The 144,179-nt window shown below is 42.2% G+C and overlaps 1 non-coding gene across 1 annotated transcript; it reads left to right on the top strand.

The window, feature by feature from the left end:
- Window positions 1-95,064: 95,064 nt before the first annotated feature.
- TRNAW-CCA (transfer RNA tryptophan (anticodon CCA)) lies at window positions 95,065-95,136 on the top strand. Its single transcript has one exon. It is a non-coding gene; the product is annotated as a tRNA-Trp (tRNA).
- The last annotated feature ends 49,043 nt before the right edge of the window (window positions 95,137-144,179 follow it).

Below are 144,179 nucleotides of genomic sequence, written 5' to 3' on the forward strand. Positions count from 1 at the left end.
TCAAGCTGGCAATTAACTAGGGAAGGAACACAGGCTATAACTACCAGTATTTGATACAGTTGACATAAAGTGGAAAATTGAGACCACTGATGGGAGATTTTATACAAAACAAGATGGAACTCCCAAACACTCTTGAGGTGTGTAGCAGAGAGGGCTATAAATTCACCCACACATGTTTCTTTTCCCTCTTAGGCTCACTGCCATAGTCCATTCTCCCCCATCTTTCCAGTGATATGTGCCGTATCTGGGCCAATGTGGTGAAGAAGGGGTGTGCTTCCCCTTACTCTCTTTTCCCACCCACCAGCTGAAGGGAGAGGACTCCAAGGACATGGAGAAGGACAGAGATAATATAAGATAGGACGCAGAAAAGGAATATACATTCGTAAGAATATAGCCTACCCTGATTGACAATAAAAGAAAGACATTTTCTCTCTGTAAGATATTATCTGTAAGATGATTCAACTGATCGGCAAAGTACTGACTTGAAGATGTGACCCAATGGACACCTAGAGTCTACGCCAGTGTTCCTACGAGCTTGATCTCCAAGGCACAGCAGCAACATTACCTGGGAACATGTTACGAATGTTATAAACCCTACCCCAGACCTCTTGAATCAGAAACACCAGTAGTGGAGCTCAGCAATTTTAATGGGCTTCCCTGGTAGTTAGGATGGTAAAGAATCTACCTGCAATGCAGGAGACCTGGGCTTGATCCCTGGGTTGAGAAGATCCTCTGGAGGAGGGCATGGCAATCCATTCCAGTATTCTTGCCTGGAGAAATCCACGGACAGAGTAGCCTGGTGGGATACAGTCCATGGGGTCCCAAAGAGTCAGACATGACTGAGGTGATTTAGTATGCACACACAGAGCATTTTCTGAGGCATATCTAAGGAGCCGAGATGCCCCCCAGATCCTCAAAGCTTAGAAAATGAAAGTGAAAGTCACTCAGTTGTGTCCAACTCTTTGCAATCCCATGGACTATACAGTCCATGGAATTCTCCAGTCCAGAATACTGGAGTGGGTAGCCTTTCCCTTCTCTAGGCAAATTCTTTACCAGCTGAGCCACAAGGGAAGTCCTTAGAAAGTTTTGTGTAATTTCCCAATAGTGTTTTGAGTACAGAGAGGGAGGGGGTTCAGCACTGTGGTAGGTGGTCCTGATAGTGAGACAGTCCAGAAGCCTGCATAGTCAGCCTCTTGTTTGATCAAAAGCTTTCCTTTTAGTCTTAAATCAAAAGGACTGTAAGGGATAAATGCTGTGCAACCCTACTTTATCACGGGGCACAGCAGAAGACCCTCATAAAATGCTTAATCCCAGGACAGATCCTTACGTGCATGGAAACGGGAGAGGAAAAGCCATGCCATTGGAATCCTGCTGCCTGACTCCTCCATCGACGCCATCCTGCACCCTGACGGTCAGGTTCATAAATAACCCCACCTCTAGGCTGGCCCGTATTCATACCCTATCAAAGCGGGCAAGACGAGATTTCAAGGATCAGCTGGGGAGATTTGAAGGCCTAACCCTTAGGTCATGTAGATGGCAAATGTGTTTCCCTGCTTGCCTTTTGTTTCGTGTTCAGTCCAAAGAAATGTTTACTTCTGCTTAAAACTGACTCTCACTTCCTGTCCTCTGCAATGATCAATACCAGGTGGGTGGCCATTGTAGAGAAGATATGTCCTTTACAAGGGTCCACACAGACTAAGAAGAAAAAAATAGGGTGACTGAAGAAAATTGATCTCTGTGACAGCCAGGGCTGGGGCTAAAGTAAGGCAAGCGATGCTCATAATGCATTGCCTTGGGCACAAATTGAAGTGTTATCAGAAGCTCAATAAGCAAGATAAATGACATTTTAATGTACTACTTTAAATAAAATCTAAATTAAAACAAAGAGACCCATGATGACCAAAAGATAAAATTTTTAAGCAAGTACAGTATCAGTATTACTGAGTTTTTTTTTTTTTTTTGCTTCAGGCTCTGATGGGTCTACATGGCACTGTCTGTGACTATCAGCCAATCAGTGGAAATAATGTTCAGCTCTGGGTAGAAAGAGACAGGTGGGTGATCAGTAAAAGCTAATCCTCTGAGGTCAGAATTCCCAGTGGTAAAAAAGAAGGGCTAGAGAGAGACTGTGTAAAAAGGACAGGAGAATTGAAAAAAAAAAAGGGGGGGTGGGGAGAAGAAAAGATTTATGGAGTGTTTATAAAGTATGAAACACCATATTGAACACATTACATGTATTAGTTCATTTAGTCCTTACAACATTATGAAATAAATATAACTGTTATCACTGCTTCATAGATAAGGACGCAGGCACAGGGAGGTTAAATTAGTTTTCCACAATCACACAGCAAACAGCAGAGCTGGGGTATAAACTAAGGCTTGAGCGCCCTTGTATGAAGACAAGAGAAAAAGGAAGCAGGAAGGAATTCAGAGAGAGGGAAAGCAGTACCGAATTTTCAGCCATTTGTGGTCCCCAGTAGTGAAGGAAGCACACTGAAATGGTGGCTGTTTGCTGGAGACCAGTTTAGCATCTTTGAACAGGAGACAAAAGCATATTCCAGACACTTGCTGTCGTGCTGGCACAGAATATCTACTTAATGTTGGTTGTTTTCACGTCCTGACATCCCCCAATTGACAAGGAAATGCTTAGCATCCCATGAAATGAACAGGAGCCAGGGCTGAGCAGAAGGCAGTGTCAGCCAACAGCAAGGAGTACAGCTTGTCTGTGGATCCGCCGCCCTCCCTGAGAAACAGGGCTCACTCTGCCTCCTTGTCTCTAAATCTTCCTCCACAAAACTCCAGAAACAACAATCAGAGATGTCTATATATTATTTATTTACTTACTTATTTATAGGCTATATCTGTGTGTATTGTGTAAGTATTTAAAACGTGGCTGGATCCGGAGCCGCAAAAATGATGTCTCAATTGCAGGAGGGGACACGTGGCGCAGGTTTAAGTATGATAGATGGGATGCCCTCCCTTGCTTAGCAAACTGCAGAGAGAGAGTGAGAGAGCAAGAGAGCGAGAGAGAGAGAGAGAGAGAGAGAGAGAGAGAGAATAACCCTGAAATTAGAACGGGAGGGAGGGGGAGGGTCACTCGGTGTAATATGACTGCAACAAGACGCAGAGAAAAGTAATTTACTCTGAAGTGACAGTCTGAAGGCGACAAAAGAAACTAACAGAGAGGGGAGTTTAGGCTCATTAGCAGCCTGCGCTCAATATTTCATTATTAATGATAATAATACAAGGGAGAAAGGAGGGAGAAAAGGCATATGAGGTGTGCGCCCCGCTCCTTCCAATCCCAACCCCCTCCCCAAACAGACCCAGGGGACCCCCCTAGAGGCTCACAAGGGCACAGGCTCCAGGGCGCCACAAAAGCACCTCCAGGAGAATGGAATCGTCAGGCAGGATGAAGAATGGGTTAGCTCTGGTTCTGCTCAGCTCTTGCCTAAATGCCTGAGCCAGTGGGGACCCTCTGCAGGATTCCGCCTGATTTATTAGAACCTCTGTGGCAGGCGAGGAAGCATTCCCTCGCCCCAACCCTTTCCCACCGCTGATGCTCAGCAGTCCAGCCTGGGCCAGACACCGTCATCCAGGGGCCTGTGGCCAAGCTGCTTCTGGGATTTCTCAGGCTGCAGCCTCTGGGGAGCAGGCAATCCCTTCTTCTGGAGAGTGCGTATTGTCTGCACCTAGACAGGGGTGCAAACATGATACTGGGAATCAATACAAAAGGAAATGGGATATATCCTAGAGACTGTGACCAAAGCCTAAAAATAAAATTTGAGAGTGAGCAACCATAGACTGCAGATTAAAAAGCAGAGACATCACTTTGCCAAAAAAGGTCCGTCTAGTCAAGGCTATAGTTTTTCCAGTAGTCATGTATGGATGTAACAGTTGGATTATAAAGAAAGCTGGGCACCAAAGAATTGATGCTTTTGAACTGTGGTGTAGGAGAAGACTCTTGAGAGTCCCTTGGACTGCAAGGAGATTCAACCAGTCCAGCCTAAAGGATTCAATCAGTCCTGAATATTCACTGGAAGGACTGATACTGAAGCCGAAACTCCAATACTTGGACCACCTGATGCAAAGAACTGGCTCACTGGAAAAGACCCTGATGCTGGGAAAGATTGAAAGCAGGAGGAGAAGGGGATGACAGAGGATGAGATGGTTGGATGGCATCACCAACTCAATGGATGTGAGTTTGAGTAGGCTCTGGGAGTTGGTGATGGACAGGGAGGCCTGGCGTGCTGCAGTCCATGGGGTTGCAAAGAGTCAGACACGAATGAGCGACTGAACTGAACTGAAGCAATCATGCTGGATTCCATTTAATTTAAAATGGCAAAAGGGCTATCGGGTTCTACCTATTGTCCAAATAAAATGTCCCTTGTCTTCTGTGCCACCAGGCTGCCTCTCCCAACAAGTATTTTGCTGTGGATAACCGATACATTTTCTTCTTGACGTTGACCTTCATAGCCCAACTAGCCTGACTTGGTCCATTTTTCTGCTTTCTTGGACCATTTCTGAATATTCAGAATATATGTGTTTGTGTTATTGTTAATACTGTTGACTAAAACAGTACATCCCTTCCTCAACAGCTCTTACCCAATGGCTTTGAGCAATTGAAAACATACTCAAGATCATCTTTTCTATCTTTTATGTCTTTTAATTTGTTAACATGACAGAATTATCCATTCATCCAATAGGTATATCAGGGTCTACTACTGTGTTGGTCATAGTTCTGGGTTAGACTGCCTATAGACGTAAACCAAATACATGGTACCATTCTTTTGGTTGCTTATAAACTATTGAGGGAGGCCAGTATGAAGCAGTAAATGCACAAATAAATATGTAATAACAAATTGTGTTAAATGGCCTGAAAACAATGATCAGGTGCTCTAACGAAACCTGGAGGGTGGGAAAGCCATTTTCCGGAAGATGGTCTAATCAGCCTTCTCAGGGGAAGTAACATTTGCTGAGACCTGAAGGAAGCACAGCCAGCTTGACAAATCAGAAGAGGAAGCGAATTCCAAGCAAAGGAACCATATGTGTGAAGGCCGAGTCAGAAAGAAGAGCTCCAGTTTGTGTTCAAGGAAGAGGAAAATGAGTGTCTCTGGAGCATGGCGCTGAACCAAGAACCGTGCCCTGTGTAACAGGAGAGTGGGCAAAGAGTGACAGGAAGTGTGTCAAAGGTCAGTGAAACAGGTAGGACCTTACACTGAGGCTCAGGGGACGCTTCCAAGGTGGTTTAAATCAGAGAAGAGATGTGGGCAGATTTATCTTTGAAAAAGGTCTTCTGGCTGCAGTGTGCAGGATGAATCGAGGATGGGACATCCCCAGAGGGCGGGAGAACTGCCAGGGGGCTACCAGGTGGGACGGGAGGGCAGTGGGATGGAGAAAGAAGGAATGAGAAGGTCCAAAGTTGTTTTCAAGGAAGGAGACCCGGGTAGTAAGGGATCGTGCGTTGGGTGCAGGGAACAGGAAGTGTCAAGAAGGCCCACGGATGACTAGATACACCCTCTGAAGCTAACCTTTAGTGGAAGGTTGAACTCTGCAGTCACTGCATCTGGACCCAGACATGCATGCTCTGTAAGCTGGGTAAAAATCTCCTTTCTGGTTTGTCTTACTGTGGACAACTAGGTTCAAGACCCAGAGACCATCTTACTCTTTCTATCCGGCAGGCTGAGAAGCTGACGTTATTTCTTCTGGTTGAGATTCCCACCCCACCCCCCTTGCATATTCCAAGGTCTTCTTTGTTTTTCTGATTTAAATCTAGAACCTTATGGTTTCTGGGCTTCCCAGGTTGCACTAGTGGTAAAGAAACTGTGCCAATACAGGACCCCAAGAGAGCTGGGTTTGATCCCGAGGTCCGGAAGATCCCTTGGCGTAGGAAATGACAACCCGCTCTAGTATTTTTGCTGGAGAATTCCATGGACAGAGGAGCCTGGCGGGCTATGTCCATGGGGCTGCTGCAAAGAGTTGGACATGGCTGAGCACACAACAGGTACATATGATTTCTAAAGTGGGGCTGAGGAACCTGTAGATCAGTGGTGGTCCTGGGAGCAGCTGAAGCAGCATCATCTGGGAATTGGTTAGAAATGTAAATACGTGAGTCCCAACCCAGATCCACTGAATCAGTAAGTCTATCAGTGGACTATCAGCCATCCATGTTCACAAGCCCTCCCAGGGATTCCGATCTGTGTTGAAGTCTGAGAACCCTACTCCGTCACCCTTGTCTATCTGCACTATCCTGTAGGGCTATCACTCAACACATGTGCATTTGAATTCGTGAAAGGTCTTCAGCCTGAACAGAGATGTGTGAGTATAAAGTACACACCAGACTGCGAAGTGTTAGTCGCTTAGTCGTGTCTGACTCTTCGTGACCCTAGCCCATTAGGCTCCTCTGTCCATGGATCTTCCAGGCCAGAACACTGGAGTGGGTTGCCATTTCTTCCTCCAGGGGATCTTCCTGATCCAGGGATTGAACCTGGGTCTCCTGCATTACAGGCAGATTCTTTACCGTCTGAGCCACCAGGGAAGCCCCTTGCAAAGACTTAGTCCAAAAAAAAAGAATATAAAAATGTTTCACTAATCATTTTTTATTGACACATATTAAAATGATAATGTGTTCAATATTTGAGGTGAAATGTATTAATAAAAGCAAAATTAATTTTACTCGTTCCATTTTACCTTTTATTGACTCTACGAACACGCCAAGTACGTACGTAATACATGCTATATTTTTACTGGGTAGTGCTGCTCTAAAGCATTGCTTTTTCAACTTCAGTATGCAGAGGAACTGCCTGGAGATCTTGTTAAAATCCATATTCTGATTCAGTAGGTCTTGGATGAAGCCTGAAATGCTGAGTTCCTAGCCAGCTCCCAGGAGTTGCCTGCACTGATGGTCTGTGGCCCATCCTGTGAGTAGCAGGGCACCAGTACATGCTGGGGATGTTTCCTAAAGTAAGTATGGCATCATTGAACAGCCACCAAATGTGAACTCATTACACCTGGCTCTAAGTCCCACCTCTAGCTTCTTATTGGCTAGATGACTTCAGACAAATCTTGTTTTTTAAATGAAAAATGTAGATAAGAGAAGCAACCGTACAGGGTTATTGCAAGGTTTAAATAAAATGATGTTGATGGAATTGTTTCTATATTATCCAAGCTATATTAGTCTAAATAAGTATCTATACCAGCACATACACAAGCACTGAACATATGGGAACAAATGATGCAGAGCTATTTTTCCAGTTTCTATGATAATTCAGGACTACAAACCTATCAACAGACATCATCATTACTTGGCTACTCCAAATTGCCTCAAAATTATTTCTGGCTGTGTTATCTGAATCACTGTGACCAGGGAGAAGTCATCTGGGAAGGGCAATAGTAGTTGGCCAGCATTTCTCTCAGAAGCATTTGGTACTTGTGGTCAATGCTGACTTTGTTACTGTCCCAAAGGGTGAGGGAGGCATTATCCTAAATGCCCAGCTAAATACTCAGCTCTCAGATCTCAGAGAATCAGAGCATCCATACGGCCGCAGGCTCCATCAGATCAGACTTCATCCGTAATTAGCAAGCAACCAGACTCCTAGAAGGAGTCACTTCGTGACCTGAGGGAAAAGAGAATAGAACTGGCCCCACGACTTTGTCATCATTAGGAAGGCGGAGAAAGATGCAAAAAGCAATAAGTCCCTTGAAGCGGAATTGTCATGCTGTGGTGGCAACATCCATATGGTCAAGATTAGCTCAGTTCTTCCAGGAGCAGAGTGCTGGGAATCCAAGATGGCAGGAGAGGAAAGACACTCAGAAACTGAACCTATATTGTGCCCAGCCCTGTGCTGGATCCCAGAAATGGAAATGTTGCAATTAGCTTTCATAGGGAGAGAAACTGTTCTGTTACCTACTAGGTCCAAATCCTCCATTACCTACACACACACACACACACACACACACACACGATTCAGTTTTTCCATCTCCCACCCAGACAGGAGGTTTGTGTAATACACTTTCTGCTCTCATGAAAGTTACTGATACGTCACTTGGAATTTCTGGGACAGGAAAGGGCAGAAAGCTGAGGATTCAAGCCTTCTAAAAGAGGGTTTTTCCAGAAGGGGAAAAGCTAGGCTGTTTAGAGCAAGATTCCTGCCCAGCAACGTCCACTGCGGACCTCACTGGCGCACAGCACACGCACAGTGCAGAAAGCTGTGGAGACCCAGAACAGAAGACCAAGGGCATCCCTAATGCATGGACGGAGGACCGATCACTTCCCTCCCCTGGGCCCTAGGCGCAACATCTGTAAACTGAGAGGGTCTAACGAAACGGGTTGGAAGGTCCCCTCAAGCAACCATATCCTGCTATTCCAAAGGGTCACTTTGCTGATACAAAGTGACCACCCCCGGCAGGGGCCTCTTCACTGAGAGGCACATGTGGGTGCCCTGTGGAAAGCAGGCATCCCTGCCGGCGGGCTGGAGAACACAAACACCGTAAACAAAGCTCGAAGAGCCAGTGTTTGAGAAACCTGGACGCAGGAGCGTCTCTGGGGCCGCCAATGCATTGGTTCCCCGCTCCTCTGCAGTGAGATCCTTAGCACATGAGGAGGAAGAGTCACTCATGGGCTCCAGTGAACCAAGCAGGGTCTAAGCAAATGTGAAGTCTGTCAGCAAACCCATCCCCCATCCCTTTCTTGTTCCTGGTGACCCCAATTCAAGGGCAGTGGGTCTCTGCCATCTCTTCTCTTTCTTGTAATCAACTGTGCTGCCTAGGAAACATCCCACAATATTAATCTCAAGAAAAATGAAGGAAATGTGTATGTAAGAATGCTAGAAACCCGAGTAAAGGATCTCGCTTAACCTTTGCTACTAAGGCCAAGGGAAGGATGAGGTTAGTAAGACACCCACTTGCTTGGACCTCAAAGCCTAACAAGGAATTGGCTTCCATGGGCAGTGTGTAGGGATTCTTCATGCGCTGCCCTGAGTGGGAGACCCTCCTTCAATCTGGCACCCAGGTATCTCCCTTGCCTCCACCTAGTTCTGGGCCTTGCGGCTTGGCTTGCATGTGTATTCTCATGTCAGATACATGCAATCAGCCATGCATGTATGCATGTTCAGTCACTCAGTCATGTCTGACTCTTTGTAACCCCATGCACTATAGCCTGCCAAGCGCTTCTGTCCAAGAGATTCTCCAGGTAAGAATACTGAAGTGTGTTGCCATTTCCTCCTCCAGGGGGTCTTCCCAACCCAGGGATTGAACCCATGTCTCCTGGGTCTTCTGCGTTGGCAGGCAGATTCTTTACCACTGAGCCACTTGGGAAGCATGAACTCAGCCATGTAGAGGCCCAAGTCACACAGCCCTAGGACTGACATTAAGACCCTTCTGTTTGCTCTGATCTGACAGCATGGTGGTTCATGGCAAAGACCCTGGGTAGCCAAGAAGAGCTCATAGTTTAGAATTCTGGCACCTACATTTGCTAACTGGGGCAAACATTCAAGTTTGGTAGCCTGGGCCAATTTGCTTAAATATTCTGTTCCAGTTTCCTTATCTATGAAAAAGGGGATAATAGTAACACAGGCATCATAGTGCTGTGATGAGGATCCAAGGAGCAAAGCACTGAATGTGTGTAAAAGGGTCATGATGGTGATGACCCCCGTGGTGACGATCACATCTTGATGGGTATCGATTGTTATTGCTATTAGCCTATCACATTATTGATTTGCAGTGCTCAGCGTGTATCCTTTCCATGTGGTCTCTGCAGTTTAGCCTCTTGCATACTGGATCTCCAACTGTGAATTACTAGGTATTATCAGTGACTTCTGGGACATGACTAGGTATTATCACTGAATCCAGGCAAATTATCTTTTGCAGGAATTTACAGGAGGGACCTCAAATCACACAGGGAATGTCCTTTCAGCTCTAATGGCCAGACTGTGAACGTATGGCTTTGTGCATTAAGGAAACGACTCTCCCTTCAGAATGTGAGGCTTAATCCAACAAAGAGCCTTTGTCAGGCATTGCAATTCTGTGTTCACTGCAGCACCAGGCCAGCGTTTCCTCAACTTTGTCCCCTGGGAGCCCCACATGTGCCTCCTCCGTGGCTCAGGGACTGCTCATTCAGGAGGCAGTCTACTCCCTGGGGAGGCCCTCGCCCCAGGAATGTAAGGTTGGATGGTGGTCCCCGCCACCCCCCTGGCCTCTTTCACAGTCAATTACCCCTCCATTAATTGTTGTTGTTAATAACCCACAAAGCACCTTTCACTAGCAGTGCCAAGCGCCAGGGGGAGGAGAAGTAGTGGCTGGCGTTATTTCATTGACCTGCCCACCTGCAGCGCTTGCGAGTGTGGTCCTGGAGCCAGGATCACACAGGGACTGACTGCCAGGCCTCGAGCACAGCTCCCATCCGTCAGAGTCAGCCCATCAAAGGGCGTTTTGCAGAGCTGCACAGAGGGTGAAAAAGCTGGCAAAGCCGAACTGGGGTCCTGACGGTGACGTGTGAACTTGGCCTCCAGCCTTCTCCCTCGTGCCTCGGCTCTAAACCACCTTTCGGGAGGACAGACACAAAGCAGGGGTGACAAATGAAAAGTGAAGGCTGAACCACTGTCCTCGGGGCGCAGAGCCTGGCACGCAGCGAGGCCGCCCAGGACACAACGTGGGCCGTGGTTTCCCTTCCGCGGCTGGGGTCCCTGGCTACGGCCACAGCTGAGCTGCCTGTCTCCACACTGACAACTCTAATTCATCAGCCCAAAGAGGTGCCCAAAGGGGACCCTGATGGATGTCACTCGGGATGTCACCTTGGATGATGCCCAGACACCCACCGAACCCCTGAACTGCAGGGAGCTTTGAAAAGATCTGACATCGAACCACTCCCCTGGAGGGAGGACACTGAAGCCCTGGGTCTGTGGCACCATTACTAAAGGGTTTCCTCTTCCAAATGTCTCCTCTGTTTCACTCTATTCTCTTTCTCTCTTCCTCTGTTTCTTCCCCCTTAGTTTCCTGTCTCAGTTTTCACTCTGACAAATCGCACCACCCCTCATCGCAACACACACACATCCACTTCACCCTAGACCTATGAAGACATGACCCCTCTGTGACGTTACATTTATGTCACATGCCTGAAAGTGGATGGAAGTGCAAATAATGCATCTAACTGTGACTCAGAGAAACAAGGGCCTCCTCCCTGTCTCTCTAAAAAGAGCTTCTGCTTTGTGAGAAGAACAAAGACAATCCCCATGTGGTGGGCCTTTGGGAGCAAAGAAAAGTTACAGAAAAGACTTGAGGAAGAAAGCCATGAAACCAGACTTCACTGCAACCAAAGGAAGGCATGCTCAAAACAAAAACAGAGAGAGGGAGAGAGTGGACGTGGAGCCCAGAGGGGCCAGCTGATGGGCTGCGATTTGAATTTAGGAAAAGCTACAGGCAATGCCTCCCAGGTAGTGTGTGTTTCCGTGTGCTTTTTACCAATGAGGGACACCTTCTTCCCTAAGAGGAATCAGGAACTGTGGCTGCAGGCCACGTGGTGGGCTGATGGTTTTCCATGGCTTGATGCCTTCCGACAGAAAGAAGAGGGGCACGGTTTAAAGAGATGGAGGCTAGATTTTTGACTTTCAGCAACTGAGTCCACAGGGGAATGTCCTTTGAACACCTGTAAACATAGAAAGGCGGCAGGTGGACAAAACGGGCCATCTGATAATACTGCTTTGCCCATAGTCACGGTCTTCCACTGAGGCTAAGCGTGCCTTCTACACCACCTCCATCCACACACACACACACCTGTGTCTACCTGGGTACCTTTCCTCCAGCAGTGACTCTCACCTGGGTGTCTGCAACATGTATGTGCTGAAAGGTCAGACATTCTGCTGAGCAGGAGGAGAGGATATTGCAGAGGAAACTCTTAAGCACCAAGGACTTTGCCACGTCCACTCTCCGCCTCAGAAAGCTGATCCTGCAAATGGACCACGGGTCTCTGTTTGACCAGCAGGCTGTCAGGTAGCCTGGCTCAAGCGCTCTGTTCAGCAGGAATGATGAGGACTCACTGAACAATGAGATCTTTTCTCAGAGAGTTTGTATGTGAGCAGAGAGAAAGAGGAAAAAAAGGAAAAACAGAAATAAGGAAAAGGGCCTCTGAGCAGCTCTAAATAGGGAAGACAGTGTAGGATTAAATCCTCTGCTGGACCTCTGGAGCTCCTCAGAACCTTTGCCCATGCTGATTCCTTTGCCTGGACTACACTTGTTTTATTTGGCTGTATTCCACCTTCCCCAGTGTATGGTTTCCCAGGTGATAAAGAACCTGCCTGCCAATGCAGGAGACATAAAAGATGAGGGTTCAATCCCTGGGTTGCGAAGGTCCCCTGGAGGAGGGCATGGCAACCCACTCCAGTATTCTTGCTGGAGAATCCCATGGACAGAGGAACCTGGTGGGCTACAGTTCCATTGGGTAGCAGAGAGTCAGACACGACTGAAGTGACTTAGCACTCAACACGCATCATCCCCAAAACTTATGTAACCTGAGAAATCATGAGGGTTGCAGGAGGGAATGCCTAGGAAACACTCGAGGAATGAGAAGTGCCTGGAAAAGTGTGGAAGATTAAAGAGAAGGCAATGCGTAATCTTGGAGATGTGAGAGACATGAGCGAGCCCTGTGCGGTGGCAGCGTGGTTGGGACCGTTGAGCTTGCACTTCATCACAGCTATGCCAGCAGGCTTTGCCTTGACACACCCTCTCCCAAGGTCATGGTTCAGTCACTGGTTAGCTGTCTTTGTGGCAGAAATAGCCGAGCTCCCATCTAAACAAACTGCAGTCTTGTTTTTAATATCTTAACAAGGCAGACAAACCAGTTTCAGATAAGAAAGAAATAGCAATAAAGTAGGAGGAAAACTGACTTAGTTGTAACAGTTGATTAACAATTTTTTGGCCAGACTTTCCCTTTGGAGACTCAGAGCTGAGATGAAAATATTTAGGTTTTTTGCCACACAAAGGTTACACCGAGTCCATCCTCAGCAATTTACCAATGTGAAAACGTGGATAAGTGTTTTAACCTATCGGACGCCAGTTTCCTCAGGTAGAATGCATGTATTAATAGCTGTCTCGTAGACATTTAAGGAGCAAATGCGATGCTATGTGCAGCAAGCCTCAAGCATATTTGGTTGTAAATAAATGCTAGTTTTATGTACTAATGTATTAAGCGATTAAATATGCCCCTGCTAGGTATATAGTTCTCTAGTTCCCCCTTTTACATACCCTCTCTCAGCAGATTATTGTTCCTGAATTCCTTCAGTCAATTAATACTTACTAAGAGTCTATTATACAACAGGTGCCTGGAAGCTGAGGAGAGACACTTATCAGTGGAAAGTATAACCAGGCTTCAAAAACAAACGAAAACTGTAGTGGCTTTTACCTTCAAAAAGCTAAATCTTTCTCTATCTGATTTACCTCACTTAGTATGAGACTCTCAAGGTCCGTCCATGTTGCTGCAAATGACATTATTTCATTGTTTTCTATGGCTGAATACTATTCCATTGAATAAATCACATGTTCCTTTTCTAGCCGTCCACTGATGGACATGTAGGTTGCTTCCATGTCCTGCTGTTGTGAATAGTGCAGTAGCGAACACTGGGGTGCCTGCATCTTTTTGAATTACCATTTTCTCTGGATACATGCCTAGAGGTTATCATACTAAGCGAAGTAGGCCAGATGGAGATAGACAAATATCATATGAAATTGCTTATATGTGGAATAAAAAAAAAGACACAAATGAAATTACCTACAAAACAGAAAGAGACTCACAGACATAGAGAACACATTTACAGTTACCAAAGGAGCAAGAGACAGACAAAGGGATAAATTAGAAGGTTGGGATTAACATATACACATACTACTGTGTATAAAATAGATAACTGACAAGGACCTCTGTGTATAGCACAGGAAACTATACTCTGTACTTTGTAATAACATATAAGAGGAAATAATCTGATAGAGGATATATATATAGAGAGAGAAGGAAATGCCAACCCACTTCAGTATTCTTGTCTTGCCTGGAGAATCCCATGGACAGAGGAGCCTGGTGGGCTATAGTTCATGGGGTCACAAAGAGTCAGAAACGACTGACGCGGGCATGTATATATGTATATGAATCCCTTTGCTGTACACTTGAAACTAACATGACATTATAAATCAACTACATTTAAATTTTTAAAATAGCCTAAGTCACCAATAGAAGAGGTGACAAGAATACACAGAAGAACTGTACAAAAAAGATCTTCACGACTCAGATAATCACGATGGTGTGATCACTCACCTAAAGCCACACATCCTGGAATGTGAAGTCAAGTGGGCCTTAGAAAGCATCACTATGAACAAAGCTAGTGGAGGTGATGGAATTCCAGTTGAGCTATTTCAAATCCTGAAAGAAGATGCTGTGAAACTGCTGCACTCAATATGCCAGCAAAACTCAGCAGTGGCCACAGGACTGGAAAAGGTCAGTTTTCATTCCAATCCCAAAGAAAGGCAATGCCAAAGAATGCTCAAACTACTGCACAATTGCACTTATCTCACACGCTAGTAAAGTAATGCTCAAAATCCTCCAAGCCAGGCTTCAGCAATACGTGAACTGTGAATTTCCAGATGTTCAAGATGGTTTTAGAAAAGGCAGGGGAACCAGAGATCAAATTGCCAACATCCGCTGGATCATCAAAAAAGCAAGAGAGTTCCAGAAAAACATCTATTTCTGCTTTATTGACTATGCCAAAGCCTTTGACTGTGTGGATTACAATAAACTGTGGGAAATTCTTCAAGAGATGGAAATACCAGACCACCTGACCTGCCTCTTGAGAAACCTATATGCAGGTCAGGAAGCAACAGTTAGAACTGGACGTGCAACAACAGACTGGTTCCAAATAGGAAAAGGAGTCCGTCAAGTCTGTATATTGTCACCCTGCTTGTTTAACTTATATGCAGAGTACATCGTGAGAAATGCTGGGCTGGAAGAAGGACAAGCTGGGATCAAGATTGCCGGGAGAAATATCAATAACCTCAGATATGCAGATGACACCACCCTTATGGCAGAAAGTGAAAAGGAACTAAAAAGCCTCTTGATGAGAGTGAAAGAGGAGAGTGAAAAAGTTGGCTTAAAGCTCAGCATTCAGAAAATGAAGATCATGGCATCTGGTCCCATCACTTCATGGGAAATAGATGGGAAAACAGTGGAAACAGTGTCAGACTTTATTTTTGGGGGCTCCAAAATCACTGCAGATGGTTATTGCAGCCATGAAATTAAAAGATGCTTACTCCTTGGAAGGAAAGTTATGACCAACCTAGATAACATATTCAAAAGCAGAGACATTACTTTGCCAACAAAGGACCATCTAGTCAAGGCTATGGTTTTTCCTGTGGTCATGTATGGACGTGAGAGTTGGACTGTGAAGAAAGCTGAGCACCGAACAATTGATGCTTTTGAACTGTGATGTTGGAGAAGACTCTTGAGAGTCCCTTGGACTGCAAGGAGATCCAACCAGTCCATTCTAAAGGAGAATAGTCCTGGGTGTTCACTGGAAGCACTGATGCTGAAGCTGAAAATCCAATACTTTGGCCACCTCATGCAAAGAGTTGACTCATTGGAAAAGACTCTGATGCTGGGAGGGATTGGGGGCAGGAAGAGAAGGGGACGACAGAAGATGAGATGGCTGGATGGCATCACCGACTCAATGGACGTGAGTTTGAGTGAACTCCGGGAGTTGGTGATGGACAGAAAGGCCTGGCGTGCTGTGATTCATGGGGTCACAAAGAGTCGGACTTGACTGAGCAACTGAACTGAACTGAACTGAAGTCACCAACAGGAGAAAGGTTCTGAGTCTAGACAAAGCTCTAGCAGAAGCAGTGGGGTAAGCATGGCTTCCAGACTGAAAAGAGACTGTGCAGTCAAGAAATCAAGGAAGCAGAGATGGATGGGGAGGCTGTGCAGTCCTTCTTGTTCCTGGGAGACAGCAGAACCCCAGAGAGACATGGCTACACAGCCATTCTGGACAGTTTACCAACATACCCGAGGATAGGTTTCGCTGGTCCTGAAGTATTGGCCCATGTTTAGACTTAAAAAAAGAATCACAGCTTGAAACACTTAAGAGATCATTGGATTGACTTCTTATTTTATAGATGAGGAACTTGAGGGTGAAAATAGTTAAGCAACTTAGCCAATTCATAGAGTAAGAGAGTAGATCATTTTGTGCATAACCTAGATGTAGACAGTACTGACGGTGGAGTCCAAGGTCAGAAAGACAGTCTAAACTGCCTGGGGTGGGGGGAGGGAAGCTTATTAAAATGCAGGTTCTCAGGCCCACTCCAAAGGGCTTATGATTTTAATGGGTCTGCCATAGGGAACCGCCTTTAATAGGCACGCCAAGGTGATTCTGATGCGGGTGGTCTGAGGACTAATTGCCACCTTTGCCTTCTCCAGTGCTAATTTGCATGGAAACCCACAACCTCTGAGATGTAATGAGGTGGTATCAGTTCCATAAAATCCCTGGCTAGTGCGGCTCCCTTCTATAGGTGTAAGCTGAACCTCTTCAGCTGAGTTATGGCGTGTATTTGCATAAATTACCATGCGAAACTTGTTAATATTTCCTAGATATGCTTTTTCATTGCTCCATTAGACAAGGCTTTGTGCTTTTGTTTGGAGTTGAATGTCAGCCAATCCGAATTCACAACTGTGATGGCATAGAACCTGAGGTGGTAATTTATTCCCCTCATGGAGCCCAGTGTCACCTATCTGTCCTAAGAAATGCGGTCTGAAATCAGTTGAATTTTATCATGCAAATTATGGGAAGTGTTATCATTACAAGCAGCAGGAGGTTCCTGATTTGCTATCATTTACACTTTAAATGAGTTCGACCTGCTAGGTGCAGGGGATGGGTTTAGGGAGAAGAGAGGCAGGGGTAAGGTGGGGAGGAATTTCACCAGGATGGAGCCCCCAGGGCTTTGTGACGTCAGTAAAACAGGGTTTCAAAAAATGCTTGGATGTGTTTGATATAGAAGAGTTTGGCCTTTGGAGGACAGTCATGCAGAAGAAGAGAAAAGACATGAGTTAGCTTCTCTGTGGTGATGCCAACAGGTTATATCTGGACAGATTGGTCAAATGGAATTGCAATGTTAGAGAATCTGGGTGTCAATGCAGTTGGAAAAATACAGTTGAGACCTTGGGATGATCAAGTCTAACTGACTCATTTTACAGTGAAGAAGGCTGAAGCCCCCAGTGGAGAAATCACATCTTCAAAGTCAAGTAAGGATTTTGAGAGTAGAAACTACATCTCCTATGTCCAGTCCTTCAGTGTTCCACCCCCTCTTGCTTTCAGTTTCTGATTCTCCAAACCATCATCACAGCATTAGAGCTCTTGTGTTTACCTTGGTTCCTAGGGGGCCTAATCACAACCACATTCCTCTGAAAGCAAAATGGAAGTGTTAGTCACTCAGTCGTGTCAGATTCCTTGAGACCCCATGGACTGTAGCCCGCCAGGCCTCTCTGTCAATGGAAATCTCCAAGCAAGAATATTGGAGTGGGTATCCCTTCCTTTCTTCAGGGGGTCTTCCTGACCCAGGGATCAAACCCCAGTTTCCTGCACTCCAGGCAGATTCTTTACTGCCTGAGCAACCAAGAAAGCCCTGCTGCTGCCGCTGCTGCTGCTGCTAAGTTACTTCAGTCGTGTCCGACTCTGTGCAACCCCATAGACGGCAGCCCACCAGGCTCCCCCATCCCTGGGATTCTCCAGGCAAAAACACTGGAGTGGATTGCCATTTCCTTCTCCAATGCATGAAAGTGAAAAGGGAAAGTGAAGTCGCTCAGTCGTGTCTGACTCTTAGCGACCCCATGGACTGCAGCCTACCAGGCTCCTCTGCCCATGGGATTTTCCAGGCAAGAGTACTGGAGTGGGGTGCCATTGCCTTCTCCTAAGAAAGCCCTACGTTCCTCTAATCCAGCTGGATTCCTTTTTTTGAAACAAAACTTACTCACCTGCCTTCTTTTCCATTGTCTGGTAATACCAAACCAAAGTTGGAAAATCATTTCCTCCAACTGGTGTGGTCCTCCTCCATCCACAGATTGTCCCTCCCTGGCATCTACTCTGTTCACCCCTTTCCATATGCCCTTCTCCATCTGTATTGCGTGCCTACACTTCTAGATGGTTCTTCACCTTGCATTGTGACCTGGGTTGGGAAGTACTGTGTTAGGCATTCTTCCTTGGATATGTTCTCTTCTCTGCAAATAAAAGAAAGTGAAAGGGAAATCATGATACTTTAACCCTTGAGACTGAAATCTCAGTCACAATTATAACAGTAACAGGAGAAACATCCCTGGGAAGAGTTGCTTCTTAATAACTTCCCTCAGGCTTCACTGGCAAGTCATAACAGCACTTATTTTCTGTTCGCTCAATTCTGTGTGCCTTCCCAAAGGTGACTGAACAATAGAGTAATAGTTGGGGTGGGTGGGGGTGCAGACACAGGAAACGTGGTAGAAGAAGGCATAGACATTAGAGAGAGCAGGATGGATAAAAAAGTGAGATGTAAGATCTTCAGGGGAATGAATATAGGAAAACAAGAGAACTTAAATCATGGAGTTTGGAGTAGAATCATTGAAAACAGTTAATAAGGATGATCGGTGATCTTGGAGTTATTTAATAGAACACATAGATCCTAATTCCTGGTCAGACACAATAATCTGTTTGAACTTGGGCAATCCAGTGCAACTCTGCAGCCTCTGTGGCCCATTCTATAAGTGGGGTATGGAAGTGAATGGCCTCTGTCAGCATATATTTCGAAATGACCTTATGTCCACAGGAGTCACTGGCAGCAAGCCTACACTAATGTCAGTGTTTCTGGAAGAGACAGCACCTGTGGTGGCTAAAGATTCCGGAAACCGGCCAGAGAAAGGAGAAGCTCATTAATAACCAACAGCAAGCAGGGCAATGCTGGGTAGTCAGATGCCAGGGACAGGAAGAGAACAAGTGATGAACGGATGTGCTGGTTTCATGTCAGAGCTTCTCTCGGAAGGGATCCATGCCATGGCTCAAGGAGGTCACCTTCTGCCTGCCCAGCAAGAAGACAGAGCACGTGGGGACAGGCTTCCCCAAAGAAAGGCCCACATTACAGTGATCAGGGTCCATCGGAACAAGCCCAGATGCCTCAGTCCCCCGGGCCTGTCACTGCCTGTTATTAGCTTTAATAACAGTGATCAGAACTTGCCTTCAGAGGGCACACGTCTTCTCCTCCTGAAGAATTTTGAGCCCCATTGGCAAATGGAATGGGCATACTTCCTTGGGGAGTGCTCTGGCCTGCAAGGCCATGTGAGGTTGGAAGAGGTGGTGGGATAGGAAAGGAGGGATGTCAATAAGAGGAATTAAGTCCTGCCCTCATCCCAAAACTGGAGGACACTCTAAACTTCAGCTCACTGGACTGGTTAAAAAATATATATATATACTGGAATCCACAAAGGATGTGGGAGGCCTTTTTCCCCAGTCTAGTTCCATTTGTGACTATGTCATAATGGAGGAATGTGAGAATGTCGTTTTTGTTTTTTTTTTCATTCTAAGCAGAGGAAATGCAGTCAAGACCTGCAGTTTTCACTGAAGCCTTAATATTCCTCATGAAGAAAGACTTACAACTGAAAGTCAAGAGTTCCTGAGAGTAACACTTTCTTCTGAATCTGACTTTTTGAGCAGTATGTGTATATATATATATATAGTAATCCTACTTGAGAATTCAGTGGACTGATTCTTCCCTGACAGTGGTCAAACCCCCGTGCATTCTAGTTCTGATGGTTCCAAAAGCTACAGTCACTGGGTTTCCCCTCCTACTTCCCTGTTGCTCACATGTCCTGTCAGACATTTGATTCAGGAAGTTTAGTTCCTGGACACAGAGGAGAGAGTGTTTTATGTCTATGAGGCCTCCAGCTGGGTTTTGAGGTTTTAACACGTTTAATTACTGGCAAAACATCACTCAGTAAAGGAGGCAAGGCAGATGGAGTCCTTTACCTCCTACCAACACCTTCCTGGCCAGACAGACAAATATAAGGAGCTCAGGGAAGCTGGCCTGCAGGTGGACCTCGGTGCTTTGTCTCCGTGATGTTCTTCATGCCTGGCAGGCATCGCTGCCTAGTAGCCATCCCCCTCCCCGGCTGCCATGTCTGACAGTATCTCAGACACGCATCCTGAGCATGGGCTGTCCCTGGAGAAGCTTCAGCACTTAATCCCGTCACTGTGAGCCATCCATGCACAGCCCCGCTACAGGCAGACCCGATGTGCTCAGGGAATGGCTGTCAGTCATCTGTAGTCCTACAGCCGGCGAGATCACATGCTGCAGCCACGTGCAGATGGGCTTAAGCAGAAGCAGGAAAGGCCTTGGACGGGAAGGAGTGCTGCCGACCCAGCGGGAGTGAGATTCTGCCGGGCAGTGAAGAGTTTCAGGTGGAAGTGATTTCCAGGGTGATGGCCTTCAAGGTAGTCTGGTCACGCTTGGAAGGCGTCGCCCCCACGGACTCTGAGACATAACCTGTTATGGCTGATCAGGCCATCACTTTGAGGAAAATATCAGTGACTCCTTAAGGGACTCCATCATTCATCCATCCACTTATCTTCCATGTAAACTCTACTGAGCAACAGTTACACGTGCTGCACGCAACAGTGGCCAAAGACAGTTGACTCTGAAACAATGTGTCTCATGAAAGTTCAAAGTCAATATCTTCAGCCTCCACAATAAAGACACCCCCTGTGTCTCTTGTTTCACCCTCTTCCTGCTTCTATCTTTGCCTCTAATTTCACTCCTTTGTCTCTGTTATTTTTGGTTTGGGTGGATTACTAAACAGGGTTTTTGATAACTGCCCTGAAGCCATCACTCTGTTCTGCCTTTATTTTCTCTGGCTCATATCCTTCCTACAAGCTCCTTTCTCCTTGGACAATGGGATACCTAGATTAAAACAGCTGTTTGCTGATACGCTGTAACACGGTATATATTAAAAATCCCAATGTGCCCATGGGTTTTGTGACCCCATGGATGAAAGCCCACCAGGCTTCTCTGTCCATGGGATTTTTCCAGGCAAGAATACTGGAGTGTTGCCATTCCCTTCTCCAGGGGATCTTCCTTGCCATTATTCCCTTCTCCAGGGGATCCTCCTGACCTAGGGATCAAACTCCCATCTCCTGAGTCTCCTGCATAAGCAGATTCCTTACCACTGAGCCACTTGGGAGGCCCGCCTTTGTAATATAATTAGCATTATTTAAAGATAATGACTTTAAAATCACTGCAGATGGTGACTGCAGCCATGAAATTGAAAGGCACTTGCTCCTTGGAAAAAAAGCTACGAGCAACCTAGACAGCATATTAAAAAGCAGAGACATTACTTTGCCAACAAAGGTCCAGATAGTCAAAGCTATGATTTTCCCAGTGGTCATGTAGGAATGTGAGAGTTGGACCACAAAGAAAGCTGAGCACTGAATAACTGATGCTTTGAACTGTGGTGTTGGAGAAGACTCTGGAAAGTCCCTTGGACCGCAAGGAGGTCCAACCAGTCCATCCTAAAGGAAATCAGACCTGAACATTCATTGGAAGGACTGATGCTGAAGCTGAAACTCCAATACTTTGGCCACCTGATGCAAAGAACTGACTCATTTGAGAAGACCCTGATGCTGGGAAAGATTGAGGGCAGGAGGAGAAGGGGATGACAGAGGATGAGATGGCTGGATGGCATCACCGACTCAATGGACATGAGTTTGAGTAAACTCCGGGAGTTGGTGATGCACAGGGAAGCCTGGTGCGCTGCCGTCTGTGGGGCACAAGAGGTGGACAGAACTGAGCGCCTGAACTGAACTGAAAGATAATGAATCTGCAAGTGAGTGACTTTAAATGACAATGGCACATCTCCAAGTAAAGCTCTGCACCTTCTGCCTCAGACTCCAGCACTGGAGTCTGCTTCCCACAACTCTGTGCCTGCAGGGCTCGCTGAGGTCTGTGGTCTCCAGGTGGATGAGTGAGTCATGGGCTCAGCTGCTCAAGAGCCCCCAGGAGTAGCCTGGCTTGGTGATTGTGTTCCCTGTCACAGAACTCAGTTCACACGAAGAAGGGAATTAAAGGCTCTTGATAAAATTTCTAACATCCTCAAACAGAGAACATGAATCAAAGTTTGTTGGCAGTTTCTTCACAGGAAATTGTCTGCTTGCAAACTGGATGTCTTGAACTTATCAGGTGACAACAGGAAGGGACCCAAAAGTGACTTTGAACCACTCTTTGTGAAATGTGTATCCTGAAAACTGTCTAGGAGATACAATCTCTCAAGGTCATCGAGTCTGTTTTTCTTCTCTCTGTCACCTTTGATTCAAGATAGAGGGCATTTATAATGGCCTAACCTTTTGGTCTCCTGGGATTTGTGTTTGACATTTCATTTAAGGGGAAAAAAGAAAAAAAAAATGGGTTCATATATTTCCACAGCCATGAACTTTTCACCAGGGTTTAGTCCCTGGCAGGATGGTGAAGTAGGTATGATTTACTTCCAGGCTCTCCTGTGTTTTGCTGATTTGGCCCTCCAAGTTTTTTACATTTCTTTCCCAACTGGTCTTTTTTTTTTTTTCCAGCCCGACAGCAGTGATCTTACATCAGATCACCCCTCATACAGCCCTGTCAACAGGTTCCCGGGCCTTTTAAAGCAGGAGATTATGTAACACCGGAGTCAAGAGTATTGACATTTTAAAGAGGTTACCTAGGAGTGTATAAATAAAGATACTTCACTTAGTTGGGAAGGATATGTCTTGTTGCTAAGAGAGTGCTGGGAAAATCTCCCCCATTTCCTTCTCCACCTCCCACTCATGCTTAAGTTGACCAATCAGGTTTGGGTGTGTGGATGGTCATGCTCTCCAATCCCAAGAACTATGTGAAAATACCCAAGGGTATGTTTTTATCTACTCAAGGGTATCAGAATGGAGACTGTGTTGGGACAGCCCTGGTTTCATAACTGCCTGAAAGTCATCCAGGCTCTGTTCACATAGGAACTCACAGAAAAGAGTCTCTCTATTCATCCAATTCAACAACTGTTTTTTAGATGCCAACCTTCTCTAAGAAACATTAACTCATTCGTCATGCTGTTCAGTGCTTTTCTAAGAAGCAGGGAAAGGCTGAGAGGAGTAGGGAATAATATTCTTAAGGAAAGCTGAGATTTATCCTAAACAAAAGATTACTGAAGGGCTTAATGATGAGCTTTAAACATCAATATACGAAAGTGTATTATGTGACCATCTGCTCCCCATTTCCCCCTCATCTGAAATTCTCCAGCACATGTTGTCCATAACATTCTTCCGGTCATTTGTCACATCCTGCTTCATGACATGTTTTCCATTGTTGTCCAGAAAAGCCATGCAACTTAATCACAAGCTTTTCTTTCTTCTTCCCAATTAGGACCATCACTCCTTGAGGGCAGGGACCAGTTCCTACTCACTTTTTCTATCTCTTTCCCTTCTGAGCACTAGACTTCACAGAGTAAATCCTGAAAAATCATAATAAATGTTTTTGATTTGGTGATTGATACTGTGGGGAAAAAAGACAAATTCCTATCTGGAATCTAGGTTAGACATAAGGACATAATATCTTGACTGGAATGAGCTCAGGAGGAGCATGATGGGCGAGAAAGGAAGCACTTTAAAGAGTAGAGTACTTCGGTACTCTACAGTCTGAACATAGATTCAAAATTACCATTCACCAGCTGTGTTGCCTTAGTCAAACATTAAACTTCTTAAACCTTAGTTTTCTGACCTATAACTTAGAGATAATAATGCCCACTATGAAGAATGACTCAGCAGTTGAATGAGGTTAGTGGGTACAAAGAACCAGCCCACAGTAGCCACGCAATCCCATACTCAGTTTCCTGATACTAACACCTACTTTGCAGGATTGTGGTCCATGCTGAATGAGTTGATTCATGTAAAATGCTTAGCACGGTCTTTGGCACAACTTAGATGTTTAATAAATATTAGGTTCTTTTAATAGAAATTTCTCTTTTGCTCCAGGACAAAGCCTTAAAAAGAAGAAGGGAATCCCATCTCTCTTTTCATCTCTCTCTTTATTTTGAAGAACAAGAGGATGGATGATCCTGCCTCTCAGAGTCCTTTCCAAATTGAGGTAAAATGTAAATTCTCAGCTGTTATAAAGGTGCCTTCAAGTAGATCATCAAAGAGACATCAGAGAATTCTGTTGCATAGCCAGAAGTAACGAAATCTAGGTCTGGCTGGTCTGGTAAAATTTACTGGATTTTACTAGAAAATCCAGTAAATTTTCTGTAACAGAAATTACAAGCTGATTACAGAGCATCTGCTCTATTCACTAGAATAGTCTCCATTTTGGATCATTAGCTTTATATGATGCTTCCTGTTACATTCATCAAGACAATGGAACTACGAGCTTTGGCTTGGGTTTCTCCTTTGACCTGGCACAGTGTCTTGAAAAATAGACACTAAATTATGATTTCATTAGAGTGTGAAGGATTATATAGTCTGTGGGGCAGAGTTGATCTTCCTTTCAAACAGATGCTCAGGCCAGATCATAGAGATAAGGCAGGTCCACAGAGAAACAACACAGATAGAAAGACCAGAAGTAAGAGAGACAGAGGACTGAAATCAGAGGTAAAGATAGGGGGAGAAATAAAGAGAAACACAGAAGGTAAGTAGCTACTGCTTATGTTTGAAGGTCCCCTTCTAAATGTAAGGGATTTATTTCTGGAAATTCATTTGTCTTCTTTCTTAATTGCTGAGATATTTTTAAGTAGTGCCATACCTGTGAGCTAGTTCCAATATATCACCAGCACATGCTCTCCTGAGAGAGAAAATAGGAACTTTCTGGTTACTTAAGAGTCTTTGCCTGAAGCCCATTAAAGTTATAATTACACTATAATCTTCTCAAAAGATGCAGAGTGCCATTGTACTGGCCTCCAAGGTCACAGTCCATAAACAAACGTGTTATGACAATTGCTGAAATGCAATCTCTCTCTCTCAAAGGCCCATCACTTCATTAATGAACCTGTAATCCCATGCGCACCTGTTTACCTGATTTATAGATGTTTCTGTCTTTTCAACAGACTCATACATTTCCATGTCAGTCTCAGGAATATCTTACTTGCCTTATGGTAATAAGGTTGAGAATGGCCCACCATTGTTCTCCAACTCCACACTGTGAAACTCACAACACCCTTTCTGGGGCACTGGCTATAATGCTCTGTTGTTTTCAAATGTTTCTTTTAAAAAAACTTTTAATCTATTTATCTTAATTGGAGGCTAATTACTTTATAATATTGTGGTGGTTTTTGCCATGTATTGGCATGTTTCTGAACCCTACAACCATTTCTGGCAGTTCCAACCACCCTGAGAATCAGAGCAGTGCTCCCTGAGTAAAGTCACACTGAATCAAGACTCTGCATTAAGCCTATAAGCTGCTTTATTCTGGAACCAGCAGAAAGAAAGGATGTGCTTGGTGACCTTGGAGGCCAGATACTGCAGGTGGCATATTGAGAAGGTGATGGGCATCATCACCTAGGGGAGGAGTGACCGAGAAGAGCCCCTCAATTCACATCAAGCTCAATTCACATAAGCAATAAATAAATATTTGTTGTGTTAAGCCCATATTATTTGGGGGTTTATTTGTTGCAGCAGTTATCATTAATTACTTTATCAATGTACCAATCCATCCTTTGGGTTAAAATCAAGTATTACCTCTATCAAGACACCTTTATTTAAATGTGTAACAATTTAACACATTTTTGCATTCATCTAACAAGGCAATGGCACCCCACTCCAGTACTCTTGCCTGGAAAATCCCATGGACAGAGGAACCTGGTAGGCTGCCGTTCATGGGGTCACTAAGAGTCAGACACAACTGAGCGACTTCACTTTCACTTTTCACTTTCCTGCATTGGAGAAGGAAATGGCAACCCACTCCAGTGTTCTTGCCTGGAGAATTCCAGGGACGGAGGAGCCTGGTGGGCTGCCGACTACGTGGCTGCACAGAGTCGGACTCGACTGAAGCGACTTAGCAGCAGCAGCAACAACACCATCTCAGTCATTTTCTTTCAAATCTGTTTCAGTAATGTACATTTTAGCTTTAAAATGAAGTTTTTAGTCCCTGGGAAAGTTTCTTTAAAGTCTGTTAGGTCTTTTCTATTACCTACAAGTGGTCTTTAGGGACATGGAAGAACAGACGGAAGGAAAGAAGGAAGAAAGGAGCTGATTATTTGATATGAAGAGTCCCTTGGACTGCAAGGAGATCAAACAAGTTAATCCTAAAGGAAATTAGTCCTGAATATTCATTGGAAGGACTGATGCTGAGGCTGAAGCTCCATTACTTTGGCCACTTGATACGAAGAACTGACTCATTGGAAAATACCCTGATGCTGGGAAAGACTGAAGGTCGGAGGAGAAGGGGATGTCAGAGGATGAGATGGTTGGATGGCATCACCAACTTGATAGACATGAGTTTAAGCAAGTTCTAGGAGTTGGTGATAGACAGGAAAGGCTGGTGTGCTGCAGTCCGTGGAGTCACAAGGAATCAGACATGACTGAGTGACTGAACTGAACTGGACTGAATTGAGCTAATCCATTCAGGATCACCTGGTGGCTCAGTGATAAAGAATCTTTCTGCAATGCAGGAGAGGAGGGTTCTATCCCTGGATCAGGAAGATCCTCAGGAGGAGGGCATGGCAACCCACTCCAGTAATCTTGCTGGGAAAATCCCATGGACAGAGGAGCCTGGCAGGTTACAATCCATGACTGAAGTGACTGACTACCAAGACCACTAATCCATTCACTCTGATCAACTGAGCAGCTGAAGATAAATGGTTACTGTTGGCTTCACAAAATATGTGGAAAATAGAAAGCAGAGGTAAAAAGTACCTGAGGGCAGGCAGAAGAAAGGAAAATATGGAAGACATAAATTTTGCAGTTTTCAAGAAATTTTGGTAATTTCCATTTCAGGAAAGGGCTTCCCACGTGGCTCAGATGGTAAAGTGCCTGCAATGCGGGAGACCTGGGTTCGATCCTTGGGTAGGGAAGATCCCCTGGAGACAGAAATGGCAACCCACTCCAGTACTCTTGCCTGAAAAATTCCATGGACAGGATCCTAGTAGGCTACAGTCCATGGGGTCACAGAGAGTCAGACAGGATTGAGTGACTTTACTTTCACTTTCACTTTCATTTTAGGAAATCTGTTTTGGGAAAATAGATTCAGTGGATTTATTGATGATACAGTTCATTCCAAGTGTTGCAATAGGATCTTTTGCATACCTTAATCCTCATGACCATACTTTAAATTATGTCTACTATATGATTGTATGGATGAGGAAACACAGTTGGAATATTCCAGAGACTTGCCCAAGATCACACAGCAATAACCTGTTTGCAAAACCAAACCAGGTTCTTACTCAATGATTTATTCAATAAATGTTTATTGAACACCTCCTACATGTCAGGTGATTTTCTAAGCATAGAGAACCCAGTAGACAAAATCCTTGGCCCTATGAAGCTTGCATTCTAGGAAAAAGAGTCATAAAATAAATGCATCCATTTTTAAAAATAGCATGCCATATGTTGGTAAGTGCTATGGAAAAAATAAAGTTTGGAAGGGCATAAGGAATAGGAGGATGTGGAGAAACTGGCTACAATTTAAATAAGTTCATCAGGGAAAATCTGAAAAATGAAATTGGAGTGACTCATTTATGTAGGAAGGACTGAGCTACGTAGCTATCAGCATGGGCAAAAATGCTGAGGGGGGCATCTGTCTGACCCAACCGAAGTATGATGAGATTGGTGAGGTTGGAATGGAATGAGAAAGGCGTGAGGAGGGGGAGATGATGAGCTCATGGAGATAACATAAGGCTTGACCATGCCAAACCCTGTAGGCTTTTACTGAATGAGTTCCAAAATTGTCATTGGGTTTCAAACAAAGAATAACTGATCTGACTCAAACCTTGAAAGAATCGCTTTTAGCTCTGGTGTCAAAATTAAACATCACAGAAGAAAAACCAGAAGCTGAAGACCAGTTAAGAGGCTAAGATAATAATCCAAGCAAGACATAATAGTAGATTGGACCAGCCTGATTATTGACATGTGTATATAGTTTGAGTGTTGGAGCTTATAAGATTTGCTGATGGGTGTTATAAAATGTGAGAAAAAGATAGGGCATAGAAGGGCTCTATGGTTTTTGGAATGAACAGCTAGAAGACTGGTGTTGCTGCTTACTGAGATGGAAAGACTGAGGAAACAGCAGATTTAGACAAGATCAGGTATTTGGGTTTGGTTACAGAGATTTGCTATGCCTTTTGGATATTAAAACAGAGCCATTAAAGCTGTATTAATCATATATGCAACAAAGGGGTTGTATATATGATTTTAGAGATCTGGGAGAGGGTTATTGTCATTCAGTTGCTAAGTCATGTCTGACTCTTTGGGACCCCCATGGACTGCAGCATGCCAGCCTTCCCTGTCCTTCACTATCTCCTGGAGTCTCCTCAAACTTATATCCACTGAGTCGGTGATGCTATCCAACCATCTCATCCTCTGTCTCTGCCTTCTCCTGCCCTCAGTCTTTCCCAGCATCAGGGTCTTTTCCAATGAGTTGATACTTCATATCAGGTGGCCAAAGTATTGGACCTTCAGCAGTCCTTCCAATGAATATTCAGGGTTGATTTCCTTTAGGATTGACTCCTTTCATCTCCTTGCAGGCCAAGGGATTCTCAAGAGTCTTCTCTAGCACCACAATTTGAAATCATCAATTCTCCGATGCTCAGCCTTCTTTATGGTCCTACTCTCACATCCATACATGACTACTTGAAAAACAATAGCTTTGTCTATACAGATCTTTGCTGACAAAGTGATGTCTCTGCATTTTAATATGCTGTCTACATTTGTCATAGCTTTCCTTCCAAGGAGCAAGCGTCTTGGGATTTCATGGCTGCAGTCACCATCCTTAGTGATTTGGAGCCCAAGAAGAGAAAATCTGTCACTGTTTTCCTTTTTCCACTTCTGTTTGCCATGAAGTGATGAGACTGGATCTGATGGAACTGCCGTGATCTTAGTTTTTTGAATGTTGAGTTTCAAGGCAGCTTTTTCATTCTCCCCTTTCACCCTCATCAAGAGGCTCTTTAGTTTCTCTTTGCTTTCTACCATTAGAGTGCTATCATCTGCGTATCTGAGGTTGTTGATATTTCTCCCAGCAATCTTGATTCTAGCTTGTGCTTCATCCAGCCCAGCATTTCTCATGATGAACTCTGCATAGAAGTTAAATAAGTAGTGTGATGATATACAGCCTTGAAATATTCCTTTCCCAATTTTGAACCAGTCTGTTCCATGTACCATTCTAACTGTTGCTTCTTGATCTGCATACAGGTTTCTCAGGAGACAGGTAAGATAGTCTGGTAGTCTCTTCTTTTTACCAATTTTCCACAGTTTGTTGTGATCCACACAGCCAAAAGCTTTAGCACAGAGTGTGAAGCAAAAGTAGATGTTTTTTCTGGAATTCCCAGGGTTAGATTAAAGATACATCTGGGCTTGCTAGGAAACATACGGTGCTTAAATCCAAGAGCTTGATTAATGACATGACTATAGATAAAGAGGAGTAGATTTTGGAATTAAATGTAAATAGAAAATAATGATGAAGATGAATTAAATCCCAGCATTTCCAATCTGAGAATTTGTGGAGATAAGGTGGGAGAGTAAGAAGGAAAGATCAATGTGAAAAGATGATAGCGAGAAAATCAAACTGTTCCTGAAGGCAAGTGAGGAATATATCTCAAGGAAAATAAAGCAATCAAGTGACTCAAATACACCTAAGAGTCAAATAAGGTGAGGAGGAGAATTAGCCATTATATTTAGTAAGATGCATTCCACTGGTGCCATTTACAAGAGAAGTGTTGATGGAGTGGTGGCAATGGAAACTTAACAAACACTGATTCGAGATAAGGAGAAAAACTGCAGGTATTAAGTGTGGCTATTTGGGCGGGGTGGTTACTATAACAGAACAAAGAAAACAGGCCTAGGTTAGACAGGCATCTGGTCCCAAGATGGTAATTTTAAGATGGCAGAAATACTTACCATGTTTATGTCCTGATAAAAGTGATGTAAAAGATAAAGGTAAAAGTTGGTGATGCAGGAAAATGAACAAGGAATTGATTACGTTCTCAAGAAGCAAGATCTAGGACACAACTCAGTCCTTGAGACATTAAGCTGCTCGTCCAGACTAACGGTAACAGAGGGACGCCAGTGCAGCGGGGAGATGCTCATGGTGAGAGCTTAGAAAGTTCTCTTCTGAATGATTCATTTTCCTGAAGAAATAGAACATGATAATCAGCTGGAATGTGAGCATGGAACAGATATGAGGGGTTTCAGAAGAAGAGAAGATAGAAGACAATATGAGCCCATGCACAGAGATGACAGAAATTTGGATTTAACTAAGGAAAGGAGTTTTGCCAGGCTAGTTCAGTTCTTAAAGAGGCAGGTAAAGGATTTGAAGCAACATGCAAAGAGAGTGATTATAATGATGGTGAAGAATAGACATGATGACTTGCAGGGGATAAGTGACAGAGGAGGGTTGATGAATCAATGTATTACAGGTTCCAATGTGGCAGAAGAGTTGTCATGCTGGCAGGTACCAAACAGAATGAGAAAGACAGGAGGGAGCTGGAGGGTATGATATTGTGGAAGTGGGGTTGATATTACTGGCAACAGGTGTCAGGGCGTGGGGAGACCACGTCGTCAGAGAAGAGGGAGTCAAGTTCTGAGAGTGCAGGGGAGCAGAAGATGTGGACACTCTTCTGTGTCTCTTTGGTCCATCCTGGGGGCTACCCTAGGAAGCTCTCGGAATGTGATGCTTTCCTGCATCTCCCTGCCTGGGTGTTCTCTGGACACAAGCATTTCCTTGGCCTTCTTGGGGGTGGGGAATCAATTGACTCTTAATCGATAGGGGAAGAGAATTAGTGGCTAAATTCCCGAGTTGACTGGCTCTTTGACACGCGCTTCTAAAGTCAGTTCTATAGTCTCTCTGAAGGTCTTTAGTTGTATTGGACCCCAGGCCCCAAACGTGAAACCCACTCAGTAATCCACCTGCTATTGACTTTTCCTCCTTTGTCTTGCTTCCCTACTAGTGTTCCTGGGATCATATCTCAGATAAATCACTTATACCCAAAGCCTCATCTCAGAATCTGTTTTGGGGAAATCCAGTTTAAGATAATGGCTTCCCTGATAGCTCAGCTAGTAAGGAATCTGCCCACAATGCAGGAGACCCTGATTCAATTCCTCGGTCAGGAAGAGCCACTGGAGGAGGGACAGGCTACCCACTCCAGTATTCTTGGGCTTCCCTCATGGGTCAACTGGTAAAGAATCCGTGTGCAATGCGGGAGACTGGGTTCGATCCCTGGGTTGGGAAGATTCCCCTGGAGAAAGGAAAGGCTACCCACTCCAGTGTTCTGGCCTGGAGAATTCCATGGACTGTATAGTTCATGGAGTCACAAAGAGTCGGACACAACTGAGCAACTTTCACTTTTCAACTTAAGATAGTTGGATTTGGGAAGGATAAGCTTTGTGGACATTAAAGTCATCAATGAATAATTAGATAATCCTCAGTGATATATGATGATGCTAATATTTGAAGCTCTATTTTTAAGAGCAAAAATCTGATTTGTATGTGTGGACCTGAGACAACCAATGGAGATTGGTTGAATAGAGCAGAGAACCATTTTACAATGGGCTTTTAAGACTAATTATAGCAATAGATGGGCTTCCCTGGTAGCTCAGCTGGTAAAGAATCCACCTGCAATGCAGGAGATTCCAGTCTGATCCATGGGATGGGAAGATCCCCTGGAGGAGGGCATGGCAACCCACTCAAGTATTGTTGTTGGAGAATCCCATGGACAGAGGAACCTGGTGAGTTACAGTCCATTGGGTTGCAAAGAGTTGGACATGACTGAGTGACTAAACACAGCCCAGGGCATAGGTATAGATACAGAATAGTCCTGAAAAACACCTATGCTAAATTGCATGAAGACTGAAAATCAGATAACAAAGTGGTGTGTGTGTGTGTGGTGGGGGGGACATGTGTATATGCCTACAAGCATATCTACATGTGTGTATATATAAACACGAAATTCCATAAATTCAAATATATTAACATATATTTCATATAAAATACTTATTAAATATAATTATATAATATACATTCTATAAATATATATATATTTATTGCTAGACAATATAAATTATTTATATCTGGATAATAGACTGTTGCTTTGTATTTTCTTGAGTTTTAAACTTTGTTGCTAAATTTTTAAAAAACTGTTTACTTATTTATTTCTGGCTGTGCTGGGTCTTCATTGCCATGCGGGATTTTCTCTATAGTTACCAAAAGCAGAGGCTGCCCTTCAGTTGTGATGCACCGGCTTCTCACTGTGGTGGCTGCTCTTGTTGCAGAGCACGGGCCCTCGAGGGAGAAGATGTCAGTAGCTGTGGCCCCTGGGCTCCATAGCTGTGGCCCCTGGGCTCTGAGGCACAGGTTCAACAGTTGTGGTGCACACGGGCTTCGTGGCATGTGGGATTTTCCCAGATCTGGGATCAAACCCTTGTCTCTTGCATCGGCAGACGAATTCTTTACCACTGAGCCATCGGGTAAGCCCTGGCTCTGAATTCTTTAGGTTTTATTTTTAATTGGGATTAAAATCACTAACAAAAACCTTAACATGTTAAGCAACCTAAAGTGTACAGTTCAAGAATTTTAAGTATATTTACATTTACAGAATTTTTCCTCTTATAGAACTAAGTAAGACTTGATAACCCATTAAGCCTTTTTGATGTGTGTGTGTGTGTGTGTGTGTACTTTCTAGTTTTTTAGCAAATATGAATAATTTGTGCCATATAAATTTATAAACAACAGCACTGGGAGAAGCTATGGTGACCAATAATGGCAGTCAAACTGAAATGGCTGGTCACAGTACAAAATATTTATGCTCTGTCTTCCCTCCTTCCCAATAAGTGGAAAAACGACAGACGGTCTTGGAGTCTTGGACAGAAAGACATGACATTATTATTCAGGAAACACACATTCTTTGATACAAAGATCCAGGGAGAAATCGGAATAGTTGGTTGATAATCTCCTTCCCATGTGCATGCAAGTTTGGCTTTCATTTCCATCTGCAGGGAGCCTTTAACAGCTGTTACCATCAGGCCTTTGCACTATGCTTCCAAAGCTTTCAGAGCCATACAAGGACAGAAATATTCTGGGGATGGTGTTGGATGAGCTTAAGAATAAATCGCTCACCCGCATTGCTATCTGGAAACCAGCACCTCCCTTTCCTTCTGCCTCAGTCGCTGGCTCTCCTGGGTGCTATCCTGTGCGTACCAGGCACAGAATGGGATGGACATCAGTGAGCCTGCTTGGTCTACACAGCACACAGGAGGCCAGAGAGCGGCCCCTCACTCCACTAGCACTCTCTGTTAAATCACATTCATTAGCGCTCTCTGTTAAATCACATATGCTGTTACCTAATGGCACATTCCTGGAGATACTACAAAGACAAGAGGGGAGAAAGGATCACCCCTCTTATATTTTTCAGACCTGTCATAAGCACACGCATCCAAAGATCTGAGACCTGTAACTACAGAAGCCTTGGTTACTTTTGTTTCTTTTACTGAAATTATATACACTCTACTTCTGTCCTGAAAGAACTGAATTGTCCATATTTCCATCTGAGGAAGGTTCCCAGCTCCTCTCAAACACAGGTAATAGGAAGCCTAGATGCTAACCTCTGCCATGTGTAGAGAAACACAATAGCAAGTAAGAAATAGCAGTGTCTTAGTCCTACCCTAGAAAAATAAAATAAAAATCTCTGGATTATAGGCACTGGCATGTCTAAATATTTTACCAGAGAGTAATGTGCAGTTTGTTCCAGTTCCTTCTCATATATCTGCTCATTACTTCATGTACTTGTTATTTATTTCATTCATTAATAATTAATGTGTGAATATCCTCTAGGAGTCCAGCCCTATGTAAGACAGAAAAGAAGCGGAAGATACAATTCCAAACATCAGGAGAGTTACAAACCAGTCGAGGAAATAGAATGAATACACAGATGAAGTGCCCTATTAAAGATAAACCTGATATTAGTGAGGGGAATCAGAGGATGCTTAATTTAGGAGGTAGTGTTTAATTTAACATAAGAATCTAAGTCATAAAGCTAAGAGACTCTGGCTTGAGTCCTAACTCCACCACACAGAACTCTGTAAGTCTCTGTACAAGCTATCTTCTTCTTTAAAACTTTTTTTTCCCTCTCATTTACAGATTTTTCTCCAAAATTCATAAAGATCAGCTGAAATAATGCATGGGAAGAAGATTTTATAAACTTTCAGGTGCTACCAGATGTTTTAATTGTTAGTGATTGTATACTTAATATAGGGACATATTTTCTATAATCTTTCCCCAACTTGACTTTCAAAGTTCATATTCAAGTCTCTAGCTTTATAACCTAAGCCTTTCTTTGACTTGTGTATTCAATGATTGCTGAGCTGCCTGATTCATCTACTTCCCTAAAACCCACCATGTTTGCTTCCATAATCACATCTTTGCTGATGTCATTTCCTCCTGGAAGTATCTCTTGCCTCCAACTCCCTAGTCCTTACTCAACTTTGGCTACTCCATTTACTGATCAACTTACATATCAGAGTATTTTCTAACTATGCTGACTCACACTAATCTCTCTCTCCCAGGACCTTGTAGCCGATAACATATTCCATCATAATATGCCTCATCTTATTTTTCATATGTTAACACTTCATTCCATGGTTTTGTAAATTCCTTGAAGAACAGATACCACCAGGGGTTACATTGTTTTCCTCACCAATTACTATAAAGACCTGTGCCAATTATAGGTTCAAATCATGTTAAAGAAGGAAGGAGGGAGGGAGGAAGCGTTGATGGGAGACAAAAGGAGGGTTAGAAAGAATTCTTGTTCATGTACTAAGTTTCCTAAATTCGTAAAGCTTGATATAGTTGGTTTAGCATTCACACGGTTTTAGATGCGGAACTAAAAATCAGAAATAGCTACATGCTGTCCCTCACAAATATCCAGAACACTCTCTTGCTCTAAATAAATGTACCTATTCTTTCCTAGGCTGAACTTGCGGCCTCCTCTGGTTTGATATTTTAAGCATCAGTTAGTTATACAGGGCCTAAATGAGGCTCATTTCCTCTACCTCTGCTTCTCCTCTCCCTTATTTTGAGAGCGAGGAAGGGGAAGTCTGGTGATAGTTTCCTAGCAAAACTACTTGAGGTGCCTGCCCTTTGAACAATGCTGTTCTCAGATCAGGCTGGAACCCTGCATTCAAGGTCCTATCTGTCATCTACCCACCGCCTCCGCACAAGCATCCCTGGTATCAGGATGTGTGCTCAACTCGATCCCGGGGGCCCCTCCAGATCAACAGGCTCTGAAGACCTGATTTGTTACCAAGTGGCCCCAGGCCGACACGCAGAGCCTGTGTGTGCCTTGGCCTCGGGTTTATCCTTCCATTCTCAGTGTGCGCCTCCAGAAGAATGCCCCAAAGGTGTTTATGAGCTATGTGGACGGAACCTGGACATAAATGCTGAGATACCCTTATGATTACGTGAAACACAGGTAGGTAGAAAGACAACTGGCTAAAAATCCATATAACAATGTTCCAGAGTCTGAGGGCTCCAAGAACGTTGAATTTAGATTTGGCTTCCAGGTTGCAATAAATGTATTAGAGTAAAGCTAGCAAGTTAAGAACATATCTTATGTAAGCTTTAGTATCTAGATATGATGCTTCGTAAGTCTTTAAGCATATAGGAACTTCTGTTTCTATTGTACTCACAAGTCCCACAAATTAAGGACAAGCTAAACTTGAGAATAAACTGTTTTTTTTTTAGGCAATCCCACTCCTTGCTTTTTTCTTGTTAATTTAAAAATCAACATTAGTGATATATAATTTAGCAACAATGAAAAGTATCAATTTAAAGCATACAATTCAATGAGTTTTGACAAATATATAGACCAGTGTAATCACCATGCCAATCAAGATACATCAGATTTCCAGAGCTTCCAAAATTTCACTTGTTCCCTTTTGTTGTCAATGCCCCCTCGTTCATGATGCAGAAAACCGCTGATTTGCTGTCACTATAGATGCATTTTGCCTGTTCAAGAATTTCATCTAAATTGAATCACATGGTATTCATTCTTTTGTATATAACCTGTCTCTTTCAGTATAATGCTTTTAAAATTTGTCCATGTTGTTCCATGGTCAATAGCTCATTCAGTTTTATTACTGATCCATATGCCACTGAATAAGCCTACTATAATCTGTTTATCTATTCACTTGTTAATTTTCAGTATTTGGCTATTATAAGTAAAGATTCTATGAATATTCTTTTATATGATCTTGTGTGAACAAATGTTTCCATTTCTCTTGAATAAATGTCTCTTGTACAACTGATGAGTTATATAGTGAGTATATGTTTAGTTTTATAAGAGATTGTTAAGTATTTTTCAAAGTGGTTCAACAATTTTATACTCCTAAACTAATATGTAGGAGTTCAGTTGTTCTAAATTCTCATCAAAACTTGTCAGTTTTTTCCAACTTTAGTAGGTATATAGTGGTAACCTTGTAGTTTAAACTTGTATTTGCCTGAAGTCAAATAATGTTGAGCGTCTCTTTGTGTGTTTGTTGACCATTACTATATCTTCCTTTGTGAAATGTTTGTTCAAGCATTTTGCCTATTTTAAAAATTTGTGCTTTTAAAATTATTATTGAGTTGTGAGAGTTTTATTTTTTTTTATCCTGGAGATAAGTCCCTTGCCCAGTGTGCTATAAACCTGTTTTTCCATTGTAAGGCTTGTCTGAATTTTATGAGTGGTGTCTATCAAAGAGATCAAAGAGCAGGAATTTAAAATGTTTATGAAATCCAAATTGCTATTTTTATGTTTCCAGTATTTTTGTACCTTGTCTAAAAAATATTTGCCTACCCTAAAGACAAACATTTTCTATGCATTTTTCCTATAGGTTTTATAGTTTTAGTATTTATATTTAGATCTACAATGGCAACCCACTCCAGTACTCTTGCCTGGAAAATCCCATGGGCGGCCTGGTAGCCTGCAGTCCATGGGGTCGCTAAGAGTCGGACACCACTGAGCGACTTCACTTTCACTTTTCACTTTCATGCATTGGAGAAGGAAATGGCAACCCACTCCAGTACTCTTGCCTGGAGAATCCCAGGGACGGGGAGCCTGGTGGGTTGCCATCTATGGGGTCACACAGAGTCGGACACGACTGAAGCGACTTAGCAGCAACACAGCAGCATTTAGATCTATCCTTTAGTTTATTTCCAGATCTACATCTATTATTTGATTTTTCTCTTAATTATGGGTCACATATAATTCCCTGGTGTGTTTATTTATTTTTCAATTTGATGATTGACATTGTAAATGTTACATTTTTGAACACTGAATTTGATTATTTTCTTTTAAAGAATGTTGAGTTTGGTTTGGGCAGGCAGTTAAATTATACAGAGTCCCCTTAAAACTATAAATGTTGTTAAGGTATGCCTAGAATACCTTCAAGTCTGTATCTATTTTATCCCTACTATTAAACTGTGAACTTTCTGAGTTCTGTCTAATCTGACTGATTGGAACTTGAGCATATCCAATTCTCTCTGAGAATTATTCAGCATGTAGCTCTTGGTTGTTTTTTGTTTCTTTTTTTTTTTTTAAATGACATTTGTGCATTGCTCAGCCTTATCTTATCCAACAAGTGTAAAACTTAAAATTCAGCAACCTGTTCAAAGGAACTTCCATGCTGGTTTCTAAAGTCCTTAATCCATGTAATCTCTCCTCTCAGGTGCTCTGTCCAACAAATTAAACCTCCTTATTCTCACCAAATTCTGATTGTTGGAAACCTAGCAAGACAATTATACTCTGAATGTGTCCTCATCTCTGCATTGTGTTCCAAAAATTGTTTTAGGGCTCACCTAGTTTGTTTTCCTTTCTGCATAGTCCTTTACTGCTTTCTACAGTTGTTTCTTATATTTTTTGAGATTTCCAGTTTCTTATGCCAGAAGGGCGAGTCCTCAACTAGTGACTATCTTGTGGATGGAAACAAAGTTTACTTCATTTGGATTGTAATTCCTTGGCATTTCTGATGTTATTTGTGGATTGGGAGCACATTTCTCCTCTGGAAATCTTTTCTGAAATTTCCTTACCAGTTGTGCCAGAAAAAAAGATTAAATAAGGTATACAATTATGCCAAAAAAAAAGAATAGGACACATTTTGACTACAGTGATTGATAAACTTTAATTCCAAGAACTAGAAAATATAGTTTTAGGAATCCAGAGCAATATTTGAATATAGGGAATAGAGTGACCAGCTCTGTATTAAATATCATAGGTGTGTGTGTGTGTGTGTGTGTGTGAGTGTATTTCATGTCTGACTCTTTGTTACCCCATGGACTGTAGCTCACCAGGCTCCTCCGTCTATGGACTTCTTCAGGCAAGAATACTAGAGCGGGTTGCCATTCCCTTCTCCAGGGGATCTTCCTGACCTGGGAGTTATATACAATAAAGTGGTGAAAACTACCATAGTCAACTCCTTGGCTTTTCCAACACATCTTTACCTCTACACTAACTCAGAAACCTAGTATTCTTTGACTCTTCTCATCTTTCTGGCTCAAGGTCTGCTATCCAGTAAATGTAAAATAAAATTTTTAATTAAATTCTAATGACTCATACAAGGAACAACTGACTGGTTCAAAAATGGGAAAGGATTATGACAAGGCTGTATATTGTCATCCTATTTATGTAACTTACATGCAGAGTATATAATGTGAAATGCCAGGCTGGATGAGTCACAAGCTGGAATCAAGATTTCTTGGAGAAATATCAACAACCTCAGATACACAGGTGACAACACTTGAATGACAGAAAGTGAAGAGGAACTAAAGAGCCTCCAGATGAAGGTGAAAGAGGAGAGTGAAAAAGCTGGTTTAAAACTTGGCACTCAAAAACCTAAGATCCTAGCATCTGGTCCCATTATTTCATGGTGAATAGACGGGGAGAAAGTGGAAGCAGTGACTGATTTTATTTTTTGGGGCTCCAAAACCACTTGAGACTGTGACTGCAGTCATGAAATTCAAAGATGCTTGCTCCTTGAAAGAAACACTATGACAAACCTAGACAGCATACTAAAAAGCAGAGACATCACTTTGCCAACAAGAGTCCGTATAGTCAAAGCTACGGTTTTACCAGTAGTCATGTATAGATGTGAGAGCTGGATCAAAAAGAAGGTTGAGCACTGAAGAACTGATGACTTTGAATTGTGGTACTGGAGAAGACTCTTGAGAATCCCTTGGACTGCAAGGAAATCAAATCAGTCAACCTTAAAGGAAATCAGTCCTAAATATTCACTGGAGGGACAGATGCTAAAGCTGAAGCTCCAATACTTTGGCTACCTGATGCAAAGAGCTGACTCACTGGAAAAGACCCTGATGCTGGGAAAGATTGAAGACAAAAGGAAAAGCGGGTGGCCCACGATGAGATAATTAGACAGCATCACTGATTCAGTGGACATGAATCTGAGCAAACTCTGGGAAATAGCAATGGACAGTGAAGCCTGACACTCTATAGTCCATGGGTTTGCAAAAAGTCGGACATGACTTAGCAACCGAACAACGACAACAAAAATGACTCATAAAATTCAGTACGTATTGTACTAAAAATTTTAGGAAACTTTAAATTGAAAGAATGAATGACTGATTGTGGGAGTTCAGGCCTCTGTCAAAGTTATAGAAAAGAGTATTGGAAGACTAAACCTCTCCCAGCATGTCTTATTGGCTTCCCTGGTGGCTCAGATGGTAAAGGGTCTGCCTGCAATCCAGGAGACCTGGGTTCGATCCCTTGGTGGGGAAGATCCCCGGGAGGAGGACACAGCAACCCACTCCAGTATTCTTGCCTGGAGAATCTCATGGACAGAGAAGCCTGGTGGGCTACAGTCCATGGGGTTTCAAAGAGTCGGACACGACTGAACGACTAAGCACAGCACAGCGTATCTTATATAGGCTGTGATGGAGGCCTCTCTTCCTACATTCTAGGATGGGAGAGACAAAAGTAAATATTCAACCAAGATCTAAGAAGAAGCAACAAGCACTCACTATTTCACCTCTTCAATAACCCCACAATCTAAAAAGCATGGCCTAGACTTGCAATAACCCCCATCATCCCTCTTTCCCCTGCCCATTAGCTGGAGTCAGTGAGTTATGGTAAAAGGCAGGAGCCCTCAAGCCTCTAGGGTGGAAATGACTTTAATCTCATCAGAGCCCTGGAGAAGAGACTATTAAAAGAGTTAATGGAACAAACTTCTGAGTAGATGGGTCAGGCTGTGACAAACCAGTCTCTTTTTGATTTAAGAAGGAAAAAGAAAGCTGGAGATACAGACCTTGTAGCTCTGATGGCCCCTGAGTTCCCCATCAAATCAATCATAAGTGCAGTAGAGTCCTGATAATTTAATGAAGAACTCTAGAGGTGATATGGGAATTTAGTCACAAAGTTGAAATGGGCAAAATGTATGGTACGCTATAGGGAGTGTCCACCCCGACTTGTTATCTGAATTTCAATGGGGGAAAATGAAGAGTTACTCTATTTTAAAATGTTGACATCAGAACACAGGTTGTTGGAGTTTAAAAGACCATAATTAGAAAGTTCTCCTTAGAGTACAAAAGTGTATAAGCATAAAATTGGACTGTGGTTTAGCAAATACAATGATTAGGGTAAACAAGAAGTGAGAGGGGGCTAAAAGGAAGGTGTCAGAGTTCATTTGGCAGTGAAAATGTGCCCCAGAGTGAATTTTCCCAGTTACTCCAGGAGAAACAGTGAAATTATCATATTGTGATGACTCAGACTTGCCAAACTCCATGGGATATTTGTAGATTTAGTTTGTAGTCAGCAGAGACTTTAAAAAAGGGGTACGGGTTGTTTTGGGATGTGTGTGTGTGTGTGTGTGTATGTGTGTGTTGGCAATGGTTATTTTGAAAATAGCTATCAAAAGATACACATTTAGGAGAACAGAAAAGTGATCCCGAATGTAGATCATCAAGATCTTCGATATCCTTGGAAACAATGATATAAGTGGCCACATGTCCCTGGAGGTCTCTAAATTCATTTATTAGGCAGAGTTACTCTACCTTAGGTAACTCCATGGGCTCAGGGTTTGAGAAACCGCATCTTTAGGAGTCCTTCGATTACTCTCAAAGGAATGACATCCAAACTCCCTTTGTGGGTGAATCATGTTCTCATTCTAGGGAGATGGAAAACCACTAATAGCTGGGCTTCTGACACTTTTAAAAATCACTGGCTAGTATCAAAATATTAGAGTATTATGCAGCATCCTAAGTCAACTCTGTCTACTGTGGATCATCCGATTGCCAGTGAAGTAGGAAGATGAGGATAAATGCCATACATGGAGTACCTTGCATTACTCCTTCTAGAGAAGACATTTTTGTTTAATGGTGACTAGAGTTGATAATCAGAGAAAGCAATGGCACCCCACTCCAGTACTCTCGCCTGGAAAATCCCATGGATGGAGGACCCTGGTGGGCTGCAGTCCATGGGGTCGCTAAGAGTCAGATACAACTGAGCGACTTCACTTTCACTTTTCACTTTCATGCATTGGAGAAGGAAATGGCAACCCACTCCAGTGTTCTTGCCTGGAGAATTCCAGGGACGGGGGAGCCTGGTGAGCTGCCGTCTATGGGGTTGCACAGAGTCAGACATGACTGAAATGACTTAGCAGAGTTGATAATGCTGTTAGACAAATCAAATTTGTGAAGAGAGTAGAACTTAAGTGCTCACACACACACACACACACAGACATGGACTCAAAGTAAATATGTAAGAAATATGTAAGGTGATGGGCTTCCCTGGTAGCTCAGATGGTAAAGAATCTCCCTGCTATGTGGGAGATCCAGGTTTGATCCCTGGGTCAGGAAGATCCCCTGGAGTAGGGAATAGCAACCCACTCCAGTATCCTTGCCTGGAGAATTCCATGGACAGAGGAGCCTGGTGGCCTACAGTCCATGGGGTCCTAAAGAGTCAGACATGACTAAGCGACTAATACTTAAGGTGATGGATGCATTAGTTAATTCAATTATGAGAATTCTTTCTCAATGTACACAGGTATCACATCATCATATTGTACTTGTTGAACATTACAGTTTGTCAATTGCACTTCAAAAAAGCTGGAAAAAAAGACATTTTTGTTTCAGAACACAAGCATTCGTTTCCCCTCCCAATCGTATCCCATTTTCCTTCTTGAAAACAACACTCCCACTGAAGAGGTATTAGAATACCTCATGCACATCTTGCTATATTTAAAATAGATAACCCACAAGGACCTACTGTATAGCACAGGGAACTCTGCTCAATATTCTGTAACAACCTAAATGGGGAAAGAATTTGGAAAAGAATAGATACATATATGTGCATAACTGAATCTCTTTGCTATACAACTGAAACTAACACAACATCTTTAATCATTGAAGCTCCAATATAAATAAAAATTAAAAACAAAAGCAGAACTGTAACACACATGGAGCACCTATGTGATATAATTTCAGGGCATGAGGTACATATTATCTAGTGGAGCAGTCATGAGAAACAGAGGCCTGCCTTTTGGGTCCCCTCACTGCTCTAACAAGGATCCCAAGGAACTGTGTAAGTCGATATCAGCTGATACTCAGAGACTGGCCTTCACCTTGTGTTGATTATGGGCTTACTGTTTCAAACTTTCTGATTGAAAATTAAACACACAAATAAATGACCATGGCGACTTCCCTGGTGGTCCGATGGTTAAGACTCCACACTTCCAATGCAGGAGGCACAAGTTCAACCCCTCAGGGGACTGAGACTCCACATGCTGTGTGGTGTGGCAAAAACACAAGAGCAACTCACTGAAGACAAGAAACTGTAATCAAAGGTTCTCCCTACTTCTGAAAAAGAAGTGACCTTGTGACCCAATCTAGACCAATTAGATGTTTCTTCTCTAATATTTCAAACAAGATCAGAGAGTCGGATAGTAAAATTCTATTCAATTTGATTGCACACCACTGGACTAGAAATTAAAAGATGCTTACTCCTTGGAAGAAAAGTTATGACCAACCTAGATATCATATTGAAAAGCAGAGACATTACTTTGCCAACAAAGGTCCGTCTAGTCAAAGCTATGGTTTTTCCAGTGGTCATGTATGGATGCGAGAGTTGGACTGTGAAGAAAGCTGAGCGCCAAAGAATTGATGCTTTTGAACTGTGGTGTTGGAGAAGACTCTTGAGAGTCCCTTGGACTGCAAGGAGATCCAACCAGTCCATTCTAAAGGAGATCAGCCCTGAGTGTTCTTTGGAAGGAATGATGCTAAAGCTGAATCTCCAGTACTTTGGCCACCTCACGTGAAGAGTTGACTCACTGGAAAAGACTCTGATGCTGGGAGGGATTGGGGGGCAGGAGGAGAAGGGGAAAACAAGAGGATGAGATGGCTGGATGGCATCACTGACTTGATGGACGTGAGTCTGAGTGAACTCCGGGAGTTGGTGATGGACAGGGAGGCCTGGCGTGCTGCGATTCATGGGGTCGCAAAGAGTCGGACATGACTGAGAGACTGAACTGAACTGAACTGGACTAGAGTTGCTGTTACAAAACTAATTCTATCTTTTCTGCTTCTGAGCCTCTAGAACTGAGTCAGTTCAACCCCATTCCCAAGCCTGGTTCTCCAGGTTCTCATGGATATCGTCAAGCCCCAACATCCTTCCAAAAAACACTATTTTGCTCAATTTTCCCAAAGTTGATTTCTTTTGCTCAAAATAAACAGTCCTTAAGAATATGCTACCTCACATAACACACAATTCTAAGGTATTATGATGATAACCATTTCACAGTAGGGAAAAGTTTGGCCCAGAAAGATTCAGGGACATGCCCAGAATCCCACAGCTGGTAAGACTGACAGAGTGTGGACTCAGATTTGGGTGTGTCTGACCCTGCCTTTCAAATTGTTAACCTGCATTAAACCAATTTCCATCTGTAATTTTCAAACTACTTTCTCAAACAGCCTCAATGTTCCACATGCTGATCCAAGATTTTTCACAGCTGAAATTGAATAATGGCAGTCTTGCCAATTTAGAGGAAATAATAACTTAATGGATAGAATGTTTTCAACTTCAAATTTTCGTTACATAAATTTTTCCTAAACCTTTGGTGGTTTCTACTGCGTGTCTGTGAGGCAGACAACAAAACAAATGAACAAGCAGCAAATGAATATTAATGGCCAAACTCGGAAACAACAGATCGTGCTTCCCTCAAGAGCTTGTTGTTTGCATGCGTGTGTGCTGTGGTTTTATGTTGCATACCTCTAATATTGTCATTTTCTGCTAGTAAAATTGTTCCTAGTTCAAATGTTAGAATTAAACGCATTCATATTTCATAGTATTCTGCAAAGAGCACCATGATTTTCAAGTTACCTGCCACCCACCACAAATTGTTTTTTTTTTTTTTTTTTAATTGCCTCAAGTAGGCCTGAGACAATAGTAGCCAGATATTTTGGATGGTATAAGCCACAGAACTTTTAGGAAAATCAGCCCTTTATCCACATCCAAAGCCATCATATTTTGAGGATAAGGGCTTTGGCACTTACTGGATTCTACAAGAATAATGTCATTTGTCAGCCTAAATGCAAGCCCAGAATCAGTTTAAGGGGCTTGAAATCTTATTTTAGTTCTTGGCCTGGACACCAGCTAAAATGCCTGGGGCCTTGAGAAAGGCCAGGGTATGGTGTATTTATTGGCAGTGACTGCAAATCTGGTTAACTTGATGGGAATTTATAGAAAAGGGATGAAGCAAAGTCAGATTTGCTTTTGGCTATAGATGCATCAGGTTAACAAGACACAGGATGGTAGCCTAGCTTTAAGTCAAAATGGCGTCCTGGGACAACTTTCCAGGGTTTAAGGATTGATACAATGAGGGTGGAATTTGGACCCCTGGGCCTTCTTCCAAGCTTCCCCTATAGCAAGATCAGCTACCACTGCCCATTTTTACCATGCTCCCCTCAAGATATTTCTCTTCCCAAATTTACACTGTTTCTGAAACTTCTTGGTCTCCAAGAAACCAGACCAAAATAAAATGATTTAAAATTTACTTTGGGCCAGCAGTATTGCAGAAAGGATAAGAGACATACTAGTGATCAAAACGTGGGTGATCCTTCACATGTAAAGTTTACAGTCTAGCAAAATAAAGCTTCCCAATTCCCCAGAAGATGAGTTATCTATCAGCCATCCTAGCCTGAATAGAAAATGTTGACCACTGGAAGTTGTATCTTCTTTAGCATACACAGTATAATATATAAATATTGCATTAGTCTGTTGAGTCCCTATGCTAATTGGAGTCAACATGAGTTGATATTGCTTTTCCAGTGACCATACAAGTAGAGTCACCAACTGAAATCTCTCAGGTTGTAACACTGGATCTCATCAATTTAGATGAAGCTCATTTTCAATCAAATATATAGGTAGCGAAGCATCAGGGAGGAGCCCAGGTATTATGCTCCCTTGGTGAGTCATTCCCTTAAAGAGGAAAAGCTGCTTCTCATCTCCTTGCATGAATCTGTATCTTTTTCCATATGGTCTGAATGTTCCTCTACTTTCCAGGCTCATACAACCCACAGAGTTTAAAAACTACTTCTGTGACATCTAGAGACGGCAGGGAGCCATTCCATCTTTCATGGTTGATCTTTACTATCACATGTCTCCAGGCAGTGCACTGGGCTTGTTTTTTGACTTCCATCAGCCATTTATATTGAGATATAATCCTGGATCCTAAAAAAGAAGAACACTTTATGTCCCAAGTGAGTGATTCACACTCAACACTATGTTGACATATTCTATGGGATGTAAAAATCTCTGTTCTTGTGGTTTCAGCTCCATCAGCACAATTTTCATCCACATGGCACAGGTAAATCATGGTTAAATATGGAATCATTTATCAACCCATGCTTTGTAAGCCAGATCTCATAAAATCTCAGAAATAGATTGTGTTAACAAAGCAGCTAGCAACCAACTATGATTATCAAATTTTCCCTTCTACAATCTGCTCCTCATTTAGAGAGAAAAATGCTAGGCAAATTAAAAATTAGTAAACTTGATCCCCTTTACTGGTAGCAGCATAAAAATATAATAATTCTCTTCTGAATAAATATATTATTTGAGGGCTTTATATGGAAAGGAAATATTTGAAATCTCTGCGCATCTAGAAGATGAATTGTCATTCTCTGTGAAAGTAACACATTTCAGAAAGCATATCTTAGGTCCCCCGTGCTTAAATTTAAATCCACAGGGGCAGCACATTGAATGAAAAAATAATTATGATTAGATGAAGGGGTTCAGTGACAACCAGGGAAGTCAAGCCTTAAGGATTCTAGTAAGGAAAAAAGTATCTGGATAGAGTTGTTCCACAGACAAATCTCTGTACAATCAAACCTCATTTACTTCTAAAATGGTACCACCAACTGCTTTGCCAGGAAATGAGGTGAAATCAAGAAGGCATTTTCTAAAGGCCTTCAATCTGACTTGTTCATTGCTTGGTTCTGTATATTTACAAACAGGGACACAGAAAGAGAGCAGTTCAAGAACAAAGAAGATAATGGTTGCCTACCACCAGGCTCCTCTGTCCATACTTGAGTGCCACACACCTGATTATGAAAAAGACCACAAACTTGAATCTACAGAGGGCATAGAAAATGATGCGGAGAGATGACGTTGGTGCAAACTGAACAAAGCCTGAGTATGTAAATGGTTTGATGTGATTTTAAAAGATGAGATTAAGGAGCTTGAGTTTCTGTCACTCTGAACATTTCTTGCCTCTTAGAAATGGCAAATTAAGTATCACCGTACACCGAAACAGTGATTCTTTCTATTTCAAAACACTGAGTTCACTGTTATTTCAATGACTGGTGACCCAAAAAACAAGGTTGAATAAACACTGTCTCACTGAGTACATGAATGCCCAGCCCATACCTCCTTGCCTCTGGGGATTGTTTTAGGAAAAAAAAAAAGCAAGCTGTCAATACACTCCTAAAATAAAATGTTTTTAGTCGTGGGTTGTCAGAGGGCATTAAGCCAAACCCTAAGCTCTTTCCAAGATTAGGACAAGCTCCAGGCAAGATTAGGAAGTAAATGCTTGCTTGTCCTGAGAGAAATTTGATTGCGGTCAAGCTAGGCTGGGCGAAGTTATCTGGGACCAGGAATCCAGGTAGAACCAGAGGGTCAGGGTAGGCTGGGGGCGACTCTGGGAGCATAGTCAAGGATCTGTTGTTTTTGGCAAATCAGACAGAAATGGAAGTCTAGAGAGTATATTTCCCAAAGAGGTGATTTATTTGAGGCATAACAGAAGAGAATAAGTGGGGAGAAAACACCAGGGTAATTCACTCAGTGAGGATGGAGGAGGCAAACCAGTTAGCTTCAAGCAGTCTAGATATATGCACTGGGATGAGTAAGAGGATATTGGGAAAGGGGGACCAGGTCCACTGTGCAACTTGGAGATACACAGCATCAACCTATATTCTGGGGAATAAGGGGAGTACAATGACTGTGTTCTTGGAACACCAGAAATCACTGATGCCAACCCTGTGAGCAACTGAGGGGACGTGCTTCATGCCAACTGCCTAGAGCCAGAATTTGTGTCAGATTAAACCTATTTGTACAAGGGTGGACCCGCAGGGGAGGATAAGTAAGGTTCACTTATCAGGGTTGCAGAGAGAAAGTTTGGCAAATCTAGCAGGCCAGCACAGGACTCCTTAGGTTACCAGGCAGACTCAGGGAAAAGAACACTGATTTTAGCATCCTGAGGCTTACTGTGAATACCAACTCTATTTCAGGCCAGTATGTATACAAGTTATGAGTATGGTATCTGAAACCCATTGTGTGGATTCAAAGCCAGCTTGTTGCTCTGGATAAGTTCCTTCATCTTTCTTTGCTTCAGTTTTCTCATCTATAAAGTGAACGTGTCAGTCACTCAGTCATATCTGACTCTTTGCAACCCCATGGACTGTAGCATGCTAGGCGGCTCTGTCCATGGAATTCTCCAGGCAAGAATACGGGTGTGGGTTGCCATTCCCTTCTCCTGGGGACCTTCCTGACCCAGAGACGGACACTGGGTCTCCTGCATTCTACAATCTGCAATCCAGGCAGATTCTTTACCACTGAGCCAACAGGGAAGCCCTGTTCCTCATTTATCAAGTGGACTATAATTGTAATATTTTTCTCAACAGTCACTGGGAAGATTAAATGAGTGTGTACGTGTGATCATTTAGTTCTGTCTGAACTTACTAAGTGTACAATCAGCATTAATCATTATTATTATGGGGCATTGATCAAGGTCTTAGCTCTTTTTATTTCTATTTTCTCATCTGAAAATAGGCATGATAGGATTCATTTCATAGAGTGATTATAATATTTAAATAAGATAAGGTGCAGAGACATGACCTCATGTTTGGCCCAGGACAGGTGTGTTGATTTAGAGTGACCTTGTTTCTCAGCAACAAAAAACACTATTACAAACGACTTAAACCAAAAAAGAGTTTATTTTTGTCACAGAGTAAATTGTACAGAGTTTGGATGTTTTATACATTTAGCCAGAGACTTCATGATGTCTGAGCTTTGAGTCAGCATCTCTGTGGTTACTTTGTCTTAGTCCTTGTTTAAGACTAGAATGAGCAGAGGACACTGAGCTACACACAGGGGAAATATACACCTGGATAAGGCTTCTGGGTAAAATACAGGGTCCCCAGTTAAATTTGAGGTTCAGATAAACAATGAATACATTTTTAGGATATTTCCTAAGCAATATCTGAGACATAGCAACTTATATTAAATATCTATGGTTTATCTGAAACTTAACTGGGCATCCTGTACTTTATGCTAATCATGGCCTCCCTATGCCAGGAGTTCACAGCAGATTGCCACTGCAACCCCATTGGCCAGTCTCTGTGACCCTGTATTCAATACTGCAAAGGAGGCTGGGAAAGTATTTGATACTCTCATTCTTCGTAGATGGCAAAGCACAAAGGGACAGGAGACAACACTAGGTTGGTCAGCTAATGTCACCTGCCTTTGTAGGTGTTCAGTAAATATGCATTTCCTCCTCTGACCCTCTCCAGGGCCTAATGGTCCCTTTACACAGAATAAAATACATAATCATCTTTATTGCCTTAAAGCATTACATCATGAACGTCAACATATGAAACCAGAAATTTGTAATAAATACGAAACCTGAAATTTAATTGGCAAATCCAGATGTAAACTACATAAAAGATACATGGGCTGGTTTTTAGCTATTCAGTTATATTTGTGCTAGCAGGCCTTCCTGCCCCATAGGGACATTTCTTTTCCATGTTTGAAAGCAGGATTAGGACAAAAGTGACGCAAAGCACCTGAAAGCAAATTCTTGGGAAACATACACTCACTTTTTTTTTTTTAAACTTTAAACTTTTTCATTTTGTATTGGGTTACAGCTGACTAACACTCACTCACTGGCTTTTGTATAAACTCCTTAAATTATGCAACCTCAGTGCCCCTTGCCCTGTGCAATTTCCAGGTGTGTTTTTGTTTGTATATTTTTTGCTTAAGCCAAAGGATAACTCACTAATAGCCATTAGTTCCTGACTCCCAAATGACTCACAGATTAGAAGTCATCTACGATGTTGGTTATCTTGGTCGTGAAGATCTTTTTTGTACAGTTCTTCTGTGTATTCTTGCCACCTCTTCTTAATATCTTCTGCTTCTGTTAGGTCCATACCATTTCTGTCCTTTATCGAGCCCATCTTTGCATGAAATGTTCCCTTGGTATCTCTAATTTTCTTGAAGAGATCTCTAGTCTTCCCCATTCTGTTGTTTTCCTCTATTTCTTTGCATTGATCGCTGAGGAAGCAGTCTCTTCTTGCTATTCTTTGGAACTCTGCATTCAAATGCTTATATCTTTCCTTTTCTCCTTTGCTTTTTGCTTCTCTTCTTTTCACAGCTATTTGTAAGGCCTCCTCAGACAGCTATTTTGCTTTTTTGCATTTCTTTTCCATGGGGATGGTCTTGATCCCTGTCTCCTGTACAATGTCACGAACCTCCGTCCATAGTTCATCAGGCAGTCTATCTATCAGATCTAGTCCCTTAAATCTATTTCTCACTTCCACTGTATAATCCTAAGGGATTTGATTTAGGTCATACCTGAATGGTCTAGTGGTTTCCCCTATTCTTCAATTTAAGTCTGAATTTGGCAATAAGGAGTTCATGATCTGAGCCACAGTCAGCTCCTGGTCTTGTTTTTGCTGACTGTATAGAGCTTCTCCATCTTTGGCTGCAAAGAATATAATCGATCTGATTTCCGTGTTGACCATCTGGTGATGTCCATGTGTAGAGTCTTCTCTCGTGTTGTTGGAAGAGGGTGTTTGCTGTGACCAGTGCATTCTCTTGGCAAAACTCTATTAGCCTTTGCCCTGCTTCATTCCGTATTCCAAGGCCAAATTTGCCTGTTACTCCAGGTGTTTCTTGACTTCCTACTTTTGCATTCCAGTCCCCTATAATGAAAAGGACATCTTTTTTGGGTGTTAGTTCTAAAAGCTCTTGTAGGTCTTCATGGAACCGTTCAACTTCAGCTTCTTCAGTGTTACTGGTTGGGGCATAGGCTTGGATTACTGTGATATTGAATGGTTTGCCTTGGAAACGAACAGAGATCATTCTTTCGTTTTTGAGATTGCATCCAAGTACTGCATTTCAGACTCTTTTGTTGACCATGATGGCTACTCCATTTCTTCTAAGGGATTCCTGCCCACAGTCGTAGATATCACCCATTCCAGTTCATTTCAGTTCGCTGATTCCTAGAATGTTGACATTCACTCTTGCCATCTCCTGTTTGACCACTTCCAATTTGCCTTGATTCATAGACCTAGCATTCCAGGTTCCTATGAAATATTGCTCTTTACAGCATCAGACCTTGCTTTTATCACCAGTCATATCCACAACTGGGTATTGTTTTTGCTTTGGCTCCATCCCTTCATTCTTTCTGGAGTTATTTCTGCACTGATCTCTAGTAGCATATTGGGCACCTACTGACCTGGGAGTTCCTCTTTCAGTATCCTATCATTTTGCCTTTTCATACTGTTCATGGGGTTCTCAAGGCAAGAATACTGAAGTGGTTTGCCATTCCCTTCTCCAGTGGACCACACTCTGTCAGACCTCTCCACCATGACCAGCCTGTCTCAGGTGGCCCCACAGGACATGGCTTAGTTTCATTGAGTTAGACCAGGCTGTGGTCCTAGTGTGATTAGATTGACTAGTTTTCTGTGAGTATGGTTTCAGTGTGTCTGCCCTCTGATGCCCTCTTGCAACACCTACCATCTTACTTGGGTTTCTCTTACCTTGGACGTGTGGTATCTCTTCACGGCTGCTCCAGCAAACTGCAGCCGCTGCTCCTTACCTTGGAGGAGGGGTATCTCCTCACCGCCGGCCCTCCTGACCTTGAACATGGAACAGCTCCTCTAGGCCCTCCTGTGCCCGTGCAGCCACCACTCCTTGGTCGTGGGGTTGCTCCTCTCGGCCACCTCCCTGACCTCAGGTGTGGGGTTGCTCCTCTCGGCCACCTCCCTGACCTCGGACGTGGGGTAGCTCCTCTCAGCCGTTCCTGCGCAGTCACAGCGTGGCTCTCGGGGCCACTGCCCCTGACCTCCGACATGGGGTAGCTCCTCTTGGCTGCCGCCCCTCGGGCATGGGGTCCTCCCAGCTTCTGCCCCTGACCTCGGATGTGGGGTAGCTCCTCTCAGCTGCACTTCCGTGCCATCGCAGCCACCCGCGCTTCCACGCTGTCGCAGCCAAGGGATGGGACTTTATGTCTGAGACTAGGTTTTAGAGGATTGAGAGTTCCATCTTGCTGGCATGTCTCTTGGCCTCCACCGGCTGGCTCAGATGAAGTCTGTCGTCATATTGGGGGCTGCCCCATGGAGGTGCCCACCTAGCCAGGACCTGAAGGAGACACCCAGTTCAACAGCCTGCAAGGAACCGAGAGCTTGGAGGCAGATTCTGCCCCGGTTGAGCTTGGAGATGATTGCAGTCTTGGCAAACTTCTTGACGCCTCTGTAGAAAACCTAGGCTGGGGAATCCAGCTAAATCATGTCTGGATTCCTGGCCCTGTAGCAACTATGGGATAAATAAATGCCGGTTGATATCAGTCACTAAGTTTTGGAGTAATTTGTTAGGCAGTAATAAAGCAGTGACATTACTTTGCCAACAAAGTCCGTCTAGTCAAGGCTCTGGTTTTTCCTGTGGTCATGTATGGATGTGAGAGTTGGACTGTGAAGAAAGCTGAGCACCAAAGAATTGATGCTTTTGAACTGTGGTGTTGGAGAACACTCTTGAGAGTCCCTTGGACTGCAAGGAGATCCAACCAGTCCATTCTAAAGGATATCAGTCCTGGGTGTTCTTTGGAAGGAATGATGCTAAAGCTGAAACTCCAGTACTTTGGCCACCTCATGTGAAGAGTTGACTCATTGGAAAAGACTCTGATGCTGGGAGGGATTGGGGGCAGGAGGAGAAGGGGACAACAGAGGATGAGATGGCTGGATGCCATCACTGACTCGATGGACGTGAGTTTGAGTGAGCTCCAGGAGTTGGTGATGGACAGGGAGGCCTGGCGTGCTGTGATTCATGGGGTCTCAAAGAGTCGGACACGACTGAGCAACTGAACTGAGCTGAACGACGTTGGTTATTTCTGTGGAGAACACTTTGGGTGACTCACGTTACCTTGTTTTCCTTAGTGGTTCTGGCTTCTCCACGCGTGCCAGGGGGCTTCTGTGCCTCTGCTCTTTTCCCAGTGCACAGAAATATTTATGGATTCAACTCCTCAGAAGAGAGCTCTATGTCAGGTTATATGAGGATCCATCAACACTATGATTTGGTTGCAACATCTCCTCAGCTATTGAGAGATCTCTGTTTTTTATCAGACAAGAGTATAGGCTCTAGGTGTTTCTATTTTCTTAATCTGCCATGAAGATTAAGGGAAAATATTACTGTAAAATTAATACTTTTTTTAAGTTCTGTTTTGCCGCTTTCTCTTCCCAACCTCAACTTCCCTCTTTTATAATCATTACCAACAAGGAGATTACATGATTAGCTGAGAGCATATCCCCTACGGTGCCCCTAAATCAGAGAAGAAATTTGGAGATCAGAGAACAACTATTTGGATTGGTATGCCTTTGAGAACAGAGGTATTCTTAGCTAACAGAGGGACTGTATGAAATGGAAGTAAGTCTAAGAAGGGTGCAGTATGGTACTTTAGCAAAATACTGATGGGGGTTGTAATTTTACAGAAAGCAAAAACATTCCAATAGAAGAAATATGCACATCTAATGTGAGATTAGAGGAAATTTTAGGAGAAAATTTATGCTTCTGGTGCTAAGAGTGTCTGCAATCAAGTTATTCTGCAGACATGTAACCAGAGCTATTTCTACCGGGGGACCAGACTCTGATCGAAAGAAACACTGTGTTTCTCCATCCCTTCAGAGCAAAGCTCCCTCAATTCTGTTTCTGATACCAGGGAAAGCCCTGGAAGAAAACTATCCCAACTCTTACCATCAATATCCAGATGAAGCCTTCAGTCATTGAATGTTAGTAAAGCCTTCCAGAAAGGTCTGTTAGAAGAAGGCAAATAGCACTGGGTGAGGTCAGCAATTAGGAAAGACAGTCTTACTTACCTGGGACAGCTCCCAAAGGCCTGCACCATGAGGTGGTCAAGTGGCTCCTTACATGGCAGGAGGAAACTGGCTAGCTGCCTCAAGCTCAAGTAACATTCTTCTCACTTAACTTCCTTGAAATATTTACTTAAACCTTCCATGCACAGGTCAGCTTAAACCCTAATTGGAGTCCAACATGTATTTAATTTCTGGATGATGTTCGGGTGACACTCAAAAAGGGGCAGGTTCTGCTCCCAGGTCAGCATACCCACCCTTCTGAAACAATGCCAGACAGCTGACTTCCCGTGTGATCGATTATGGGCTGGTTTCCCTGGTTTCCTGACCTAGCTGACACCTTTCCCAAAGAATAAGAAGAGCCATTCTTGTGTAAGAAAGAAGGGCATGCATTAGTGCATGCATTATTCTGCTAACTGAGACCCAAAGAGATGGAGGCAGACTTTACAGTGGGGGTGGCATGGGGAAAATACCCTGCAGCCCATCAAGCAGAAAATAGACTCTTTCGATAGTTATGAGGTCAGCTTGATTAAGAGGCAGCAAAACCAAGGGCTGCAAGAAAGCAAACGGACATTGTCATTTCAGTATCAGATATTTTTGCCTTCTTTCTGTCTGTATCCTCAGCAAATAAAATAATGTTTGGAGGAGAAATAGATTTACAAACAAACCATCTTTCTATTTGGATACACGGTCACAAAAAGGAAAGGTTTTGTTCTTCTAGTCATACACACACACACAAATCCTGTACAGAAAATGCATACAAATGATTGCAGCTGTCACTATCACAACTTAGAGAAAATGCAGATGGCATAAAATAATATTCAAAAATGGCTAATAGAATTTGAATGGCTTCAAGAGAGAAGAGAAAATGAAAGCACTGAATCTACTCGGGATGTGAAGAGAATGAGAAGGTCTCGGGAAGAGTCTAAGGCAGAGAAATCCTTGATTTCCCCCCCTGTTTAGAAGTGGCTCTCCCTGGTGCACTGATTTATGTGAGGATTAGGCAGCAATCATACTCTCTAGACTAGCCTGGAAGGCATGTGCACAAAGTATGATATTTGCAATATGCAAATGTCATGTATGATGAATGGAAAGCTCAGTATGTCTCGAGGACACCCAGATGCTAACCAGCCACTGCTTCTGTGTTGCAAATTGGAAAGAAACTTGGAGTGAAGGTATCTTCCAATAGCTAATTGATTTTTTTTTTAATAACATGGTCTTTGACTCTAAATACCAGTCACTAAAACATAAGTCATTTTACCTATGTTCGTTTTGGGAGACTGTAGATATTTCTTAACTGTCAAAACTGGGGATTAGGCCATGGAAAGCTCGGCCAATCTATGTACATACAGCACATATGAGGCAAAGAGGCAAGGTCAAATGAAGATAGGACTAAGGAAGGGATAACAAGAGTTAAGTGTGGTAGTGGAAATAAAACTTGAAAACTATTCCTCACAGCAGAGGGTGAGTGGGTCACAAGCACACTCACCTAGAGCCTACAGTGATGCAGGACAGTTCTTAAGGAGGAAAAGGACAGTGAAAGATGGAGGTTTCATAAAGACAAAAGATCAGCATCTAGGTAGCTTGGTAGCAAGTACCGAAAGATGACATGGTCAGAGCAACAACTCAGGCAGATATTATATTACTGTGGAGAGAGGTCGGAATCTAGTCAAGGCAGACCTAAGAATTCATGGTAAGACCAGGAGCAATATTGATTCAGGGATGAACTGAAGGCAGCCTATAATCTTGGGGATTTTCTTTCTTCCTGTGCTAGAATAAATTTTAGGTTCTTTAGAACCTGAGACTGGTCTGGTTCCAACTGCACAAAATAAAGAGACACGGTGTGCAGATTCTGGCTTGTGGTCCACAGAGCACCCATGCCTAACACCTTGCAGAGGCTCAGAATGGTTTGCTGAAGCGCCATCTGTCTCTCCTGTGTGTGAGACTATCTTTCTTCTTACCACTGTTTGCCTGTATCTTTTCCATCCCTGCTTGATGAGAACTAAATGAATCATTCTAGAAGACTGCCTGAGACTGAGTGCAAGAGTCATGACAAGTGAGGGACCTTCTGAAGCTTGAAGATAGGTGAGGGACGTCCTGGAATGCAACAGTGATACTCGTAAGGGGCTCGTGGATCTGGGGAGCCAGTAAGTGTGATGCAGTGAGGGCTGTAGGACTGCATTGTCCAGGCCAGCAGTCCTGGAACCAAGTCGCTGAGCACCGCCGTGAGTCCAGCCCAGGTGGAGACGTGCTGTAAGTATGTGATATACACCAGTTTCAAAGGCTTAGCACAAAAAATGATGCAAAGTATCTTAATTTTTCATATTGATTAAATATTAGAATGCTAACATTTTGGAGATGTTGAGTGAAATAAAATACAATGTTAAGATTAATCTCATCTGTATCTTTTTATTTTTATTAATGCAACTCCTAAAAAAACTTAAGATCAGTATGTGACTTGGATTCTATTGCACCGTCTGCTCTACAGGGAAAATCAGAATTTGGTGATCTATGTTGGGCCTTTTCCAGGCACTATCTGTGGCATCAATCCATATCCTAATCCTTGTCAGTGAGGGGACACATGCAGAACTTGAGGGGAAAGATCTAGAAACTTTTATGTCAACTTGGCGTGGCCAGGACATCTGAGTGTGTGATATTTAATGATTAGGACAAACTGGGAGAAAAACTGTTTCTTGTTTGTTTGGGTTGGGTTTTTACCAGAGGCAGTTGGAGGAACACTGAGGATTTATCACAAGATTGAGCTTACATGGGTCAGAGAAAGCTGTCAGGGCTTTAGAAACTTGGGATGGTGGAGGCAGCTGTCAGAGGCTTGCTAAATATGTTCCAGAGGAGGCGTGCTTCGGGAGCCACACAAAGGAGGAAGCAGGGGACAGCTTCCCATTACTTTCAGAAATTGGCAGTTCTGAGTCTCTGTGTGGAATGCTAAACTGAATCCAAAACCAGGGAGGCTGAGAAGGCAAGATTTGTGATGTGGAGTGGTACCATCCTTGGAGAATATAAGGCCCAGATGGCCCTAAAAAGTGAACATCTGCACTGTAAGGCAGAATCTCACAATTCTATCCTGCACAAGCCAGGTGTGGGTATATTTAGTCATTTGCCCATCTATTCAATAAACATTTATTGAGTAGTTTCTACATTCCAGAAACTCTACTAGATGTGGGAGCTGTTGTGTAACTAAGAAATTGTGGCTACCTACAAAGATTGCACAATGTGGGAAGGGTGAGAACGGTACACCTTCTATGATCAGACAGGACGTCCAAGCCTGGGGAACACCAGGTGGGATAGGGCTGCCATTAGTCAAAGGCTAAAGGAACTCCATTGACTCCTGGAAGAGAAACAGTTGGCACTGCCTACCTGGGTCCTAGTGGGAAGAGACAGCAAGGAATTTGAGAAAAAGACCAGTGGTGTCAGATTCATTTAGAACTAGTCCTGAATATTCATTGGAAGAACTGATGCTGAAGCTGAAACTCCAGTACTTTGGCCACCTGATGCAAAGAACTGCAGATCCTGATGCTGGGAAAGATTGAAGGCAGGAGGAGAAGGGGAAGACAGAGGATGAGATGGTTGGATGGCATCACCGACTCAATGGACATGAGTTTGAGTAAACTCCAGGAGTTGGTGATGGACATGGAGGCCTGACTTGCTGCAGTCCATGGGGTTGCAAACAGTCAGACACGACTGAGAGACCAAACTGAACTAAACTGAGGTTTGAATGCTGCTTCTCTGCTTATAGGCAAATGGCCTCGAACCTCAGTTCCCATTCCTCTAAAATGGAGCAGATACACCCACTGAAGAGAATTTGCACATGTTAAATGAAACAATAGATGCTAAGTGCATTTTAAGTGCCCAGTAGAGAGAGTGAATGCATAAGCTTTACATTCAACATTCTCCATTGCCTGGGGACAAAATTTTTCTCCCAGTTTCTCTTAAGGCTGGAAGTACAGGTGGAGTTAAGTGGACCTCGCTCTGAAGATTGGAGAATCACGAGGCCAGAAGGCCAGACAAACCAATGAAGAAACAGTAGGCTGAAACTGCCTTCGGGCTAGACAACAGAAATTTATTTCAGCTGAATGTCAGGTAGATAAAAGGATACGTTTTCAGTCACTGAGGAACTCAAGTGAGGGTCTTTGAGAAGTTATGAGTAATCCGAGTCTAGGTCACTAGCTGCTGCTGCTAAGTCACTTCAGTTGTGTCCGACTCTGTGCGGTCACTAGCTAGTCAGAGAATTATATGTGAGTCGCAAAGACTAATGTTTATGGCAAACCACAGGAATGGATTAAATGAGATAATGGGTCTGCAAATGCTCTGGGAAGTGGAGAAGACTAATCAAGTAGGGTGTTATTATTATTCATAAGTGCTATCTATCTAGAAAGGCTCGGGCTGGGAAAAACGGGCAACACGCAAGTTCAAAGACTGTGTCTTACAAACAGCTAAACAAATGGGCGGTCCCTCCTTGAAGAAGATGATAGCTGATTAGTTGGGGATCCCTGTGCCCTAGCTCCGGGAGCCAATCCAGGTCCAGAGAGAGGACAGCTGCCAGCCCTGGCAGAGGAGCCAGCCGGCTCCATGCAATGTTAGTCTTTTAGTGGCACGGATTGATGGTGAGGAAACGAGCTTCCACTGCGTCAGTAGCTCCTGCTTAAGACAAAAACAAAATGAACTGTCTTGGCATCTTGCTTGCAGTTCTGTGCAATTAGCTGGGGGAGGCGGGAGCACACATTCAATCCCATTGTCAACATCTTTAAAAACACACTCTCGTGGGTCACCACCTCCTTATGCAAATGAGGGGGCAATCTCTGCAGCTCTAATTGATATGTATTGTGTGTGTGTGTGTGTGTGTGTGTGTGTGTGTGTGTGTACAGTCAACTGTGCCTAAAATAGCACTGTAACCATGAGGGGTTTTGTTTTGGGTTTTTTTTTTTTTTTTTTTTTCATTTGATACAAGTACCATTCTTAACTGGACTCATGGAAATTAAGATGAAAAAACTATATTATATGACTGAACTCTGTCACCAGAGAGCTAAAATAAGAAGATGGCCTCTTTGCAGCTACACTCTGACATCCCCAGTAACAACTGAGCCAACTCTCTTGACTAACAGTTATACACACTGAATAAAGGTTTCTTGTTTTTTTCCTTAATCCTCCCAAATGTTTCATTCAATCAACCACAGATATGATTAACAGTGGATTTTTTTAAACTAATTTAACCAAATTTACATACTTAGTTGTGTGTAGGCATAGACTCGCCCTTGATGTGATGTAGAAGTGTGTATATATCTATGAGAAATGGAGAGGAACAAGCTGGGATTCTGGAAACACTGGGCTTTATTACTTGTATACTGAAAAGCACATCTAAGAGAGAAAGGTACAAAGTTTAAAAATATTTTTATGGAAAAGAATCATATGTATGCATAGCTGCAAAATGTTTTCAGGAAAATTATATAGAAGGAAGTGTTCTTTTAGAAAAAGTTTGGAATGAGTATAATGCAGACCACACCATGTAGACAGAGCTGAGAAAGCCAGGTTAAGTTGCGGCAGGACTAGACATTTTATTTCCTTAGTTAGGAGGTCAAAAGGGGTGTATGTATTAACTAAATCACTTTGCTGTGCACCTGAACCTAATGCAACATTGTAAATCAGCTGTAAAAGTGAAGTGGCTCAGTCATGTCCACTCTTCGCGACCCCACGGACTGCAGCCTCCCAGGCTCCTCCATCCATGGGGTTTTCCACGCGAAAGTACTGGAGTGGGTTGCCATTTCCTTCTCCAGGGGATCTTCCCAACTCAGGGATTGAACCCGGGTGTCCCGCATTTCAGGGGGACCTTTACCCTCTAAGTCACCAGGGAAGCCCAAATCAGCTATACTCCAGTATAAATAATTATAAATATAAATGTAAATAAAAAGGTCTTTGTCTCCTCCACCACTTGTGAAGCAAGCCACAGCAAGAATGTGCTGTCTACAAACCAGGAGGTGGGCTCAGTTGATCTGGTAGTTCTCAGCCTCCAGAATAGTAAGAAAAACATTTCCATTGTTTCTAAGCCACCCTGTTTATGGCGTTTTGTTATGTAGCCAAGTGGACAAAGATAGATCAGCTTATAAATGCCGTGGGAAGCAATGTGTACAAATGTGTGGCAGTCCACAATGCTTTTATTTATTTATTTATTTTTTTCACAATGCTTTTAAAAATATAGCACCCGTTTACAGTTTTTGGTACCATGCTGACCTCAGGGGACACTCTTCAGCTTAGCTTCCTTCAGCAGTGTCTGGCTTCTGAACAATCCCATTGGTCTTCTACAGTTTTCAGGCATGTGTGTTAATGTTCTTTCTGAAATCTTTTTAGGAATGCTTCAGCATGAATTTACCATAACTCTGGTTCATTTTTTAAAATAAATCTAATTAATTAATTAAAAAAAAAGTGGGTCCCAAGCATTCACATTTTTCACAAGTTCCTAAGTGCACACCAAAGGTAGAGAAACACACACACAAACACTCACATACACATCAATCATTATAAAAATAATGTAATTAGAATAATTGCAAAAGATAATGATTATACACAATATTACTCTCCTAACTCAACTACCATTCAGAAAACAAAGATCATGGCATCCAGTCCCATCAATTCATGGCAAACAGATGGAGAAACAGTGGGAAAAGTGGCAGACTTTATTTTTTGGGCTCCAAAATCACTGTAGATGGTGACTGCAGCCATGAAATTAAAAGATGCTTACTCCTTGGAAGAAAAGCTATGACCAACCTAGACAGCATATTAAAAAGCAAGACATTACTTTTTTAACAAAGGTCTGTCTAGTCAAAGCTATGGTTTTACCAGTAGTCATGTATGGATGTGAGAGTTGGACTATAAAGAAAGCTGAGCACCAAATAATTGATGCTTTTGAACTGTGGTGTTAGAGAAGACTCTTGAGAGTCCCTTGGACTGCAAGGAGATCCAATCAGTTCATCCTAAAGGAAATGAGTCCTGAATATTCATTAGAAGGACTGATGTTGAAGCTGAAACCCCAATACTTTGGCCGCCTGATGCGAAGAGCAGACTCATTTGAAAAGACCCTGATGCTGGGAAAAATTGAAGGCGGGAGCAGAAGGAGGCAGAAAAAGGAGGCGACAGAGGATGAGATGGTTGGATGGCATCACTGACTCAATGGACATGAATTTGAGTAAACTCTGGGAGTTGGTGGTGGACAGGGAGGCCTGGCATGCTGCAATTCATGGGGTCGCAAAGAGTCAGACACGACTGAGTGACTAAACTGAACTGAACTGAACCCAACTACCTATAGCATTTTGGGCTGCTGACTTCCAAATCTTCTCCCCAGTGTACACGGAGTGCTGCTCTTTGTAAACAGACTTAAAACCATATGACTACTACCTCCCAGATTTTAAGTGAAACTTAAAAGTGGAAGCTTAGTGGCTTCTTTTGCAAGGCTCTCGCCTACTTCACACAGCTGCCAACCAGAGGCATTTATTTCCTCCCTTGACACGGCCACCAAATCACCCTGCTCTGGGATTAAGCTCAGGGCACCCAACTACCTTTGTATTAATTCAGCTGTTCTCTTGGTGAGTGCCATCCCTTCGTCAGAAAGGCTTGAACTTCAAGTAGCAGCATGGGGAAGCAGGCGGAGATCTTAACCTAGATTTATCCATGTTCTCCACTGCGATTTCTATGTTTATATATATGAGAATCCCTCACCACCCATGAGGTCATGAATCTCTTTCTTTCACTTACACTGCAGGGATATTAAACACATTGTTCTGTTCTGATTGAAAGCCGGTAAAATTAAATCCCATCTTCCCATCTGTGGAACCACTCGGGGACCACTGTCTTATGGAAGAGGGGAGCATGACTTAGAGAAGGGGCCCCTTCAGGACACTCATGAATGAGCCATTTTTTGCCAGACAAGAAGCAGGTCTCCTTTCCATGACACAAATCTCAACATCTGCTCTGTCTTAACCTCCCAGACACCCGACAGGTGTGGCCGTCTTTAAAACATGTCTAGGAAGCAACATATGGGCTGTTGGCCATGAATGAAGGATAAAATCATGTGTGTGGGGGGCAAGAGGGGGTGCTCTGATTCTGATCTTTCACCTTATTGTTATTATTTCTTTTGGTTTTTAATTTCTCCAGGGTTTCCTGGGTGTCCATCTTTCACTGTCCCCTCGACATGCTTGGCACAGAATTGTAAGTTTCATCCTTGCCTTTTCCAGCTCTTTCTCACCATTGAGCCCCCCTTGTCTCTCCTCACATTGCCCCCCAACTTCGCAACCCCACAGGGAGAGGAAAGTTAAATGATGTTAATCCACCAAATATTTTTGATCATTAGGAAGCCATAAAAATTAACATAGCCATCAGAGGAAATTAATTGCCAAAAAGGCAAGGTTAGAGCAGGACAGTGAGGCCGGGAGAAGAGCGGTGTAGGCAGAAGGGCGCTTTGTTTCTCCTTTGTGGTTTTGAGAGAGGGGCTGCGGCTGGAGGAGGCCCAGGAGGAGGCCCAGGAGGCTCCGTGCAGGTCGGCTTCCCCCACACTTAATTACAAGATCAGCTTTAGAAGAGCAAGTGGTGCTAGTGGTGAAAGACTGGGAGGGATATCCTTGATTCCTGCCTTTTTCTCCTCCGGCTCCTCTGGGGGAGATTTTTGGTTATTTTTAATTCCAGTTCAAAATAGAGGTTGGGGAGAGAGAAGCCTACTGCTGGCCTCCTGCAGGAAATACCATTAATAATTAATACCCAATAATAATCAAATCCATGGGAGACTCGTTACAAGTAACATCTTGACAGACCCACGGATGGATGCCCATAGCTTTTCTTCTTCATCTGCTTGCAAGATGGGTTCAGCGGGGATTTGAGCACACATAAGCAGTGACCAAAAAAAAAAGGATAAATAGCAGGTTTGTTCACGGAAAAGGCTTATTCATCCCTGTAGGGTTTTTTTCATTTTAGGTTTATGGCTTAGTGGGGAATTTCGCTTTAATTGGGATTGTAATATAAGGATGGAACCTGTCGACATTTACAAGAGAGACAGAAGAATAATTCTTCCTAACTTGTTTGTTGTTGTTATTACAGCACTGGCTCCTTTAGGAGGCTCTGTACAAAGGAAGCAATCAAGCTGATCAGAGATAAAGTAAGCTAGTGAGAGGGAGGAGACAGACTGCCAGCCACAGGACCTATCTGCTGTTAGTAAACCCCTGGACTCACAGTCTGGAGAGTGTTGCTCACGTGAGGGTTCATATGCTTGGTGACTCTTTGCACACTCACTGTTTTATTTCATCTGTGGGCTTCCCTGCTGGCTCAGGCTGCAAAGAAACTGCTTGCAGTTTAGGAGACCCCAGTTTGATCCCTGGATTGGAAAGATGCCCTGGAGAAGGGAATGGCTAACCTCTGCAGTATTCTTGCCTAGAGAATCCCATGGACAGAGGAGCCTGGCGGGCTACAGTCCGTGGGGTCGCAAAGAATCAGACACGACTGAGCAACTAAGGCTTTCGCTTTCTTTTTAGAAGAGAGCAGAGAGGGTATTTTCCCAAGATCTCACAGCTAAGGGTTGGGTTCCATTAGGGTTGGATAAGCAACAGGGTTGGGATTCAGTTCCCGGGGAGGCTGGCTACAGTGTCGGCTCTGACTAGTGTTTCTCTCCTGGCTTCATGTAAGTGTGAGGAAGGACTCTCCACAGACAGGAAAGCGGGGTAGGAGGAGAGGCCACCTTCCTTGACACGATGTCCAGTCATTCTACTCTGTGTTCTGTGCTGTGCTATGTCACTTAGTCGTGTCCGACTCTGTGAGACCCCACGGACTGTAGCCTGCCAGGCTCCTCTGTCCATGGGATTCTCCCCACAGGAAGACTGGAGTGGTTTGCCATGCCCTCCTCCAGGAGGTCTTCCCAACCCAGGGATTGGACCCAGGTCTCCCACATTGCAGATGGATTCTTTACCATCTGAGCCACCAGGGAAGCACTCCTGTGTTCCACAAATGTGTGAAAGTATAGGGCTTCATTGTCCATCATCCTCACGGAGGAAACAGGTGGGGTCACAGCAGGAAAATAAAAACACACGCGATGATTCATCCAAAGCTAATTTAATGCAGGGACTCTGTACAGAGGTGTGGACAAGCTGAAGAACCAAGAGCAGATGCAGGGATCTCAGAAGCCAGCAGGAGCAGCTGTGTGACCACCAACACCTAATCTAGGGCAAAGCTCCAACCCTCAGCTCCCTGGAAACCATGAAACACTTCTTTCCCCTCTAGGCAGACTCTCACCTGAAGCAGGCTGCATTTGCAGTTTGGAATTTTTGAATTTCAGTTTGAAATTTTATTATTTTACATAAGAAAATCTTTGGAATGAATAAAGGAAACTGGAGATCATATAAGAAACCCAGTAAGTCCAACATCTAAATTTAACAAATGTTCACACATTAGTGTATTGGCCCCACATCTGTTTTATTTTCAGAGACATTGACCTTCATCTGTCTCAGTCACCTTCCCCCGTACCGAAGGCAAGCACCATTCTGGAGCTGATGGTGTATCAAGGTATGCTTTTCACACTTTTACTAATTGTTGATGGGCCTACAATCATATATAGTATCACTTCGTGCAGTTTTAAATACATATAAATTGTACTTATAGTTAATTATTTCGTATATACACATCATGTATTTGTAAGCAACTTGCTTTTTTCATTTAATGTATTTTACTTCTTTAAAACTTTTTATTTTGCTTTAGGGTGTGGCCAATTAACACTGTGGTAGCTTCAGGTGACAGCAAATGGACTCAGTCATCCATGTACATGTATCCATTCTCCCATCCAGGCTGCCGCATAACGCTGAGCAGGGTTCTCGGTACAGAAGCATTGAGCTTATTTCATTATCTGAGTGGCATTTTATTTTGTGACTACACTACAGTTTATCCTTCATTTGTTGAGATATCGAAGTGTTTTTTTTTTTTTCTCCATTAAAAAACAATGCTATAGTAAGCATTCTTGTATATCTACATGAGCACACAATGCAAGAAATTCTCTGTGAGCAGAGTCACTGGATAAAGTATTCCTAGCCTTGATTATATTAGATTGTGCCAAATCGCCTTCCAAAGTGCCAATTTTTATACTCACAAGCACTGAATGGTAGTTCACAATTCCCCACAACGTGGTTTTAATTTACACCTTCTGGTTCTAATTTATATTTCCTTTATTACAAATGAGGTTGAACTTCTTTTCATATGTTTACTGAGCATTCATGTTTCTGCATTATTATTTCACATTTCTGTCCAAATAAATTTTCCGTTATTTTTAGTTGGATGATCTTTATCTTACTTTTTAGGGGAGTATTTACTATTCTAGTTACTAATCTCTGTATGTGTTACAGATAGTTTTTCTTTCACTTCCTTTATATTCTGAGTTGGGCAGAATATTTAATTTTAACATAGTCAAAGTTGTCAGTTTTTTTTTTTAAGTTTAGTGTGTGTGTGTGTGTGTGTGTGTCTTGCTTCGGAAATTCCTACTCTACAAGTTTGTAAAGATATTTTACTATGCTGTCTTCTAAAAATAGAATTTTGCTTTTTATGTTTAGGTTTTAACTGTATTTGGAATTAATTTGTTGTAAATGATGTGGAATAGAAATACCATGTTATCTTTGTGTCTTGTGCTAAGTCACTTCAGTCTCTCAGACCCTTTGTGACACCGTGGACTGTAGCCCTCCAGGCCCCTCTGTCTGTGGGATTCCCCAGGCAGGAATACTGGAGTGGGTTGCCATGCCTCCTCCAGGGATCTTCCTGATCCAGGGGTCAAACCCATGTCTCCCGTCTCCCGCATTGGCAGGCGGGTCCTTTACCATCACCACCACCTGAGAAGCCCGTATGTATATGCACACATTTTCAAAGACTGGAACGTCTCTTCATTACAGTATGCTTGCTCTACTAAATGTAAAATATCACTCTATAATATGCTTTATATAGGTGAGAGCTTGTTGCCTGGGTCCTTTGGACTAGTCTTATACCAGTGTCTCACTGTCTTAATCCATACATTTTTTGATAAGCACTAATAAACATGTACAGTGAGTCCTCGTATCTTAATCCCCTTAGATGTCTTTACTCTATCAGTTTTAGCATTAAACAACTTTCATGAAAATTTCTGTTATAATATTTATGGAATTGCCTTGAAATTTTCTTTTCATTTGGAGAGAATTGTCATCTTCCTATAATTGAGTATTTCCATTCACAAGTATGCTGCTGCTGCCAAGTCATTTCAGTCATGTCGGACTCTGTGCGACCCCATAGATGGCAGCCCATCAGGCTCCCCTGTCCCTGGGATTCTCCAGGCAAGAACACTGGAATGGGTTGCCATTTCCTTCTCCAATGCATGAAAGGGAAAAGTGAAAGTGAAGTCGCTCAGTCGTATCCGACTCTTAGAGACCCCATGGACTGCAGCCTACCAGGCTCCTCCGTCCATGGGATTTTCCAGGCAAGAGTACTGGAGGGGGTTGCCATTCCCTTCTCCAATTCACAAGTATACCATATCTTATTTATTTATATTTTATGTTATTCAAATATTACTTTTCTCCATTACATGTCTTGGTATATTGCTTGTATTGCATATAAAACATTTTTAACTTCCTAGTCAATCTCCCTTACTCCTAGTCCCAGGAAATCTGTCATTTTGTCACTATTAGACTTTGTCTTGCTAAGAGTTGACTCATTGGAAAACACCCTGATGCTGGGAGGGATTGGGGGCAGGAGGAGAAGGGGACGACAGAGGATGAGATGGCTGGATGGCATCACTGACTCAATGGACGTGAGTCTGAGTGAACTCCGGGAGTTGGTGATGGACAGGGAGGCCTGGCGTGCTGCGATTCATGGGGTTGCAAAGAGTTGGACACGACTGAATGACTGAACTGAACTGAGACTTTGTCTTTTCCAGAGTTTCATATAAAGCAAATCATATGTACACTGTCCAATAATCAGCAAATTAGTTTACTTTTTAATTCAAATCAGAATGCCATTTCATTAATATTTTCTTCTCTTACTGCTCCACTTCAAGATAAAAAAGGAAGTGGTAAAAGCAGACTTTCTTCAGATCAGATCAGTCACTCAGTCATGTCCGACTCTTTGGACCCCATGAATCACCGCACGCCAGGCCTCCTGTCCATCACCAACTCCCGGAGTTCACTCAGACTCACGTCCATCGAGTCAGTGATGCCATCCAGCCATCTCATCCTCTGTCATCCCCTTCTCCTCTTGCCCCCAATCCCTCCCAGCATCAGAGTCTTTTCCAATGAGTCAACTCTTCACATGAGGTGGCCAAAGGACTGGAGTTTCAGCTTTAGCATCATTTCTTCCAAAGAAATCCCAGGGCTGATCTCCTTCAGAATGGACTGGTTGGATCTCCTTGCAGTCCAAGGGACTCTCAAGAGTCTTCTCCAACACCACAGTTCAAAAGCATCAATTCTTTGGTGCTCAGCTTTCTTCACAGTCCAACTCTCACATCTATACATGACCACAGGAAAAACCAGAGCCTTGACTAGATGGACCTTTGTTGGCAAAGTAATGTCTCTGCTTTTGAATATGCTATCTAGGTTGGTCGTAACTTTCCTTCTAAGGAGTAAGCATCTTTTAATTTCACGGCTGCAGTCACCATCTGCACTGATTTTGGAGCTCAGAAAAATAAAGTCTGACACTGTTCCCACTGTTTCCCCATCTATTTCCCATGAAGTGATGGTCCCGGATGCCATGATCTTCGTTTTCTGAATGTTGAGCTTTAAGCCAACTTTTTCACTCTCCACTTTCACTTTCATCAAGAGGCTTTTTAGTTCCTCTTCACTTTTTTTTTTTTTTTCCTCTTCACTTTCTGCCATAAGGGTGGTGTCATCTGCATATCTGAGGTTATTATTCTTACCTTGTTCTTGATTTTAGGGAGAAAGTGAAAGTAAAAGTCACTCAGTAGTGTCTGACTCTTTGAGACCCTATGGACTGTAGCCCACCAAGGTTCCTCTGTCCATGGAATTCTCCAGACAAGAATAGTGGAGTGGGTTGCCATTCCCTTCTCCAGAGGATCTTCCCAACCCAAGTCTTGGGATCGAACCCAAGTGTCCTTCATTGCTGGCAGATTCTTTACTGTCTGCCATTTACATTAATAAGTATATCAGAAGTAATTCTTTTGCAAATATCTCAGTAACAAAATATGAAAGAGCTTTTTTTGAAGGTATCATACTCTCTAAAGCTTTATAAAGCACTTGGTTATTGCTTTGAAAAAAGAATTTGAAGTTTTGTCAGTATACATTCATTCATATTATGCTACTTCTATGGTTTTCTGCATATGTAATAATATTCTTTTAATGCAAAATCACAGTATTCATTTTAAGTTCATTTTAAACTGCATTAAACCCAACATGTGTAGTACCATTAACCCAAAAATTTCTATTGAATTAGGAAAGTGTCAACAACAATGACTAAGGTCTCGCAGTGCAACCAAGGAAGACTTAAGTCAAGACCGAGGTGACAACAGCACTTCTAGGATGTATCTTGTTTCAGAAATGTAAAAGGTGAAACAATTTGTCCCTTAAAATTGATAAAATGTGGCAACTATTTCCATCGTGGGTAAAATTGAGATCACACACAGTAAAAGGGTCAAAATGGAAGAGATCTGAGGTCTGAGTCCAGCAGGGCATGCTCAGTCACTCAGCTGTGTCCAACTCTTTGTGACTCAATGGATTATATCCCTCCAAGCTCCCCTGTCCATGGAATTTCCCAGGCAAGAATACTGGAGTGGGTTGCTACTCCAGGGGAACTTTCCGACCCAGGGGATCTTCCCGACCCAGGCATTGCACCCATGTCTCCTGTGGTTCCTGCATTGAGAGGCGGATTCTTTATCAGTGAGCCATGTCCAGCAGAGAAGGCTAAAAGGGAGCAGCCAACGAGGTAGGAAGAAAATGAGTAGAATATGGATTCTGTCAAGTCACGGAAGAGAAGGTTGTAGGAAAGTGGGAGTGATCTGCAATGTCAAATCCTGCAGAGGAAATGCAGAAGAGTGAAAACTGCTCACTGGCATTGTATGCAGTTGTTCAGTGATATATTCTCAGCCCCTTGGACTGTAGCCTGCCAGGCTCCGCTCTCCATGGGATTTTCCAGGGAAGAATACTGGAATGAATTACCATTTCCTCCTCCCCCAGGGACTGAACCCGCATCTCCTGAGTCTCCTGCATTTCAGGGGGTTCTTTACCTGCTGAGCCTTTGGGAAATCAGGTGTGGTAGAGAGAATAAACTGATTGAAATGGGATTAAGAGGGAATGGGGAAATTCCCTGGTGATCCAACAGTCAGCATTCTGCACTTCCACTGCAGGGGGCTCAGGTTCAATCCTTGGTTGGGGAACTAGGATCCCACAGGCCATGCCTCTGGGAAATGAGATAGTAAAGAAAACCCCTCCAAGGCTTTTTACTCATTTGTTTGTTTGATTTTGTTTTGTTCTTCTTGTTTTTAAGTAGGAAAATAAGATCAGTCATTAGAAAGAGATAGATTAAAAGATTTTCTTTTATACTGAGAGAGTTTTACAGTATATTTATATGTTAATGAGAATAATAGTAGAGAAAGAAAACTTGATCACATAGAAGACAAAGGAGCAATGCCCTTGTTTACACATGAAGGGGTAGGATCCAATGTCATTCCAAGCCTCTGTAGTATTCCCATGTTGTACTCAATATAATTATTTATATATCTAAATTTACTAGGCTGTGTGTGTGTGTGCCAGGTCACGCTAGTGGTAAAGAACCCACCTGCCAATTCAGGAGATGCAAAAGACCCAGGTATGATCCCTGGGTCAGGAAGATCCCCTGGAGGAGGGCATGGCAACCTACTCCAGAATTTCTTTCTGGAGAATCCCATGGACAGAGGAGCCTGTGGGGTTATAATCCACAGAGTCACAAAGAGTCGGACACAACTGCAGTGACTTCACGCATGCACACACCCAGGCCAAGCAGAAGAGCAGTGTTTGTTACTGTGGGCTTTGGACTCCTACTGCCTGGATTTGGAAACTAAGTATCAAGAAGTTATACCTTAAGTTATCTATGCCTCTGTTTCCTCATCTATAAAAAGAGGATAATAATATTACCTTATGATTATACAGTGGAAGTGAGAAATAGATTTAGGGGACTAGATCTGATAGATAGAGTGCCTGATAAACTATGAACGGAGGTTCATGACATTATACAGAAGACAGGGATCAAGACCATACCCCTGGGAAAGAAATGCAAAAAAGCAAAATGGCTGTCTGGGGAGACCTTACAAATAGCTGTGAAAAGAAAAGTGAAAAGCAAAGGAGAAAAGGAAAGATATAAGCATCTGAATGCAGAGTTCCAAAGAATAGCAAGAAGAGATAAGAAAGCCTTTCTCAGTGATCAATGCAAAGAAACAGAGGAAAACAACAGAATGGGAAAGACCAGAGATCTCTTGAAGAAAAGAAGATCAAGAAAATCAAGAGATACCAAGGGAATATTTAATGCAAAGATGGGCTCGATAAAGGACAGAAATGGTATGGACCTAACAGAAGCAGAAGATATTAAGAAGAGATGGCAAGAATACACAGAACTGTACAAAAAAGATCTTCATGACCAAGATAATCATGATGGTGTGATCACCCACCTAGAGCCAGACATCTTGGAATGTGAAGTCAAGTGGGCCTTAGAAAGCATCACTACGAACAAAGCTAGTGGAGGTGATGGAATTCCAGTTGAGCTATTTCAAATCCTGAAAGATGATGCTGTGAAAGTGCTGCACTCAATATGCCAGCAAATTTGGAAAACTCAGCAGTGGCCACAGGACTGGAAAAGGTCAGTTTTCATTCCAATCCCAAGAAAGGCACTGCCAAAGAATGGTCAAACTACAGCACAAATGCACTCATCTCACACGCTAGTAAAGTAATGTTCAAAATTCTCCAAGCCAGGTTTCCGCAATACGTGAACCATGAACTTCCAGATGTTCAAGCTGGGTTTAGAAAAGGCAGAGGAATCAGAGATCAAATTGCCAACATCCACTGGATCATGGATAAAGCAAGAGAGTTCCAGAAAAACATCTATTTCTGCGTTATTGACTATGCCAAAGCCTTTGACTGTGTGGATCACAATAAACTGCGGGAAATTCTGAAAGAGATGGGAATACCAGACCACCTGACCTGCCTCTTGAGAAACCTGTATGCAGGTCAGGAAGCAACAGTTAGAACTGGACATGGAACGACAGACTGGTTCCAAATAGGAAAAGGACACCTGCTTATTTAACTTATATGCAGAGTACATCATGAGAAATGCTGGGCTAGATGAAGAACAAGCTGGAATCAAGATTGCTGGGAGAAATATCAATAACCTCAGATATGCAGATGACACCACCCTTATGGCAGAAAGTGAAAAGGAGCTAAAGACCCTCTTGATGAAAATGAAAGAGGAGAGTGAAAAGGTTGGCTTAAAGCTCAACATTCAGAAAACTAAGATCATGGCATCATCATCCCCATCACTTCATGGGAAGTAGATGGGGAAACAGTGGAAACAGTGTCCAACTTTATTTTGGGGGGCTCCAAAATCACTGCAGATGGCGATTGCAGCCATGAAATTAAAAGACATGTACTCCTTGGAAGGAAAGTTATGACCAACCTAGATAACATATTAAAAAGCAGAGACATTACTTTGCCAACAAAGATCCGTCTAGTCAGGCTATGGTTTTTCCAGTGGTCATGTATGGATGTGAGAGTTGGACTGTGAAGAAAGCTGAACACTGAAGAATTGATGCTTTTGAACTGTGGTGTTGGAGAAGACTCTTGAGAGTCTCTTGGACTACGAGGAGATCCAACCAGTCCATTCTAAAGGAGATCAGCCCTGGGTGTTCATTGGAAGGACTGATGCTGAAGCTGAAACTCCAAAACTTTGGCCACCTCATGCGAAGAGTTGACTCATTGGAAGAGACCCTGATGCTGGGAGGGATTGGGGGCAGGAGGAGATGGGGATGACAGAGGATGAGATGGCTGGATGGCATCACCGACTCAACGGACATGAGTTTGAGTGAACTCCGGGAGTTGGTGATGGACAGGGAGGCCTGGCATGCTGCCATTCATGGGGTCGCAAAGAGTCGGACACGACTGTACTGAACTGAACTGAACTGAATATTACCTACCTGTTGTAACAATCAAAGTCTGAATGCATGTAAAATGGTTAGAATTGTGTCTGATATTACAAATGCACAGTAAATGTTTGTTACACACTAAATTTTTTATAGAACTTAGCACATTGTATGCATTCTGTGAATGAATGAATATTATTTTAAAATATCTTTATAGGGGATGTTTACTATATAGCCCTCTCCTGATCCCTGCTTTGAACTCTGTTCTTCCTGTAGCTAAAGTCATATAACCATCATCTGCAGACTCAGCTCATCCTGGTCTCCTGAGATAAACTCTGACCTAAGAGAAGAAGGCTTTTAGAAGCCTTTGGCTGGATGTTTAGCCCTGACTCTGTGTACCATTTATGCAAACTAAGTGGATAGCTGCCTTTTTTTTTTTTTCCTCTGACACTCAAAACTCCCTTGTTCTTAGAAGTTCTCACCTTTATGATTGTTTCTTCATCTTTTCTTGATTCCTTCTTTGACCTCATATAATCTGGACTGGCCTTGTGTGCTTCTGAGATTATAAGTCTGCCTAGCTCCATGCATGACTTGGGAATGGGCATTGAACTCCCAGGGCTGCCCTGTAATTAATGTTCATAATTAGTATAAATACACTGAAGAGGTTTGCAGCACAATATGCTACACGTGGACCTAATTGGGACCAAAGGACCAGTAGCCCCAATTCTGAGGCCTTTAGGATAAGGGAGTTAGAGGCATCTAAAGGGTTTGAAGAAGGCTAATAAGGCACAGAGGATTAGATAATGGCTCTAATGCTGTCCTAGAAAGTGTTATAAAAAGACTTCTCACCAATCCTGGCCCTCTGAAGGCAAATTTGTTGATGGGGGTGGTTCTTCGTTCCTTTCCAGTGTTGGGGGTTTCCCTCTAGGGAAATATCTAGGGAGAGTGTGGCTTTGTTTGCCTTTCCTCATGCCTGTGCTCTTAAAAGATAATTAAAGTTTTATCAGCAGAGTCCCATGAAGGGGAGTACTGAAGCAGTTATCTGGATAATCCACACTGAGGGAGAAGGAAATCTTCATTTGGGGGTTAAGATTATCTTGTATGTCTTTATTTTTGTGCATCAGTAAGGCAACCATGCAGAGGGCATAAGGCATGAAATAGGAATTCATTAAATATTTGCTGGATGGATGACTCTTTTATTTGAAATATCAATTAATACTAATAGTCCTTAATAGTTCTGGTTTGCACCTGAATATCATATTCAGATATGCTCTCATCTCTTGGCTTGGCAAATTAATGAACAGAGATATGAAGGTTGAGTTCTAGTCCCTAAATGGGCCTTAGTTTATTTACTTGGCTCTGGAAGAGAACTGGGCTTAACTGAATGTTTTTTTTTTTTTTTTTTTATAAAATATATATATATATATACACTTATTTATATATATATTTAGCATTATACATATTTAGCTTTAGCACACACACATATATATATTATATATATATAAGAACATCCCATGGACAGAGGAGCCTGGTAGGCTGCAGTCCATGGGGTCGCTTAGAGTAGGACACGACTGAGCGACTTCACTTTCACTTTTCACTTTCATGCATTGAAGAAGGAAACGGCAACCCACTCCAGTGTTCTTGCCTGGAGAATCCCAGGGTCGGGTGAGACTGGTGGGCTGCCGTCTATGGGGTCGCACAGAGTCGGACACGACTGAAGTGACTTGGCATAGCATAGCATACACATATACATTATTTTAATGATTTACCATATATATATGTATATATATATATATATTATTTTAATGATTTACCATATAATGTTGTGCCTTTGCTCTTTTCTTAATCTGAGCAGTTTAAACCTGAGACCACGTTGGTCTTTGAATTTGGCGGGGAAAAAATTTGTTAAGCCATTAGTTTGCCTTTCTGCAGGATAATTATTGAGTGGATTGATTGGCTTTTAGCTAACAGTTTGTGAAGAATTACGTCCGAAGTTTTTACACCTTGGGGCAGGACATGGGCTTCCATGCTCCGTGTCTTCCACATGGCCAGACATTGGTGACCTGTAACTGTTTTCTGTCATCACAAGACCTTCAAAAACATCCACAACTTGGAAGCTAGAGGTTTCCAAGCTAAGAGTAAGACATAAGGAAGAAGGAAAAAGGACCAAGGTTACAGACACAGAAGGCTCTGCATTTTGAGTTTACCTTTTTCTTTATTTCCTAGTGTTCATGGAACAAAATGAGAAACAGATTGAGAAAGCAGAGGCCCTGGGCTGCTTCCCTTTGATTTTGCGTGGTGCCCTTAACTGCCCATGACTTATTTTGCACACCTGGAAAAAGGAAACGATTATATTGACTCACAGGATGTTAGTGAGAGTGACTTGAAATGCATGTGAAAGATTTAAAAAGCCTCTAACCTGGGCTTCCTATGTAGCTGGGTGGATAAAGAATCTGCCTGCAATGCAGGAGATGCGGGCAGATGCACGTTCAATCTCTGGGTCGGGAAGAGCCTCTAGAGGAGGAAATGGCAGCCCACTACAGTATTCGTGCCTGGAGAATCCCATGGACACAGGAGCCTGGTGGGCTACAGTCCAAAGAGTCAGACACAACTGAGGTGACTGAGCATGCACGCATGCATAACCTGCCTGTAAATGTAAGTACAATGTCAGAAATACCTGTGCCATGAAGATGTTTTGATTTTCATATTGTGGGGATAGCCCACAATCAGAACTTTAGAAAACGAAGACTGTCAAAGAACTTGCCATGGCAATATCCATACCCTAAGTCATAGATGAACAGTTAAGAAAGTAGATAGCGTTCTGCCTCCGAATGAACTCTGTACCAATCAGGATCCGAAGACCTTGCCTTTGATTAGCCTGTAGAGAGGTAGCAAAGTCACACAAAATGCATTTTACAAAATTAACAGATTATTTCACAGCCTCCTCTCTCTTTTTTCCCCCCAGAGCACTCCATGAGTTAGCAGAGCCTCGGCTTACGTTTCCTCCTCACAGGACGTAGATAAGGAGTTGGGAATTTGTGATGACACTGTTTAGGACCATTCCCTCAGTACACAGCTTAAATCTCCAGCCCATCCAATTTTTGCAAGGTTCTATTCAGTAACAGAGAGAGTTTAGGTACTTCAAGAGAAGACTGGTTTTAAGATATCAGCTCTGCTTCTGATGGGCTATATGACCTTGAACAAATCATATAACCTTTCTAAATCTTAATTGCCTAAATTTTTGCATAATTTCCATTAAGTGCAGAAAATAAAATATACTTTATGGTTGCTGGGGGGTACCTAGATCATTGTGGAGGTTTAATAAATGTTGGTTTCCTCCACATTTTCTCCCCTATTTATTGGCTAAGGAGAGCCAAGTGAGTTAACCCTTCATACAACTATCCAATGGCTTCCCACTTCCCTCCTTTTCCTGTCTGAATGACAAAATTAGACATCCAGAGCACCCCAGTTATCTCACCACCTCAGCCCTTCTGAATATGTCCTCACTAGATACCAGGCAGAATAATCATCCTGGACACTCTCTTGAGAGTTCAGTGACACTTCAGTGATACCGTGTTCATTCAAACAAACATAGAAAGAACAGAGAGAATGAGAGAGAGAGACTGAGGGACAGAGATCAAATGCAGGTATGCCTTTGGTCTGTCTAGAAGGAGTTGGTAAGAAAGATAAGCTGGGAAGAAAGCCTGGATTACAGAGAGGGTGGTGGGAGAGGCAGGAAACAGTAATTGAGCTCGGTCTCTTTGCTCTAGCTAAGCCAACCAATATTAGGAAGTCAACAAACTCTCCTTGGGTTCTAGGTGCTAGAGTACAAAGATGACTGACAGGCTAACCCAATTCTGTCCAATAACGTAGTCTATGATAATCAGTTCAGTTCAGTCGTTCAGTCATGTCTGACTCTTTGCGACCCCATGGACCGCAGCACGCCAGGCCTCCCTGTCCATCACCAACTCCCAGAGTTTACCCAAACTCATGTCCATCAAGTCGGTGATGCCGTCCAACCATCTCATCCTCTGTCATCCCTTTCTCTTCCAGCCTTCAATCTTTCCCAACATCAGGGTCTTTGCCAATAAGTCAGCTCTTCGCATCAGGTGGCCAAAGTATTGGAGTTTCAGCTTCAGCATCAACCCTTCCAATAAGCATTCAAGACTGATTTCCTTTAGGAAATCTATGATAATGGACAGGTGCTATTTTTCTTCTGTCCATTATGGGAACTACTAGCTATTGTGGCCATTGAGCCCCTGAAATGTGGTTGGTGTGTCATAAGAGCTAAATTCTTAATTTAATTTAATTTTAAATGTAAATAGCTACATGAAGCTCATGGTTATTGGTAATCTGTTTTTAATATTAAGAGTAATCTGTTGTTATAGGGCACATGGATTTCTGAATGCTTGAATAGGTAACAGTAGATGATTTTAATCCACCTGCTCTGTCTTCTGGAACAAATAGAGTTACCTAAACTATGGCTGTGGTGTAATTGGATTATGGAGAGTGGGGGAAGGGTGGAGACATATTTGATGCAACCAAATTTAGCCAAATGAATAATACACCAAACAGACCTCCAATTATAACAGTTTATCAAGGGCACTGGGGCCAGATTTTGTTTGAACATGGTATATCAGCCTCTGTCTTAGGCTGGCTGTCCAGGCTGTGCCTACCATTTGTCAGTTGAGAATTGGGTGTGGAGGAAATTCCTGCTGAAATCAGCCACTGATCCTTAACCTTCTGCTCTTCATAGGAGGGTTCCTTGCACAGATCCACGCTTTCAAAATCTTTTTTTTTAATGGCCCCTTGAGACACATCAACAACCATTTAACTCTGAGCCTGTCATTTCCAGAGCCCAAGAAAAAATTGTTAAGAAAAAAAGAATTAAAGGAAGATGGCCAAGATAGCAAAGAGGTATAATTGAGTGTGCACTTTCGTCTCACATGGACATTCACTGCTGCATGGTACCTAGTGAAGGATGCTAAGGCTATATTCTACATGAAAGGTCTAGACACCTACATTCAGGAAAATAAATAAAATCAGCCCAGAGAGCTCTCCAGGCAGCTCTCGCAAACGCCATGCAGGACTTCCATGCCTAGAGTTTGCACCCTTGGTTTCTGTCTCCACAGCTTCTGACCATACCATCAATGACCGAAGCAGAGACTTCTTGGGGAACTTGACTCCGCCACAGGGCTGGAGCTCAGCTGAGTCTTATCGCCATGGATCCTGCATCCAGGGTGCCTGGTATCTGCCATGGATAGCTCTGCATACTGGTGTTTGCTCACCTCCAGTTGTGTTGGCTTATTCCATAAAAATGAATTTCAGTTCTCTGGTTTCTTTTTAGAACCCCAAATTCTTCAACCAGGAAATCTTACATCTGGTTGCTTAGTTCTTGTTCATCATTGTTTCTTTTCTTGCCAACTGAAAGCTAGGGTTTTTCTCCAAGTCAAGCCATAATGTTCCCATTGACTTAATGCTCCCCCATTTCTTAACCATTTTCACTTCAAGTTTAGGTTGTGGCAGCAGCTAATAAAGAGCCTGACATTGCCAGTCTCCTCCCTGACTTCCATTCTCCATCACTGTCCATGCCCTATATACCAGGGCTTAGAATTGACTCCTTTTCCAAGAAGGGCTTCCCCTTTTTCCTACCAGCACTTACCACCCCAGCCCTAACCTCCCCTGCAGCAAACCAGGAGGACTCACGACTAACCCCACTGCCAAGTAGTCAGGGATTCTGAGAGCTCACTTCAAGTCATGCTACTGCTTGACATGCGGTGGTTTGGCGCACTTTGCAGTTGACTACAAAATCCCCAGTGCTTCATCCCACGGACCGCCCGTCACTAAATATTTCAGCACTTGCAGCGTCCGTGACATTGAGTCGGTAAAGGTCACCGGCAGAGACAGAATGAATCTTCCCCAGGCCTTTAAGACGCGCTTTCCAGCTCATTATGATAAGGCGCCTGTTAGAATCTCTGTCCTCTCTATAGAGATGAAGCCTCCTGTGTGTTCTGGGCACTAATGAATCACTTGCTCGCGTGTCTTTTTTCTAGATGGTTTGTCACCACAGCTGTCCTGTCCTGTAAAGCCTCAGTGACAGTGAGTTGTTGACAGAGTATTAGAAAGAGCTCAGATCTTTAAAGCCAGGGATGTGACAGAATTTTTTTTTTTTTCATTCTCCCTGTCTCGGTGCTCTAACACGATTCCATTAAATCATAAAGATTAGAGCTTGTCAGGCCCTTAGCATCTTCCCTCTGATTTGCAAAAATGAGTGGGTGTTCTGTTATTAATTCTTGTTGTTGCAGCTACAGAATGGACACCATTAACTATAGCTAAGGCATTAACCTGATTGGTATTAATCAGAAGTGTCCCATGAGTCATATTGGTTGGAGAGGTCTGGATGTTGTTCAGTAAAGGGGCTTTGTGGAATCAAATGAGAATTGATTGATGATCCCAGAGTACACATATCCAAGTGAAAAAAAAAAAAAAACAGCTATATTCTGGGTATCTCACTTTAATGGAATCATTGTCCTCTCTGCATGCAAAGAAGGCAAGTTGATTTAACTGACCCATCACAAAGACGGTCTGTGCTTTGAGTTACTTCTCCACAGTAGGACTGGAAAGAGAGAGACATGAATGGGCCGAACTGGTCCACGGAAGGCAAACAAGGGATAACCGGCATCCTGGGCACTCCCAAGTGGTATTCTTTGGAAGATGTTGGCCCAGAGATGCTACTGAGTACCAGCCCTTACGGAGTATCTCCAGGGGTTCCCATAGACTACAGGGCAGACATGTTTGAGGCAGGTATCTAGGTACGGAGTCACCAGCTAAGGCGCAGAAACAAAGTCCAAGAATCCACCAGGGGATTAAGCCTGTGACCTTGGTGTCATCGGCACCAGGCTCTAATTAACTGAGCTAACAAGACACAGATGCTCTGTACAGCTGAGCTAACTCTCTATAGAGAATGCCAAAACAAAAAAGCATTCCTCACAGTTTTCAACTTCTGTTATTTCCTAGTCAACCTTATTAAACATTTTTGCAGAATGGCTGTCCTCAAAAACTGTCATATTTATGCCATGAAAAGGACCTAGATATTGGGACAACTACCCAGATTATTAAGTAATATTTATATTGAGTAGTATAAGGAATACTTTTGGAAAGAATGAAAATTATATAAGTGAAGGGCTTTCCAGTAACATAATCCCAATTAATCTGTCATTTCCCTCGTTGCACAAACATAGACAACGAAGATCCGAAGGGGACCAAAGCAAAATGTGGTATAACTTTTTCTGTGGTCTTGCCTACCTACACGGAATCATCTTGCTTATGAACTCCACAAAACAAGAGTGTAGTTTTTTCAGGTTGGTCATATCCTGTTTTAAAAAAGATTTGGGGAAACTTATGGAAATATATAGTTTATGAAAATATACACTAGTACTACAGTGTAAAGACATAAATAACTTTGGAAATTCAGCAATGTAGCAAACAAGAAAGGAAAATAAAATAAAATCAGAAATAGAGTTAATGTGCATAACACAAACCAGCAGGTTCTGTGGAATTGCCAAAGGCATTTTAAAATTTTGATTGTTCTGTTGAATTAAGAATCACAATATTCATAAAATACAAACACTCATTATCCAAAAGCTGCATAGTGGTTCCTGATAGCAAGAACTGAAATATAGGAATGCTGAGGATTTTACTAAAGAGGGCAAGCCCCTGGTTATAGAACAGGCAACATCTTTATCCTTGACATTTCGAGGGGAAGTATAATAATGAATGGAGCTTCCCTGTGGTGGCTCAGACAGTAAAGAATCTGCCTGCAATGCAGGAGAGATGCAGGTTCGATCCCTGGGTTGGGAAGATCCTGTGGAGAAGGGAATGGCAAACCATTTCAGTATTCTTGCCTGGAGAATTCCACGGACAGAGGAGCCTGGCGGGCTGTAGCCCGTGGGGACACGACTGAGCGACTGACACGTAGTAATGAGTGCCTTATGACTCTTCTTTCAGTGTTGATGACACAGGTCTTAAAACACCTATTGTTTGTTTCACTCACTGGCACTCAACACGTGCTACTTAGACCGTAGCTTAAGTTTTCTTATGCCCAGTCTTGACCTTCTGTCTAAACTCTACCTCTCCTTAACATGAAGGTTAAATCCTATATCTTTGCATTGCCTGAAACATAGCAGCATGGAGGAGGTTTCTAAAAGTTTGATCAATCAAGATATTGACTGATAAAATATGAGACCTCTGTCATTTTATCCATCACCCGATTTTTTTATTCAACACCTTCTAATCAGTACTAACTTCCCCTATTCACATGGTCACAACAGATAAACAGCCATGTAGAAACACTGAAACACAAAATCTTGACCACGCACAAAGATGTTTTGGGGGAGGGTACTAATTTAAGCTGTGCAAACCAGAATCTTTACCTTCAGGAATTTGGAATTGAGATTAAGCAGGTCTGGTTAATCTTAATTCTTCAGCAATGAGTTGTAACATCAAGTACTCTTGATACTTTTGAGAACATTTTTACTCTCTGAAGATAGCAAACTTGGCCAATTCTGTGGAAACTTGTGAAGAAAGACTCACACATGCTGGGAAAAGGGAAGAAATGAGAGCCAGAGGGAGAAACTTCTTAGTGTTTACTCAGAGCTTCAGTCTCTGAATAAAATCCCTTGGTTCTACTAGATATCTGTGTATCCATATGATAAATGTAATATTTTTATTTAAACTAGTTTAGTGGGTCTCTGCTATTCTCGATCAAAGGTGTTAACCAGTACAGTGAAACAATGATCAAACTTTCCAATCATGTTTATTTGCTCATTCATAAATATTTAGTAGATATCATGTGCCAGGTACTATTTGAATTTAAGATTCATCATGGAACAAAACAAAGATTTCCAGCCTGTTCCATATCATATTACCTGTCCCTATATTTTGCCAAAGAAATGGGTGATGTTTATCAAAAAGATGGTATTCAGGTACATTGGGACAGTTACACTTGAAAGTTAAACAGCTTTTTAAAAAGGTACTTGACCTAAAGGAATGAGAGAGGGAGAAGATACCAAAAGTTTGATAGAAAAAAATAACATTCAAAGTTGTCTAAAGTAGTGCTTCTCAAAGTTTGTTATCCACTGCGATCACCTGTTCAGTTCCATTCAATCGCTCAGTCATGTCTGACTCTTTGCGACCCCAAGGACTGAAGCACGCCAGGACTCCCTGTCCATCACCAACTCCCAGAGTTCACCCAAACTCATGTCCATTGAGTCACTGAGCCATCCAACCATCTCATTCTCTGTCGCCTCCTTCTCCTCCTGCCCTCAGTCTTTCCCAGTATCAGGGTCTTTTCCAATGAGTCAGTTCTTCTCATCAGGTGGCCAAAGTATTGGAGTTTCAGCTTCAGCATCAGTCCTTCCAATGAATATTCAGGACTGATCTCCTTTAGAATGGACTGGGTAGATCTCCTTGAAGTCCAAGGGAGTCTCAAGAGTCTTCTCCAACACCACAGTTCAAAAGCATCAATTCTTCAGCGCTCAGTTTTCTTTACGGTCCAACTCTCACATCCATATGTGACTACTAGAAAAACCATAGCTTTGACTAGAATGGAACTTTGTTGGCAAAGTAATGTCTCTACTTTTTGATATGCCGTCTAGGTTGGTCATAGCTTTTCTTCCAAGGAGCAAGAGTCTTTTAAATTCATGGCTGCAATCACCATCAGCAGTGATTTTGAAGACCAAGAAAATAAAGTCTGTCACAGCTTCCATTGTTTCCCCACCTATTTGCCATGAAGTGATGGGACTGGATGCCATGATCTTAGTTTTTTGAATGTTGAGTTTTAAGCCAGCTTTTTCACTCTCCTCTTTCACTCTCATCAGGGGCCTCTTTAGTTCTTCACTTTCTGCCATAAGGGTGGTGTCATCTGCATATCTGAGGTTATTGATATTTCTCCCAGCAATCTTGATTCCAGCTTGTGCTTCCTCCAGCCCAGTGTTTCTCATGATGTACTCTGCATATAAGTTAAATAAGTTAAATCACCTGTAGAAATTGTTAAAACACAGCCTGACCCACTCCCTGAGATTATCATTCAGTAGATCTGGAGTGAAGCTTAATAGTTTGCATTTATAACAATCTTGTAGGTGATGGCAGATGCTGCTGATCCACTCCTCAAACATCAATGGTCTAAAGAATTCATAAGCTTGACTTTACTGTGAATTATACCAAGAGTTTACAGAATTAATACCAACTAATTAATTAATTAATTCTCCACACATGATTCCAAAAAATAGAAAAGGAAAGAACATCCAGAGTGCAATCAACTACTAAATGAATAAACAAAAGGTAGTATATCCTTCGGAGAAGGCAATGGCACCTCACTCCAGCACTCTTGCCTGGAAAATCCCATGGATAGAGGAGCCTGGTAGGCTCCAGTCCATGGGGTCGCTAAGAGTCAAACACGACTGAGTGACTTCCCTTTCACTTTCATGCATTGGAGAAGGAAATGGCAACCCACTCCAGTATCCTTGCCTGGAGAATCCCAGGGACAGAGGAGCCTAGTGGGATGCCATCTATGGGGTCACACAGAGTTGGACACAACTGAAGCGACTTAGCTGCAGCAGCAGTATATCCTTACAATGGAATATTTTCAGTCTTACAAAGGAGTGAAGTACCGATACATACTACAAGGTGGAAGAATCTTGAAAACATAATGCTAACAGAAAGGAGTCAGTCACAAGAGGTCACATATTGTGTGAAACATCCAGAACAGGCAAATACAAGGATAGAAAGCAGATTAGTGGTTGTCAGGGTCTGGGGCGAGTGAGAATTAGAGAGATACAGCTAATGGGTTTATTTTGGAGGGGGAAAATGTCCTGAAATTTGACAGTTATGATGGTTGCATCACTGTGAATAAATGACAAACCATTGAATTGTATATTTTAAGAGCATATATCTATAAAGCTATTGTTAAAGTTAAAAAAAAATAGAATGCTTGATTCACCTTGGGATTGATGATAGACTGGCATTTCTGGTAAACTTGCAGCTATTTAGCAGCCTAAATCTAGTTGGAGATGGATGTTAAAGAACAGGAACATCAGCTAGAATCTCACCTTCTGAAGTCTCTTCTAATCCTGAGTAAATAGACGAATGAAAAGATCTAGATTTTAAGATCATATTATCCTACATTATCATGTAGACCAGCACATACTTTGTGGGTATCTCAGGAATTCTTCAGGGGACAGTTAACTCTCATTGTCCTGCTCTGCATGTTAGGCAACTCCTGACCTCCCTCACGTGCGCAGGGTGAAAATCAAACTAGTACTTCTACGCTCATCCTGGAGAATGGAGCGTCTAGTGTTCCTTGTTGACTTCTGTGCCTAGATCAACACCTAGAAAGGAATCATAGAAACAGCAAATCCTGTGTCTCAGAGAAGGGCTGATGTGAAGACGACAGCACAGCTCGCTGGCTAAAGTGATGCACCAGACTCCTGGTGCACTCAGCCTGACTCTGCCACCGATTACTTGTTCTCTGATCTTTTCAATTCTCTCTCTCTTTTTTTTTTCTAATCTTTTCAATTCTCTTAACCTGTTAGTTCCTCAAATCTCTCACCTGCAAAATGGAAATAATAATAATACCCACCTACCTACAGTTGAGGCTTGTTATAATCATCAGACAACTCAGGCTTTGCAAAGTTCTACATGAACAGATGCCTCACACACAGTAAGCACCATATAAGGATTTGCTACATTAATCCCTGAGTCCAATTTGGATAACTTTTCCATGAGGACATCTATTGGGAAGGGAGATACTTGTGAAAATGGGGCGATTCTTCTAAATTGTCCCCTTTTCTAGGATGATTTCTGGTTTTTTTTTTTTTAACCACATAGTCTTAATTGCTAGTCTCCATTTAAGACTTAACAGAAAAGTTGAACCTCCAAATTTATTTCAAGGCAAAGAAATATAATCAATGGTGCATTAGTTTCAGTATAAAATATATTGAGCTCTGTGTTCTTCCTCTTAAAGAACCTATTGGTTCTTTCAAATTATTGTTTCAAATTATGAAAAATTTGTCATTTCTATGATGTTACTCCAAAATTCTTCTCACCATAAAAATATGCCTTAAGATTTATGTGTACTAAACTCTAACTCATTTAATCCTCAAATAGGCACTATAATCTCCATTTTACAGATGAGGAAGCCTGTTCTCAAAGGATTTAAGTGACTTCTGCCAGGTGACACAGCTAGCAAAAAGAACAGAGATGGGAGTTAGACCCAGGGCAGTATAACTTTAATACAAATGTTCTTTTCACTCTCCTCCATTCCCTGCTGCACCTACAGTGATCTATCATACATACATTTTTGCCTTTTAAATTTATGTGCTCATGCTGTACTAATTCTTGGTTGTGAGTTCCCTAAATATAGAACATTTCATGGGTTTGCCTCCTTTATGCTACAGAAAGAGAAGAAAACCACAGGAGAGTGGCTGAAAAGTCCTGCCCTCGAATTAGCCACCCCAGGGTCCCAGGCAAACAGAGAAGGTAACAGGTAATTCCCAGGGTTGTTTCCCAAAGCTTTTGCAAACCAACTGGCAAGAGCCCCTGCCTAAATGTCCACTTCTGTTGACTGCTTCTGAGGACCAGCTGGATCCTTGTCAAGCCTGAGTGATTGACCCCAGGTCATTCATTTGCCCCTCTTCAAGGATACAAGGCCCCTCTTGCCTTATCTAGAGACATTAAACAAGGCTGCTTGACGTTGGACATCAAATTGATTTCATGCCAAGATTTCACTCAACCATGGGTGACAACCAATGACATGTCAAAGCCTTACAAGAAAAATAAACACGTCTGATGCAAAGAGTCCTTTGTTTTTGATGCCAGGTTGAATTATGCACCTTCTCTCAGATCTGACACTGGCTCTGACTGTTTGCTAGAAGGCTGAGTGGAGGCATGTAGGGTCTCAAGCTGGAATGTCAAGAAGGGACCACAACAGCTCACTCAAAAGGTGGCTGCAAACTTAGACCTGGAGAAGAATCTTCCTTCTTTCTGCGTCCCTCATATTCCTTCAGTCCTGTGGAATGGAACCCCAGGGATCCCAACTCATCATTCTCTGGCTCCTGCTTTTGTTTATTGAAGCCATTTATTTGCTTGTCCTCCCCAGACAACAAGCTTGCTTCTTGGAAAAGGATTAAAGCCATAGGAATATTCTTGTCTTCAGTCATGCTTGCTCAAGGCCCCATATGTCTTAGGACAAGCATTTCTAGCAGGCTTCCCAGCTGCTTGGCTTGGCTAAAGGCGGGGCGCTGTCCACAGTATGAGTCTTTGTGTGTGGCTATTTCCTCCCCTCCCACCTAGCCTGAGGGATTCATAATCACATCTCTGATGAGCTTCCTAGCTCCCGGTTTCCCTGAAATCTTTTCATCCAGCTGTGTTTACTCTTTTTAAATTTTTTTGTATTCTGTCTGAAGAAGACTAGAATTTGCATAATTAAGAATGACCCGAGCAATCTCTGCTAATGCCTCCACTAAAACCTCTGACTAGCCCTGTTAACTAATTACATCTATCATTGTGTCAGACAGGTAAAAGACTCCTTCAGTCTGTTGAGACAACATTATTCACCTGGGATTATCAAAGGTTTCAATTCCGGCCATTAGCTGAAATTGCTTGGGTCATTCATTATGGCAAATTCTGCATCCTTTTCAGACAGAGCAAAGTAAATGCAGAATCAGGAATAGATTAAATAGCCATGCATCAGGGACCTAATTCAGAACCTCAGCCCCTTCTTTTCCTTAGAGTTACCAGATGAAAAATGAACAGAAAAACCTTGTATTTTCCTCTCCTTATAGCAGTGAAAATGCAAGTTCTTGCTCCAAAAGGTTGGGCTTGAAATATAGGCATTATTGTTATAGGGTTGAGTAGTTTCAGCAAAGCCAGGCGGTGAATTCAGTCCCTTCCATGTATATCTTTCATTCATTGGACACATAGTTTCATCTGACCTGTCCTTACACAGAATTCAACTTCCTTGCCACAAGTCAAAGAACTGATTCACAGTCTATTATGCACAAAAATGTTGATGGGCTTGTTAAAAAAATATGCTAAGTAATATGTTAAAATATAAGTAGTCTATGTTCAGGACTTCTTTGGTGGCTTGGTTTTAAAGAATCCACCTGTCAAGCAGAAGACATGGATTCGATCTCTGGGTTGGGAATATCCCCTGGAGAAGGAAAGAGCAACTCAGTCCAGTATTCTTGTCTGGTTAATTTCATGAACAGAGGTGGGCTACAGTTCATGGGGTCGCAAAAGAGTTGGACATGACTTGGCGACTGAACAACAGTTTATGTTCACAATGGGAAGACAGGTCATACAAAAATAAAGATAGCTAGCAATTAAAGTTTGCTAACAGAACGTTTCATTAACCATATGATAGTATGACTTCTTGAAGAAAACACACCATTCACTCAGAATGTCCAATTTATCGTTTTTAGATACATCTTCATTTAACGCACATGGGTACCACTCTCATTAAAGTGTGCTTGCCTGGCACCAAGAGTGAGCTAAGAGATCATAGATCAAATCATTATAGAACCCAAAACATTGGTTAATGGAAACATCTATATAAGTGACTAAAATCTATTTTCCCTTCAGTTTTTGGAAATCTGAAATAAGGTCTATTTTTTTTTTTTCTATTTCTAAAAGAATTTTCTAGGAAATCTGAAGTGAGCAGGACACTTTCATATAGTAATTCATTAGCAAAATGTACTTGTTATGTATTCCTATCCCTAATAGGAATTTGAATTCTGATTGTGTATCAGGAGGCATATAACATGCTAGGGACATACCAATAACAAAGCAGACAGCAAGGCCTTTATGGAAGCTGTTTTCTATTGTGAAAAGACAGACATCAAACCTCAAACATAAGAAATAAAGAAGACAATATAGTGTATTACAAAGTGATGGGATCTGTGGAAGCAGTAGAGGAGGGTTGAAGGACTTGAAGGAACTGGGAAGGACAAATAAACACAGTTGTGTGAAAAAGCCTCATTGAGATGATGGCATTGGTGAAAAGCTTGAAGGAAAGTGAGGATGGGGACCATGTGGACAAAGGGAACAGCCAGGAACAAAAGTCCTGAAGTAGGAATGTGTCTGCCCTCTTTGAAAACTAGAAAGGAGTCTGTACAGGCACAGAGAAAGGAGGGAGGAGAAGAGCTGTAGAGGGCGGAAAGTCAAGAGTGAACTATGAGAGTGTGGTCATGAGCGTCCTTTTAAGCCATTGCAGCACTCTGGCTTTTACCCTGAGCAAAATGTGAATATGTTGATAAGTTCTGAGCAGACATAAAAGGCACTGATTTTTATTGTTAAAGACTTGCTCTGGCTATCTCCTGAGAGTGGCCTGTGCGGGAGGCTAGGGAGAAGCAACAGAAGTGAAAAGACCACTGTGAAGGTTGTCTCAGAATTGCAGGTGAGACGTGCCTGTGGTCTGAATCAAGGTGCTTGTAGAGCAGAAGGAGGAAACGGCCAGATCATGGGTTCTGAAGAAGCTGCCAGTAAGATTTGCTTAGAGATTGAACAAGGAATAAGAGAAAATGAGGTAAGCCAGTGACTCCAAGACTTCTGCCTTGAGCAACATTGAGATGTCATTAACAGGAAGTAAAAGGCACGAGTGGAACTGATTTGGGATAAAAATCAGAAGTTTGGTTTGGGATCTGCTAAACTTGAGATTCAAGTAGACATCCAGCTGAAGATGGGAAGTAGGCATTTGGATACTCTAGTCTAAAGTTCTAGACAGAAGAAAAGTAAATTCGGGAACTGTCACTGGATAGATGTTATTAAAGTCAGCATACTCGATGAGAGAACAAAAGGAAAGGAGGGTCAACAGAGGAGAGAAGACGCCAAGAACCGAGGCCTTGGGTGTTGCAACTTTAAGAGGCAATGGAGAAGAAAAGAAATCAGAAAAAGAGGCCAAGAAATCTAATTAGTAGAATGTTAACAATAGCCCAAGGAAGAAAGTAGAGTAAGGAGGGAATGAGCAGCAGCGCAGAGTTTGGCAGATAAGACAAAGCTGAGACTTGGACATGAGTGTAGCAATTGGAAGCAATTGATGACTGACCAGGAGCAGTTTCATTGATGGGACCCAAAGCTTGATTTGAGTTAGTGTAGTAAAGAATGGGTGTAGTGGAATAAGAAGTAAAAAGAACTGAAACTTTTCACACAAAATAAAGACACATAGAAAAATGGTCCTGATGAACTTACTTTCAGGGCAGGACTAGAGATGCAGACGTGGAGAGTGAACGTGTGGACAGAGCAGGGGAAGGAGAGGGTGGAGCGCATTGAGACAGTAGCACTGGCTTATATACACTGCCACGTGTAAACTAGCTAGCTAGTGGGAAGTTGCTGGACAGCACAGGAGGCCAGCTCATGCTCTGTGATGACCCAGAGGGTGGGATGTGTGGGTGGGAGGGAGACTTAGGAAGGAGGGGTTATATATATACTTGTAGCTGATTCACATTGTTTGTGCAGCAGAAACAAATACAATATTGTAAACCAGATTTTATTTTTGTAAAGAATGTATTATAAAGAATATTGTAAAGAAGAATTGATGTTTTTGAATAGTGGTGTTGGAGAAGACTCTTGAGAGTCCCTTGGACAGCAAGGAGATCAAACCAGTCAACCCTAAAGGAAATCAGTCCTGAATATTCATTGGAAGGACTGATACTGAAGCTGAAACTCCAATACTTTGGCCACCTGATGCGAAGAACTGACTCCTTGGAAAAGACTCTGATGCTGGGAAAGATTGAAGGTAGGAGGAGAAGGGGACGACAGAGGATAAGATGGTTGGATGGCATCACCAACTCGATGGACAAGAGTTTGAGCAAGCTCCAGGAGTTGGTGATGGACAGGGAGGCGTGGTTGCTGCAGTCCATGCGGTTGCAAAGAGTCAGACACAACTGAGTGAACTGACCTGAACTGAAAGCACTTATCCTCCAATTTAAAAAAAAAAAATAGAAAAGAAATCCCACAAAAACAAATACTTGGCTAAGTGAATCATTATTAGGTGCACACACTTTTAACCACAACCCACAGCAAGAAACAGAGCTTTGCCAGCCGTTCCAGAAGCTGCCCATGTCCTGTTGCTGTTGTTCAGTTGCCCAGGCATGTCTGAGTCTTTGCGACCCCTTGGACTGCTGCATGCCAGGCCTCTTTGTCCCTCACCACTTCCTGAAATTTGCCCAAGTTCATGTCCATTGCATCAGTGATGCCATCCAGCCACCTCATTCTCTGACGCCCTCTTCTCCTTCTGCCCCCAATCTTTCCCAGCATCAGGGACTTTTTCAGTGAGTCGGCTGTTGGTGTCAAGTGATCAAAGTACTGGAGCTTCAAGATCAGTCCTTTCAATGAATAGTCAAGGTTGATTTCCTTTAATATTAACTGCTTTGATCTCCTTGCTGTCCAAGGGACTCTCAGGAGTCTTCTTCAGCACTGCAATTTGGTGGCGTTAATTCTTCGGCACTCTGCCTTCTTTAAGTCCAGTTCTCCCAATCCAACATCCAGCATCCTGACTTTATAGCTATCACATCCTTATGTTTCTTCATGGTTTTGTCATCTGGGAGATGACAGAAAATACATATGCTGATCTTTGTACAAGTTTCCCAGCACAGAATCCCTAAAACCCTTATAAAATCCTAAATGATGTGCGCACTAGGAACATCCCTGGTTCTACTGAGGCAACTCTGGGTGAGCTCTTGGATAGCTCTTGGTGGCAGGGGCAGGGAGTGGTGGTCACCAGAAAGATCAAACTCTAATAAAGAGGACCTTAGAATTTCATTCCCCCAAACTGCCACTTCTCCAAAGAGGGCAGAGGGGCTGAAAATGGAGTTAAAAATTGATCATGCCTACATGAAAGGAGCCTCTATACAATTAGGGGTACCTTATAACCTTTACTGACAGCAAATTTCTTTCAGCCCAAATTCTCTCGGATCAGGTTTTCATTGATTACCACCTCTTACCTGTCCCTTTTTCACATTAGAGCCCTCACGGCCATCAGACCATTCTACTTAGCATGTATTACTTAGGACTGGCTGTGGAGTGTCAAATTAGCTATCCTGAGACAACACTTCCCAGAATTCCCCTCCCTTATGAATTTTGGTTTGTTAGCCATAAAGAGTTATGAGATTTGGAAGACAAAAATGCGGGAGTGAGCATTTTCAGTCTGAAGGTAAATGTAGGGTGTCAGGCAGTATGCCTTGTAATTTGTTGCTGATCAATTGTCCCCTCTTCTTACTTGGGGCCACTCCTGGACCCGCGACTCCTCCAGAAGCAGCTAGATTTCCTTCTTTAGTCTCTCTAAGTCTGGAGTCACATCTCCATGCTGAAGGGTACCAGCATCTCTCCTCCTGCTTAGCTTGGACTTCGCGGCTGGAGGTTGTAAGAAACAGAGAAGGAATCCAGTCTGTCCTGTGGGTTCCAACTCGTCTCTGTGGATTTCACGTGTTCCTGCTTGAATCCATGTCGAGTCTTCCTTCCTGACTCCTAGTCTGGTGATCTATCTGTAGCAACTTCAGGCTCGTCAACAGATTCAGGGCAGTAGGCCTCTCTGCTGGCTCCTATGACGGCATAAAATCTAATCCCCTTACTCTGTATCACTCTGCAGTTTGGCTTTTCTTCTTAAACCCTAACTGATATGCTGGGGCTTGTCTATTCTTTCAAACCCGCTCTCTTTGCAGTGGACCCAAACTGCTGGCCTCCAATAAAGTCATCCTGGACCAAATGTTGAGGGTTCCTTGTTGCAGCCAGCAAAATGTGAGAGACAGCCGGGCTCCACAGGCTTCTCATTCTGCCACAGCACCAGGCCAGGGCCTTTGTCTCTGCAGATGTTTCTTTCCTCGGATGAATCAAACGTGCAGTTCCTAATATCAGAACAATGTGGTTGCCATGCTGGAGCCTGAGATGAAATGCTTTTTATAAGAGCTAATCAGATTCTACATTAATGAGAGAAATATGAAGCTAATCAACACCACAGAAGGTCTCTAGGCTCAGGCCTATTAAACTTCATAAAAAATTAATGACTGAAAGAGCCGACTCTTTTGTAAGGGGTCTCTTGTGGTTGGATAAGGGCCTGAAGTCCCATTCACCTCTCATTACATTGAATTAGCCTCACTTTCCAACCCAAAATATAATCCATCAAGTGGCATTTTCCACTGGGTGTTAGACGGGCAGTGTTTGAAAACACTTGTAAAATATTTATTACTTTTCCTCCTTCTCTTTCTTCCCTTCATCCCCCTCCTCCTTCCCCTCTCAGCCAAGCTTCCCTCACCTCGCTCACTATGGTTTTCCTATTTTAATTAAAGAGATTTGTACTCTGAAAGCCTTCTGGGAAATGTCTTCAGTGACTGTGGTTTGTAGATGCCTCTAGAGCTGCTTGGCAGAAACCCCCTAGCCCTGTGCTCAAGCCATGTTCAACATCTGCCTGCAGAAGCCAAGGATGGTGAGGTGGGGATCTAGACCAACTGGGTTGAAAAATGATCTCAACATTCCCCTTTCTGAACTCAGGGGCACTATTTTTTTGTGGATGAATGTGGGCTGTAATTATTGAATAGATTCAGAATAAAAGACATTTATCTTCAAAGCTGGTGGCCTCTACTCCAATTAAATCTAAATTCCCACCACCCTTTCCAGCTACCTTTGCCCCAAACTATAATTCACCTTAGGTTGTTGCTGGAGGTTAGAGAACCAACTTCATTATTCACCCAGCAGGACACAGCAGCTAGGACTTGGAGCTGGGTGTCAGGACATAGACAATTATAGATGGTAGGTTGGAGGGGAGCTTCTATGTGGGCTCAAATGAGAAGTGGACTGTCAGACTCATTGATTAAATGCTAAAATGTTTTCCATCTTGAATGGGGCTACTATAAAAATGTCCCTGCCATTGGGATACATCCCACCTTAAGGGGTTATTAGGTAATACGAAGTGGTGCCATGGCGCTGTGCCTAAGTACTAACTGAGGATAGTGTCTTAAAAGAAATGGGTGACGTTCTGGGAACCCTGGGGAGAAGTGTGTTGACCAGGGACTCTGGGATGAGTAGAAGGGAAATCAAGGGAAAATGGAAGCAAATCAGGGAAAATCTCTCACGTTTTGGCTGGAAAGCCAATCCTGGCTCCAGAGCTTTCTAAACTGCACCTCCCTCCAGACTCACCACCTCCAGGTCATATCAATGGACAAGGGCTGCCCAGCACCCCCGAAGTGCTTTTCCACTATGTCTCCTCTTCTGAAGATTCTAAACATGGAGGCAGCTCTGGGGATTTTTGCTGTACAAGCTATCAGCAGATCCCTGCATGCATGTGCCAGTGAATGAAAGTGAAAGCATGAGTCACTCAGTTGTGTCCAACTCTTTGTAATCCCATAGAATGGGCCTCACCAGGCTCCTCTGTCCATGGAATTCTCCAGGCGAGAATACTGGAGTGGGCAGCCATTCCCTTCTCTAGGAGATCTTCCCCACCCAGGGATGGAACCCCAGTCTCCTGCATTGGCAGGGGGATTCTTTACCTTCTGAGCCTCCAGGGAAGTGCGTGTCAACAAAGGCGCAAAAAGGATAGGAGTGGTCGGTGGGGGCCAGGATGCACCGGAGGAAGCTTTGTCAGGATGCGTGCTCCCTCACCGCATTGGCTCATCTCTGTTTCTCTGCTCTCGTGTGCAGGGGCTCAGAAGCAAGGGGAGTTCAACACGTGGGTTCATACCTGCGATTCAGGAAATACTGACCTCCACTACAGTTCAATCTGTCTCTCAAAGGAGCTCTGGGAATCCACTGACTATAGTAAGGTGTGGACTAGACAGCTTGGTATGACATTTCCTAACTGTGCTTAACTGTTCTGATGCCCTATAAATTGTTTTTCAATCAAAGCTTATTCGTGAAATATAAAAATGCCCTATTAACCCAATGGTCAGCCTTTTAGGAATCAAAATTATCCAAAATATAGCTGCTAAGCTGGATATAATGGTAAACAAAGGAAAAACTCATAAAGAGCATACACTTTGCGGAAGACACTTTGGGCCGCCGTCAGAAGACTAACTTAATAAGGGTACAAGCTTCTACAGTCTAACTTACTTCAACAATAGGTAATTGCTTTTAAGCTATAGTCAGCAATAAATATAAAGTAGTTAGGTATGGAAAGTAGGAAAAACCTAGAAACAGTATGTTATAAAATAGCCTCTGAAATGAACAAGGGGGGTTCTGGAAGAATCACCAAGCTTTGAACCTACAAGTGGACGTGGGGGTGACTAAAGGAGAAGGGAAGCTAAGCTCTCGGCCACTAAAACAATTCTGAGAGATCTCTGTGCTGAGATATAGATAGCACCTTACCCTGTGTGTGTGTTTATGACTCTCTCATCAAGAAAAGAAAATTATTTTCTGACTACTCTGCTTAGTAAAACAAGGAATTTTATTAGAATTATCTATAATTGTACTTATGCGCGCACACACACACACACACGCAGAGTGATACTTGAAATGATGTTGTTGCTCAGTCGCCCAGTCATATCCAGTTCTTTGTGACCCCATGCCCTGGCAGCACGCCAGGCCTCTTTGTCCCTCACCATCTCCTGAAGTCTGCCCAAGCTCATGTCCATTGCATCAGTGATGCCATCCAGCCATCTCATCCTCTGATGCCCTCTTCTTCTTCAACCTTCAATCTTTCCCTGCATCAGACTTTTCCAATGAGTCAGCTGTTCACAACAGATGACCAAAATACTGCAGTTTCAACTTCAGCATCAGTCCTTCCGATGAATATTCAGGGTGGATTTCCCTTAAGATTGACTGGTTGGATCTCCCTGCAGTCCAAGGGACTCTCAGGAGTCTTCTCCAACACCACACTTCAAAGGCATCAATTCTTCGTCGCTCCGTCTTCTTTATGGTCCAGCTTTCACAACCGTGCGTGACCACTGGGAAGACCAGAACCTTGACTGTATGGACCTTTGTCAGCAGAGTAATGTCTCTGCTCTTCAGCAGAGACAAACTCTCTAGGTTTGTCATAGCTTTCCGGCCAAGAAGCAAACATTCCGATTTCACGGCTGCAGTCAACATCTGCAGTGATTTTAGAGCCCAAGCAGAGGGAAGTATATATATAATTGGAAATCATAGCCATGTGCTTAATACTATCTTTCCATACTATGGAAACTCTGCTCCACTCTTGATAAAGTGTTTAATTTTTGTTTAACCCTCTTCACTGCCCAGTAATTTCTGGTGCAATGTTCAGCCTGACTTTGCCCCTCTGATGTATGTCCATAATGATTGTAACCATGAGTAAGTGATGTGTACAAGCTTTACCACTTTTGAGTATAAAGTTAAGTTACATTTCAGTTACTAACCAAATTATTCTAACTTAACCAAAATTTTGCTGTTTTTATCCAGGGATGCACACTATCCTTACGGGTTGCCTGAGTTCAAAGGTCTTCCTCTTCCCTCTGCTAACAGGATTGCCCTTGTCCAAATGTGATAGCCTGCCTTCTCTTTAGGAAAATTCTGATCGTCACCCACAGAAATAGAATACTGGGTGCTCACTCAAGAACACAGCGATCCCCAAACAGTGCATTTCTCAAAATGTAAATCATTTACCTACAATTTTATATCCGTGCAAGGTAATTTTGTGAACACGGAACTTCAGGTTATTTCTAAAATCCTTCTTTTTTTAGCCTATGTCTTAAAAGCAACACTTTTAAACTCTCATTTGTACAGCATCTACAAAATGCCCATCACTGGGCAACGTACTTGACACACATTATCTCACTTAATCCTCACAATAACCATATGAGCTCTGTAATTTGCATCGTCTTTTTGTTTTTGTTTTAATTGGGATAATAGCACTTCCAAGGATTAAGTGACTTATCCAAGGTCACACTCTTGACAGTAGTAGAATTATAAGACAAACAAATCTCTTATTATTTTTCAAAATTGGACAATTAACCTTAATAATAGCTTGAAGTTTATAGGCTGGTATAGCATCAAATCCACATAGAAAATTAAATGCTTTTTCACTCTGGTTCTTTTTTCCTTCTTTTACTTTTTTAAATATTGAGATATTACTGATGTGTTATACTATTTTCAAGTGTTTAACATAATGATTTAGCATTTGTATGTATTACAAAGTGATCACTGAGATATGGGCTTCCCTGGTGGCTTAGAGGTTAAAGCATCTGCCTCCAATGCAGGAGACCCAGGTTCGATCCCTGGGTCGGGAAGATCCCCTGGAGAAGGAAATGGTAACCCACTCCAGTATTCTTGCCTGGAGAATCCCATGGATGGAGAAGCTTGGTAGGCTACCGTTCATGGGGTCACAAAGAGTTGGACAAGACTGAGGAACTTCCCTTTCACTTTCACTGAGATAAATATAGTTAACATCTAACTCCATTCTGAGTTATATATTTTTCTTGTGATAAGAACTTTTCAGACCTATTCTTTAGAGACTTTCAAATATCCAATACAGAATTTTTAACTACAGTTACCAGGCTATACATTGCATCCCCTGTCACTCTTTTTAAAGTAGCAATAGACATATCTCTGAGGATGGTATGAAAGAGGTTTTGCATCACTGTGGTTATCCTCTAAAGATGCCCTAATGAGCCATACCCCTCATATCCAAGCCTTTGCGTGGGTCCCTCTCCCACTGAAAGAAGGATGGTCCTTTGCTTCACTCTAGCCAATAGAATGAAGAGCCAGATCCCATGGAACCATTCCCATGGAGCAGGGCTAATCAGGAACTAGCATCATGTGCTCAGTTGTGGATCAGAAACCACAAAGCGCTTCCTGCCTCTCCCTGCTTTTTGACAGGGGGAGTCTTTTTTGGTTTTTGTCTCACCCTCGGATGTGGAGCGGAGGTGAAGGACAGGTAACTGATTTCTTTAGTCTATAAGTCATAGACTAAAGGTTGAGAGAAACCTTACTCGAGGAGGTTATAACCTCAACAACACTGTGACCCGATTTAGAGGATTCGATTCTAAAGCTCAAGCTTGGGCCTGATGCCTTTGAGGATATTGGAAAGGTAGATGAGCGTATTTGTACGTGGGAGGAATGTAAAGTATTGGGAGCCGGGGATCTTTCTGCATGACTCCCAGTGAGCTACCAGGGCCTCTTCTATTGGAAACTGCTGGACTCTAATCTTCATCTCCTCTGCCCTGCTTGTCAGTAGGTTTCAGTGTACCTTTTTAGCATAAAGCCTTGCCTGATTTCAAACTTGAGAACTGCCTGAGCAGGAGCCTGGCTGTATGTTTTAGGCCTCTCAAATCTCCAATTTAGTCCCTCACATCTCTGTATAACTACTGAAATATCTGCTTGTTTTTCTGTTCCCTGCAGTGGCTCTATGCATGGGATAATACCAGTTACTTATTATCTATGCTAGGTTCACCCAAGCAGAAGCAGCGCCATCAGCTCATTTTCCAGTTTTCCCCTCTCTGGAAATTTAGCCACTCTGGTCTGAAGGGCTCTGATATTTCTATGTTGCAATTATGCAGGTGATTTTTATCTCTTGTCTGGTTAGATTTGTGTTAGTTTGTCCATTTTTCTCAGCTGGAGCATCGCTCTACTGTGAAATACTCCATCCTGCCAGAAGCAGTGACATTCTTGATCATCCAATCCAAGGTAGCTGGCTCCACCATCACTCTTTATGAACTATCATCTTCTTGGAACCTATGACTAACTTAAATGATCTTGCCTGATGTTTCTCTTGTTTTCTCATTTTTGCTTCTCTTCCCACTACAATGTAGCTCTCTTTCTATTTTATAGAAAAATATATTTTGCCTTTTTTGTTTTAACTTCTGAATATTTAGATAAAAAGAGAACTCAGCACATAATAGGTTCTCAAAAAATAGCTGCTGAGTAAATGAATGTTGAAGGGGAGACACAGAGTCCCTCAAATCAAGAACTCTGTTTTTCCATTGATTTGGCTCTGCCCATGACCTGAAATAAAGTTCTGCATCCAAAGTGCTACAAAATTTATTTCAAATAATTTGTTCCTGAAGGAATTATGAAATGAAAGTCACTCAGTCGTGTCCGAATCTTTGCAACCCCATAGGCTGTAAACCACCAGGATCCTCTGTCTATGGGATTCTCCAGGCCAGAATACTGGAATAGGTAGCAGTTCCCTTCTCCAAGGGATCTTCCCAACCCAGGGATCAAACCCACGACTCCCACATTGAAGGCAGATTCTTTACCATCTGAGCCACCAGGAAGTATAAATGAGAGTATCTAGCAAGGATTAATTCTTCTTCATCTGATACCAAACTTATTCGACAGTTTGTCTTAGAGCCATTGTTTCATATCTTATTTTTTAGATTTTCCTTGTGTTGTTGTTGCTGTGTGTGATCTCGTTCCCACTAATGTAAAGAAACATTGGAAAGAAAGCTTTATCTGTGTCCAGCTCTGTCTAGTTCTAGCTCAGTTCTATTTTCACCTGAAAAGTATGGAACTATAATGGTTTTTGTCTTGATTTATTGATTTTTAAATAAAAACAGTATATAAGGTATACAACATGGTATTTTGAGATGCACACACACAGTGATGTGATTATTACAGTCCCAAGCGAATTGACTTGTCTTCTCATATTTAGTTACCTTTTCTTTTGATAATAATAACACCTGAAATCCCCTTCATAGCAAATTCCCAGTTTCAATACTGTTTTATTAATTGTTGTCAACATGCTGTATGTTAGAGCTCTAGACTTGTTCATTCTACATAAATGCAGGAAGCCTAATCATTCTGGAACTCTTCTATCTACCTAGCTTCTCATTTTTGTTACCTGTGCTCACAGAATGCTCTGCTAGCCCGCTTCAGCTTCATCCATCATAAGTAATATCCCCAACTGATCATCAATAATACCGTAAAGAGAAGCCAGAATCACCAGTGTGATGGATGAAATGATATCCGCAAACTGAAGTCACTGTTAGTCAGCCCTCTGTCATTTTCCTGGTGACCAAAGAAGCTGCAAGGGCTAGAGGATGGTTTGCAAGACTCAGAGAGTCCTGATAGCCATGCCTTCCTTTTTTTCATTTAAAGATCAATAATCAACTTGCAGTGAAGTCTGTCTTTCAATCCCAATTTCACATGACATTCAAGTTCAAGAACCGTCATTTGCTATGTTGAAAATAAAAGGGCTTGTTGCAGTCTGTTGGCCACATGGTTCTTGGCTGTAATACAAAAACAATAAAACAACTCAAGGTATGATATTGCAGCATTTCTGCTGAGAAGTGCTTAATCTTTGCATCATCTACTCTGGCTTTTCCAAGAACAATCTCTTGGGGGAAGTCCATAGACCTAAGTCTGACTCATTTAATATCCTACTGAGCCAGGACACTGAAGAGTGAGTACAGTATTTAACTTGTAACTCTTATTAAAAAATTAATTTAATTAGTTGCTAAACAGTGAAGGCCAATTAACAGTTGTGCCTCCAGCCAGGACCATATCATCTGAATTGAGAAACTGTTTCTTCTTTCTGTGATTCTCCATAATCACCAGTAAGAGCCATCCTCAGAGTCCAATATTCAAGACAAGGGACAGGGAAGAGTTGAGAAGATACTACTTGGAGATACAGACAGATGGCCCCACTCTAGACTCTGAAACAGGCTCTGCTTTCAAACAATGTCTTTAGCTTTCTCTCATGATTCAGCCCTTAGACCAGGAGCACTCGTGAAATAATTCCATCAGACTGCAAAATGCTGCCCTTAATAGAAAGGCCAAGATGGGCTTTGGCATTCGGACTACGTGGTTAGATCATTTCTAAAAGAAAAAAATGTTGGACTTTGCTGACCAAATGTCAGGATTTTTTAACATCGCTACATATTTCACTGGTATGTGTTTGCATTTCAAGAAGGTTGGACTTTCACCAATGAAATTGAAAGAGCTTGCTGATTATCCACCTCGTTTCTCTAAACAGAGTACCAATACCTTAAGAAGCATGATAATCCATCTTTAGCTGGGGTACCAGTGGCCTAAAACATGAGCCTACACCCAAAGGTAGAAATATTTATGTTTAACTCCTGATGTTCTTGAAGATTATAGTAGAAGATCATTGTGAATCCACAGTCTAGCCAATATGGCAGTATCTGGAGCTGGGACTAGCAGCGCTGGAATGATGGGCAGGGGAGTCAGCTGGACTTGGTCAGAGCTGTGGTGACTTCGTCTCGCTCACCGGTCAGCGGCAGAGTATCACTGGTGACCTAGCAAAAGTGACAATCACTGCATGACTTGGAGCTTGGAGATAGTTTGCAGACCATCCAAACTGAGATTCAAAAATGTAGAAAGCCAAGCTTCTGTGAGTTGCATATGCTAGGGAAAGCTAAGCTGTTAACTGGCATTATACAAAAAAAAGGGAGGGAGTTAGATAAGTTTGGGAAATTCTGTATTAAACAAGTTCAAAGGCTTATTTAAGATGTCTTGCATCTTTTTTCTGAAATATCCTATAAACTTTCAACCTCATACAGAAAGTAACAAAATAAATATGTGTTGTTAATATAAGATGTATTTTATATATGTATATCTATATACTATATATATGCAAATCTTAGTGAATTATGAATATGGCACTAGTTATAGAAGAGTGGTGTAGCATTTCACAAAAGTTTGGAATCCTAGAGAAGAATCATGTGTACGAATTTCTAGAATGCATCTTTGAAATTTTGCAATTTCTTCTTTTCACATGTAAGATACCCTGAAGTTAAATGATTTATCCAAGACTTTCAGCTAGTTGGTAACACACCTGGGCTGCAGGCTTTCCTATATATTGATGTTTAAACTGCATTCAAATTTGGTTTAGTTTTTAGCATTTATTAAACAGCTAATAGGTACCTAATTGGATATAATAGTTAAGATACTTACAATCTCATGTTTAAGAGAAGACTGGCTCGCATCAGCAATGAGTCTTGCAGAGTTTCAACAACTTGACTATATATTTTCAGCCAGAATTCAAGGACAGTCAATTTTGACCCCAAAGCCCACATTCATTTCATTATTCTACACTGAACTGCAAGTGGTCAGGATTCTGCCTCATTTATCCATGCACTTGTAACAACTAGAACAGTAACAAGCACCTCATTAAAGCTCAGTTAGTATTTAAATGAATAAATGTAACGAATCTCAGACAGGGCTTTGATAATAGCTAGAATGTGAACAGAGGAAGAAGCAGGGAGACTAGGCCACCCTTGGAAACTTGATTACTAAGTTGATCGGGGATCAGCGGGGCAGAAAAAAGGGCAAGAAGTACAAAGATTAACTCTGGATGAACTTCCCGGGCTTTTTCCAGGGCTTGGGCGCCTCTGCATTCTCTGTGTCTCCCTTTCCAGAGCAGCCTCTCACCATCCTCCTGTAGATAAAGAAAGAGGATACGGTAGTGCTCTCGCCTTCCCCTCTGGACACCTCCAAGTCCTCCCTTGGAGTCAGCGATCTGCCAGTGAGTAGGGCAGGGATGGAAGGAGCCAGGGGTGGTGAGAACAGCAGAAACTGGTGGTGATGAGCACAGAGGGGTTAAGGCTATTTTAAGCAACAGTTTCACTTGCTTTTCCTAATGCACTATTCGCTCAATCTTCTCACAGAGAGTGTACCTATGACAAAAGGAACCATAAATTTTTTTCAAGAGATGAAAGATGCTGGGAAGAGATGAAGCACATTGCCTGATCTAGAAATTATCTAATTGCTGACGAGAATGCTTAGATTTGTGTGTGTGGGCAAAGCACACACACACACTCAAATGTTCAGACAGATGAACAGCTCAATTGGGCCATGAAAATAACACTGAGCTTGAGTCTGGAAGGAATCAAATTTCAAGTCTAAGAGAAATTGAATGGTTCCTTGCATTTCCTTTCTCTTGGATTTGTGTTTGGCTTCTGTGGGAAGCTACAAAACTGGATGCTGCAGGGAACTGATGTTTTTTTCCTTACTTAATCCAGCTCAGCTGAATTGGCTAAAAATGTTTATATTCCGTATTACATAAAAGGAAGTCACTGCTGTTTGTCCAAGAAGTAGCTGCTGTGTCTGTACGATTTGTTTCCAGTCAAACTAGATGTTTAGGGAATTCCATACCACAGTGAATCTTTCCAGGTGACGCTAGTGGTAAAGAACCCTCCTGCCTTTGCAGGAGACATAAGAGACATGGGTTCGATCCCTGGGTCAGGAAGTAGGGCAACCTACTCCAGTGTTCTTTCCTGAAGAATCCTATGGATAGAAGAGCCTGGCGGGCTACAGTCCATGGGGTCACAAAGAGTCAGACGTGACTGACGTGACTCTGCACCACACATACAACAGCAATTAATATGTATATAAGTCATCTGAAAATCTCATTGAAATGCAGGTTCTGATTCAAAAGGCTTTGGGTGGGGTTGGAGATTCTGTATTTCTAGCAAGCTCCCAGTTGATGCTGAGGCTGCTAGTTTACAGATCAGGTTTTGAGGGAAAGGAGTACCCAAGAGGCTCCTTGTAGACAAACATGTGTTATGGGATCTGCAGAGAGACCCACAGAGAGTGGAATCATAGCTGTCCAGTGGTTTCCAAAAGATGGTTGAATAGGAATCAGCTGACTGGCTGGGTCTGGGGGACCTCTCTCCCTTGCTATTTAGGGAGCCATTTTCTCTCAAGGTCTATAAAAATCATCCCCACAAGGCATCCTGGGAGGATTCCCCCATCCCTTCTCTTCTTCCTTGGGTAGTGTGGGTGTATCTAATGGCAGCTTGTGCTTCATTGCCCATCACTGACAGGCTGCGAGCCTGTCACTGCCCAGAGTGACAACTGATCGGTCCCTCCATTCAACCCTGCTATGAACAACCAGATTAAATTTATACACTCCTTCACCCTGTGGAGGGGTGTCCTGACATCCAGGGAAAATTGAGGGTAAGGAGGTCACCGCCGCTTTATTTGAGGCCCAAAGTCTTTTCCTGATGCTGTTTGACATTATTCCAGATACATTTTTAAATCTGCAGCAGGAGTGAAGAGTTGTAATTGGTTTAAGGTACCCAGGGACTTCTGGGCAGTCAGGATCTAAGTCTTTGCCCCTGTAAATTACCAGCAGCTGAAGTATGGAGAATAGAAAATGAAGCTCTCCACATTGGCTTTAACAGAAACTCAGGCTCCAGGGCCAGGGACCCCCCTGCGCAGTCCTTGCAGACCAAGTCTGCCAGCACCCAGCAGAGGCCATGTCCTGCTCTTTTAATCTTCATGGTACACCCTGCCTTGCCGAAGGGAATAATGTGCAAAATCAACCTCTCAATCCTTCCCTTTTAGTCAAAGGCTTTTCTCCTCTGCAGCATAAATATTCTAGAGCCCAAGGTAGGCCAAGTTCAGCAGATTTCCAGTCCATGTTGCACGTAAAGCTTAGCTTCTTCCCGGCCCAGCAGTCCTTCATCCTGAAAAATCTCTTTTCTCAGTGCTATCAGTCACCCATAAACTAGCCATACCTCCCTTCCTCGGCGGTTTTCTCACAACCTTTCTCTTATGGAAAATAAGACCTTTTGTGGGCTGCTTCCTTGGTACAAGAACACATCCAAAACCTTCCAAAGAATTCTTTTATTCTTCCATACTCCAGACCCTGAAATCTCTAGAACCTCTTCTCTAAGACTGCATTACATTGGTAGACTGTCCTTCCCAGATCTTGTCTTTTCCTTAAAATACAAATTCCTTTTAGTTCTTAAGTATTTTCCTTTAGGTTTCTTCCTTCCTACCTCTGTCTCTCACCCTCTCCCTAACCCCCTTACACACACACACACACACACACACTCACACACACACACACTCACACACACCATCCTTTCCTTACTCTGTTGCAGAAGAGAAAAATCCTATAAGGAAATCAAAGGGTGAGTTGAACTTGCCCTTAGGAGAATGGACATGTGCTATCTTGAACCCAGAAAGCGTATGAGCTGTGCGATTGATAAAATGCCTTACATGAATTGCTTTTGGCTTCCTTCATTCAACAAAAAAATCTGAACTTTGCAGCAGCATGGACCCAGCTGTTGGTTTTTCAGCAAAGAGGTGAGAGTAGGCAGAAAAGAGCATTAGTTTTTAAGAGGGTGTAATCTCACAGTCACCGCCATTGGCTGCTCCTTTACCTCTTTGGTCTGGTTTCTCTCCATCTACCCATGACCCATGAGGAATTAATTCTTAAAAGTACTTATAGTCACCATTAGTATGCAGATGAGAATTCTTATTTGGAGTGAGAGAGAACAGAGCCTAGGCCAGGGCTGTCCCATGGTCTCAGAAATGGATCATTTGAATGGGGCCCTTAGCCATCCTTTTGTGATATGATCTTAGGCCAGTTGTTGCTGTCGTTCGGTTGCTTGGTCGTGTCCGACTCTTTGCGACCCCATGGACTGCAGCACGACAGGCTTCCCTGTCCTTCACCATCTCCCAAAGTTTCATGTCCATTGAGTCGGTGATGCCATCCAACCATCTCATCCTCTGTTGTCCCCTCTCCTCCTGCCTTCAATATTTCCTAGCATCAGGGTCTTTTCTAATGAGTCAGCTCTTTGCATGAGGTGGCCAAAGTACTGGAGCTTCAGCTTCAGCATCGGTTCTTCAGAGCCACTTGTTTCAACCCTCTTGAAGCCACCTTTGCTACACTTCTGATTTCTGATGTGATATGCATAAATCTCAGAACTGACATCCAGTTCCAAATTTCTAGATGCTACCTAGCTTCATCCCTTGATTATAATTTGCATTTTTCCTACAGATACCTGGCCTATTCAGCCATTCATAGATAATCACCAGAATTGTTTAGGCTAGTCCTCACATAAGTTACTACCACAATACTTATCCTGCATATATTAATGGGAACTAGGCACATAGAGTTTTCATAGTTTGAGTGTTGTTAAACACATATTTTGACTTTTACAAATATAACCAAATTTATATACAGTGTAGTTTGTTTTTTAAATAATTTCTTTCTTACCTATGGTGATGCATTGCCCAAATCAGGTATCTTGCTCAATTTAGTTCTATGGTCTGGATATTTTTACTGCCTCTTACCATTACTGGCCTTTCACGATCTATAGGGAAAGCTCAAGGGGTATTTCTTCAAGGACACTGCTATGAAAGATGACACAAATGAGAGAGAGACAGAAAGAAAGGAAAAAGCAAAATCCCCTGTGAGGAGTCAGTGCTTTTTAGCTGATGGCTTCATAGTCATATTTCCGTTTAATTCTGAATTTCCTTAAAGATGCTGTAAGTGATTTGGATTTGCCTTTGAGAGAATGGACACGTGGTGCCTTGAACCCATGGAGCAAATGTGCTGTGCAATCGATAAAGCACATTAAATAAATTGCTTCTACTTCCCCCCGCCCTACCTCATGAGAAAGTCTTGCTTCCTTTTGCTGCACACTGCACAATCCCAGCTGTTGGTATTAAAGGAAGGGAAATAGGGAGAGAAAAAATGGAATTGGTGACTGAAAGATTAACACGGACCAGCTCTCTATTCAGCAAGTTCTGCAAATGAAGGATGTTTTTTTTCTCTTTGAGCAACATAACATGCCTTAAAGGTGTGTGAATTGTATACCTCATGTTTGTTGACTGCCCATCAAAAGTAATGATTAAACCTCCTTCTGTGGTTAAGCATCTTCTCCCCAAAGGGTAGCTATAAGCTGCCTATTTGCACAGGTCAGGAGTAAGAGCTTCCCTGGGTGGGTGGGAAGTTAGGAGGAGGGTTTCCCAGTCGAAAAACACTTTACTAAAGAATTACCCCAGAACAGTGAGATCTCAGAGGAGTCATGACAAAGTTGTGCAGAGGGACAAAGGCTCAGTGGAGTGGGTAGAGGTGAGCTGCTGCCAAACCAAGGCAACTAGCATCACCAGTAGAAGAGGCACGTTGCAAACGCTGGTTAGTCAAAAATAGTGTTAAACACTGTCCTTTTAATGTTAAACCTTACCCTGTGTTAAACCCTACACTAATTTGTATATATATTTCATTAATTAACATATGCTTCTGCTGCTGCTGCTAAATCGCTTCAGTCATGTCTGACTCTGTGGGACCCCGTAGATGGCAGCCCACCAGGCTCCCCTGTCCCTGGGATTCTTCAGGAAAGAACACTGGAGTGAGTTGCCATTGCCTTCTCCAATGCATGAAAGTGAAAAGTGAAAGTGAAGTCACACAGTCGTGTCCGACTCTCAGTGACCCCATGGACTGCAGCCTACCAGGCTCCTCCGTCCATGGGATTTTCCAAGCAAGAGTACTGGAGTGGGGTGCCATTGCCCTCTCCTAATTAACATATATTATATTATTTCATTAATCTTGTGATGTTGGTGCTTTTATTTACCAGCCCCATTTAACAGATAAGAAAACAGAGGCAGAGAAAGTAGACTTCCCTCTGCCACATGGTTGACTCAAAGGCAAATAAAGATTCGAACCAAGGCAGTTGTCCTCATAGTCCAACTTTTTTTACCCTACATGGTGCTGGAACTTCCAGAAAAGAGTACCTTCCTTGCTTTCCTTTCTGCACTTTGATCTTTTTTCACATATGCTTACAAGCTGACCTGGTCAATTCCATGAATATCAAATAACATAGACAGCGATTCTGTTTGGTGGGATTTCTCAAATGAGCACACATCCGGAAGAAACAGGAATCAAGGACAATAGAGCCAGGATCGGCTTTCAAACATTAGAGGAGTGTCAGAACCTCAGGGCACACCTTACCTCCACCCCACAAAGGAAAATCAGGAGAGTTCTAAGCCAAAAGACTCCTTGAACTCCCTTTGACATTGATGGAAAGGTGACAATTAGTCTGGGACTGACATGTTGTCATAAACAGAAGGCTCTGAAAATGTCATTAATGCAGGTGGGCAGGGGGTGGGGAGCAGGGAGAGGGGGTCGATTGCTAGAATTCCATAATAATTGTTTGGTATTTGGAGTGGCGTGACATCAAGTTTCCATTCAGCCTTCACTCTCTAGGGAGATACCGTTGCTTAGAATTCATAGAATCCAAGAGTTGAAGAACTGCAAAGGTCATCTGGTTCACATCCCCCAGTTAACAGGTGAGGAAATGGAGACCCCACGAAGGGACCTGGCAAGCTCAAGGCCATGCAGCTAGTTAGTGGCAGAGCCAGGCTAGACCTCGTAATACCTGACTTCCAGTCCAGCAGTCTTTCCATCCCACCTCTATGTTACAACAGCAGGGAAGAGAACTCCCCAGGAGCCTTGTCACCAGCAGTGCAGTTTCATGAAGGCAGTGGCGAGCAGAGAGGTCACAAGACTAAAAACAACATCCCACGCAATGATTTTAATGATGAAGAGCTTCTAAACCACAGGCGGATGAGGAAACCACCTGCTAAACCCAGATTAGAAGAATAGCCATTAATTGGACGGTCACCTTTGGTATTTCACAGACTATTAATGTTTTGAGACCATTGTCAGAATTGGACGCTGTATTTTTGGACATCATTGAGCCTAGCCCTCTTGTGTATCGATGATGAACCTGAGTCCCAGGGATGGAGCAATTATCCAAATAACTCAGCTCCTCAGTGGTACAACTGGGGAAGGAATTCAGGCCTCTGGCTTCTGCTCAAGAGTCCTCTTACCCACGGCACAGTTTTCTGTGAATGTGCTGAGGGAGGCGCAGAGTTTGGGAGGTCCATAAGAAATTATCCAGCCCAGCTCCTATCTTTCCTTTAAAGAATGACTTGAAATTGCCATTTCTCTGAGCAGTTTTTGAAGGGTCAAGTCCAAGGTAAAAATTCCACTTCTGTAAAGAAAAGACTTTGCAGTTGCAGCCTAAGAGACAGGGCAGAATGGATTTTATGTGAAATCTCCTAGGTGGGATCACCCTTTTACATGGCAACCTGGAAATATTTCTAAGAAGAATGAAGAGGTAGTCTATTTTGTTGAGGGCCTGTGAACGAGGTATTGTGTTAAGCTTGTGGATAAAAGAAGCCTTAACAGCATCTCTGGGCTTCCTTGGTGGCTCAGTGGTAAAGAATCCACCTGCAATTCAAAAGCCACAGGAAACGCAGGTTCAATCCTTGGGTTGGGAAGATCCCCTGGAGGAGGGCATGGCAGCCCTCTCCAGTATTCTTACCGTAGAATCTCCATGGACAGAGGAGCCTAGTGGGCTACAGTCCCTGGCATCGCAAAGAGTCGGACATGACTGAAGAGACTTATCATGCACGTACAAACAGCATCTCTGAAGCAGCTCTGAGTCCATTTGGCCATAAAGAAGGTCTTTGAGAATGGAGTAATGGATTCAACCTGGGAGGTCGAGGGAAGAAGGCACGTGGAGAGGCATATTATTTGGACAGGAGTTTTTAAAATAGATTTGGGGAAAGGGACATTCCATACAGAAGGAACACATAGGAGCACCAAAACAGTCCTAAATTCATGTCATGATCAGAATTTTCTTCAATAAATCTATCTAGGAAGTAAAAAGACACAAATTATCCCCTGTTATTTGGACTAGGACAAAAACAAAACAATTTCACCAGGCCCACAAAACTGGTCTCTGTGGTTGGCTCAGTGAGTGAAATCCATAACTTGCTTGCCTGATGGTGGATCTTTTCTGAAGACCCTCAACTGCTTTGCAACCCAGATTGTTGTTTGTATCCTAGAAGGCTGTGTCTTAGTTTTGTAAAGCCATCAATTCGTCTCAAAAAGCCAATTCTTCAGTGTCAGAATCATGTTTTAGTATTAGCTGTCCTACCAGCATAAGACCCTGCCCCCTCCATTCCTGTCAAATGTAATGTGACTCTAGGGAGCTGCTGTTTAAAGAAATTAAGTAAAATTTTTGAGTCCAAAATTAGTTTATGAATCACTCAGCCTACACTAACTAATCCTGGTATCCCTAGCCCAGCCATGGCAGTGCTTTGATCTCTCTAGGGTCCTTGGCCTTCTCTGAGTCTGCTTAAAGTATGGCTCTGTGTATTTTAAATATGCAAAAACATGGCTATGAGGGAGTATTTTCTTTCATTTTATTGTGTTGTATTATGAAACAGCCGCTAACAGAAAAAGGATTGAAACAAAGGAGTTACACTTTTTTTCCCAGGCAGAGAGGAAAGAAATCTAATGAAGGACACATCTCATTTCCACGTGAAACTTGCCGTCTTTCACAGTGTATGAATGTATCACAAGGTGCATAACTTCAGAAAAGTTAGGGAAAAAATAAAATAAAGAAGGAAAAACAAGGCAAAGTTGGGTGAAGCCATGAAGAAAACCCTACCAAAAGGCTAATGGCCACAGCCATGTTTCAACTTTCTGCCTTCTCCTCCTGTGTCTTACTCCTAGCTCCTTCCTGTGGCCAATCTCTGAGGATTTGCAAAAAGAAGGACTACTTGTGGCTCCTTAATGATTTCTTAGAATTCGATGATTGTCAATGGTTGTATCAGAGACAGAACCAAAACCTGGAGTATTCAAATTGAGGGATCTGAAGAGGAAATGGGAATCAGAAAGTTACCGTGTGTTCCAGTCCCTAATTTTGGTCTCAGTATGAGCCTTCAGGCAAATTCTATATCCTTCTATCTACCCAGATTAGAACGGGTTTCCAGCTACCCTTTACGGCCGTGGGGTATTTCTCAGGCTAAAGAAAGATCTGAGAGAAAGCGATAGAAATGCCAATTGCATCAAATGAACAGCCTGGAGAAACATGGATTAGTTCAGACCCTGACACATCTGATGCCAACTTTGAAAAGGACAAGCAAAAATATGGGGAGGTCGATTTCATGGGTCATGCTTTCTGACCCAATGGGTAAAATATTTGGAAGGAGAAACAAATGCTAATGTTGACAAAAGATACAGTGACTTACTCACAAAGAGCGTGTCTCTGGGAGGTGGGAAAGGACCGAAACAGGGAGCCTCAGGACCATGCGGGTAAAGAGTCCCCAGCGGGCATCTGCAACTTCTGTATTAGATTTTTAGGATCAACGGGAAATAGCAGCAAAGTCCAAGGACTAAATAGCTAATCATGTTGATGACAAGAAACGGAGAGATTTGTTAAGCATCTGATTTTTATAAAGGACAAACAAATGAGAAGAAAGTCTTACCTTAACCTCTGGAAAGATTTGCTAGGGTTTATTCCTTTTTCTACTGGAACACAGTTTGTTGAATAAAACTGGAAGGAGAGTAAAGTACACAGAATCATGTGTACAATATTTACAAACATTATCCTTCATGTGTACGGGATGCTCAAGTGCCTGTATCTTCTCCTCCATCTCTTTCTGCACTTTCCTATCCCTGTTTCTCCCCTGAAATGTGTTCACCCAATGGAATTGAAATAAAAGCCGTAATGTGCGTAACTATACCATGACTTACAAAATGCATCCACTGTATTACACCAGAAAAGGACGATAACTATGTAAACTCAAACTTTGAACACCAGCTCTTTCTGACTCATGGGCTCTAAGTGACTACAGAAAAACTGCTGCTGCTGCTGCAGTCGTGTCCAATTCTGTGCGACCCCATAGACGGCAGCCCACCAGGCTCCCCCGTCCCTGGGATTCTCCAGGCAAGAACACTGGAGTTGCCATTTCCTTCTCTAATGCATAAAAGTGAAAGTGAAGTCGCTCAGTCCTGTCCGACTCTTAGCGACCCCATAGACTGCAGCCTAACAGGCTCCTCCGTCCATGGGATTTTCCAAGCAAGAGTACTGGAGTGGGATGCCATTGCCTTCTCCGAACATATATAATATTACATAATTAATTGTATATAATTATAATTCTATTGGATTTCCTGGTGGCTCAGTTGGTAAACACTCTGCCTGAAATGCAGGAGACATGGATTTGAGTCAGGAAGATCCCCCAGAGAAGGAAATGGCTACCCACTCCTGTATATTTGCCTGGGAAACCCCATGGACAGAGTGGTGGGGCTATGGTCCATGGGGGTCACAAAAGAGTATGACACGACTTAGAAACTAAACAACAAGCAATTATATACAAAATAATATAATTGTATGCAATACAATATATAATTATATATTAACATACATCATATAATTATATCAATATTTTAATGCAGAATGTTATATATAATGGTATATGAATATTTCTGTAAAATGAATATAAAATATAGCTGTATTCACAAGAAAAGAAACAAAATAATTTAAAATCCTATTATCAAGATATAACCACTATTTATATTTTGCTATATTAACTTTCTAAACATTTTTGTATGTAACTATACACATAAAGTTAGTTTTTAAATAAAAGATATAGTTATCTACAAGAGATGGTAAGTCTAATCGACACCTATGGTAAATGCCAGGTGGCTTTATCAGATTTTTAACTCTTCATTTACCTAGATGTACTCTTATTATTGTTAATAATAAAACATCTTATTGTACACATTTTTAGTACCTTAAATTTATGTATTTTATCACATCTGATTTTCTTATCAGCTAGAAGAGATAGATAAGATATTAGGTATTATTCTGATTTATGCTATGTAAAAACAACAGCCAGGCAGCAAGATAGGGGTTGAACAAGGTGTTGCTGCTTTGGATAGAAAATGTGTCACATGGCAATCAAAAAAAAAAGCTAGAGAGGTCAGCAGGCTAGAGGGCCTGAGAGGTCCAAGAAAGAGGCATTGTCTTACCCGAAATTCACCGTCTCACATCCACAGGCTCCGAGTCCTTACCTTCTCAGTATTTAATACTGGAGTGGTCTAACTCAGGGGAAACGAGCTCATACAAAGTTCACCGAGACTGATAACTAGAATCTCAATTGTAATTCCCTTATGTTTCATAAGAAGTACAGTTAAGCTAGCTGTGTGTTCATCCTGGCTCATCAACCCAACCATTCCCTATGAGCTAGATATAGTAGAAGCCAAGTTTTTCTTCTAGTATCTCTTTACTATTAATTTTTTGAAGTATAGTTAATTTACAATGTTGTGTTAGTTTCAAGTGTATGCAAATTGATTCATTATTCATGCATATACATGCATTCTTTTTCAGATTATATTCTATTATGGATTATTATAGCATATTAAGTATAATATGCTATACAAATGCCATACAGTAGGTCCTATGTATGTTATACAGTATGTCCTTATTGTTTAGCTATTTTTATAAACAGTACTGTATATATATTAATCCTAAATTCCTAATTTATCTCCTCCATTTCCTACTATCTTCTTTTGTAACCATAAGTTTGTTTTCTATGTTTGTGAGTCTATTTCTATTTTGTAAACAAGTTCATCTGTATTATTTATTTAAATTCCAAATAGAAATGGTATCTATGTTGCTTGTCTTTCTCTGTCTGACTAACTTCACTAACTATGGTAAAGATATGGAAGCAACTTAAATGGCCATTGCCAAATGAACGGATAAAGAAGATGCGGTATGTATATACAATGGAATATTACTCAGCCATAAAAAAGAATGCAACGATACCACTTGCAGCAACGTGGGTAGACCTGGAGTTTAGCATGTGAAGTGAAGCCCTCCCTCCCAAAATTATTTTGTTGGCCTGAACAACACTGACTAGCAATGATAATTGTCAGTTATGTGACTCAAATGTTAACCACACACTTGCCATGACCTCTCAAGACACATGGCATCCTTGTACCCTCCCCCACCCACTAGTGTGAAGAGGACCTTTCTTATTCCTTTTGCTGCCTTATTTTGTTCTCTAGATTGATCTATTTCTTCCTCCTACTGCCTTTCCCAAATAGGCTAAAATGGAATATGAAGTGTTATGTGTTAGTTGTTCAGTCGTGTCTGACTCTTTGCAATCCTGTGGACTGTAGCCTGTTAGGCTCCTCTGTCCATGGGATTCTCCAGGCAAAAATACTGGAGTTGGTTGCCATTCCGTTCTCCAGGAGGTCTTTCAGACCTAGAGATGGAACCCAGGTCTCTCACATTGCAGGCAGATTCTTCACCGGCTGAGCCGCCAGGGAAACCCAACATGGAATATACTTCACATTGGTTTGGGCTTCCCTGGGGGCTCAGCTAGAGACTCTGCCTGGAATGCAGGAGACCCTGGCTCAATCCCTGGGTCGGGAAGATCCCCTGGAGAAAGAAATGGCAACCGACGCCGGTATTCTTGGGGCTTCCCTTACTAACTTGTCATCACGTCATTGCCTGCTTCCTTAAGATTATAGCTGTATAGTTCAGAGTATTTTCAAAACTATCAATCACACATTCATACACAGTCTTCTGGTCTACTCCCACAAGTAGTTCTCTTGTAGCTCTCGTGTGGGTTTTATTAGCTTAGACCAGTAATTCACACGCACTTTAGCACCCGTGTTTCTCCTGAAACAGCCACACTCCACTTCTAGACCTTGCTGTTTCCTCTGCTCAGAGACCCTTGCCCACCTCCTCCTGGCCTTTGTGCAATATCGTCTTCTCAGGAGGGGACCCTTGGATACCCTGCCAATGTTTCAATGCCTCCCCTCGCATAAGGGATGTTTCCCTTCCTTCTTTGATTTTTCTTCTTGGCACTTTTCACGGACTTATATACCATGGATGCTATTGATTTATTTGTTTGTTGTCAGTCAAAACCTGCTAGCATATAAGCTCTATAAAGGCAGAGGTTTTGTGTGATTTGTTCACTGCTACATTGCCAGCCTCTAGAATGGGGCCTAGCATATAGTAGGTAATGAGTACATATTTATGAAAGTAATGAATGATTGGTTCTCAGCCCTGGCTGACTAATATATTCTGGGGGGCTTTTGAGATATCTTGACTCCACCTTCCAGGGAGATTAATTTAACTGGTCTAAGCTGGGGCTCAGACACTGGCACATTTAAAAACTCACTAGATGAATCTAATGTGCAGCAGAGTTAAAAACCATTCATTTGAACTCAAAATACAAATTTATCTCTAATTTTTGCAGGACGCACACACCATTACCTCCATATACCAGTGACAAGAACCACACCCCACATCTTCTGACTTCTCTCCATGCTGATCTAGCAAAGAACATAGAACACAATTTGGGAAATTATACATTTTATTTCAGGAGTTACCTACTCACATGATATAGTTCCCTGGTGGCTCAGATGGTAAAGAATGTGCCTGCAATGCGGGAGACCGGGGTTCAGTCCCTGGTTTGGAAAGATCCCCGCAGAGAAAGGAATGGCAACCCACTCCAGCATTCTTGCCTAGAGAATTCCATGGACAGAGGAACTTGGCGGGCTACAGTCCATGGGGTTGCAAAGAATCAGACACGACTGGGCGACTAAACACACACACACACACACACACACACACACGATATAGTAAAAATAAGTGAAACCACAAAAAAGGTGGACATTTTCCAGAAATCTTTGATTTCTGATAAGAATGACCAACACTTACAGGAAGTAAAATTCCCCCAGGGCTAGAAATGTTTCAGATTGCTGAAGCTCTAGGTGAAGATTCCTAGGTTCATAAAGTAAAATAATAAAGCTGCATTTGGAAGCTGGATAAACAAATGAAATTTTACAACCTCTTGTTTCTGAAATGTAGGCCTCCTGCTAGTCCCCCCAGAGTATCCTCCTAGCAGTTCTAATTGATACAAAACTCATTTAGCTGTAATTGCTGGGTAGCCTAGCGCTGGAAAAGGTGCTTGAATACACACCAAGAAGTCATTCTGATCTTCACCAGTGCTCCCCTCTGGAAGGAGAAAATCATTTCTTGGCTACCCCACGCTGAGCAGAATCCACGAGCTAAAATCAGGGTTAAAGGAGCCAACACAAGGCGCCATCCTTTCGTTCATCAGTTATTTGCTCTCTGCGATCTAACAATGTCATCAGAGCGAGTTTTGTTCTTGGCACATTTAAGAGGCAAAAGGGGGCACGAGGGACTCTACCAAAGTAGTAATTTTCTAGGTAATCATCCTAATGTCTTTACCCTGAGTGCATTTGTATGAGTAAGTTAATTAGGGAAGTCAATTTTCACAAACGGCACAAAAATGCCATTTGTTTGGCAATACTGCCTGTGCCAATGCCTGGCTCAAGGTAACCAGGAAAGAGAAGCGGATGCTCTATAGCCATTACTGAAGCCTAGCTTGGACCACAGAAAACCACATCTGCCAGCTTGGCACATATGTCCAGGATTTGGAGTTTTCCAAAGGTTGAGAGAGAGAAATTCTAACTCCGCCACCAGCAGCTAAACAGTATGGTTGAACTTGTTTGGAGTGTACCTCTGGCCAGTAGCCTCTAAGGTTTGGTCTGAGAGAAAGAACGAGAGAAGTGGCTCCACGTGGGTGTGACTCAAGACAGGAAAGGCCTGCTAAGCCTAGGCTGGCCTCCTAGGTTCCTTGCCAAGAGGCAATTTTATCTCCTCGGTGCTCCACGGCTGCAATGGTAGGAGCCACACATGGCAAACGGAATCCTGGGGAGGTCTGGCTCTTCATTCCTGCAGCAGGGCAACTCTGGAATCAGACCAGATGGTGACAACGCTCTCTTTTCTCTCCAGGAGAAAATGTATTTTTCTTGTGCAGAGGTAGACGAGAAAATGAAGACGGGGAAAAGCTCGTTCTATACTATTAGTGAACTGTGGGTGCAGCTCAGCTTTCAGGAAGAAGCAGCTGGTGAAGAGGTGTCCATTCTCAGGGGCGGCAAGAGGACAATTAGCTTGGAGGAGTGGTAGACACCTGAAGTTCACACCTAACTTGAAACATTTGTTTGACAGTTTTTCTATGGATCTATCCAGTCCATCCCATCCTGGAAGGGAGCACGATACAAGCAGAACTCGGGATACAGAAGGTTCGATTGCCAAGAACAGCCGTAAAGCACAATCACAATAGAGAGAGTCACAAACTTTTGGTGTCCCAGTGCATATAAGAGTTACGTTTATATACCATAACTTAAATGTGCAATAGCATTATGTCTAAAAAGATAATGTACAGTCCTTAATTAAAATGCGTTGTTGCTAGCCATCATCTGAGCCTCAGCGAGTTGTAGTAGTGACGCCAGCAATCGCTGATCACAGACCACCGTAACAAATACAATGAGAAGAAGTTTGAAATATTGTGAGAATCACCCGAATGCGACACAGAGACATAAAGGAGCCAGCACTGTTGGAAAAGAGTTGCCAATAAACTTGCTTGATGCAGGGTTGCCATAAACCTTCAGTACTGTATGGTACCACTTTTATGTGGAATCTAAAAAATACAACTCACTGTGAATATAACAAAAAGCAGCAGCCTCACGCGGCCTCACAGATACAGAGAACAAATTAGGGGTTGCCAGTGGGGAGGGGAAAAGGGGACAGAAAGAGGCAGAGAAGTGGGAGATACAAACTAGTGGGTATAAGATACACTCAAGGATGTACTGTACAGCAGAACATGGGAAATACAGCCAATATTTTATAATAGCTATAAATGGAAAGTAAACTCTGGGAGTTGGTGATGGACAAGGAAGCCTGGCATGCTGCAGTCCATGCGGTTGCAAAGCGTCGGACACGAGCAACTGAACTTGAACTGAATCTCCAAAAAAAATAAATACATACATTTAAAAAGTATTTTTTAAAACAAAGGTTCACCAACCTCCAACTTCAAAAAAACCCACCATATGTATGAAGTGCCATAAAGAGAAAAGCAATAAAATGAGGTATGTATGTATAATCAGAAAAGAACAGGCTAAGTCCCTGTCTTGATTCCTAATGATTTCTATCACATTACGGAAATTTCCACCTTGCCGAGCTACTTTATTTTGAAAATGATAGTATTTGGCACCTTCCTCAGGACCGGTGGGCGGATGACCTCAGATAGTTTAGGCTCAGCCCCTTGTATGTAGCGGGCAGCAGTAAATATCACTTCCCCTTTGTGACATCTGAGTGGAAGCACTTTCCTCCCTTCCCAAAGAGCATGCTATGCGTTTCCCTAATGAATTATCAGAAGGAAGGAGCCTCAGCCTCCCCCTGATTTTGACAGACTTTGTTGTTATGAAGTAGCATTTCACTTCTGCCACTTGTCAAAGAGTAATTGGCTTGACTTTGGGACAAAAAAAAGAAGATGCATAAGTATATCGTGTGTGTTAGTCGCTCAGTCATGTCCAACGTTTGCGACCCCATGTACTGTAGCCTGCCGGGCTCCTCTGTCCATGGGATTCTCTAGGCAAGCATTCTAGAGTCGGTTGCCATTTTTTTCTCCAGGGGATCTTCCCAACCCAGGGATTGAACCTGCGTGTCCCGCATTACAGGCAGATTCTTTACCATCTGAGCCAACAGGAAAACCCCAATAGTGAATAGCATTAACTCATGGAAATGTGGCAGGATGGATTTTTCTAAGGCTGCCATAGAGTTTTATGAAAGGACAATAATCCACTCCACACCTTCATGGAGAAAATAAAATATATACACTAGAACACATGCCTGGCAAGTGTCTGAAAATACCTTGGAAGGCAGGAGGGAGTCTGACAGAGTTAATCACAGGTGATTCATCTTGTCAAGTACTGCCTCCCCAAGCACCCTGATACTCTGGGTAGTTTTTGAAATGGTCCCACAACCCCAGAACCATCACCTCAATCTCTCTACTGGTACAAAGTTTTCCTTTCTCCCTCCATCATCTAGGGCTGCACCAACTTAAAAAGGACAAATACATTTTCTGAAATACATATTCTTACATCCTATGATAAGATAAACTTTGAAAGTGGGACAAAGACAGGTTACAAACAAAAGTTTACTTGCTCCCTTCAAACATTCTTGAAAGACTTCCAACGAAGTTTGAGAAAGGTGGTTTTCTTTGCCTTGCTTCAACTTTCTGAACCATGTTTCCTTATATGTGTTCTTCCTTGAGAAGTAGGGGCATGGAAAGGGATTCTGAACTTGGGTGCTTTAATACAGGATGTCTAGAAGTCCTCAAACAAAAATCATGAGATGGCACACAAGGGGAGTTTTCTGTTGAGTTAAACATTGCTCTCTCAGTGCATCTATTTTTAAAATGCCAATATTCCTGGAAAAAGTCAATGCTTGTCTTAAGAAAGGAAAAGCAAAGATGATCTATCCCATGTCTTCTGTATTCTAAGTATTTTATATATGTTATTTGTTTCACCTTGATGACCGTCTTGTGGAGGATAATGTTTTCTTCATTTTGTACAAGTGGATGTTTTCTTGATGAAAGATTTGCTCACTTGTCCAGGATTGCCCAGCCCATAGCGGTAAAGGCAACATTCAGACCTATGTCTGTTAAGACATTATACTTTTTCTCATTATTCAGTTGGCACTCCCAAGACTGTTCTGGGTACTTGATCACTGCACAAAGGTGAAGAAGAGGGCCCAACAGGAAGGCAAAAAAGGCAAGTTGTGCCTAAAGCAATTTTTTAGAAGAAGCTGGCCAACTCCTTGATGTGATTATTCCTAAGAAGGTAACAACCCCAGTGAAGAACTTCAGAGGAACATTTGTGATACAGCAGATGTGATACAGAAAGAACTATCATAGTTCTCACTCAAATTTCAGAATACACAGAAAGTTACAGGTAAGAAGTGCACTTGATCCATTCTTGGTTAAACTTCCTTATTATAGCAAAATGGAAAACCTCAAAATGCGCCTTCTATTTTTCCAGAAGCAAAGATTGTTGTAACCTCCGTACTTTCGCGCATTTGTTCAGCATTAACTGTGTACATGCTCTTCCCTAGGCACTGTTAGGAGCCAGGAGCTCTTCAAAGATAAACAGATATGAATCCCATCCGCAAGGATAAAGGGAGTAAAGAATTCATGTAAAAATGCTCCTGCTGGAGATATGTAAACATAATTACAATTCTGGGTAAATATGTAAATATGAACAACCAGTAAGAAAATAATACATCAAATGCCATATATTTCAGAGAACGGAAAGATTATTATTAGCTCTGATGATCAGAGATGGCTTCATGGAGAACACAGTATTTAAACATGGACTTTAGCAGGTGAAGTCATACACATAATGACGGGGTACAGTGAAATACTCTAGGAGGAAATTTTAGGTAAAACTACAGAATTTTATCTCATGGAGTAATTCTCAAAAAGATCTCACTAAGTAATTGATCATTCTAGTCTCCATATGGATTCTTTATAGTGGTCTAGTGGTCTCTCTCAGCTCCAAAAGACCACTAGTTCTAACCTAAACGCATCCTCTTAATAGGCGTCTATTTTACTTTTAAAGAAGCTTTTAAAAATAGGAGAACAGATGGTCAATAGACACATGAAAATATGCTCAGGATCACTAATTACAGAAATGAAATCAAAACTACAATGAGTCATGACCTCATGCCAATCAGAATGGCCACCATCAAAAAATCTACATATAATAAATGCTGGAGAGGATGTGGAGAAAAGAGAACCCTTCCTCACTGTTGGTGGGAATGTAAATTGATACAGCCACTATGGAGAACAGTAAGAAACTCCTTAAAAAAAAAAAAAAAACTAGGAATAAAACTACCATATAACCTAGCAATCCCACTACTGGGCATACACTCTAAGAAAATAATAACTGAGAAAAATACATGTACCCCAGTGTTCATAGCAGCATTATTTACAATAGCCAGGACATGGAAGCAACCTAGATGTCCATCAACAGATGAATGGATAAGGAAGATGTGGTGAATATACACAACGGAATATTACTCAGACATAAAAAAGAATAAATTTGAATCAGTTCTAGTGAGGTGGATGAACCTAGAGCCTGTTACACAGAGTGAAGTAAGTCAGAAAGAGAAAAACAAATATAGTCTATCACTGCATATATGGATTCTAGAAAAATGGTGTTGATGAATCTATTTGGAGGGAAGGAGTGGAGACATAGATATAAAGAATAAGACTGTGGACACAGTGCGGGAAGGAGCGAGGAGGATGGATGGAGAAAGCAGCATCGACATATGTACACAACCATGTGGAAAGAGATGACTGGTGAGAAGTTGTTACATGACACGGGGAGCACGTCCTTGTGCTCTGTGATGACCGACAGGCGTGGGGTCGAAGGGAGGGGAGAGAGGCTCAGGAGGGAGGGGATATATCTATAATTGTGGCTGATGTGCCTTGTCATAAGGCAGAAACAAGCATAACACTGTAAAGCAGTGTTCTTCCAATTAAAAAATAGGAGGGTATTTTAGATTTAAGTGGATAAAGATGTCAAGTGTCAACACACACACACAAAAGAAAGAGACACATAAATTCTGCATGTAATGAATGCAGGACACTTGTAACTCACAAGTAGAATATGTGAAAATCAGAAGTGATGAATAAATAGTAACAAATTTAAAACTCAGTTGAACAGAGATAGGGAAACCAATGGGACAAGCTGCTTTACCCAAAGGAAACAGAAAAGTTCAGAATCATAGACATCAAATAAAATGAATTGGAATAAGAGGTGGAGTATAAATCAGGAAGATTTGTGGAAATTCTGTTTTAAATCTGCATCATTATCCTTATTCTGCCCAGCCACTCAGCTACTTCTATATCACCCAGGGCAGGGAAGAACCTTCTTTGGAGAGTATCTACAGACTCAAAAGGAAACACACAGATACTATTATTGGATATTTCTTAATATAGAACACATGCTAGCAAAGTAATGTTCAAACTCCTTCAAGCTAGGTTTCATTAGTATGTGAAAGGAGGACTTCCAGATGTACGAACTGGATTTAAAAAAAGCAGAAGAACCATAGATCAAATTGCCAACAACTGTTGGATCATAGCAAAAGCAAGAGAATCCCAGAAAAATATCTACTTCTGCTCCATTGACTATGCTGATGTCTTTGACTGTGTGGATCACAACAAACTGGAAAATTCTTAAAGAGATGGGGATACCAGACCACCTTATCTCTCTCTTGAGAAACCTGCATGCAGGTTAAGAAGCAACAGTTAAAACTAGACATGGAACAATGGACTGGTTGAAAATTAGGAAAGGAGTACTTCAAGGCTGTTTATTGTCACCCTGCTTAGTTAACTTATGTGCAGAGTACATCATGAGAAATAATGGACTGAATGAAGCACAAGCTGGAATAAAGATTGCTAGGAGAGATATCAATAACCTCAGATATTCAGAAAACACCACTTTAATGGCAGAAAGCAGAAGGAGCTAAAGAACCTCTTGATGAAGGTGAAAGAGGAGAATATAAAAGAAGGTTTAAAACTCAGTACTCAAAAACTAAGATCATGGCATCTGGTCCCATCATTTCATGGCAAATAGAAGGGGGAAAAGTGGAAACAGTGACAGATTTTATTTACTTGGGCTCCACAATCACTGCAGACAGTGACTTCAACCACAAAATTAAAAGATGCTTGCTCCTCAAAAGAAAAGCTATGACAAACCTGCTGCTGCTGCTGCTGCTAACTCGCTTCAGTCGTGTCCGACTCTGCTTGACCCCATAGATGGCAGCCCACCAGGCTCCCCCGTCCCTGGGATTCTCCAGGCAAGAACACTGGAGTGGGTTGCCATTTCCTTCTCCAATGCATGAAAGTGAAAAGTGAAAAGTGAAAGTGAAGTCGCTCAGTCATGTCCGACTCTGTGCGACCCCATGGACTGCAGCCTACAGGCTCCTCCATCCCTGGGATTCTCCAGGCAACAGTGCTGGAGTGGGTGCCACTGCCTTCTCCCATGACAAACCTAGACCGTGTATTAAAAAGCAGAGATATCACTCTGCTGTCAAAAGGTTCATCTGCTCAAGACTTTTGTTTTTCCTGTAGTCATGTATGGATGTGAGAGTTGGATCATAAAGAAAGCTGAGCACCAAAGAATCGATGCTTTCAAACTGTAGTGCTAAAGAAGACTTTTGGGAGTCTCTTGGACTGCAAGGAGGTCAAACCAGTCCATCCTAAAGGAAATCAGTCCTGAATTTTCATTGGAAGGACTGATGATGAAGCTGAAGCTCCAGTACTTTGGCCACCTAATAGGAAAAACTGACTCACTGGAAAATACCCTGATGCTGGGAAAGGTTGAAGGCAGGAGGAGAAGGGGGCAACAGAGGTTGAGATGGTTGGATGGCATCACCGACTCAATGGACATGAATTTAGCAAACTCTGGGAGACAGTGAAAGACAGGGAAGCCTGGTGTGCTTGGTCCATGGGTCCCAAAGAGTCGAACATGACTTAATAACTGAACAATGAGCAACAATATAGGCTACCCTATAGTACAGCCTACCTCAAACATGCATAAAATTATTTGGCAATCTTAGAAAACTCTATTAAGAGGCTTTCCCGGTGGCTTGGTCCATAAAGAACCTGCTGGCAATGCAGAAGACGCAGGTTTGATCCCTGGGTCTGGAAGATTCCCTGGAGAAGGAAATGGCAACCCACTCCAGTATTCTTGTCTGGAAAATCTCATGGACAGAGGAGCTTACAATGCTTCCAAACTGTGGTGCTAGAGAAGACTTTTGAGAGTCCCTTGGACTTCAAGGAGATCAAACCAGTCCAGGACCCATGGACTGCAGCACACCAGGCTTCCCTGTCTTTCTCTATTGTGAGCTACAATCCATGGGGTCACAAAGAGTTGGACGTGACTTAGCGACTAAACAGAAAACTCTATCACCTTAAAACAAAATTTGTAGTGTTTCAATCATAAATAGAAATAGTCAAGTATCATCTAATGTGAAAGACATAAAACAAACAAGGAAAATGAAACTCAATAGATAAAGCAGAGAAAGGGGGGAACACTTAAAATAAATTATAATTAACATTCCCAGAGAGATAGGAGATACTACTTCCAAAGAGAAGAATATGATATCATGATATTATGAAGATGGTATCATGAAGAGGATAGAGGGGAGAGTGGAAGAAGGGCGGCAGGAGAAAAGGAAGATGGGGAGGGGAAAGTGAGGGGGAGGAAGTAGGAGGAGGGGAGAAAGAGGAGGGAAAAGAAGGAACTTGAAGTAAGAAATCCTCCTGGATATTAGGTACATAACAGGTAATTTAAAATAAAAACTTAAATAGAAGGATGGAGAGTTGAGTTGACACAACCTAAAGGAAGTTGGATGATAACACAAAAGTATGGTCAATAGGAGCCATAAAATTTTAAAAATAGGATTAATGAAGTAAATCTAACATTTGATAGAGATTTATAGAAAGAAGAAATAGTAAGAAATAAATTAAGAAATGAATACTCTAGTAAGTACCAGATATTTAGGAGTTTTTATTTTAAATATATGCCAATACCAATGAATCACAAACGATCTTAACAAGTCACAACATTATAAAAACTATTCAACTTTAGGGAGAAAAGCAACCTATTAACTTCCAAAGATAGAGAAAATAAGTCACATCCAAAGTATCCAAGATCTGAATACTGAATACACTGAACATCTCAACTGCAACAACAGAAGTCAGAACAAAATGGAGGAGTGCCTTCAAATTCCTAGAGATGATGCTTTTCCACACAATATGCTCAATGTACCTAAATGAGGAATCAAGTGTGACAACGGAATAAAAGTTTTCTTCTAATGTATCCCTTTTCCTTGGAAGACTCTAGAAGATAGGTTCCTTCAAAATAAGAAAACCAAGGAAAAAGAATGCACAGAAGCCAGGAAATAGGAGCTCTAAAATAGGATAAAGTGAGCAGACTTGGAGATTAACCAGTCCAGATTGGAGCAGGAATCCAGAGAGATCCTGAAAGAACATTTCCTGGGTGGGGGTGGCGGGGGGAATGAAATAATAGGAAAGGAGCTTATAGACCATCTGATACATTTGAATATACAGAACCTTGTATTCAGAAACTGTGGTCTAAAGAGGTGGAGAAGGATGAGAAGGAGGTTGAGGAAGGGGAGGAGGAAGAGGGAGGTAAAGGAGCAGGGAGGTGGAGAACTGAAGAGACGTGGGAAAGAAAGATGACAAAGAAGCGTTGGAATTTGTTGCCTCTGGAGAGTAGAACTTGATGGAAAGGGAACTTCCCTTCACCTACCAAAAGCAAAAGCTTTTAATAGTGTTTAACTCCAACGATGTGTGAGTATTACTTTGATAAATTAAAATGTTTGAAGACTAACAATTAGAACTAGGCTTGCAAAAGCAAAAAGATCTGCAGTTAGTCCAAAAACTTCATTCCCTTTTCCTCCTCCAAATAAACAGCTAAAACAGAGCTTTAAAAATACCTAAAGGAGTGCCACCTACCCACTGGGAACAGAAATTTCTGATTTAGAACAACCAAATGGAGGCTTCTGAAGTTCGAAAATTTAGGACACTTATTTCAAAGTGTTACTCTAGGTTTTATAGTAGCTCATTCTCCTGTGTACTTAGAGCTGAAAAGCCCCTATTAGCACTATGGAAAATGTAAACTTCTTGATTGAGTGTTTAAAAAAAGCATATAATTGAACATTGTGTGAAACGAAGTACTCTTCCAGTGAATAAAGTCAGCACTTGCAACAGTGTTAGACTGAGGACGCTGAGATTTCCATATGCTTTTCTTCTTAGATTGTTCAGCAAAATAAGAAATAAAAAATATTTACCTCGTAAGAATATGCTCGAAGATTAAGGTCTAAGAATGTTCATCTTTTTATATACTCAAATACTGAGTATATAAATTTTGTATATACTCTTTTTATAATACTCAAAATGGAAAGCTTTCTATAATATTCAAAATACTCAAAGACGGAAAACTACCTAGAATGCTGTTAATGGAATATTGGTTGATAATATGATCTATTTTTATAATGGAATATACTCTTCTGATATCCATAAAATTATTGGTATCAACACCAAAATATGTTTAATGTATATGTAAGAAAAATAAGTGTTCCTATATTTGACTTAATTTGCTTTATTTGGATATTGTTTTATTCTGCCTTAGAGTAACAATGGCACCCCACTCCAGTACTCTTGCCTGGAAAATCCCATGGGCAGTGGAGCCTGGTAGGCTGCAGTCCATAGGGTCGCTGAGGGTCAGACACAACTGAGCGACTTCACTTTCACTTTTCACTTTCATGCACTGGAGAAGGAAATGGCAACCCACTCCTGTGTTCTTGCCTGGAGAATCCCAGGGACGGCGGAGCCTGGTGGGGTTGCACAGAGTCAGACACGACTGAAGTGACTTAGCATATAGCATAGCATATAGAGTAATTATATGTTTGAAAGTTACCTAAACTCTTGTCTGTAAACAAAGACTGTTTCAGCCATTAAACCTTCAGCCATTGCAGCAGCCCCAACTGTGTACTCTGAGAGGTTTCAGGATGGAAAAACCAGGATACTTGCTCTAAATATCAAAGGAACAATTTCAGTGAGCCCAGACTCTTGCATTTTCCCATACATAGAATTATGAAAATATTTTATAATTATGAAATATAGAAAATTCATTAACTGAGATATCTGGTTTTTCTTTAAGTAACTTTTGATGTTCTAACTACCTGTTTTTTGTTGCAAAATTTCCTATATATCCTGGATCCTCCTTTACCTCTTTGGAACAGTCCCTCTCTCAGAGCTGTCTGAGTGGCTACATCTGGGCTTAAATCCTCAATTGATCCACTGAGTAAAACATAATTCACAACTGTTAGGTTGTGCTTTTTTTTTTTTCAGTCAACACTCTTTAGGGCTCAGTTCACCGTAAAATAAGAATACTGCTAGTACCTATGCCGTAAGGTTCTTTTTGCAGAGCAAATAAATTAGTATATACAAAATGCTTTGAATATTGGCTGGCATGTAGTTATTGGTTTGTGGCTATTGCTAATGTTATTAGCAGCAATAGAAGAAGTATTACTGTCACAGGGATATCAGTGGTTATCTCTGCAAGGTGAATTCTGAGGTTTTCAGTTTTTTTTTTTTTTCTTGAAAAAACTGATAACTTTTACATTTTCTGTGATAAATATGTCACTTTGTGTCTGTAAGACAAATTTTAGTAACAATTTTAAAGTAATATATTTAGCAATAGAAAAAATAAGATAATGCATCTCTAGCCAATAGCCTTTCATGGAAAGGAAAGAATAATTCCATTTTTTTCTGCTTTAAATAATTCTTCTCCCATTAGACAGTGTTACTCAACCAGGTATCTACAGATAAATTCTATAGATGGTCCAAAAGCTTTCTTATAAATTATTTTAATCTGAATTTTTTATTTCGTAGATAATAAAAAATTGACATAAGCATATCTAGACCCTGTGGGTGATTACATAAACCCAAACACTGACAAATTGTTTCAGCACATCATGACCTTGTCTCAGGTGGGAGGAAGAAAACAGACTTAAAAATAACGGTGCCATTTGGCTAAAAAAATCCCCACTGACCTGATGCCACACAGGAGAAATAAAGGTTTTGCTGTATTATGTACTGAACACAGGAGAGTGATGTAAGAAATGAATCATGCCAAGCTCAAGATCTCCAAAGAACTTGGTGGTGGTGGTAGTTTAGTCACTAAGTCGTGCCTGACTCTTGTGACTCCACAGACTTAGCGTGCCAGGCTCCTCTGTCCATGGGATTCTCCAGAAAAGAACACTGGAGTGGGCAAAGGACATGGGTCAGAGCAACTCCATATCATGATGTTGATGTGATTTGCTTTTAGCAAACATCCTACATCACAATAAACTTACACTGTTAATTTAAACTTTATAGTGTTTATACTATTATTTATATTAACTTTATAAATCTGTTTGGGTTTTATAGTGATTTAAGAGCCTGAAGTGTTTATTAGGAGTTGATACTTAGTTTTATGTTAACATGCTTAAGTGACGCAATAAAAATAAATATTGGAGGTTTATGAGAAACGTGTTTTCTCTACTAGGGGTTCATACATTGAAGAGTGAGAAATAATATCCTGTGTAAGCTCTAACTAAAATAGAATTTTCATTTAATTTAATTTGAATATTTTTTTAAAACCCTTATTATATTCCCAACATCAGGCTAGCGCTCTGGGTAATACAAAAAGCATTTGCTATGTGATCTTGGTACTTGATGGGTTTACAGTTTGTAAGACATTAGCCAGGAAGTATAAAGTATCAATATAAAGAGAGACTGTGATCACACGCCTAGACTTGTTCAGACACAGAAGCTTGAACTCAAGAAGAAAGCTCCAGATGGCTGGAATGACTAGCGAGGCACAGCTGCTTGGAGGAGCTTGCGCTTGAACCTGTAGCTGTGAAAGAGCAGAGAGGGACTTCAGCCAGAGGAGTCCCTTGAAGAAGACGACTAGGTATAAATGAGATGTCCCTTCTGTTCTATGCTCAGCAAAGGCTAGAATGGGGGCCCTGTGTGCATGGCCTTGCGGCAGCAGACCGGAAGCCATTGTAAGTTTTGTAAGTTTTTTATCAGAAGAGTGATATAATAAAAGTGGATATTTTGAAAAGATGTTTCTGATAGAAACATCCAATAAGCTCTTCCTACATGCCCAGCCCTACCCCAAGCCTCAACAAAAAACTTCAGTGCAAGATGGCCTTATAATGGAGGCAGAGAGACCCCGGCTGGGACCACAATCCACGTCCCAGAATCTGAACCAGGTCTGAGTGCCTGTCCTGCTTTTGTTGTCCCAGACAAACAAACAAACAAACAAACAAAAAAGATAGGGAAAGATGTAATAACCAAAGTCATACCTGCCAGCTGAATAATTCGTCAGTTAAGGACCTATGATTACAACTATAACTGGTGGTCTGTACTTCTCAAGGAGAGAGAGTCACAGAGGCCCAGGGGATGTGTAGACACAAGACTAGGTGTTAGGTTATCTCAGTGAGAGCAAGATAGGAAAAAAAACAAAAACAAAAAAACCGGGCAGGGAGTGTAACTGTGTGTGTGTGTGTGTGTGTGTGTGTGTATCTGAGGCAGTTGGCCCTCCTATTTGTCCATCTTGTTCTGAGAGGTCAGCCAGTACCCTGGACAATTTGCCTTTTTCTTAACAAGCTCAACCAGGCCAGCCAGCTGTGTTGGTGGCCAAGTCCCGCCATCAGAGCTGGGTGAGTCTGGGAATTAAATGTCAACTGTGCATTTTATCATCTCTATGATCTCCTACCAAATGACAACCCACTCCAGTATTCTTGCCTGGAAAATCTCATGGATGGAGGAGCCTGATAGGCTACAGTCCATGGGGTTGCAAAGAGTCGGACAGGACTGAGCGAGTTAATTTTCACTTTCACTTTCATGATCTCCTCAGTTCAGTTCAGTTGCTCAGTTGTGTCCGACTCTTTGCAACCCCATGAATCGCAGCACGCCAGCCCTCCCTGTCCATCACCATCTCCCAGAGTTCACTCAAACTCACGTCCATCGAGTCAGTGATGCCATCCAGGCATCTCATCCTCTGTCGTCCCCTTCTCCTCCTGCCTGCAATCCTTCCCAGCATCAGAGTTTTTTCCAATAAGTCAGCTCTTCACATGAGGTGGCCAAAGTACTGGAGTTTCAGCTTTAGCATCATTCCTTCCAAAGAACACCCAGGACTGATTTCCTTTAGAATGCACTGGTTGGAGCTCCTTGCAGTCCAAGGGACTCTCAAGAGTCTTCTCCAACACCACAGTTCAAAAGCATCAATTCTTTGGTGCTCAGCTTTCTTCACAGTCCAACTCTCACATCCATACATGACCACTGGAAAAACCATAGCCTTGACTAGATGGACCTTTGTTGGCAAAGTATTGTCTCTGCTTTTGAATATGCTATCTAGGTTGGTCATAACTTTCCTTCCCAGTGCCTTAACCTCTTTCTGCCTGAGTTTCCTTGGCTGTAAACCACAGATCATAATGCCTCACAGAACTGGTGAGAGGAGGAATCAAGAGAAAGCTTGTGAAAGCCTATGTGTGTGCCCCTCCCTCCCCCGACCACTGATGCTTTCCTTTCCCAAGGTTCTTAGTGGGGTCGTGGTGGGGCAGTGAGGCAGACGCTAACCTGGGCTGGCCCGGAAGAGGCTCTGGAGCAAAGGAGGACATCTGCTGAGGTATTCCTGTGCCCACCCCCCAGAGCTGCATGCTGGGGTCATGTGACAGCCCCAGTGGGATGACTGGGCTGTAAACACTGCCCGCCAGCTGCCTCTCATGGCTCCTTCGGCCTCATTGTACAAGGGTGACTGCCTCTGAGTGCTCAGGCTCGCCGAGAAAATGACAAGGGATGGCGTGATGGGGATGGCATGGCATGGACGGGCAGGATTGGAGCAGCCCCCACACAGGGGCCACTCTGAGCTTTTACCCTCAGATGTATTTCCTGCCCTCCCCCAATCCTCTCTGCCTCATTCTCTTTCTCACAATTTCTGGAACTGAGAAAAAGCACAACAAAGATGATCAGAGATCTGTAGTGATGTAGCAGGGCCACGTCGTGTGAGACTTGCCCACAGAGATGGGTCTGAAGCAAGAGCTCCCAGGTTGCCCAGAGAAACGAACTCAGATGGATGTGCCAAACACAGACATCCCTCTCTCTGAGGCTGCATGTAGAACTGCTCTGAAGTGGGAAACCGATGCCCTTTATGTTCACCTTATGCGTCTCTCTCCTACAAGCAGCAGCTTTGGGTAGACACATATTCCTTTTGCCCAGCTCACAGCCTCTCATCCTCTTGACTTTGTCTGTCTACAAAAGGTCATTGAATTTATATTCTGTCGTCCTTCATTTGGCCCTTGAATTTGCCTGATAAAAGAGTAATTTTCCAGTACCGAAGATAGAGCTCAGAGCAGATTCTTCTATTTAGATATAAATGAACTTTTACACACACACACACACACACACACACTTGGGCTCACAGAATGTAATTAACACACAAGGGAGCTTTAACGTCCACTCCAGTCCTTCTGGAAGCCCATTGGAGAAGAGATGGGTAAAGCTGCCAATCGTGGAAGGGAGTTAAGAGTTTCTCATCGCTCCAGTGGGCTGATTTTTCCCCCCTTTTATGACTCTTTCTAATTCACCATCCTTACAAGTACAGGTTGAGCTTAGTCATTCTGCATGGGACAAGGAGTTTACCGTTTAGTGTTGGACAGGACAGCGTTTCCCCAGCAAAAGTACCTCACTCAGTTCAGTTCAGTCGTTCAGTTGTGTCCAACTCTTTGCAACCCCATGGACTGCAGCACGCCAGGCCTCCCTGTCCATCACCAACACCCAGAGCTTACCCAATCTCATATCCATTGAGTCGGTGATGCCATCCAACCATCTCTTCCTCTGTCATCCCCTTCTCTTCCTGCTTTCAATCTTTCCCAGCATCAGGGTATTTTCCAATGAGTCAGTTCTTCGCATCAGTTAGCCAAAGTATTGGAGTTTCAGCTTCAACATCAGTCCTTCCAATGAATATTCAGGACTGATTTCCTTTAGGATGGACTGGTTGGATCTCCTTGCAGTCCAAGGGACTCTCAAGAGTCTTCTCCAACACCACAGTTCAAAAGCATGATTTCTTCAGTGTTCAGCTTTCTTTATAGCCCAACTCTCACATCCATACATGATTACTGGAAAAACCATAGCTTTGACTAGATGGACCTTTGTCAGCAAAGTGATGTCTCTTTGCTTTTTAATATGCTGTCTAGGTTTGTCATAGCTTTTCTTCCAAGGAGCAAGTTTCCTTTAAGTTCATGGCTGAAGTCACCATCTGCAGTAATTTTGGAGCCCCCCAAAATAAAGTTTCTCACTGTTTCCATTGTTTCCCCAATTTTTGCCATGAAGGGATGAAACTGGAAGACATGATCTTAGTTTTTTGAATGTTGAGTTTTAAGCCAACTTTTTCATCCTAAGGGTAAATCATATACTTAGATTTCACACATAACCTTGGCATCTAAATTCAAGCTATAGAATTTTCAGAAATGTGGGTGCCTCTGCTTTGTAACAGATGAACTTTGACTATATAGAGATCACATTGGTTACTAGATGCAAAATTAACCTTTCTGTAAAGTGGGTTTAGCTTAGAAAACCCTAGGCCCCCAAGGAGATTGTTAGATACAGTCTTTAACTCAGCCAACATTAATGGGACATCTTGTGGCTGACCAGCGCTGATCTATGTGTTACAGTAACTTAGCTCAGCAGTTAGTTTAAGCTAAGCTTGAATCACTTCATCCAGCTGAGTTTAACCTAAACCCTTTTTAACTCACTATCCTTATCAGGCACTGGATTTCTTAAACCAGCTCTTCACTGCATTATACATATCCTTTTGTTCTTGCATAGAGGAGAGATGAGTAAATGTTGTCCCCAGTCTCCTGAGTACCACATAAAGATATTCTAGAAAAATGGGCATGCATAAACTTCAATATATATAGGTTTGAGAGACCCCATCCATTTCCTGAGCCTTGGTTTTCAGGTTCCATGGTTTTCACGCTCCCGCGTTTCCTGGGCCAGAAACTGAGGACCTGTGTCCTTATGGCCGTTTTTGTGGGACTGAATGGGCTGGGCAGAGAGTAAGGGACAGACCTAAGAAGAAGCAGAATGAGTTCCAATTCTACCCTCATTTACTTCTGACGGTGGCGTCTGTGATACATCCTCCACGTTTCCTGGACCAAAGGTGAGTGATGAGAGCACGGGCAAGCTGGGAGAGCCAAATCTCTGCTGGCGATTTCCTTTCCTCTCTTACCCTTTGCTGTGCTGGATCCCAGAGTCAGCCCTGATCTAAACCTGTTTGTTTAGCTCTCTGCTGCCTAAATTTCTTAGGGCAGTAGCTCTGGGGGACGGGGGAGGAATGGGCATGCAGGGAGGTAACGAAGCTGTTTAAAAGTGTAACTTTGAATATATTAAGCCAATTCTTTCCACATGGAAGAAATCTGAGAAGAATAGTGATGAGGTTATGGGATGTGGAGGGGGGTAGAGGGAGAGTGTTATGGAAGAAACCACATTGGCCCTGTACTCCAGGAGATCTGTACTCTAATTTAGCCAGAAGACTTAATGATTTGTTGTGATCTCAAAACAACAGTTAAAAGATAAATCCACATCATTAAGACCATTATGGTGTTTTGCTTCATTTAGCAAATGGTGGTGAGTTGAGGGGCTAGGGTTGAATGTTTGAGGTTGTTTTGCTGTGAAGACACCCACATTTAAATAATAAAAATGGGCTCCTGGGGCCCAGGAACAACTGGCTCCCAAATGCTTTGCAGGCAGAAATAGAAAGATGCCCTTGAAAACATAATCCGAAAGTTTGTTTAAGTGCCTTTTCTGTGTATGCCGGGCAGAAAACAAACAAGAACAGAAAATTGAAAGCTGATTGTTTTTCATCTTGGCTTGATGGGCCAGTCTAGGGAAAAAGACATGTGATTCCCAACACCTTGATACTCTGTGGGAAAGTCCAGCTGTGCTTCTGGAATAACAATTGAAGCCCCTTCTCTGTTGTTATGTACAGAGAAGGGGCTGGTGATTACATTGTTCTTTGTGGGATGAGGACCCAGAACTGTCAAAACAATCAAACAGTAAACTCGGCTATTTGGAGTTCTCTATTAACTGCCACTCAAGCATATCTACAACACAAAGATCACCCAAATTTAAATAAAGATTCTGAGGCATTAAATGTATTCTGAAATGCTTCTGGAGTCATCAGCAAAAGCGCCTGCATACTAAGTTTCTTCTTTGAACATTTTTGCTTTTTACATTTTACTGACTTTGGCCTCAAGGTAGAGATATACAAGCCTAGAGTTCTTAGATAAAGAAACAAGTCCCTTTGTATTATTTCTATTATGATGCATAAAGAGGTGGCTTAATTAACTCTGTCACAATCAAGATTCTGAGTTCTAGGGACTAGCAGATATGAACTATTATATATGGAATGGATAAATGACCGAGTCCAATAGTGTAGTGTAGGGAACTATGGTCAGTACCCTGATAAACCACAATGGAAGAGAGTATTAAGAACCCATGTATCCATGTATCCATCTCTCCATGGCTGAGTCACTTTGTTGTGCCCCAGAATCTGACACAACATTGTAAATCAATTGTACTTCAATTAAAAAAAAAAAAAACTTAAAGATTCTGAATTCTAGATTGGGCAACTGCACTTCTCAGAGTATTTTCTCTAAAGATTTATTCCTGCAAATTGACAACACATATCACAATGATTAAGTGCTAAACTGTGCAGCAGCAACTCTACGTGCTAAATGAATACAAAACATAGGGAAGTCAATGGGAATTAAAGTCACCAAGGAAAGATATAAGGGAATGTGGTGTTATTTCATTGGGAAGGACATATGCTTTGGAAAGCATCGTCAGGAACTTGGATAGATTTTTGTGGCCAGGGGTGCCGGGCGGTCAACAGAAGCAAAAGTGCAAGGCCAAGATAGAGCAAGGCTCAAGAGTAGATATGGAGAAATGCCCCAAAGGAGGATGGGTTTTCCCCCAGTCTAGCATTCCTCTGACATGCAAAGGGCCTGTAGTCTCCAGGACATGACTTCCTGTGCCAGTGAATGCATCAGGCAATCCCCATAGAAACAGGAACATCAAGAAAAAAAGATTGACTTGGCCTTTCCAGAAATTATTAAAATGATACCTTTTGATATTGTTCTCAAAGTGTTTTCCCCTTGCAAATATTCTGAGATAAGGGCAGGAGACAATGTAAACCTGACTCCATGAGCAAGACGGCCTTGAAAACCAGGTGTTTGTAAGCTGCCAGTTAGCATATATCAAAGATCAAAGTGGACTCCAAAATTGTAGGTAATAGTGTCTGGGGCAAGAAGGTCAGTGTGTATGTGGGGATAGAAGGGTGGTACATTAGCTACTAGAGTGAATATATTCTGGCTGTTTGAAGCAGAATTACTAAAGAGTATTAAATAGTTCGTGGAGTTTCCAGAAAAGCCAGAAAAACAGGCTCAGAGTTGCATCTTTAGGAAAGGGGAAAGGTTTATAAAATATACCACAGGAGTGCACGGAAGAGTGAGCCCTCTAGCACAGAGCAGAGGCGCTCAGCTGTGTGCCCAAGACCTCTGTGAGTCTGTCCATCTGCTGTGCTCGCCATGCTCACTAGGAAACACATGGCAGAAAGCACTTCTTTCTCCACGCTCTTTCTTCTGAATCCAGGTCTCATGCCGGTGGTGTATCTGATCATGAGCTGAGGTCATGGTTGTGCCCTTGATACAGAGAAGACTGGAAAACCAACTCTGGCATCTCTTTAGGGATGGAGAGTGAGATATGGAGAGAAAATGAAAACAATGCTGTTCAAAGATGCTGGGCTTTCATGTATAATACATATATATAATACATATATAAGTATTATGTGTGTATATATGTGTGTAATATATATGTAATATATAATATGTATATATACACAATATATAATATATATGTAAATATAATATGCATATATGTATGTGTGATATATATGCAATACATGTAATATGCATATATAATACACACATATAATTATACATATATAATGCATATATATTATATATAAAGTATGTTTTTATATTTTATATTATATATATTATAAATACATATATATTTTATAAATGCATATAATTATACATGTATATATTGTACATTTATATACATATAATATGTATATAAATATACATATATAATACATATATATGTAGGGAAGTCTGTTAGTCATGTCCGGCTCTTCGTGACCCCATGGACTGCAGCCTACCAAGCTTCTCTGTCCGTGGGATTTTCCAGGCAAGAATACTGGAGTGCGGTGCCATTGCCTTCTCCAATATATATGTAATATATGTGTAATGTATGTAATATATAATAATATATGTATAATATATAATAATATATGTATATATATAATAATATATACATATATATTATATATATAATATATGTAATATACATATAATATATATGCAATATATAATACATATATATACACATATATAGAATGTGTAAATGTCCAAATATAGGAAAACAAAGTCAGCTCATCAGGCCTCTGAATATGGGAGGACATGGAGAACGGGTCACAATGGAGAAGGCAAAATGGCCATGTGGTCCTTTCTGCTTCTGTCTTGCCATGAACAGATACATCAGATCATGGAGACATTATGGAGAGAGGGAATACTGGAGATCTCTGCCCTCCTCTGCTTTCCTTAAACTGCTTGTATAATAATCAGCATCACAGCCATTCTGACATCTGGAAAGTTTGGGGCTTGAGGCCTGGAGATTTAGCTTTCTGAGGCCACTTTCAGTTCAGATGGACTGAAAGAAAATTATTTTTTCTTCTGTTCTGCCAGGTGGCAGCTTGAGAGGAGCACTGCAGGTGTTTTAGACAAAATAAAGAAGATTAATTTTTCCAACTTGTCATGAGAGTTGATTTTATAGCTCTATCAACACAACCAAAAAAGAGGTCTGCTCACACCATTTTCAGAAGTCATAACAAAGAAATAATTGCAGAAAGGATGGAGAAGTTATGGATCAGAGAACATGCCTCTATAAACATTGTCCAACTGTTTAGCTCTCTGTGAGGAGAGTGTCCCTAAAAGACAAGAGGAACACAGACTGAGTCCTCAGAACTAGCAGTATTTAAAGAAAGAAATGACACAGAAAGCCGCTAAGGGGTTTCCGGATACTGTAATGAACTAGACCAAAAGGTCTCGTGAAACAGGAGAAAAATTACTCTGAAAAGAGAAAGGGTGTCCAGGTGAACAATAACATAATTGTAGAGATCCTTAAAGGCCAGGTAGGGGAAATTAGACTTGACATGGGAGGAAATAGGGAGTGACCTGAATCTTTATATCAGAAGAGAATCAAGATAGAATAAGCATTAAGGAAGATTCTGCTATCGTAGATTGGAGAGGGGAAAATGCAGACTGTAGGGTCTGTTACAGAAACCCTGGGAAAACCAACGAGACCTTGTGTAGGGTGCACACTCAAGGGTGTAAAAGGGGCCACATATAGATAACACAAGATGCTGTAGGAAGATGCCTGTCAAGCAAAATGAATAGAAAACGGCTCCCAGGATTAAAGTTTCCTCAACAGACCGGAAGCTGGAAAAGGAACAGACTTTTTCCCACTATGGGAAAAGAGGCCTAGAACACAGCAGTGCTGAGTTTGAAGTGTTGGTAAAACAGCAAATTTTATTTGCAATATAAACGTGTTTTATACGCATGGATTTAGCATAGTACAGAATACAGGACACACGTATAAAGCGCCTTGGTCCCAAGACATGCTGGATTACAGATTCAGTAGCATCTTTTTCCCTCTAGGCTCACAAGACTCCTTGCAACATTTTTTTCCTCCTTTCTAACTTGTGGAATTATTTATGAATAATTCTGGTAGAGCTGATAAAACCATTCAAAGACATGAAGACTCAGAAAACTTCAGCTATTTACCCCAAATCACACATCAAACCTGTGGAGGAAAAAGATCACAACTGGAGTTCCTCAACCTTTTATTGTATTCTTCCACAAGATTGGTGATCACAAAATATCTTAATTATCTATACAATACAAAGAGACTTGGAGAGGAAAGTGTTCTTTTGGCCCATACCTGTGTGGACAAAGTGTTCTGACCAGAACGAGAGTCACAGCTAAAAGGAGAAAGAGTCCTAGAAGGGGGACAAAGCTAGGTCAATGAGGCCTCGGTTTAGTTGTTTGTGTTTTGCTAATTGCCAAGTTTGCCCCTATAAATGCTGCTGTTTTCCCATTTGCAGAGTGTGAACTGCTCACTGGATTAGAGGGTGGAGCCTCTGAAACTCTTCTCCCTGATTTGTCATGCAATCATCACCCACTGCTATACAATAGTCTTCAGAGGGTCAGGATTGTTTTCACTTGCCTTTTAGCTGCCAGGTAGCCACGAACAGAGATCAGTTTTGTCATGAGCACAAAGCCATCTGTGTGAGCTGGGCAGTTTACTTGGTTGGCCCAGAATCAATCCAGTACGTTTCCCGGTTAGCCTGGATGATGGTAAGAAAAAAAAGTAAACGTGTTAGTCACTCAGTTGTATCTGACCCTTTGTGACCCCATGGACTGTAGCCCACAAAGCTCCTCTGTGAAATTCTCCTGGCAAGAATACTGGAGTGGGTAGTCATTTCCTTTTCCAGGGATCTTCCTGACTCAGGGATAGAACCTGGGTCTCCTGAATTGCAAGCAGACTCTTTACCGTCTGAGCCACCAGGCCATTTCACAGTTAGCCTGGATGATAGTATGTGCTCAATAAATGTTTGCTGAACTGAAGGAGAAGGTCCTATGTGGGTGATATTGGGGCTGAAAGCATTAACACACATTATCTCATCGACTCTTCATGAGTCACATAAAGTGAAGTCGCTCAGTTGTGTCCGACTCTTTGCGATCCCATGGACTGTAGTCTACCAGGCTTCTCTGTCCATGGGATTTTCCAGGCAAGAGTACTGGAGTGGGTTGCCATTTCCTTCTCCAGGGGATCTTCCTGACCCAGGGATGGAACCCAGGTCTCCTGCATTGCAGGCAGACGCTTTACCCTGTGAGCCACCAGGGAAGCCGGGGTAGGTGTTAATTTCCAAATTTTTCAGATCAGATCAGAGGCCAAGACCCAGAAGGACTCCCTGACTTACCCACAGTCCTATCCTTAAATAAGCTGAAACTTGTCTACCTGGCGTGCTGCAGTCCACGGGCCGCAAAGAGTCAGACGTGACTGAGCGACTGAACTGAACCGTCCACCTGTAAAGATACCATCCTTCTATCATCCCAGTTTCCTCCCAAGCTCTTGGTCAGGTTGTCCTTCATCCAAATGAACGTACTTAAAAGTGTCTCTGATGCTTACTTTTCCTGTTGGAAATTTAGAAAAGATGGAGGTCTGTGCTACAACAACAACAAAATATGCTTGTGGGCAAAGAAAGCAAAATGCAGTGTGGTTCTGTAGCTGATACAAACCACAGCTGGTCATGTAACAATTGTCTTTGAAATTTTGATTCTTTATTTGAACTAGCAGTTGTTTGGCAACTGGAGGATGAACTTCTAACCCGCACTGGGTCTAACTAGAAGGTGAAATTTGGAGCAAAATCATCCGAACATCCTTATACTGGATCTTTCTGATTTAATCTTGAGATTTCCAAGTTGAGATGAGAAAAATGAGACTTTATAAGCCAAGTATATCTGTAACACATCCTAGGTGGATTCCATGAAGGAAGAACCTATCAGCTTTGTAATTCAATTCTTGGTAGCGTCTTTAAGATCTTTCTTTGAAAATATTATTTTAGATTTGTGCGTGTAGCACAATAACACTAAAGAGAAAGCTAAAAACACACAAAATCCTACCAATCCAGTAAATAACAGCTATTTTATTTATTTATACTCAGAACTTGTCCATTCAAAACATAATTTTATATAATTTAAAGCATGGTACAAGTACATTTTCATTGTTTAATGTAAAATTATATAATAAACATTTTCTGTGTTGAAAAATAAGGCTCATATTTATCATTTTACTACAGGATATTGTTATTATTTAACCATTCCTATTCTGTTTAAATTGTTTTCAATTACTCACTATTGCAAGTAACGCTACAATAGATTATCTTCGTGTATGCAACATTTTCATTTATTAAGATTATTTACATAGGTTGTATTCCCAGAAGTAGGATTACAGAGTCAATTTAGAGTACGTATTTTGAAGTTATTGATTCACACTGAAGTGTTACTTTCCAAAAGTACCCTACTACAGTAGCATTGCCGTCAGCTGAATGTGTGCAATAATGTCACTGAGATCTCCTTATTGGCACACTATCTTTTTGTTTACTTTCAATCTATATTTTAAATTGAAGTATAGTTGATTTAAATATTATATTAGCTCCAGATGTACAACATAGTTATTCAGTATTTTCATAGATTGTACTCCATTTAGAGTTATTGCAAAATAATGGCTATTTCTCTGTGCTGTATGACATGGCCTGTTGCTTATTTCTTTTACACACAGTAGGTTGTAACTCTTAACCCCACATCCCTGCGTTGCCCCTTCCCCCTTCCCTGTGCCCACTGGTAACCACACCTTTGTTCTCTATGTCTGTGAGTCTGTTTCCGCTTTGTTATATACATTCTTTTGTTCCTTTTTTCAGGTCCCATATATAAGTGAAGTATTCATCTTTCTCTGTCTAACTTGCTTCACTAAACATGATATCCTCCGGCTCCATCCCTGTTGTTGCAAGTGACAGAATTTTATTCTTTTTAAAGGTTGACTAATATTCCACGTACAAACCTACTATATATCCTTGATCTCTTCGTGTGTTACTGGACACTTATGGTTACTTCCATATCTTGTCTTCTGTAAATACTGCTACTAAGAACCTTGGGGAGCAAGCATCTGTTTGAACTAATGTTTTTGGTTTTTTTGAATATATATCCAGCAGTGGAATTGCTGAATCATATGGTAGTTTTACTTTTAGGATTTTGAGGAACCTCTGAACTGTTTTCCATTATAGCTGCACCAATTTATGTTCTCATCAATGGTGTACAAAGGATCCCTTTTCTCCACATTTTTTCTAACATTTACTATGTATAGTCTTTTTAATGGCAGCCCATTTTGAAAGATATGAGATGATATCTCACTGTGGTCTTGATTTGCATTTCTCTGATGATTAGTGATGTTGAACATCTTTTCATGTGTCTGTTGGTCACCTGTGTATCTTCTTTGGGAAAATGTCTATCCAATTCTTCTACACATTATTTGATCAAGTTTTTTGGTTTTGGTTTTGAGTCATATGAGCTGTTTATATATTTTGGATATTAACCATTCATCAGTCAAATCAATAGTGAATATTTTCTCGCATTCAGTAGGCTATTTTTTCCTCTTGTCAATGTTTTCATTACTATGCAAAAGCTTTTAAGTTTAATTAGGTTCCACTTGTTTCTTGTTTATTTGTTTGCTTGATTTGCTTTTGTTTTTTACTTCATTTTTGCTTTCTTTACCTTAGGAGCTGCTGCTGCTAAGTCACGTCAGTCGTGTCCAACTCTGTGCGACCCCAGAGACGGCAGCCCACCAGGCTCCCCCGTCCCTGGGATTCTCCAGGCAAGAACACTGGAGTGGGTTGCCACTTCCTTCTCCAATGCATGAAAGTGAAAAGTGAAAGTGAAGTCGCTCAGTCGTGTCCGACTCTTAGCAACCCCATGGACTGCAGCCTTCCAGGCTCCTCCTTCCATGGGATTTTCCAGGCAAGAGTAATGGAGTGGGGTGCCATTACCTTCTAAAAAAATAAAGTTTCAATTTTTGTAAAAGAATATTCAGCCTGTGTTCTCTTCTGAGAATTTTATCATTTCCAGTCTTGCATTTAAGTCTTTAATCCATTTTAAGCTTATTTCTATATATGGTGTAATAATATGTTTTAATTTCATTGTTTTCCGTATAGCTATCCAGTTTCCCTGTATCACTTATTGAAGAGACTGTTTTTTCCTCATTGTGTAGTCTTGTCTCCTTTGTTATAGTTTAATTAGCCATAAGTATTGCATGTTTTCCTCTGGGCTCTCTATTCTGTTACATTGATCTGTATGTCTGTTTTTGTGGCAGTATCATGCTGTTTTGGTTACTATGACTTTGTAGGGTAGTCTGAAGTCAGGGGACATCATACCTCCAGTTTTGTTGTGTTTTCTCAAGATTGTTTTAGTAATTCAGGGTTTTTTATGGTTCCATATAAATTTTAGGAATATTTGTTCTGGTTATATAAAAAATGTTTATAGAAAATAAAAAATGAGTCTTCCCTGATAGCTCAGTTGGTAAAGAATCTGCCTGCAATGCAGGAGACCCTGGTTTGATTCCTGGGTCAGGAAGATCCACTGGAGAAGGGATAGGCTACCCACTTCAGTATTCTTGGGCTTCCCTTGTGGCTCAGCTGGTGAAGAATCTGCCTGCAATATGGGAGACCTGGGCTCCATCCCTGGGTTGGGAAGATCCCCTAGAGAGGGGAAAGGCTGCCCACTCCAATATTCTGACTTGGAGAATTCCATGGACTGTATAGTCCACAGGGTCACAAAGAGTCAGACACGACTGAGCAACTTTCACTATAAAAAAAATGTTATGGGTGTGGTTTAGTTGCTAAGTCATGTCCAACTATTGTGACCCCATGGACTGTAGCCTGTGCATAGGATTTTCCAGGTAAGAATACTGGAGTGGGTTGACATTTGTTTCTCCAGGAGATCCTCCTGACCCAGGGATCGAACCTGGGTCTTCTGCACTGCTGGCAGATTCTTTACTGACTGAGCTACCAGGGAAGCCCCAAAATTGCTATGGTTATTTTGAAAGGGATTGCATTAAGTCTGTGGATTATTTTGGGTAATATGGACATTTTATTCATTTTATTCATTGAATAGTCATTGGAAGGTCTGATGCTGAAGCTGAAGCTCCAATTCTTTGGCCACCTGATATGAATAACTTTCTAATGAATAACTGACTCATTAGAAAAGACTCTGATGCTGGGAAAGATTAAAGGCAGGAGGAGAAGGGGACAACAGAGGATGAGAAGGTTAGATGACATCATGACTTGATAGACAGGAGTCTGTGCAAGTTCCAGGAGTTGGGATGAACAGGGAAGTCTGTCATGCTACAGTCCAAGGGATCTCGAAGAGTTGGACATGACCGAGCAACTGAACTGATGGACATTTTAACAATATTAATACTACTAGTACAAGATCACAAGATATTTTTTCATTTCTTTGTATCAGTTCAATTTCCTTTAAACATTTTATAGTTTTCAGAGTGTAAGTCTTTCACCTCCTTGGTTAGGTTTTATTCCTCTATATTTTATTCTTTTTGGTGTGATTTTAAATGAGATTGTTTTCTTTCTTTTGTGATAGTTAATTATTATTGTATAGGAAAGCAACACACTTTTGTATATCAGTGTTGTATCCTGCAACCCTACTGTACTCATTTAGTAGTTCTAGTCATTTTCTTGTAGAGACTTTATCATTTGTTTTGTTAATGTGGTATGTATTATATTGATTGATTTTTGAATATTGAATCATCCTTCCATCCCTGAAATAAATCCCATTTGATCATGACTTATGGTCCTTTTTATATATTGTTGAATTTGGTTTGTTAATGCTTTGTTGACTATTTTTGCATCTATATTCTTCAGAGATATTGGCCTATAATTTCCTTTTTTCATAGTGTCTGCACATTTTGGTTTTGGTATTAGGATAATAATGCTCTCATAGAATGAATTGGGGGATGTTCCATTCTTTTTTACTTTGGAATAGTCTGAGAAATGTAGTCATTAGATCTTCTTTATATGTTTGGTAGAATTCGCCTGTGCTTTGAAGATTTTCTTCAGTGGTAGCTTATGTTTCTTTCTCTCTAGTTTTTGATTTGTTGCTACCATAGGCTTCATGTACATTTACCTATAAATCTATTTATTTTAAACTGGTAGTCATGTTAAAATCTGCAATTTTACTCCTGTATCCCATATATCATGTTTTCATTGTAATGTTTCACATTTTCATATGTATTCCTTCACTGTTTATTTTAGTTATAGTTGATTTTACTATATCTTTTAATTTTGTACTAGCTTATTTAAGTGATTATTAGTTCTGTTTTCAGGGGTTTTCTCTTGGCCTTTTAATTGAAACAAATTCCTATGTCTTTTCATTTGCTTACCTTTCTTTGTCTTTAGGAAATTATGGGAAACAGTTACATATTGTGATCTTGAAGGGACTTCCTAATTTGGGAGCATAAGTCTGCATGTGCAGACAATACAGTCTGCTTGTGCCCAGTGGCTTTGGTGGAAGAACTGGCTTTGACATAAACATAGGTCACCTCTTCCCTCAAGGAGAGCTGCCAGCTGTCACCTTGGCAGCAGGTGGGACTGGAGTTGGATGGGCCACAGACAATGTGAGCAGGGGTTTCTCCTCTACTCAGTGGCTGTCGTTTCTTTATCCAGAGTAGGGTCAGGTGCCAGGATGCTGGAGCAGAAGCCCTGAAGGTCAAGTCCAAGCTGGCTATGTTCCCCCTACGTGTGTAATTCTCCCTGCTCCCAGCACCACTACACTTGCCCCAGAGGTGAACAGTGCTGCAGTAAGGATGTTCAGGTGCTCAGTATGGATTAGGGCACAGACTAGGTCAGCCCCTGCCATGGTCAGCCACCCCGCCCACTTCTCACATATCGCCTGTGTCAGTAACAGTAATGACTGCCCTCACCCTGCTCAAATGATGCTCTGGGCCTGAGATACCTTTATGCCTCATTGCTGAGCTATCCTCCCAGCCATAGATGCCCTCATCTCAGTGTGCTATTGGGTCATATAGAAAGTAGGGCTAGACCATCCACTTGGATTCAGGTAAAGGTACACTCCAGAGTGGACAAGAGAAACTGGTCAGCAATCCATGCACCTTAATCTACCTTCTCCACTGCATTGCACAAATAAGTAAGTGTGTGTCCTCATGCAAGATGGTAGGTGCTGGAGTGGTGGCTGTGTGGCACTGGAGTGGCCAAGAGGAGATACCAGATATCCAAGGGCAAAGGAGAAGCTCCAGCAAGATGGTAGGAGGGGCAAAATCATGTTTAGAATCAAACCCCACTCCCACCAGAGACGCTCAGAAGGCTCAAACTAACCTTGTGCACACCAGGACCCAGAGACCCCAGAGAGACTGAGACAGAACTGTGTTTAAGTGTCTCCTGAGGAGGTCCGGGTCGGCAGTGGCCTGCTGCAGGGACAGGGGCTCTGGGTGCAGCAGACCTGGGTATGGCATAAGCCCTCGTGGAGGAGGTTGCCATTAACCTGCTATAGAGCTGCCACAACTTACACAGGACTGGGGAAACATACTCTGGGAGGGCACAAAGAGAACCTGCACACCAGGACTAGGAGAAAGGAGCAGTGACCGCACAAGAAACTGACCCAGACTTGCCCAAGAGTGTCTAGGAGTCTCCAGTGGAGGCACAGGTTGGCAGTGGCCTGCTGAAGGGCTGGGGGCACTGAGTGTAGCAGTATGTGCATGGAACCTTTTGAAGGAGGTTGCCATTATCTTCATTACCTCCACCATAGTTTCAGAGATCAAATCAGTCGCTCAGTCGTGTCCGACTCTTTGTGACCCCATGAATCGCAGCACGCCAGGCCTCCCTGTCCATCACCAACTCCCGGAGTTCACTCAGACTCACGTCCATCGAGTCAGTGATGCCATCCAGCCATCTCATCCTCTGCCGTCCCCTTCTCCTCCTATCCCCAATCCCTCCCAGCATCAGGGTCTTTTCCAATGAAACAACTCTTCACATGAGGTGGCCAAAGTACTGGAGTTTCAGCTTTAGCATCATTCCTTCCAAAGAAATCCCAGGGCTGATCTCCTTCAGAATGGACTGGCTGGATCTCCTTGCAGTCCAAGGGACTCTCAAGAGTCTTCTCCAACACCACACTTCAAAAGCATCAATTCTTTGGCACTCAGCCTTCTTCACAGTCCCACTTTCACATCCATACATGACCACAGGAAAAACCATAGCCTTGACTAGACGGACCTTTGCTGGCAAAGTAATGTCTCTGCTTTTGAATATGCTATCTAGGTTGGTCATAACTTTCCTTCCAAGGAGTAAGAGTCTTTTAATTTCATGGCTGCAGTCACCATCTGCACTGATTTTGGAGCCCAGAAAAATAAAGTCTGACACTGTTCCCACTGTTTCCCCATCTATTTCCCATGAAGTGGTGGGACTGGATGCCATGATCTTCGTTTTCTGAATGTTGAGCTTTAAACCAACTTTTTCACTCTCCACTATTAAGAACAGATGGCAAGAATACACAGAAGAACTGTACAAAAAAGATCTTCATGACCCAGATAATCATGATGGTGTGATCACTGACCTAGAGCCAGACATCCTGGAATGTGAAGTCAAGTGGGCCTTAGAAAGCATCACTATGAACAAAGCCAGTGGAGGTGATGGAATTCCAGTTGAGCTATTCCAAATCCTGAAAGATCATGCTGTGAAAGTGCTGCACTCAATATGCCAGCAAATTTGGAAAACTCAGCAGTGGCCACCATAGTTTGGCCCCAGGTAAATAGAAGGGAGTGAACACAGCTCCACCCTTCAACAAAAAATTGCATTAAAAATTTACTGAACATGGCCTTGGCCATCAGAACAAGACCTAGTTTTCCCCTCAGTCAGTCTCCCATCAGGAAGCTTCCATAAGCTTCTTATCCTTCTTCATCAGAGGGTAGACAGACTGAAAACCACAGTCACAGAAAACGAACCAATCTGATCACATGGACCACAGCCTTGTCTAACTCAATGAAACTATGAGCCATGCCGTGTAGAGACACCCAAGACGGATGGGTCACGGTGGACAGTTCTGACAAAACATGGTCCCCTGGAGAAGGGAATGGCAAACCACTTCAGTATTCTTGCCTTGAGAACCCCATGAACAGCATGAAAAGGCAAAAAAATAGGACACTGAAAGATGAACTCCCCAGGTTGGTAGGTGCCCAATTTGTACTGGAGATCAATGGAGAAATAATTTCAGAAAGACTGAAGAGACGGAACCGAAGCAAAAACAGCACCCAGTTGTGGATGTGACTGGTGATAGAAGCAAAGTCTGATGGTATAAAGAGCAATATTGCATAGGAATCTGGAATGTTAGGTCCATGAATCAAGGCAAATTGGAAGTGGTCAAAGAGGAGATGGCAAGAGTGAACATCAACATTTTAGCAATCAGCAAACTAAAATGGACTGGAGTGGGTGAATTTACTCAGATGACCATTATATCTACTACCGTGGGCAGGAATCCCT

The sequence above is a fragment of the Bos mutus genome, chromosome 16 (assembly GCF_027580195.1).
Source record: "Bos mutus isolate GX-2022 chromosome 16, NWIPB_WYAK_1.1, whole genome shotgun sequence".
Lineage (NCBI taxonomy): Eukaryota > Metazoa > Chordata > Mammalia > Artiodactyla > Bovidae > Bos > Bos mutus.